The 142,048-nt window shown below is 42.6% G+C and overlaps 3 protein-coding genes across 6 annotated transcripts; all 3 read left to right on the top strand.

Annotated features, from left to right (window-relative positions):
• Window positions 1-51,544: 51,544 nt before the first annotated feature.
• Window positions 51,545-55,177, top strand: LOC310871132 (interferon-induced protein 44-like; the record flags this gene model as incomplete). The annotated part of the gene is made up of 8 exons (XM_083782621.1): window positions 51,545-51,763; window positions 51,875-52,109; window positions 52,669-52,886; window positions 53,101-53,120; window positions 53,285-53,431; window positions 53,620-53,791; window positions 54,310-54,410; window positions 55,061-55,177. The coding sequence occupies exons 1-8, from the start codon at window positions 51,571-51,573 to the stop codon at window positions 55,175-55,177; spliced, it is 1,203 nt and encodes a 400-aa protein (XP_083638747.1). The 5' UTR covers window positions 51,545-51,570.
• A 16,134-nt stretch (window positions 55,178-71,311) lies between these two features.
• On the top strand, window positions 71,312-77,842 carry abhd8a (abhydrolase domain containing 8a). 2 transcript variants are annotated; one of them, XM_083781699.1, is made up of 5 exons: window positions 71,312-71,412; window positions 72,018-72,895; window positions 73,444-73,614; window positions 74,167-74,383; window positions 75,746-77,842. In XM_083781699.1, exons 2-5 carry the CDS (start codon window positions 72,027-72,029, stop codon window positions 75,956-75,958), a joined length of 1,470 nt encoding a protein of 489 aa, XP_083637825.1. In that variant the 5' UTR covers window positions 71,312-71,412; window positions 72,018-72,026; the 3' UTR covers window positions 75,959-77,842. The 2 variants fall into 2 exon arrangements, with proteins under 2 accessions (XP_083637825.1, XP_083637826.1); XM_083781700.1 differs by having other exon boundaries at window positions 71,353-71,408.
• A 1,346-nt stretch (window positions 77,843-79,188) lies between these two features.
• Window positions 79,189-123,198, top strand: kdm4ab (lysine (K)-specific demethylase 4A-b). 3 transcript variants are annotated; one of them, XR_014570286.1, is made up of 24 exons: window positions 79,189-79,416; window positions 82,825-82,984; window positions 84,109-84,284; window positions 84,467-84,581; window positions 84,770-84,963; window positions 85,157-85,206; window positions 85,297-85,400; window positions 86,511-86,648; window positions 87,334-87,560; window positions 88,472-88,638; window positions 89,644-90,485; window positions 92,922-93,041; window positions 94,262-94,379; window positions 95,228-95,412; window positions 96,987-97,203; window positions 100,237-100,316; window positions 106,697-106,752; window positions 109,856-109,964; window positions 112,404-112,595; window positions 118,066-118,239; window positions 118,905-119,024; window positions 119,972-120,064; window positions 120,555-122,967; window positions 123,018-123,198. XR_014570286.1 is itself a non-coding variant. In XM_083782380.1 (23 exons), exons 2-23 carry the CDS (start codon window positions 82,850-82,852, stop codon window positions 120,690-120,692), a joined length of 3,750 nt encoding a protein of 1,249 aa, XP_083638506.1. In that variant the 5' UTR covers window positions 79,189-79,416; window positions 82,825-82,849; the 3' UTR covers window positions 120,693-123,198. The 3 variants fall into 3 exon arrangements, 2 of the variants coding, with proteins under 2 accessions (XP_083638506.1, XP_083638507.1); XM_083782380.1 differs by having other exon boundaries at window positions 120,555-123,198; XM_083782381.1 differs by lacking the exon at window positions 92,922-93,041 and having other exon boundaries at window positions 120,555-123,198.
• The last annotated feature ends 18,850 nt before the right edge of the window (window positions 123,199-142,048 follow it).

Genomic DNA, 142,048 nt, shown 5'->3' with positions numbered 1-142,048 from the left:
TGAGACACATTCTGAACAGGTGGCCCGATAAAATATCAAATGCCAGCCTGTTGGAGAAAACCAACCAAAACTCCATCAGCCAGGATTTGAAGAAGAGAAAGTGGGGGTGGATTGGACATACCCTCCGAAAACCTACTGACGACATCACTAGGCAAGCACTGGACTGTAACCCACAGGGTAAAAGAAAAGTGGGAAGGCCAAAACGGACCTGGAGAAGATCAGTGGAGAGTGAGGCAAAGACAACCGGACTATGGTGGGCCCAGCTGAAGAAAACTGCTCAAAACAGAGTCCGATGGCGGGGTGTGATTGCGGCCCTATGCTCCACCTAGGAGCCTACAGGAATAAGTCAAGTCACAGAGCACATGTAAAAATACATGTTTTTTTCTTAAGTATCGGACTAAGGAGTTCTCCTTTATTTGTATACAGTGAGATATTTCCATCAGCTTTCCTCTATGTTTTTGAGACCACGGCTCCTGTAGTCAAGCTTGAACAAAGGACGAAGAAAGGCGCAACAGTTTCCCCAGTGCTTCAAAATATCATATGACAAATGAATAATGAATACCGGTAATCTTCACATAACAAGCAGACATCTAAGTCTTTCTGTCTCCTATCTACCCAGGTACCGTTTGTACTCTGCATTATCCATCAGGCCTGGATGTCTGACTAAAACTCACCTCACTGACATCACCGCTGACATGAAGGTGGCCCTCAGCGAGAGATACAAGGTAGTCATTTAATAAATAAATAAATAATGATATGAGAGGAAGAAGAAAAACATGATCTGTCCATATTGCACGTAGCCCTTATTGCACATGGCCCAGTGCACAGTGTGCTAAACTAAGGTCCAGAGACCATGTTCCATATTATCACACAAGTCCACATAGTGTTAATAGACTAGGATGTGTCCAGAGTCTCGGATACGACAGGGATGGTGGATGGGTTGGGGGGAGGAGGGGCTGGCACTGGAGGAGGGAAAGGAGTGGATGAGGAGTTTAGGTAGATGACAGTGGAGGGGAAGAAGCTGTTCCTAAGTCTGCTGGACTTGGAACCAAGGCTCCTAAAACGTCTCCCAGAAGGGAGGAGGGCAAACAGACTGGTTGGGGTGAGAGGGGTCCTTTATGATTTTATGAGCCTTCCTCAGGCACCGACTGTCATAGGTGTCCTTAACCCATTCTGACCTGAGATCAGATTCATACGAGGTTTCCACTGGACACACACTGGTCTGATCAACCCATTCTGACCCGAGATCAGATTCTAAAAATGTCAGTCGTTCTTCGATTTTTCAAAAATAGCAGACCTACAAGCTCGTAGCGCGCCACTCGGTGGCGCGCTATGAGCTTGTAGATCTGCTATTTTTCAATAGCTAAAGCACGACACGATGCCAACACCAAAATGGGTTCAGTTCAGAATGGGTTAATGACAGGGAGAGATGTTCCGGTGATGCGTTGGGCAGTTTTCACCACCCTCTGCAGTGCCTTCCGGTCAGAGGCTGTACAGTTTCCGTACCAGACCGTGGTGCAGTATGTGAGGATGCTCTCGATGGCACAGCGGTAGAAATTCCCCAGGATCTGAGGAGATCTTTCCTCAGTCTCTGGTGACGCTGGAGGGCCTTCATGACCAGACCAGTGACCAGTGGTCACTTAAGGATCCAGGAATCCGACCTCCGCTCCGATGATGTGAATGGGAGCGTGAGTGACAGCCCTAGTCCTCCTGAAGTCCACTATGAGCTCCTTGGTCTTCTTGGTGTTCAACGCCAGGTTGTTGTCGGCACACCACGACGCCAGATGCAGGATCTCCTCCCTGTAGGCCGTCTCATCTCGTCTTATGTTATGATATTGTTGTCGTTTAGTACGGCAGAAACCTTGCATTCATTGGTTGAATTTTAATAAACCAACAGACACACGTCACTTACATGTACCTACTTACACTTTCACTTTCAAAGGTTTAAATAAAGAGATACAAGGTTTCTGCCGACAATAATGCTTTGCTTTCTCCCATTCCTTATCTGTCGTCAGGAGGATGACGAAAATGACAATGAAGATGACGAGAAAAACACCTACAATGACAAGATGGTGGCGACTTTAGATGCCCTGGGTGAGATCGCCTTCAACACAGGGTACTTTTTCACAGCTCTGCTCAGTCATGGTGTGATGGCAAAAACACAAAAGCGTCCTATTACATGTATCTTTCTGTCCAAGAGCAAACATCCAAATGTGTAAACTTTTAATTCAAAAGGAACTAATTACACATGCACATTTATTTTTACGTACGCTGTTACTGTAGCATCCAGGGTTGGACTTTTACAGATCTATAACTTTGCAAGTGTGGACCTGTAATGGTCTATTACTTTGGTTCCATTTGTAGCCTAACTTGCTGTGATTTTACTGGATCAGTCAACTTCATGAATGGATGTCATCATTGTTTTCTTGTGTCTTTGCTGCACCAGTGCTGCCTTCTGTACACTCCTGGAATCCAGCTTTGACAAAATATTGGGCATGACAGAAGAAGTAAGTCGCCCTGCCTTAGTCCCTCTCTGTCGAACTGAAGGGTGTGTGTGTGTGTGTGTGTGTGTGTGTGTGTGTGTGTGTGTGTGTGTGTGTGTGTGTGTGTGTGTGTGTGTGTGTGTGTGTGTGTGTGTGTGTGTGTGTGTGTGTGTGTGTGTGTGTGTGTGTGTGTGTGTGTGTGTGTGTGTGTATTTTAGTTCTGCTCACGTGAGCGTTCACATGTGTTGATGAACAGGTGGCATATGTTTCTTTACACTAGATGGGTTTTGTTGATTTGCATGTCTGATACAGACAATAAGCCTCTTTAACTTACAATCATACTCTCTTAACTTTCTGTAACCCTTCCTCAGATTCAGGATGTCACTGTGCGCAGTGCGGCGTTCAGAGCCATCGACAAGTTCTGCAAAACTCAGCAGCAGTGGACGACCCTGATGGTGCAGAACAAGGATCATGCTGAATTCCTTCAGGGTAATGGCAAATACATCACAGGACGCATTTAGGCCATGGAGACCTGAGGCAGATTCTACAACTGCCTTCTTGAATCACTAGTTCTCAACTCGTTATTTCGTTATTCAAAATTATCTAACGTTTTCAAACACTTTCAAGATTATTCTAAAAATGTTCCATAATAGAAGATGTACAAGCTCGCAGCATGGCACAAAGTGGCGCACTGTGAGCTTGTTTTTGTTTTTGAATAGCCAACCCTAAAATCTAAAATGACACACTGATGTTTTCCTGGTTCTTATGGGTCTAATGAGGGACAGGGATTATTGACACACAGTAGCATAATTAAAACATACTTTCTTTAAATCATAAATCTTTCTGTCTTTCTTTCTTTCTTCCTCCCCCTCCCTCCATCCCCTAGACCTCCCGAGGCTGTGCGACAAGGTTTTTAAATGTTACGTGAAAGCAGTGCGTGAAGACCGCGACATCCAGGTGGTCATGAATGTCCTGGAGTCCATGCACTATGTCCTCAAGACTTACCCGTCGGACGTGCTCAGTAAGGTGCACAGCAAACTAGTGGAGGAGTTCTGCCAGGCCATCGGAGACGTGATGGAGAACAAAGTGAGAGAGGGAACTGTGTGTGTGTGTGTGTGTGTGTGTGTGTGTGTGTGTGTGTGTGTGTGTGTGTGTGTGTGTGTGTGTGTGTGTGTGTGTGTGTGTGTGTGTGTGTGTGTGTGTGTGTGTGTGTGTGTGTGTGTGTGTGTGTGTGTGTGTGTGTGTGTGTGTGTGTGTGTGTGTGTTTGGGGGTGGCTGATTTGATTGAACTGAAGTTTGTACAGTGGCTGCTCCACTGTACTGGTGAAATACTGTATCTCTTTGGCCTTTTTGAGTGCCAAATTTAGCAAAAAAAAAGCTGCAATGCTTCAGTGATTTAAGTGTGTGTGACGGTTGTTCTATAAAAATGAGTAACACTGGCATTCTTTCTCTCTCTCACCCTTTGTGCAGACGGCATGTCAGGCCGGCATGTCAGGATCACCTTCAGGTGATCAGTTTCATAATAAGATGCTGCTGGAATTAGCTGGTGAGAGCATCCCTCTGCTGGCCTCACTCATGCCTACTACAGAGCCTGTCAAAAAACTACTGATCCTCATCCTGCGCAAATATGTGAGTTTGAATCCCAGGATTAACCACATTGACCGCTAGCATTGCTATTTTGAGTAGGGTTGTCCTGATCGGAAATCGGGGCCGATCACATCATTTTCAAATGATCGGAATCGGTTCGGGAGGCAAAAAACATGATATTCTATCCATATCATGATATTAGACTGGAAATTCAACAAAGCATGTAGGATTGAAGTAGTTAAACATGCCTAAAGGCATCCACTAAACACCTCCTCAGGTCCGTGGCACTGTCCTACAACAGTGACCTTTGTGTTCAAGGACAGAGTTGGCTCTCATTTTCCCATTCACTGATCTATATTTAGTTTGTTCTAAGAGTGTGCGCTTTGATTGGAACGCAAGCGACTTCCCCATTATTCACTCCAGTTTGCCGACTCGTCAAATTAGAGTCCCAGAGGACTCGGTAACAATGATACAAACTAAGGGGGTTAAAATAACAACGTTTGCAGTCTGAATGTTTTCCTTTCCTTTCTTTGTAAAAACAAATTAGGTTGTCAAATTCTGAGCATGTCCTCACACTTTTTAGGAGGAGCCATGGTACATCGTGAAGGCCCTTATGAAATCTCCCCGTGGCAAGACTTTGGTGTTCAGCGTGGCCACGGGCAACCCAAAGGATGATGACTTGCTGCAGAAGGTGTGCTAAAGAAAAATTGTTGTCATTGTCGACGTCGTGTGATTTGATTTGATTGCAAGAAACCATCACACTCGGCCCAGACGGTGGCGTAACCGTCTGGGCACCCGACTGGTAATCCAGTCGCAGTGTGCCGGGGGTTCGACTCCCGAGCCCGACACGGCCTTTACTGCATGTCTTCCCCCATCTCTTTCCCGTTTCCTGTCAGCCTACCGTCTGTCCCTTCAAAAAACCAATAAAAAAGGCGTAAGCCGCAAAAAAATATCTTACAAAAAAAAGAAAAAAAAGAAATAAACCATCACACAGTTGAGAGTTAAAAGACATTAGACGATAAAAACACAATGAAGTCAGAGAGTCGGAGACATATTTCCATTGTGGTCCTCACATAAAATGAGAAGATAGGGCGGAAACCTTGTATGTCCAAAATGGTTACTACTAAAAAAAGAAGCTGTTTTGCAAATGTGTAGTTATTTAGTAGTAATTATTTAAAGCTGCTATAAGCAATATGTCAAAAAATGTATTACTTTTTTTCCTTTTTTGTATTCAGACAGCCAGCAATGGGTAGCACGCTCTCAAAACAATTTCGTCTCTGTGATGCATCTAGGGGCCACAATCTGCATTCAAAGATATTCCTAGAAGCTTTGTCATTGGTCGTAATGACTAACCAATCAGGAAGCAGACAGGCAAATGGACCAATGACAAAGCTAGGAAAATCTTTGACTGCAGATTGCGGCGCATAGATTATAGCAGCTTTAATCATTTTCATTAGTTCAATATTTATAAAACCAACAGACATATTTAACCACTTTAATTTTCCCATTCCAAATTCTTCCAAGATAATAGAAATTAATACGTATTTTCTCTACCCTAGCCTACAATTAGTAACCATATGTTTATAACATAATAATTATGTTGACGAGGGTTTTCACTGACTATAGCAACAGTAAACATTGATGGTGTCTACATAGACTGAAATATGTCCCTATCCCTGAGAGTTCTCTGTGTTTTGCTTCCTCTCCCAGGTTGTATCTGCTCTGGTCAACGGCCTGCCCCTCATGAAGGACAAACCAATGGTCTATAGCTGCCTGTACATGCTATTCGTGTCCGGAAACCCTCTTCTCAAAGCTCTGGTAAGAAGGTCCAGTGGGTTCAAACCCTGCCTGGCCATGCTCTATACACACACAGCCCTGCTCTGGTAAGAAGGTCCTGGGTTCGTTCAAACCCTGCCTGGGGGCGTTTCTGTGTGTATGTTCTCCCTGTGTTTGCATGGTTTTCCCTCAATGTACTACTGTTTCCTCCCACACCGAAAGACATGCATGCCTTCCATTAGCCTTAACCACTTCACTGGCGTTGGGAGTTGGCCAGGTGGGTGCTGAACTGTGGCTTATCACTGTAGTTAGGATGGGTCAAAAACAGAGGGACAGATAAAGAACTGTACTTTAACCTGGTACAGTACAGGGTATATGCATACACCTTGCACTGGCTCCATTCATATCTGCTGTTGAAATCACAATGCAGATAAAACAGAAATAGAATCCATCTGTTGAAATAGTACCTATATCCCGAGGAGGACTGGAAGCAAAGCTACTTCAGGGATTCGTATTTGTGTAATGTCTTGATTGTGCTTTTGTTTGTGAATGCGAGTATGAGGCTGATGGTACCTTATGCTTCTTCAGATTTTGAGCCTAATGAAGTCTATCGTGAAGTCTATCGTTGCTGTTTCCAGCGAAGTCCTGCACTCAAAGGAAATCAACGATCAATGGAATCCAGGTGAGAACCACAGGTCACACACCACATTGTTCCACAGACAGCATTTACATGGAAATGGCATAGTTTTGTGCAGGCTATTGTAATATCCGTACACTTGGGTTACAGTGAATGCTGCAGTGTCTGTCTTCTTTGCATTTATTTATTTGTTGCGTCTGTGTCTCACGTTTTCAGAACCTGTTGAGACCATGGAAGCCATCAACAAGCTTCTCAAGATCTTTGCCAAGAACCACAAAGACTTAATTTACGACAATCTTTCTCGAGACGAGATAGTGGTTTTGGACAAATTGGCAAAATAGCCCCAACATACACACAATATATGCCCTTCCGCTCTCGTTCTTGAAGCCAGCCTTAAAGGAATACATTTTTATACTGTGGATGGGGAAAATGGGACAGTAGTCTTACAATGTTTTCCAAATTTTGGCCAAGTTCCTGCAAACTTCAGCACTTAGACTATGCTATTGCCACAAATACTACCGTTATTACTACTACATGAACCGGTTATGTTTTTAGTATTACCATTTGAATTTATTCACATTGTGTGCTGATACTGTTCTTATTTTATCAGGAAAAGTGGTTCAATGTCTGATGTATTGCTTTATTTTTTCTTTCGTCTACATTGTTGACCTAGTTCAATGTTATTGTTATATCCCCTTTTTACCACTGATTTGGAAAAACCTGGCTTTGCTGTTTGAGTGTGAAGTAATGGATCTGTTCTCTTGATAAATGTCTCTTTCTCAAGATATTTCAGTCTTATTTTTACGACCATAAATCTTCTCCTGGAGATCTTTAGTAGAGTGTTTGCTTTGTTTTCTCTCATACCGCGTACTAAGAACTTCTTCATTCAGGTCAAATCTGTAAATGCGCACTCATGTGAAATTGTGAATTCATGTGGCAGACATCCAGCAGTTATGTGTGGGAACTCACTCATTATACAGTATAATATATGGTTGAAGTAAGTGGCCACCATCAGTTATTGTACAAAAAGCAGCTCTTTATTTCCATGTCATATTTTCGTGCCATGTGGAAGTTGCAGACTCACTCAAACTTTACATTATCATGCTTTATAAACACAAGTTTAGTTCAATCACCATGTACCACTCCATCTGTATCGTTTTTGCAAACATGGTTTCTGGTCATTAACATTCTGATATGTATTACCTTAGACAAGCAAAATGTGTTTGCATCAAACCATTCTAGAATAGCCTACCAATGCACCCATCTAACAATACGTTTGTACAAATATTACAATATCTTAAAGGGACACAACTGGGTCAAAGTCAAAACAACAAAACCCTTCCCCACATGAAACAGGGATGTCCAAAACGTAGAACTCTAGTGATGTTCCAGTAGATAGGATTGTAGTTCAGAAATTATTTTGTCAAAGCTATGGCTGGACATTTTAAAGCGCAAATAACATGCATTTTAAAACTGCTTTTAATATTTAATAATCATATAGTCTATGTCCCTCAAAGTTATTTCTAATGGTTTGAGCCTCAATCACCACTCTGACATAACCAGGCCTTGTCATTTCTTTCTGGACTTTGAAAGCAGTTTTAGCTGCAGTACCACAATGTCCTGAGGTGGTGGGGGTGCTGATATGCAGATTATATAATATTTGAGTCATTATAATACTGATGCTAGATAAAACCAGGCTTGTTTCCATTCCATGCCAGCTTGGAAAATCAACAATGGCGGACATTGTAAACAAAGTGGAAATGCAAATTTGGAACTGAAGACTGAAGAAGAGGAGGAATTATACAAAGTGGGGTGACATTCATGACATCACGATGAGGCCAAAATCAGTCGAGCTGTTCCTGAGAGCAATTTCCATTAAAACACCCATATGACATGAAGGCCTGATTGTTCAAAATTGTTTATTTGTGGGGATAGAAAACACATGGGAGCCCCAAAAACACAAAAGAAATTGAAAAAGTTGAATTTTATGTTATAGGTCCTTTAACTATTTGATAATGTACTGTAATCTATAGGGATGATTGCCCACCTTTCCTGAAAGTTCCATGGCATTCCATGCAGCCGTTTCCCCATAAGATTGCTTACAAACTAGATAAAAACCCTCCCCTCAGGGTGATAGTACTCCAATGACTCATTACACGGCAATTACGAGCATGAGCTATCAGGCTTAGTGTTCCAGTAGTGGAACTGAGTGAGAGACCCATCACAATTACATAGACACCGTAGGCATGCTTATTACTCCTGAAACACCCACCCAATGCAATTTGGCATAATTATTTGCCATTAATCACATTACATTTCCAATTTGACATTTTTACAACCCTGAAGCAATAGAAGAAAAAAGTCCTTCTGCACACCTACAGTAGACACACTGGACAGGTGCGTCGGATAACTGAACTGGAGAAGTAGAGACAAAAGGATCCCGCACACTGTCTTCACTTACAGAATTAGATTTATTTGAACAACATTTTGGTCGTTCATTCAGACCTTCATCAGGCAACAACCCTGAAGCAAAACATTATGTCCAACAGGATGTGGATCAAGCTCATTTATTGACACTGATATAGTAAAACACTACTGTTTATTCATGATATAGTTGACCTGGGGATATATACTGTAAGTTTTAGGCAGAGTATTAACGTGAAATCAGCTGGTTGACAGGCGTGGCCGGTAGCATTGCTTCCAGCATTGGCACATAGTTACAGAGAGCTACATCAGCCTGAGAATAGGTCACAGAGGTCATTGGCCGTGGCAGACCGGAGAGACGGGAAGATCTGATACTAAACCAGCATTGGGAGGAGCTGTAAAGCACCTTTTCTACCCATGATCGCTATCTGTCAAATTGCTGTGGGGGAATCGGTACCATTTACATGCAGTCGGATAAATGTCTGATTTATCAGGGAACAGGTAGACCAACTTAAATACTGGATACCTTTCAGTTTACCTTTATTATCTTCCCCCCTCATGATTTTCTACTGGATCCAATGAATACTACCATGGCTTCTATACTCAGCCAATGTGTCCCAGACTGCCAACAAACACATCTGAAGTTCTGAACATTATTATTCAAGTGCTACAGTCACATACTGCATGACACCCTGACATCTCAACGGGATTTCATAGGTTCAGTCAGACAACTCAAGGAGGATGTAATATATATTTATTGAATATAAGATAATCAATGCAATATATTTATTATGGTTTGGCGATGTATTGGATCTGCTTTTTAGGTACTCAGGTCAAGCGCATCAGTCCCAACCATAGGGACTCTGAATCCCCCGTACCTAAAACAGTAGATCCAAAACGACAGGTGGTAGCTGGGGTGGAGGTGGGAGCGCACTTGTATACAGCAGCACGAGTATACAGTATAGCAGCAGCAGCAGCAGAATTGAGCGCAGGTTGTATGACAGCAGCACGCTGATACAACAGCAGTGTAAGCAAGCAAGAAGGCAGAGGAATGCAAACCTCTGGTTCAAGTAGCCGGTATGAGATGGGGTGAGTGTGTGATTGGCTGAGTGAATCATGTGGATGAGAGCGTGATGCTGCAGTGGCCCAATTAACAGCCGGCGCGCTGACTGAGGTTCCCTGACTGAACTTGCTCTGCGCATGTCTACGACAGGCGCAAATGCTCATATGTTTCACATTTATCAGGCAACTGCCAGTTATTTAAAAACGAGACCTTGGTGGATTCCCTCCCTCTTTCTCTCTCTCTCTCTCTCTCTCTCTCTCTCTCTCTCTGTGTGTGTGTGTGTGTGTGTGTGTGTGTGTGTGTGTGTGTGTGTGTGTGTGTGTTCTACCTTCTGCTCCGCAGAATGCATCAGCTGATCACCACCATCTGGTCAGCAGAAGTCATCCCGCAAGATTGGAAGGATGCCAACATCATAACGATCTATAAGCGAAAAGGTGACAAAGCAGACTGCGGCAATAGCAGAGGCATCTCCCTCCTATCCGCGGCTGGGAAGGTGCTAGCACGGATAATGCTACACCGTTTAGCAACTCATGTAACTGAGAACATCCTGCCCGAATCCCAGTGCGGCTTTAGACGAGACCGTAGTACGGCGTACATGATATTTGTTGCCAGACAGGTGCAGGAGAAGAGCAGAGAACACTGCAAATACCTGTACCTGGCTTTCATAGATCTGTCCAAGGCCTTCGACACCGTCAATCGGGACCTACTGTGGGAAATACTGGGGAAGTTAGGTGTACCAGCAAAGTTCTGCAACCTCCTGCGGCAGCTACATAATGGTATGAAGGCATGTGTGAGCAACGGTGGCCAACAATCCCCATTTTTCAGTGTGGATGTGGGGGTCAAGCAAGGGTGTGTCCTAGCCCCAACCATATTTAATGTATTCATCTCCACTGTCACCCTCCTGTCCCATAAACACCTGGACCCCACGGATGGGATACACATACAATACAGGCTGGATGGTAACCTTTTTAACATCCGTCGCCTCCAAGCCACTACCAAAGTCACCACCCAGCACATCTTGGAGCTACAGTACGCCGATGACTGTGCTCTACTTGCTCACACACCAGAATCCCTTCAGCGTGCACTAAATGTGGTCGCCTCCATATACAGTGCCATTGGTCTCCAGATAAACATAAAAAAAACACAAATACTCGTGCAGCATTTCACCCCCCAGCCAAACACGCCTATCTTCACCCTCGACGGGCACTCATTAGCCATCGTCCCTCACTTCACCTACCTCGGTAGCACTCTGTCACCATCCTGCACCATAGAGGACGACGTCCAGGCACGCATCAGCCTGGCCTCTACTGCCTTTGGTAGGCTAAGGTCCAGGGTTTTCCAGAACAGGAACCTCACCATCTCCACTAAAGCAGCTGTGTACAAGGCAGTCTGCCTCTCCACACTGCTCTACAGCGGCACATGTCTGTCTAGAGGCTTTCCATATATTCTGCCTCCAAAGGATCCTGGGTCTGACCTGGGCCGACAGGGTGCCATACACGGAAATATATGACCGGACCAACACACCCAGCATTACATCACTCCTTGGCCAAAAACACCTCAGATGGGTCGGGCATGTGATCCGTATGCCAGCCCATCGCCTACCCCGACAGATCCTGTATGGCCAGCTTCAAGCCGGTCAAAGGGCTGCCGGAGGTCCAAAAAAGAGGTACAAGGACCACATCAAAACCCTCCTGAAGAAGTGTGACATCAGACCACCAGTGCTGGAGTCCTTGGCTGTTGATCGCCACACCTGGAGCTCTACCTGCCACCAGGGAATCGCTCACCTTCAGGAGAAGTTCACAGAGAGGAGAGCACAGCGGCGCGCACAGCGTGCTAGGGGTCCACCGACCACCGCTGCTGCCTTCCCCTGCCCCTCCTGTGACAAAATATGCGGATCACGCATTGGTCTGAGCAGCCACCAGGCTATGCACAGACGACAGACACAACAATAATCATCCCATGAACTTTATTTGGAGCAACGTCATCATCGACATCGATGGACTGCCATAAGCAATCAGTGTGAGACATTTAAGACATTTAAGGACAAACAATCTCAGGTTCAAAATGTGTGATAAAAAATAAAGCACTGCAGGTTGAGTACTCTGTAGAGCCTCAGTCACTTTAACATATACCTCCCCCCACCACTCTTCCCCTCACTGTTTGTTTTTTCCCAGTTCACCTCATTTTATGATGATTTCCTGGTTGTTGTTATATATAAGTGTTATATTTGTACGTCTCTAAATGTTCTGATTAATTGAAAACGGTGGACCCTATTGTAAACAAGTGTAATTAATGCTTTATGGTGTCATCCACAGTTAAAAGTTTTTGTATTGAGTTGTGCTTGAAATGTACTGTAATTCTGCAAACTGTTAATAATTACTTCAATCAATCAATGAAAACCTATAGTAATGTCCAGGACCCTTCACTAACCTGGGTCTATTGCGGTGGTGTAACTAACGAGCCAGCAATGGGCCCCTGTGCACCAGTGGGCATACTGTACCCTATTTGCGATTTATCTTTTATCGTGTAACTGACACATGAATAAATGTGATTAATTGGCTTTGCAAATGAGTATTTTCATGTAACACTAAATGGTTACATCTGACAGGTGTGACGGCCCCCTGGGCCTTTATTCTACTATGTGGAGTTCTGTGTGTATGTGTGGCTGTGCCTTTAACCATTCCATTGCAGTGTTGGAGGGCGGAGCCAGAGATGATTAGTGGAAGAGGAGACACCTGGCCAGTGTCCTCCCCAAACACTATTTAAGACACCTGCTCTCACAACACTACAGCTCTGCTCAGATCTGCTTGTCTCCACAGGCTGCAGGGGCGGCCATAGGAGAGTTCTCTTGTTCATTTATTTGTTTTGGTCCTAGACCTTGGGCAGCATGTTTCCCTGCCGGTATGTTTTGGAAACTTTGTTTATTCAATTCTTTAACTTTACTATTTACTAACTTTACTATTTACTATTAAGTATGCAATAAAATACTTATTTTTGAATTGTCCTCCGGTGTGGTTTCCCCCTTTCTTCGTTATGGCCCCAGAGCCAGCCATAACACGGGGGCTCGGTCAAAGCAAACGGTTGTGGTAAACTACAAGGCTTTGTAGTTTAGTTGCGTATGTGTTAAGACAAGCAACAGTAGTTTCAGGTTCCCACCTTCCATCAGTGGCAGCAGTGGGGTGGAGCCTTGTGAGTTGGGGAACCAGCGGAGGGGTTTTTGGCTACTCAGGTCTCGGGAATGAAGAACGTAAGTATACCTTTCTGTTTACAAGTCACTTTTTGTTGGGCCGACTCTGACAGGCAAAGCGCATTTCCCCTTTGGGACTTGTGAGCATTTATATAGTACACGTAGTGTGGGGAGAAAGGGTTGGAGCTATACGCTCGGGAGCACTTCTTTGGCCTTGGGGCGGTGGCCAGCTTGCTGGAGACTTTTCCCTCGCCAACGTTTCACGTGCATAATTACCTGTCCCAACTATCCCCTGAAGACTAGGGTTGAGATTTAGAGAAGTTTTGGCTAGGCAGTTAGAGGGGAGGCTCAACTTAAGTTGGCTTGTTTGGGGCATTTATTTAATTAAATGCGCTTCGTTCTGTTGTTTCTGTTGGCTTTGAGTTGTTTGTTTTGTTTGGTTTCGTTTTGCGATGGAGGTGCCTGAGTTTGTTGCTGATCCATCAGAGGAGGGCTTGGAATCCTTTAACAAGGACCAATTATTGTCAATTGCAGAGCATTACGGCATTGACATTCCGGACAAAAGGGCGGGGAAAGACAAGGTCAAGGTCATGATAAAGGAGATGCTGTATGAGCAGCACGTTTTGAGCCCGCAGCAGTCTGCGTTTGAGGAGGAGGATGTAGCCTTAGTCTCACTGCCCGCGGGGGCCACTGGGCTAACCTTCGAACAGCAGAAGGAGTTGTTAACCTTACAGTTAACCTTGCAGTTACAACTGAAGGAAAGGGATTTGGCTATGGAAAGGTTAAAGCATGAAGCGGAGATGAAAAGGTTGGATATTGAGGGCGCAAGGCTCAAGTTGGTGGGAAATGGTAAGGTGAGTGAGGTACAGAGAGGCGAGTCAGGTGGTGACAATGGCAACATTTTGAACAGTTTACGGTTGGTACCCAAGTTCAATGAGAAAGAGGTGGAAGTGTTCTTCACTCTGTTCGAGCGGGTGGCAGACGCTCGGTGCTGGGATGATTCGGACCGGACGGTCCTGTTACAGTGCGTGCTCACTGGACGTGCTCAGGAGGCATTCGCCTCACTGTCTACACGAGACAGCAGCAGGTATGCAGTGGTCAAAGCAGCAGTGCTGCGTACGTACGAACTAGTTCCCGAGGCATATAGACAGCGGTTTCGGAGTTGGCAGAGAGGCAATAATAAGTCCTACCTTGAGTTTGCCCGTGACCTGTCAACACACTTCGAACGCTGGTGTGTGGCTTCAGGGGTGGAAGACTACGATGACCTGGCTGCTCTTATTGTGCTGGAGCAGTTTAAGAACTCAGTCCCCGAAGCGGTGGCCATGTACGTCATTGAACAGAAAGCAAAGACTGCAGCTGAGGCGGCAGCACTCGCCGATGATTTCTCATTGACACACAAAGGGCGGGGGGACAACCGCGGTTATGGTGGGTGGTCTGGTGGCGGCAGAGAAGCTGGCCAAATTGTTGGGGGAAAATACTTTCCTCCCAAATCCAGTGGAAATGTGAACTCACAGAATAGTGGACCGGCTGGTATAGTGACTCCGAGAGTGCTTGCCACTTCTGCCACCTTCCAGGGCACTGGAAACGTGAGTGTCCGGCGCTTAAGGGACGTAACAAGAATGGTGGGTTTAAGGGGAAACCTGCGGCATTTGCTGCGTCGTTGCCTGGTACCGCGGTGATGTGAAACGAATAATTACTGAGGTACCTGTGTTGTCAAAACCTGACGAGGCTTTCTTGCCTTTCTTTTTTTTTTTTAAGATATTTTTTTGCGGCTTACGCCTTTTATTGATTTTTGAAGGGACAGACAGTAGGCTGACAGGAAACGGGAGAGAGATGGGGGGAAGACATGCAGTAAAGGCCGTGTCGGGTCCGGGAGTCGAACCCGCGGCACACTGCGACTGGATTACCAGTCCGGTGCCCAGACCGTTACGCTACGGCCTGGGCCTTTCTTGCCTTTCTTGTCTAAAGGCCATGTCTCCATACTTGGGGGTAAAGAGAGGGTGCCAGTTACTCTTGCGTGACACGGGCGCGTTTGATTCCTTCATTTTGTCGTCTGCTCTTCCTTTTTCTGAAGAGACTCATACTGGGTCATTTCTACCTGTGTTGGGTATGGGAATGGCTGTGTTCCATGTCCCTGTGCACAAACTGTTGTTCCACTCAGCGTTGTTTGATGGTGAAGTGCGCATGGGCGTACGACCGGCGCTTCCAGTTGACGGGGTGACTGTAATTCTGGGCAATGGTGTAGCGGGAGAACGGGTGTGGGCGGATCAGGGGGTTCAGCCTGCCAGTCCAGTTCTGGTCCCGGTGCCATTGATTACCCAAGGCCCCGATGAAAATGAGACTGTTTTACCAGACGTTTTTCATGCATGCGCTGTGACGCGTGCCATGAAAAAAACAAGTGACCAGAACGAGGCTCGGGGGGAAATTGATTCACAAAGTGATATTGTGGGTGGGTTGATGTTGTCCTTATAGCCAATACTCCAATTGCTATTCCACGTGCTGAATTGGTGAGTGAGCAAACAACCGATCCCTCTTTGAAGGATTTATTCCAAGTGGTGTGCCCGAAGAGTGATTTGGAAAATCTTGCGCACGGGTACTTCATTGAGAATGGTGTGCTATTGCGCAAATGGGTGCCGCATGGCGAGGCGTTCATTGGAGACCCTATTTATCAAATTGTGATTCCCTCCAAGTTCCGTGATTTGGTTTTGCGTGTTGCTCATGATGAGTCGGGACACATGGGTGTGCGCAAAACATACGATCGTGTTTTGAGGCATTTCTTCTGGCCTCGGGTTAAAAAGAGCGTTGCTGGCTACATTAAAACGTGTCATACGTGCCAGTTAACGGGAAAGCCAAATCAGTCCATTAAAGTGGCGCCTCTGTATCCTATTCCAGCTGTGGCTCAGCCGTTTGAGCATTTGATTGTGGACTGCGTAGGTCCTCTGCCTTGCGCGAAATCTGGTGCGAAGTATTTATTTACTGTTGTGTGCCAGAGCACCAGATATCCTGCCGCATATCCATTGCGCACGATTACAGCTAAATCAATTGTGCGTGCTCTTACGCAGTTCATGTCTATTTTTGGCATTCCGCGCACGGTCCAAAGTGACAGGGGTTCGAACCTGACATCTCATTTGTTTGCCCAGGTATTAAAGCAGTTGCATATCAAACACAATAAGGCGTCAGCATACCATGCGCAAAGCCAAGGCGCACTGGAACGGTTCCATCAAACGTTAAAGTCGCTGATGCGCGCATACTGTGTTGAGATGGGTGAAGACTGGGAGGAGGGTTTACCATGGTTACTGTTGGCTGCGAGAGCAACCTGGTGACACAGGAGAGTTTGGGTTTTAGTCCAAATGAACTTGTGTTCGGCCATACTGTGAGAGGTCCGCTGGCTATTTTACAGGATGACTGGAAAGAAGTGGACCCGCCGACGAATCTAATTGATTATGTAAATGGCTTTAAGCACAGACTGTACTCTGCTACGGAATTGGCAAAAGAGAAATTGGCCTCGGCGCAAACTAAAATGAAGCGTTTGTATGACCGTAGAGCGGAGAAGCGTGTTTTTTCTCCAGGGGATCAAGTGTTGGCTTTATTGCCTATTGTGGGCTCGCCGTTTCAGGCAAAATTCATGGGCCCATATACTGTCGTGAAACAGCTGTCAGATCAAAATTATCTCATTGCCACGCCGGGCCGTCGAAAGCACAATCAATTGTGCCATGTCAATCTTTTGAAACCGTGGGGTCGATTTAGGACTTCTATTTTACTTACTTCTATATTACTAATCTAATTACAGTATTATGATCTGGGGGCGTGTAGTATGTCATATTGCAATTTTGGGCATGTTAAGAAGCGCTTTTGACACCCCGCGGAGTGCGCAAAACGGCCTTGAATTAGTCATGGGTGTGTTTAAGGCGTGTTTGAGACGTACCCAATCAACATGTCCGTACTATTCTCTTTACCAGTCAGCTGATGTCACATACGGAATGCGCACTTTGGGGATCGTGGTATGACATTTCTTCAGGCTGGCACCATAGAAGACATGACATGCCCTTGTCACATTTGGGTTAATTATTCCTATTGCACTGCATGCTGTCACCTTTATGCCTCAAAAGAACAGACCCATCTTTCAGATCGGAATGGAATTGCGAGTAGATAGCAGCATATTGGCAAATTGGCAATTCATTAATTAATTCGATAACGATAGAACCATGTACCATACAGCGAATGAAAGCAAGATTCCTAAGGAATATGGAGATTTTTACATTTAATAAAACGGTTGAGAAATGAGAGAACCATGAGTGTTTATAGGCTAATATCAACGTTTTTTTATGAAAGACCAAACAGGCTGTGAACTTTAAGAGCTCAATCACCATCCCGACACGGAAGAAATATAGCCTAGTGCATGCATGTATATGCACTGTTGCACTTGCACACAGTAGCCTACACACGCTCTTTATTTGTTTCTATTGAAAAACACCAGTAAAATAATGTTTATTATATTTTATTTCATTCAAGTCACGACGAAGGAATGAGTTGAATGCGTGCTGCGTATGCTGTGGCCCCGATGGTATGGTCTTCGCTGAGTTCGCTCGTAGCATTTTATTGAAGAAGACTTGAATCGGGTGTGATACAGCATATGAAAGCACATTTCCCACGGATTATGGAGATGTTTTTATTTATTTTTAAGGTTGAGAAATGAAAGAATTATGGCCGTTTCTAATCTCAACATTTTTTTTAAAAAGACGCAAAACTGCCATGTCTCATAGAAACAAGTATAAATAGGTCTATAAAAATAAGCGCATATAACAGGGGTCTGTAACCTATTTTAAATGAAGTGCCATGTTTTTATTTTCTAAATAGTGAGTCTGCCATATCCAGATTAATTTGAATGACACCACATTAAAATAAAAAAACATATTTTGATTGTCCACAAATATAAAGTTCTTCCTTCTTTTTAAATATGTTCTTGCACATTGTTATAATGATCATTATATATCCCCCTGCAGTCAGAGTTCATAGTTTTAATGAATGAATGTGATGCATTGTGAGCTGGTATAGATCTGCTATTTTCAAAAGTAATCTTTTTATTTAATCTTTGGATTAGCTGTCCTTAGTTGGGCAAATGCATTCATCTGGGGATCATTGACATCGGAATGTGCTGTGTGAGGATCACTGGTTTAAACAACATTAGGAGAAAAGCCCAAATAACCACTTTAGAAACAAGAAAAACAACTACACAGAAAGCAACTTTACAGAAAAATAAGCCGCTTATAATAAACAGACATGGCAACACTCTACCAGCTTCCCAGAGCCGCTCAAGTGTCAAATCAAACAGTGCTTTTTGCGTTTATGAGGTGGTCAGACCCACGTCTAATCGTTATGCGCTGAGTGTCTTTAGGTCAAGGGGCTTAATAGCAAATTGCGCAAAGCGAAAATAATTAACATATGGACACTCCCACAATGCTAAAATATTCAGGACCGCGGTAAGCCATAATGTGTGTGCGTTCAACACGGGTCAGTGCGTTCAACACGGGCCGATATGCCTTTCATAATACGAATGTGCGCAGAGCGAGGCCAATTTATGTATTTCCATTGGTAAAACGCACCTTCAAAATCTACCCACGTATCTGGCCCGCGCGCCACAGGCGCTGAGCGCAGCGTTGAGTTGCACTCGTCCTGGGTGTGTTGGTAACACGCACGGGGTGAAGGCAACATCGGAGAATAATGCAAAATACATTTGGTCTCCTATTCGTCAGCAGGCATTTGAAAATGCAAAACAAATCCTGTATGATGCTCCTGTCCTCGCTGCTCCACACATGACAAGGCCTTTTAAACTGCAGGTTGATGCCAGCCATGTGGGGGCAGGTGGAGTTTTGCTGCAGGAGGATGAATTGGGCATTGACAAACCTGTGTGTTTTTTTTCAAAGAAATTTAACAGGTATCAGCTAAACTACTCAGTGATCGAGAAGGAGGCTTTGGCTCTCATATGGTCTTTGCAGCACTTTGAGGTGTATGTGGGTTCTGGACCTGTGGTGGTGTACACAGACCACAATCCTTTAACATTTTTACATTCTCTCCACAGTCCAAACCAGAGGCTCATTAGATGGTCCTTGTTTCTTCAGTCATATACGTTGGACATCCGCCATATTAAAGGAAAAGAAAATGTGGTGGCGGATGCCTTATCTAGGGCCCCGTGCAATTAATCCTGTTCATGATCTGTTTTGCATTATGTCCTAACCTTTTTTCTTAAAAGCTCCAAGGTACCAGTTGCTGAGAGAGGGTGTGGCCTAGGCATGAGGCAGATGTGAACTGGGGGGTTGTTCTCAGTAGGGTTCTTATTACTTGATTACATTTAAAGTATTTACACTTTTTCTAATTGTTTATTAATATTACGTATTTTGGGCCAGGGTTCCCTTTGGGACCCTGTTTTCGAGGGGGGGGATGTGACGGCCCCCTGGGCCTTTATTCTACTATGTGGAGTTCTGTGTGTATGTGTGGCTGTGCCTTTAACCATTCCATTGCAGTGTTGGAGGGCGGAGCCAGAGATGATTAGTGGAAGAGGAGACACCTGGCCAGTGTCCTCCCCAAACACTATTTAAGACACCTGCTCTCACAACACTACAGCTCTGCTCAGATCTGCTTGTCTCCACAGGCTGCAGGGGCGGCCATAGGAGAGTTCTCTTGTTCATTTATTTGTTTTGGTCCTAGACCTTGGGCAGCATGTTTCCCTGCCGGTATGTTTTGGAAACTTTGTTTATTCAATTCTTTAACTTTACTTGTAAGTGTCGGGGACACTTGCTGTTTTTAACTTCAATTATGTTTTGTTGAAGTTGATTTGTTTATTTACATTGCGTTGGGATATATTTATTTTGACACTTCTTGTACGTTTGGTTTACCTTTTATTTTGAAGTGCCCTGTTACCGCACCGGCACGCACCTAAAACCGCTCGCTTCACGCACCGCTCATTCATTCACACAGTCAGACAGTGACAGGAGAGAAAGAGACTACGGCGTGTGCGTATACGTAGCACTAGCAACACTACGGTATGTTTGTTTGGAAACGCTTCTCACACTTTAATGCGGTAAATGTTGAACCTAGACATTTGTACCTTCAGTAGACTGAGCAGTTTGTACTTTCCACAGTGCCCGCCTGCCGTACTAAGTGTTGACATACAATGATGGGTGACGGTGTATGAAGGTTCCAGGTGGCGTTCAAACAGCTTGTTAGCCCCTCGATAGCCGGAGCAAGGTATAGGATTGTTTGTTTTGGGTTTTCATTTATTTTTTACGTTGGGCTTTATTGGTTTTGTTTGGGTCTATGATGTTTTGTTTTGGTTCACTTTGCTTTATTCCTGTCTGGGTCTCTATGTTGATGCCTGTTACTACGGATTGAATCACTGAATTATAACTGACTATAAAGTATTTTATTGTTGGATTGTACTAACGTGATTATGCAAATGCACTGCTTTTATTGTTGAATGAAAACTATGAAATGTTAAAGTATTTATTCTCTATTTTTCCAGTTTTCACGGTGTAAAATCCAGACTTCTAAAGGAAATAAAAACACCCGTTGAGACCAATCCTCTTCCATTCTTTCATATCGAGGGCAGCTACAGTGAAAACTTGACCTGAAGTGACTCAACGTCGACACCTTCATCTCAACTACAGCCACCCTGTGCTTCAAGTCACCGGCCCATTTCACAAGTTTGTCACATACACAATCACACTACATATTAAGAGGTACCTTTGACCTACACGTATCACTGCTGGACTGAAAGCTCTAAAAGGGACAAAGAAAATTTAAAAAGTTATAAAAACAAGAAAAAACAACAAAAAAAAGATGGGAAAACTAAATGTGTTTCTAAGGTAATGAGTTAAAGGTTCTTCTATACTGGTCCCAAGGTATTTAATCTCAAACTGAGAATCACTGCGTGCATCAATTAAATATTAAAGGGGACATTTTGCATTGTGCTGAAATTGTTTGATATCACTCTTTTTGGGGTTCAAAGTTTATGTTTACAGAGTTTCCTCATGACATGGTTTATGGTGCATATACTCTGAATGTCAATACCCTCTGAAGTGTCAAGTGATCAAACTTAATCCATAAAATGTCAACCTCTGAGACTGCTAACATGCAGCAGCCTATGAATCCAGAAATGCCAACAGGTGACACACCGGACGTTAATGAACCTGGAGAGGAAAGTGCACCACTGGCAAAATCAAGCACTCGACAAAAGACATTTACAGAAAAGGGTCAAATAATGCATGATGAAAATATAAGGAGACACGAACAGGCATTTACCAAAGCATATAAAACCTGGGCGCAATCTGCCAAAAACATTCGAACAGAGTTGAAAACATTCTGTTCAGGGGAGGATCTCTGGGATATAAAAAAGACTATTCAAACCCAACACACTGCAATTTATGAATGCTACAAATCAATTCAACGCAACGGCACCCCCACTCCTGATATTGTGACGAAAATGGACGTCTGCGGTACTATTACCTCAGACATATCTGAAATTGCTGAGAAATATTTACAAACTATTGATCAACCCTTCAACGAACCGGTCGCAAAATTCAGAGTCAGGATGACCTTGAATAAAGAGGACCATGGCTCAATTTTTGGAGACACTAACACAGAAACTGTTGTCTCTGGCGCATCAGACAAAAACCGTGTGCAGTCCCGTGGAACCGATCCCTTACACCCTCCCAAGACCCCTTCCATATTAAACAGCGACAACTCGAAATCCATCTCCAGCCATCAGTCCAACACTTCATCCAAAAGAGCGGATGCAGAAGCGGATCTCGCCGCCACACAGGAAGCGGCCATGGCATTACAGGAGATCCAAGAGGCAGAGATAAAACTACAGCAACTTAAAGCGCAAAAAGACATCAGAATGGCAGCAGCACGGGTTCGAGTTTACCAACATTTCGAAGGTGCTTCCGATCACGGCAACAACCCACCCTCTGCTCCTACTAACACCACATTACGTCCTCACCCTAATTCAAACCCAAAGCCAACAATATCCCAAACGCCCATTAATACAGCAGTCACTTTAGATACAAACAGTTTCACGCAATCACTCCTGAGCTCACTAAGCATAAATCGTCTCCCCACTCCAGAGCCAACAACATTTTCCGGTGAGCCATTACAGTTTGTGGACTGGAGAATGGCCTTTATGGCATTAATAGATCGAAAGCCAATACCCGCTAGCGAGAAAATGTTTTATCTAAAACACTATTTAGCCGGGGAAGCCCTCAGGGCTGTGGAAGGCTTCTTTTATAGAAATTCGGAGGATGCGTACCAGGGAGCCTGGAGGGTTTTACAAGAAAGATACGGAAACTCGTTCATTTTGCAAAAGGCCTTCCGTGACAAATTAATGCAGTGGCCCAACATTGATTCGAAGGATCCTTTTGCCCTCAGAGACTTTTCAGACTTTTTGCAAAGTTGTGTCGAAGCAATGCCACACATTAAAGGCCTATCTATCCTAAATGACTGTGAGGAGAACCATAGAATACTCCACAAACTACCAGAGTGGATCGTGCGTGGGTGGAGCAGGGTAGTGGCGAAGGAACTGGACAACTCTGGGGATTACCCAAACTTCCCATGCTTTGCAAAATACATACAGACAGAAGCCAACATAGTTTGCAACCCTATTGCCTCTCCTTTTCTACTACACCACAGGTCTACAGACGATAAAACATCAAGAACAGCCAGGACATTCCACACCAGTAATCAGAACAATGACTCCAAACCTTCATTCACCTGCCCCATCTGCACCCAGAAAGCACACGGTATCGCTACCTGCCCCATATTCGCAAATAAACCGATCGAAGACAAGAAGGCGTATATATTTGAAAATCATCTCTGCTTCGGGTGCCTAAGGACAGGACACGCTAGTAAACAATGCCAGAGGAGACATACCTGTAGAGTATGTAACCGACAACATCCTACCTGCCTGCATGTCAACCGAGAGAATAGACAGAGAGAAACATCAAATGAGTCCACTTCCTCAGATGACAATACAGATCAGGAAATTCATACTGCCATGGTGCACACAATATTCCAACGAGCTTCTGCCACCCCCAGCATTGTACCTGCCTTCCTTTCCTCTTCAGAAGAACCCCAGAGAGGACGCATCTCAGAGCTGAAAGAGGAGGTGAAGGATGTGAAGACCTCTCTCTCCAAGGCCCATGCCGAGAATAAGAAGATACAAAAGAAACTCGCTGACCTTGACCGAGAGAAGATCAACCAGGAGATCGACCTGACGTTCAAGCTGAACACCCTCCAGCAGCGTCTGGAACAGGAGGCGGCAGAACAACGGGCCACCAAAGTCAAGTTAGCCGATAAGCAGATGCATCAGTCCATTGTGGAAGCGGAGGTGGAGCGCAGCCTTCAGGAGGAGCACAACTCCAAGCTACAGGTGAAAAGCGATCTGTTGCAGCTACAGAAAGACCACACCACGCTGAACGGTGACTACAAGCAGTCCCGGAAAGAGCTGGATAAGCTAAAGGTAAACAAGTTCATGCTCTCTGAGGAAGTGACGAACCTGAACTTACTGCTGGAGCAGGAGATTCAGAGGCGAAGTCTAAGTCAGAACGACCTGAAGACGCAGATTCAGGAGGTGTCAGTTCTGCGTTCTTCTGAGAAACAACTGAAAGAAACACTGGACCACCTGCTGGACATGACGCAGACCCTGGAGAAACAGAACCAGGATCTACACAGTGAGAGACTGGAGGCCAAGGGCGCCGCCCCAGATGCGGTAGAAGTTTTCAAGGGAGACCCATGTGGAGATCCTGGATCTAAAAAACCCACTCAAAGCAAAATATTTCCCCTAAACCTTCTATCATCTAAAGGCAAATTAAAGAATTTATCCTGCGAAACCTCATGGACCTTGTGAAACTATTGAATCATGTTATGTTGAAAGCAGTGATTTCCCCTAACTAGGTAACATGATTGGGGGGAGTGTAAGTGTCGGGGACACTTGCTGTTTTTAACTTCAATTATGTTTTGTTGAAGTTGATTTGTTTATTTACATTGCGTTGGGATATATTTATTTTGACACTTCTTGTACGTTTGGTTTACCTTTTATTTTGAAGTGCCCTGTTACCGCACCGGCACGCACCTAAAACCGCTCGCTTCACGCACCGCTCATTCATTCACACAGTCAGACAGTGACAGGAGAGAAAGAGACTACGGCGTGTGCGTATACGTAGCACTAGCAACACTACGGTATGTTTGTTTGGAAACGCTTCTCACACTTTAATGCGGTAAATGTTGAACCTAGACATTTGTACCTTCAGTAGACTGAGCAGTTTGTACTTTCCACAGTGCCCGCCTGCCGTACTAAGTGTTGACATACAATGATGGGTGACGGTGTATGAAGGTTCCAGGTGGCGTTCAAACAGCTTGTTAGCCCCTCGATAGCCGGAGCAAGGTATAGGATTGTTTGTTTTGGGTTTTCATTTATTTTTTACGTTGGGCTTTATTGGTTTTGTTTGGGTCTATGATGTTTTGTTTTGGTTCACTTTGCTTTATTCCTGTCTGGGTCTCTATGTTGATGCCTGTTACTACGGATTGAATCACTGAATTATAACTGACTATAAAGTATTTTATTGTTGGATTGTACTAACGTGATTATGCAAATGCACTGCTTTTATTGTTGAATGAAAACTATGAAATGTTAAAGTATTTATTCTCTATTTTTCCAGTTTTCACGGTGTAAAATCCAGACTTCTAAAGGAAATAAAAACACCCGTTGAGACCAATCCTCTTCCATTCTTTCATATCGAGGGCAGCTACATTACTATTTACTAACTTTACTATTTACTATTAAGTATGCAATAAAATACTTATTTTTGAATTGTCCTCCGGTGTGGTTTCCCCCTTTCTTCGTTATGGCCCCAGAGCCAGCCATAACACAGGTCACATGCACAGCTGCATGCATACGCCTGGGTGACAGCAGACTGCTGGGCGAGTGCTGGTGCTTTGGCATGGGGGGTCAGATCAACATATGGAATGAATTCTGTACTGGCCATATACAGTATGGAGCGTGTTTTGAGTACAGGGTTTTTAAAAATGCTTAAGTATTTAAAAATACATTAATTTTTCATATCACTCATTTTGAACATGAGATTGTTTGTCTTTAAATGTCTTGATGCATTTACTACACAGGACCTTACTGAACAAGTGGAAACTAGAGGGCTTATTCAGGTTATCCTTTTAGCATTATTTTGAATAAATCTGTTCCATTGTGATTTTTTTTGTCAATCTGTAAAATTATTCAATCAATCAAAAAAAGTCACACTAGGCCCCACAACAGGGGCTGCAATTGATTGGAGCAACGGTGTTCTAAAGGTTGGATCATGAGTTCTAGCACTGTTCTAAGACAATGGTAGCTGTCTCATCAGCTACTCATCTGACTTAATCAACAGGCACTCATGTGACATGTGAATTCCTCTGATAACTGAGTTGTACAGTATGTGTGTATGCCTATTATATAATGTATTGCAATATGAAAATGATGCCACTAATACTACTGGTCTGTTATGTTACTACTGAAACACCTCAGCCACAGGCTAAGCGGTCTCCTACTCTGTGTTGCCTTTACGTCTGTCTTAACATGGTAGTTTGCAGGTTTCACTTTGGTTCCTGCAGCATCATTACTCTGGCCTCCAAGTTGGAGAATGACCTCTGCCCTCACCAGTGTTGTTTTTGGCAGCACATTTTGATTTTAGTTTTAGTCATAGTGTCTTGAATAGTTTTAATTTAGTTTTTGTCACATTTTAGTCACCTGGAATGTTTTAGTGTTAGTCTAGTTTTAGTCGACTAAATATCATAAGATTTTCTCGACTAAATCTACAGTTGATTTAGTCGAACAAAATGTATTTATGGCGGGCCTTGATGCCGTCGTAATGGCTGTTTTTTTCACTTGCTGAAAATAGCCGATTTACAAGCCGATTTACAAGCCGATTTTCAGCATGCAACTAATTGTAAAATGACTTATACTGGATCTCTTGTCCACTAGAGTCCCTAACATTTTAGTTTAGTGTTTATTTGTTGACGAAATTGTCAGTATATTTAGTCTTAGTTTTAGTCACCATAGTTTTCATTTAGTTTCCATTTAGTTTTCGTCAGTGGAAAAACGTAGTCGACGAACATTTTTCGTCTTAGTTTTAGTCGACGAAAACAATCAATACTGGGGGAATGACCTCTGACCTCACTCTGAATGGATTATGACAGCTCCGTTCCGCTGCACTCAAAAATGCTTTACATACAAATACAAATTAAAACAGGGTAATAACAGAGGTAATGGGTTTAAATCTGGTCCGTAGTAAAAGTAAGACAATTAATTAAAATTGAAAATGATTAGTAGTAATAGTAGTTGTTGTTTACAACTACTTGTTTACTTTACACTACTGTCTATTTATGGCTTCTTCAGTGATAGATATTTTATAAACGAACTAATGTTAACCCAATGCCACAAGAGGGCAGCATTGTTTCTTTTTCTCCTCATTCCTTGGTGGTGATCTGTGAATTCTTAGAAACCAATATCAAATATGACATGTACAGTAGGCTACACCATTTTAGAGAATCCACGTTAAGTACATTTTGTATAGCACATTTCATACCAGGAAACAAAACTAAATCTGCTTTACATTAAATACAAAGACTTCCACAAACATAGAATAGATGTTCTATGTTGGTACCCTGCCTGATTCATTGATTGATTCATTGATTGATTCATTGAAATTCCTATTCAGTTTGTAGAGTGGGTACAGTATGGTCAATACAAAAACTGTTACGAGGATAAACCAGAAAAAGCACTAAGACTTTTACATCAGGGTCCTCCATTTTCAATTCATCAGAACATTTAAAGACATACAAGTTATATACCAGTAAGACGCCCTGAGGCGTGCATGCATCACACACACACACTGCTGTGTGTGTGTGTGTGTGTGTGTGTGTGTAATCAAACTTGCATGTGTGCCCGTGCAACATGTGAGTGAGCGAGAGAGAGACAGACATAATACTAAAAGAGGGTGTGTGTGTGTGTGTGTGTGTGTGTCCATGTGTTAGTTACTTAGTTAAGATGTTTTTTCTGTCATTGATAAGAATAAGAACTATCTTCAGTATCTTGACAGAGAAAACCACCTAACTCCACTTGAGCTGAATTCGGGTAAATTGGTGATAATATAATGACACATGTAAGTATCTGATAAATATACAAAGTCACAATACCAACTTTGATGAGGCAGTATTGCTTTGTTTCAAAAATATATGGTTTTCTTCAATTTCTGAAAAGTTTAAAATTAGTTTTTCCATTTCCTGAAAAATGAAGATTTTGGAGTTAAGAGGTTTCCTCCCGACAACAGATAACATAAATAAATACTGAAACCAGATATAATCATTAAGAAAGGTTTATGCATGTACTATGTCAACTTCATTTCCATTTTACAGCCATTCAGCCATTCAAATAATTTGGGGACCCCCCAAAATAATTTGGCGACACCCCCAGAGGGGTCGCGACCCACGGGTTGAGAACCCCTGCTCTACAGTATAGATGAACACATTTTAAGACCACATCATGTTCAGGTCAATGTTTTCACATTAGGACACAGGTTAGAAATATAGGCTCAGTTTAAGGTCTGGGCTCATCAAAAGGATCGTATGAACATGAGTATATATGACTTTATTTAAGAGTAAAGAAGCTGCCTTGTTGTGAATAAAGCGAGATTTCCAATGACCCATAAACAGATTAGCATAATTGGGAGCAAATGCAGATCCCATAGCAGTACCCTGGGTTTGTATAAAGAACTTATTATCAAACATAAAGTAATTAGATTTCAAAACAAAGTTTGCTAAATTAAACAGTCAGAAGAAATGTCTTCTCATGTACCTAAAAGATAAGACATTGCCGCCAGGCCGTCATCATGGGGCATATTCGTATATAGGCTTTCAACATCGAGAGTTACTAGGTAGGCCCCATGTGGGATAGTTATGTCTAATGATTTAATTACATCTCTGGTGTCCGCTACATATGAAGGCAGTGCTTTGACAGTGTCTTTGATGAAGAAATCAATGAATTGGCTTAATGGCTCTGATACTGAATTATTCCCTGAGACGATGGGTCTACCTGGCGGGTTTGTCAAACCTTTATGAATTTTGGGTAATAGATAAAACACAGGCGTAACTGGAAAATTAACCTTGAGAAACTCATATTGGTTTTGTGTTATAGGCTACTATTCTCCCGGAGGGCAGTATCCAGAATCTCATCCCTGTCATTCATCAGTTGTTCGATAGGGTTTTGGGGGAGCCGTTTATAAAAAGATGTGTTATGGGTAACAACAATGCCCTTATCAGCAGACTTAATAATAATTTAATTTGATCATTTTTATTAAGTTCTTCTAGAGCTTTACGCTCCAATGCTGTGATATTTTGGCATTTAGTTACTTTATCTGATGAAGTGACAAGTGTCTTGATAGGTCCTATCCTGCTCAACCAATTTACTAAAGGTAACCAAAGTCGGATTCAAAGTGCTGGCAGGACAAAATGTAGATGCTTTCTTAAATGTATTCACAGGATTCAGGTACAGTTTGGTCAACATTTCTGAAGTGATTTCTCAGGTGCAAAAGTCTGAAAAACTTGTAGCAGTCCACCTTTAGCTTAAATGCATTAACCTTATTCGTAGGTACAAAAGAAAGTCCTTTACTTAAGGCTGTTAGCTGAGCAGGGGAGAGTATACAGTCAGATATATTTATTACCGTCTGTCTCTGGCTCTGACTGCGGGTGACCACGGTGTGTGGAGTGGCGTTTCTTTTTTAGTATTAACTTAACATATATAGTATCTTCATAAGTTTTAACACGGACCTCAAATAAGTAAGTAAGTAAGTCTGAGAGTGTAACACATGTAACCAAATTGACCCTTACAGGTCCAACACTGGTTATCGAAGCGTGTACACATGCATGCACGCACGTGTAACCAAATGGATCCTTACAGATCCAACACAGTTTTTTGTTAATCATCGAATGAAATGTGGGAGGTCGGCAAGAGAAAGTTTAAAAAATCAAAGCAAAGGTAATTCGAAATGTTATTTTAGGTGCTTTTGTGTTTCTCTTCTTTAAATATTACTTTACTGTTGAAATGTAAAATTTACATTTCAATGAAAGGACCTGTAAAGGACAACACAAAAACTAAGTCACTGGTGTCGTACTTCTGGTTTACCGGAACGGGGTTCAACTCCCTGCAGTGCCCTGCTCAATGTGTTTACATGGTTCATTGTTCCATGGTCTCAGAGGTCATTGAGCGGCACGCTATAGTGCGTGATTCTTCATCATTGTTGAGGATTAAAAAAAAGGTGAAAATCAAGGAAAAGCGAAGGGCTATAGTCCATGGTGTCGGACTGCATACTGGTCAAGGTCATTTATACTGGTCAAGGTCATTTATACTGGTGAAGGTCATTTATACTGGTGAAGGTCATTTATACTTGTCAAGGTCATTAGTCCATGGTCTCGGAGGGCATACAATAGCATGTCGTTTTTTACGATTTCGGAGGATTTGAAAAAAAAGGTGAAAATCGCGGAAAAGAGAAAGGCTATAGTCCATGGTTACGGACCGCATACTGGTCAAGGTCATTTATACTGGTCAAGGTCATTTATACTTGTCAAGGTCATTTATACTGGTCAAGGTCATTTACTAATCTTATGAAGGTCATTTATACTGCTCAAGGTCATTGATTGATTGATTTATGTATTAACAGTTTGTCGAATTACAGTACATTTCAAGCACAAGCTCAATACTAAAAAGTTCCAGCATGTGTCTCCACAGTAAGCTGAATAATAAAAAGTGTGAATGGAGTTTCTAGGTGAAAGTAATTTTTGACGTGCCAATGTCTGCCATTGAGCCCCATTGTAAATTTGAAAGCACTATATTTCTAAAACTATGACATCGTTTTTTTAATTTTTTAATTTTTTTTATCCTGGTTTTTTTTCATCATTTTTGAGGATTTGAAAGAAATGAAAAAACGATGGGCCCATCGTTTTTTGAATTTTTGAAAAAAAGAAATATCCTCGTTTTTCATCATTTTTGATCATGGGCTATAGCCCATATCGTAAGGCATACTATAGAACGCCGTTTTTCATCATTTTTGAGGATTTGAAAAAAATGAAAAAATGAAAAAAACGATGGGTTATAGCCCACTTTTTTTTAATTTTTGATTTTTTTTTTTATCCTCGTTTTTCATCATTTTGGACCATGGGCTATAGCCCATATCGTACGGCATACTATAGCACGCCGTTTTTCATCATTTTTGAGGATTTGAAAAAAACGATGGGTTATAGCCCATCGTTTATTGAATTTTTGAAAAAAATAAATATTCTCGTTTTTCATCATTTTTGACCATGGGCTATAGCCCATATCGTATGGCATACTATATCACGCCATTTTTCATCATTTTTGAGGATTTGAAAAAAAATGAAAAAATGAAAAAAACGATGGGTTATAGCCCATCGTTTTTGAATTTTTGAAAAAAAACAAAATCCTCGTTTTTCATCATTTTGGACCATATCGTACGGCATACTATAGCACGCCGTTTTTCATCATTTTTGCCATTGAGCCCCATTGTAAATTTGAAAGCACTATATTTCTAAAACTATGAAACATTTCAAAGATTCCCTTTCAGGCAAACATGTCCACCGTAAGATGAACCTAAGTAGGCTAGAATGGGGTTGCTAGGTGTAAGTATGTAGGACTAGTAGCATGCCAAAGTTTGTGCTATTGCCATAGAGAATGCATTGGGGTGTTGCGGAGGATGAGAGGAATGCCTCTCATCCTCCGCAACACCCATTCTCATACACCGCTATACTTTTAAGTATGTTGCGGTAGAGAGAACGTCTGCTTCGGTAATGATAATTTAATAATACTATAGCACGCCGTTTTTCATCATTTTTGAGGATTTGAAAAAAATGAAAAAATGAAAAAAATGATGGGTTATAGCCCATCGTTTTTGAATTTTTGAAAAAAATCTATCCTCGTTTTTCATCATTTTGGACCATGGGCTATAGCCCATATCGTACGGCATACTATAGCACGCAGTTTTTCATCATTTTTGAGGATTTGAAAAAAATGAAAAAAACGATGGGTTATAGCCCATCGTTTTTGAATTTTTGAATTTGTTTTATTCTCGTTTTTCATCATTTTGGACCATGGGCTATAGCCCATATCGTACGGCATACTATAGCACGCCGTTTTTCATCATTTTTGAGGATTTGAAAAAAATGAAAAAAAACAATGGGTTATAGCCCATCGTTTTTTGAATTTTTGAAAGAAAGAAATATAGCCCATATCGTACGGCAGGGGTCTGCAACCTTTTTGAAACAAAGTGCCATGTTTTTAGTTTCTGGATAGTCAGTGTGTCACTTTAATGACACCACACCACAATTCCAACATGTTTTGATTGTCCACGAATATAACCTTTTCCCTTGTTAAATATTCTTTCACATTGTTATAATGATCATTAGACTCTTAGCATAGGCCTCCGATCTCCCTCCCCCAGTCAGAGTTCAGAGTTTTAATGAATGTAGAATGATGTGCAGGATGTAATTTACATACAAATATGAGTGAATTCATTTATTTGACTACATTTCTTTTATTGTTTATTTACCGGTAATTGTTAATTTTAATGTATTCCAGTGTGCCAGTGATCACCCTCCTTTGTGCCAAGGTTGGCACCAGTGCCAAAGGTTGCCTACCCCTGTCGTACGGCATACTATAGAACGCCGTTTTTCATCATTTTTGAGGATTTGAAAAAAATGAAAAAAACGATGGGTTATAGCCCATCGTTTTTAGAATTTTTGAAAAAAAGAAATATCCTCATTTTTCATCATTTTTGACTATAGCCCATATCGTAGCCCATATCGTACGGCATACTATAGAATGCCGTTTTTCATCATTTTTGAGGATTTGAAAAAAATGAAAAAATGAAAAAAACGATGGGTTATAGCCCATCGTTTTTTGAATTTTTGAAAAAACATTATCCTCGTTTTTCATAATTTTGGACCATATCGTACGGCATACTATAGCACGCCGTTTTTCATCATTTTTGCCATTGAGCCCCATTGTAAATTTGAAAGCAATATATTTCTAAAACTATGAAACATTTCAAAGATTCCTTTTCAGGCAAACATGTCCACCGTAAGATGAACCTAAGTAGGCTAGAATGGGGTTGCTAGGTGTAAGTATGTAGGACTAGTAGCATGCCAAAGTTTGTGCTATTGCCATAGAGAATGCATTGGGGTGTTGCGGAGGATGAGAGGAATGCCTCTCATCCTCCGCAACACCCATTCTCATACACCGCTATACTTTTAAGTATGTTGCGGTAGAGAGAACGTCTGTTTGGGTAATGATTATTTAATAATACTATAGCACGCCGTTTTTCATCATTTTTGAGGATTTGAAAAAAATGAAAAAATGAAAAAAACAATGGGTTAGGCCTATAGCCCATCGTTTTTGAATTTCTGGGGTTTTTTTATCCTCGATTTTCATCATTTTGGACCATGGGCTATAGCACATATCGTACGGCATACTATAGCACGCCGTTTTTCATCATTTTTGAGGATTTTAAAAAAATGAAAAAAACGATGGGTTATAGCCCATCGTTTTTTGAATTTTTGAAAAAAAAAATATCCTCGTTTTTCATCATTTTGGACCATATCGTACGGCATACTGCCGTTTTTCATCATTTTTGCCATTGAGCCCCATTGTAAATTTGAAAGCACTATATTTCTAAAACTACTGTATGAAACATTTCAAAGATTCCTTTTCAGGCAAACATGTCCACCGTAAGATGAACCTAAGTAGGCTAGAATGGGGTTGCTAGGTGTAAGTATGTAGGACTAGTAGCATGCCAAAGTTTGTGCTATTGCCATAGAGAATGTATTGGGGTGTTGCGGAGGATGAGAGGAATGCCTTTATGCCTCTCATCCTCCGCAACACCCATTCTCATACACCGCTATACTTTTAAGTATGTTGCGGTAGAGATAACGTCTGTTTCGGTAATGATAATTTAATAATACTATAGCACGCCGTTTTTCATAATTTTTGAGGATTTGATTATTATTATTATTTTTTTTTTTAAACGATGGGTTATAGCCCATCGTTTTTGAAATTTTGCAAAAAGAAAAAAAAATCTCGTTTTTCATCATTTTTGACCATGGGCCCATATCGTACGGCATACTATAGAACGCCGTTTTTCATCATTTTTGAGGATTTGAAAAAAATGAAAAAAACGATGGGTTATAGCCCATCGTTTTTTGAATTTTTGAATTTGTTTTTTATCCTCGTTTTTCATCATTTTGTATGTAGGACTAGTAGCATTCCAAAGTTTGTGCTATTGCCATAGAGAATGCATTGGGCGTTTAAGTTAAATAACTCAGAAACTATAAAACATTTCAAAGTAAAAAGTTCCAGCATGTGTCTCCACAGTAAGCTGAATAATAAAAAGTTTGAATGGAGTTTCTAGGTGAAAGTAATTTTTGACGTGCCAATGTCTGCCATTGAGCCCCATTGTAAATTTGAAAGCACTATATTTCTAAAACTATGAAACATTTCAAAGATCCATTTTCAGGCAAACATGTCCACCGTAAGATGAACCTAAGTAGACTAGAATGGGGTTGGTAGGTTTAAGTATGTAGGACTAGTAGTATGCCAAAGTTTGTGCTATTGCCATAGAGAATGCATTGGGCGTTTAAGTTAAATAACTCAGATACTATGAAACATTTCAAAGTAAAAAAGTTCCAGCATGTGTCTCCACAGTAAGCTGAATAATAAAAAGTGTGAATGGAGTTTCTAGGTGAAAGTGATTTTTGACGTGCCAATGTCTGCCGTTGAGCCCCATTGTAAATTTGAAAGCACTATATTTCTAAAACTATGAAACATTTAAGATATTCCTTTTCAGGCAAACATGTCCACCGTAAGATGAACCTAGGTAGGCTAGAATGGGGTTGCTAGGTGTAAGTATGTAGGACTAGTATGGTAATTCTCACGAAACCAATGAAATACCATGTTTCTCATCCTCCGCAACACCCATTCTCATACACCGCTATACTTTTAAGTATGTTGCGGTAGAGAGAACGTCTGTTTCGGTAATGATAATTTAATAATGTCAGACTATATTTTTAAATAAATCATGTTTATATTTAAATCAACTATTAATTTAAATATTATTCATTAACTAGATATTTTCTTTATTTCCTGTTTCATAAAAATAAAGCTTTAGAGCAAAGACTAGGCTGTCAAATTTCAGAGAGAAATCTGCTAACGCTTTCTATGAAGCCCATGCCTGTAATACATTATAAAACTATAATGCACTATAATCTATTTATAATATGGCATAATTGTATGACATGTCAAGTAACATTATACAGTACTTCATGGTTGGACACTCACTGAATTCTTTTTTATCCTCGTTTTTCATCATTTTGGACCATGGGCTATAGCCCATACCGTAAAGCATACTATAGCACGCCGTTTTTCATCATTTTTGAGGATTTGAAAAAAATGAAAAAATGAAATAAATGATGGGTTATAGCCCATCATTTTTTAAATTAAAAATAATAAATAATAATCCTCGTTTTTCATCATTTTGGACCATGGGCTATAGCCCATACCGTAAGGCATACTATAGCACGCCGTTTTTCATCATTTTTGAGGATTTGAAAAAAATGAAAAAATGAAATAAATGATGGGTTATAGCCCATCATTTTTTAAATTAAAAATAATAAATAATAATCCTCGTTTTTCATCATTTTGGACCATGGGCTATAGCCCATATCGTACGGCATACTATAGCACGCCGTTTTTCATCATTTTTGAGGATTTGAAAAAAATGAAAAAATGAAATAAATGATGGGTTATAGCCCATCATTTTTTAAATTAAAAATAATAAATAATAATCCTCGTTTTTCATCATTTTGGACCATGGGCTATAGCCCATACCGTAAGGCATACTATAGCACGCCGTTTTTCATCATTTTTGAGGATTTTAAAAAAATGAAAAAATGAAATAAATGATGGGTTATAGCCCATCATTTTTTAAATTAAAAATAATAAATAATAATCCTCGTTTTTCATCATTTTGGACCATGGGCTATAGCCCATATCGTACGGCATACTATAGCACGCCGTTTTTCATCATTTTTGAGGATTTGAAAAAAATGAAAAAATGAAAAAAATGATGGGTTATAGCCCATCATTTTTTAAATTAAAAATAATAAATAATAATCCTCGTTTTTCATCATTTTGGACCATGGGCTATAGCCCATATCGTACGGCATACTATAGCACGCCGTTTTTCATCATTTTTGAGGATTTGAAAAAAAATAAAAAATTTAAAAAACGATGGGTTATAGCCCATCGTTTTTTGAATTTTTGAAAAAGAAATATCCTCGTTTTTCATCATTTTGGACCATGGGCTATAGCCCATATCGTACGGCACGCCGTTTTTCATCATTTTTGAGGATTTGAAAAAAATGAAAAAATCGATGGGTTATAGCCCATCGTTTTTTGAATTTTTTATTATTTTTTTTTATCCTCCTTTTTCATCATTTTGGACCATGGGCTATAGCCCATATCGTACGTCATACTATAGAACGCAGTTTTTCAAAAATTTTGAGGATTTGAAAAAAATGAAAAAATGAAAAAAACGATGGGTTATAGCCCATCGTTTTTTGAATTTTTGATAAAACAAATTATCCTCGTTTTTCATCATTTTGGACCATGGGCTATAGCCCATATCGTACGGCATACTATAGCACGCAGTTTTTCATCATTTTTGAGGATTAGAAACAAATGAAAAAAAACGATGGGTTATAGCCCATAGTTTTTTTAATTAAAAAAAAAAGAATTCTCCTCGTTTTTCATCATTTTGGACCATGGTCTATAGCCCATATCGTATGGCATACTATAGCACGCCGTTTTTCATCATTTTTGAGGATTTGGAAAAAATGAAAAAAACGATGGGTTATAGCCCATCGTTTTTTTTATTTTGAATTTTTATCCTCGTTTTTCATCATTTTGGACCATGGGCTATAGCCCATATCGTACGGCATACTATAGAACGCAGTTTTTCATCATTTTTGAGGATTTGAAATAAATTCAAAAATGAAAAAAACGATGGGTTATAGCACATCGTTTTTTTAATTTTTGAATTTCTTTTTTAATCCTCGTTTTTTATCATTTTTGACCATGGGCTATAGCCCATATCGTACGGCATACTATAGCACGCTGTTTTTCATCATTTTTGAGGATTTAAAAAAAAAAAAAAAAAAAAAAAACGATGGGTTATAGCCCATCGTTTAAAAATATTTAAAAAAAATCCTCGTTTTTCATCATTTTGGACCATGGGCTATAGCCCATATCGTATGGCATACTATAGCACGCCGTTTTTCATCATTTTTGAGGATTTGAAAAAAATAAAAAAAATAAAAAAACGATGGGTTATAGCCCATCGTTTTTTGATTTTTGAATTTTTATCCTCGTTTTTCATAATTTTTGACCATGGGCTATAGCCCATATCGTATGGCATACTATAGCACGCCATTTTTCTTTTTCGGATCTGAAAAAAAAAAATATATATATATTAAAAAACGTTAAGCCCATCGTTTTTTGAAGAAAAAAAAATATATATCCTCGTTTTTCATCATTTTGGACCATGGGCTATATCCAGAGGCGCGCCGCGCACATTTAGCTCCCGTTTATCCAGCAAGCGAAGACACGTCAAAGCGACGAGAGGCCGTCACAGAGCATCAATACCCTCGTCAGGCGAGAGAGCTGCAGCTGTTAACCCATTCTGACCTGAGAATACAAGCTCGTAGCGCGCCACTCAGTGGCGCACTATGATGAGCTTGTAGATCTGCTATTTTTCAATAGCTAAAGCATAACATAATGCTAACACCAGATGGGGTTCCCGCCCAAAATGGGTTAACCCATTTAGACCCGAGGTCGATTCTAGAAAATTTCTTCAAAATCACGACAGTTTTCTGGAAATCCCTTATGTTTCTGTGTCAGTGGTGCTCAAACTATTTCATGTCAAGGAACCCTAAAGGTTTGGCGTCCGACCCCCATCTGAAAATATTGTTGTTCCAGGGACCGCCCCACAAAAGCAAAGATTTGAGTTAAAAATGTTCGCTCTGAAAGGATATATATTATTGCAAATTTGTGTCACATTTTCCCGATTTTTAAAAAATAGCAGACCTACAAGCTCGTAGCGCGGCTCCGAGTGTCGCGCTACGAGCTTGTAGATCTGCTATTTTAAAATAGCTAAAGCATAATGCGATTAATTTAGATTAATTAACTACAGAAAATTTAATCGCGATTAACTACAGATAAATTAATCGCACCTTTTTTTTCACCGCGGAACGTTTCTCACTGGGCGCTTTTCTATAGTACTGAAAACTGGAAATAATAAAAAGTCACCCCATTTTGTGTTGCCTAGAACTGGAGGTCTGACAAAAAACAGTAACAATATGAAGTAAGTACAGCTTTGTGATGTCACTGAGATGTACTTGTTACTGTTACTAATTTTTTTTCAGACCTCCAGTTCTAGGCAACACAGAATGGGGTGACTTTTTATTATTATTTCCACAACAGGTATATTAATGACAGTAAAATGTTGAAAATGAGTGGTATCCTGTAGTCACTATTCATTGATTCACTGGGATACCAAAAAACATTTAAAAAAAAGGTTTCCCGCTGTTCTCGGGTTGAATATTGATATGCGATTAAAATGCGATTAATCTAGATTAATTCATCGCAAAGCCTCTGATTAATTAGATTAATTTTTTTAATCGAGTCCCGCAAATCAAGCTTATTTTGATCAAAAAACGCAGCCTGGAAGAAGAATCCGATATATTATGATTGTAAAATCTCTGTTCCCATAGACAGCATAAGCCAGCTGACTTTTCCATTACATCCTTTTCCCCCGTTGTTTTTCCATCGCACACTGGAGTGTTACGAGCGTGTGCAGAACAGAGTTGTGAACCGTAATAAAATATATATCAGAAAGACGTCTCAGCGACGAAGACCCAAGTAGGTAAAGGCGTCAAAAGACGGTCTTGGTGGCAAATGAGTTCAATACAAACCACTCACATACCATTCTCAGAGATAGCTTATTTTAATTTGATTATTTGGAAAACCATTAAAACCACATGGTTACAGCATTTGAAACCACATGGCTGCAGCATTTGGGGAGGATTGCAAAAGTCTTCACAGTCCTTGCGAAGATTGTTCGCAAAATGGGCAACGTTAGGCAGGCGCGGCAACGGTTTGTTGTGTGTGATGTCACATCAAAGGTCTCCATATATAATGTGCTGCAGGACGAATTCATTGCAGAGGCCGATACAGAGAGTGACAAAGAGAAAGAGAGTTGACAACTTGACACAGAGAGAACAGCAAGAGAGACAGAGAGAGATATGATTTTCTGGACGGTGACCAAGAAAGCGGGATCAGGCCATTATGCTGCGGTGACAGTCGGACACAAGGTGTACTCCTTTGTAGACCATGGTCAGATGACAGTCCATGTCTTCAACACAGTGTCATTATGCTGGAAGAAGTTACCTCCAGTGAATCCTGGAAGAGGAGACGGTCACCTTGAGGTTCCATCTGGGGTCTACGGCCACACAGCTGTGCTGATGGAAGATACAGTCTATATCTGGGGAGGCGCCGTGGGAAAGTACTGCAATGTGCTTTATGCATTTGATGTGGATGCCCACAGATGGTTCAAGCCTGCGGTTTCTGGAGCTGTTCCAGAGGCGAGGTTCTACCACTCAGCCTGTGTGTTGGGGGAGGTCATGTTTATCTATGGAGGACACACCAAGGAAACTGGAGACCCTACTAATGACATGTACAAGTTGGACACCAGCACGATGGTCTGGGCTTCAATTAACACCAGAGGAGCTGCTTCAACAGGTCACTCTGCCAACATCATTGGGACAAAGATGTTTGTATTCGGGGGCCATAATCGGCCATTCATGTCCGAAAAGAACATGAATTTCAACAAGCTAAGAGTGTTTGACACAGAGACCGACCTCTGGCTGAGCACACCTTCTGCACAGCTTCTTCCAGAAGGACGCGTTGATCATTCAGCCTTTACCTACAATGGAGAGCTGTACATATTTGGTGGCGAAAACCAGAATCAGACCTTCAATAATCTATGGAAATTCAACGCAGAGACCTTCTCCTGGAAGAAGGTTGAGCCCAAAGGGAAAGGCCCAGGTCCAGATTTCGTACAGGTTGGTATGTGCTGTTGCATGGTGGGAGATCGTATCATCCTCTTTGGAGGTTACTCCAAACTTGGAGATCCCAAACCCATGTTCATCTTAGACTTGAGTCCTACTCTTAAGACGTTATGCAAGCTAGCGGTTATTCAGTACGATCTGGAGCAGTCCGAACTCCCACACAACATCAGGTGGGAACTGCATGTTAGCCGTCCATAGCCACAATACTAGATGGAGCGAGAACAACGATCTGGTACCACCCACTGATTCTCCTTCTACAGCACTGACGTCCAAGTCTTCTTTCCTCAAATCACTGGCGTCCTTTATAACAGGCCACCTTTCAGCAGGCCCGAGGCAGAGGAAACGATCACTCCTCCCTTAGTCAGGTGACTAGAGTCTCTATAACCGCCTTCTTTCCCCCCCCCCAACCGTTGTTGGAATGTGATGATTGGCTGAAGTATGACGATGTTGTCATCATCGCACTTCATCATGATGAAAGGCACCGCTCACTTCACACAAGTGTGATTTTGTTGATCGCTGCAGCCGCTCTTATGTCGTTTTTCTTTTTTCTTCCTATGCCCATCATTGTGTGTTTGTTTGAACCACGGAATGTGATGATTTGATTGGCCGAGCGGAATGTGATGATTTGATTGGCTGAGCATGGAATGTGATGATTTGATTGGCTGAGCACGGAATGTGATGATGTATGATGATAGGAGCGCCCCTCACTTCACATTTTTGAGAGGTGGTAGCCCCTCCTATATTCAGCTATAGTGGAGAGTTTTGTCCTAACACAAACATTAAATGCCATTGACAATGAATGGGGAATTGACGTCATATGCACTACGCAAAAAGCATGGAATATGGATGTGTATATTACAGGAAACTCCTGTTAAACTTTCCAACAAACTCCGGTAAACTCCCGAATTGTAACATCACACCTGTATATTATCGTATATATTAACTGTATATGCCCGCTAAGCTTGAGGTTTACGGGCAAAATACAGTGCCCATATAAAGAGGAGGCTCTTTTCATGCAGCGATGTAGACGAGCAAATCGTCTACATCCAAATCTCGTCCTACACAAAGTGTATAGGACGAGATTCCCATTGACAATGAATGGAGAGTTTACGTGTTACGTCATGATGATGTAACGATGATACGCACGGTCCATCTATGGACACGGCTTGAGATGTGATGTATGATGATAAGAGTGCCCCTCACTTCACGCAAGTGTGATTTTTTTTAAATGACGCCATGCTTATGAATTGAATACCCAGGACCTGAATGGAAACAAGTGTGCAAGGTCTTTTTTTTCTTTTTACCAAAGTGTTTGACCTTAGGCTACATTTTACATTTCTGCCAATAAAGTATTCAATCAATCAATCAATCAATCAATCAATCAATCAATCAATCAATCAATCAATCAATCAATCAATCAATCAATCAATCAGGGGTGCAGATAACACCATATTATCTCTATGGAGACCTAACAGGGGTACAGATAACACCATATTATCTCGATGGAGACCTACCAGGGGTACAGATAACACCATATTATCTCTATGGAGACCTACCAGGGGTACAGATAACACCATATTATCTCTATAGAGACCTACCAGGGGTACAGATAACACCATATTATCTCTATAGAGACCTACCAGGGGTACAGATAACACCATATTATCTCTATAGAGACCTACCAGGGGTACAGATAACACCATATTATCCCTATAGAGACCTACCAGGGGTACAGATAACACCATATTATCTCTATAGAGACCTACCAGGGGTACAGATAACACCATATTATCTCTATAGAGACCTACCAGGGGTACAGATAACACCATATTATCCCTATAGAGACCTACCAGGGGTACAGATAACACCATATTATCTCTATAGAGACCTACCAGGGGTACAGATAACACCATATTATCTCTATAGAGACCTACCAGGGGTACAGATAACACCATATTATCTCTATAGAGACCTACCAGGGGTACAGATAACACCATATTATCTCTATAGAGACCTACCAGGGGTACAGATAACACCATATTATCTCTATAGAGACCTACCAGGGGTACAGATAACACCATATTATCTCTATAGAGACCTACCAGGGGTACAGATAACACCATATTATCCCTATAGAGACCTACCAGGGGTACAGATAACACCATATTATCCCTATAGAGCAGGGTTCCCCAATTAATTTTCCTCAAGGGCCATATTTTGACTAGCGTACCAGGCTGGGGGCCGAGTCTGCATGCGCGAAGTCGAGGTCTTGCCCTGAAAATTCATTTTCAGGGCAAGACCCCATTTGAAAAGGATGCCCAGTTTGACATGCATAGGCTACTGACCCCCATTTAATGCCATTTATATCTGGGACCCATAAAAAAAAAAAAAAAAAAAAAAAAACTTTTTTTTTTTTTTTGGAAAATTCTTTCATGGGCCACAAGGGGGCGCTCTGTGGGCCGCAAATGGCCCGCGGGCCGCCTATTGGGGAACCCTGCTATAGAGACCTACCATGGGTACAGATAACACCATATTATCCCTATAGAGACCTACCAGGGGTACAGATAACACCATATTATCTCTATAGAGACCTACCATGGGTACAGATAACACCATATTATCCCTATAGAGACCTACCAGGGGTACAGATAACACCATATTATCTCTATAGAGACCTACCAGGGGTACAGATAACACCATATTATCCCTATAGAGACCTACCAGGGGTACAGATAACACCATATTATCTCTATAGAGACCTACCATGGGTACAGATAACACCATATTATCTCTATAGAGACCTACCAGGGGTACAGATAACACCATATTATCCCTATAGAGACCTACCAGGGGTACAGATAACACCATATTATCTCTATAGAGACCTACCAGGGGTACAGATAACACCATATTATCCCTATAGAGACCTACCAGGGGTACAGATAACACCATATTATCTCTATAGAGACCTACCAGGGGTACAGATAACACTATATTATCTCTATGGAGACCTACCAGGGGTACAGATAACACCATATTATCCCTATAGAGACCTACCAGGGGTACAGATAACACCATATTATCCCTATAGAGACCTACCATGGGTACAGATAACACCATATTATCCCTATAGAGACCTACCAGGGGTACAGATAACACCATATTATCCCTATAGAGACCTACCATGGGTACAGATAACACCATATTATCCCTATAGAGACCTACCAGGGGTACAGATAACACCATATTATCCCTATAGAGACCTACCAGGGGTACAGATAACACCATATTATCCCTATAGAGACCTACCATGGGTACAGATAACACCATATTATCCCTATAGAGACCTACCAGGGGTACAGATAACACCATATTATCCCTATAGAGACTTACCAGGGGTACAGATAACACCATATTATCTCTATAGAGACCTACCAGGGGTACAGATAACACCATATTATCCCTATAGAGACCTACCAGGGGTACAGATAACACCATATTATCCCTATAGAGACCTACCAGGGGTACAGATAACACCATATTATCCCTATAGAGACCTACCATGGGTACAGATAACACCATATTATCCCTATAGAGACCTACCAGGGGTACAGATAACACCATATTATCCCTATAGAGACCTACCATGGGTACAGATAACACCATATTATCCCTATAGAGACCTACCAGGGGTACAGATAACACCATATTATCTCTATGGAGACCTACCATGGGTACAGATAACACCATATTATCTCTATAGAGACTTACCAGGGGTACAGATAACACCATATTATCTCTATAGAGACCTACCAGGGGTACAGATAACACCATATTATCTCTATAGAGACCTACCAGGGGTACAGATAACACCATATTATCTCTATAGAGACCTACCAGGGGTACAGATAACACCATATTATCCCTATAGAGACCTACCAGGGGTACAGATAACACCATATTATCTCTATAGAGACCTACCAGGGGTACAGATAACACCATATTATCCCTATAGAGACCTACCAGGGGTACAGATAACACCATATTATCCCTATAGAGACCTACCATGGGTACAGATAACACCATATTATCTCTATAGAGACCTACCAGGGGTACAGATAACACCATATTATCCCTATAGAGACCTACCAGGGGTACAGATAACACCATATTATCTCTATGGAGACCTACCATGGGTACAGATAACACCATATTATCTCTATAGAGACCTACCAGGGGTACAGATAACACCATATTATCCCTATAGAGACCTACCAGGGGTACAGATAACACCATATTATCCCTATAGAGACCTACCAGGGGTACAGATAACACCATATTATCCCTATAGAGACCTACCAGGGGTACAGATAACACCATATTATCCCTATAGAGACCTACCAGGGGTACAGATAACACCATATTATCTCTATAGAGACCTACCAGGGGTACAGATAACACCATATTATCCCTATAGAGACCTACCAGGGGTACAGATAACACCATATTATCTCTATAGAGACCTACCAGGGGTACAGATAACACCATATTATCCCTATAGAGACCTACCATGGGTACAGATAACACCATATTATCTCTATAGAGACCTACCAGGGGTACAGATAACACCATATTATCCCTATAGAGACCTACCATGGGTACAGATAACACCATATTATCTCTATAGAGACCTACCAGGGGTACAGATAACACCATATTATCCCTATAGAGACCTACCAGGGGTACAGATAACACCATATTATCTCTATGGAGACCTACCATGGGTACAGATAACACCATATTATCTCTATAGAGACCTACCAGGGGTACAGATAACACCATATTATCCCTATAGAGACCTACCAGGGGTACAGATAACACCATATTATCTCTATGGAGACCTACCATGGGTACAGATAACACCATATTATCTCTATAGAGACCTACCAGGGGTACAGATAACACCATATTATCCCTATAGAGACCTACCAGGGGTACAGATAACACCATATTATCCCTATAGAGACCTACCAGGGGTACAGATAACACCATATTATCCCTATAGAGACCTACCAGGGGTACAGATAACACCATATTATCCCTATAGAGACCTACCAGGGGTACAGATAACACCATATTATCTCTATAGAGACCTACCAGGGGTACAGATAACACCATATTATCCCTATAGAGACCTACCAGGGGTACAGATAACACCATATTATCTCTATGGAGACCTACCATGGGTACAGATAACACCATATTATCTCTATAGAGACCTACCAGGGGTACAGATAACACCATATTATCCCTATAGAGACCTACCAGGGGTACAGATAACACCATATTATCTCTATGGAGACCTACCATGGGTACAGATAACACCATATTATCTCTATAGAGACCTACCAGGGGTACAGATAACACCATATTATCCCTATAGAGACCTACCAGGGGTACAGATAACACCATATTATCCCTATAGAGACCTACCAGGGGTACAGATAACACCATATTATCTCTATAGAGACCTACCAGGGGTACAGATAACACCATATTATCCCTATAGAGACCTACCAGGGGTACAGATAACACCATATTATCTCTATGGAGACCTACCATGGGTACAGATAACACCATATTATCTCTATAGAGACCTACCAGGGGTACAGATAACACCATATTATCCCTATAGAGACCTACCAGGGGTACAGATAACACCATATTATCTCTATGGAGACCTACCAGGGGTACAGATAACACCATATTATCCCTATAGAGACCTACCAGGGGTACAGATAACACCATATTATCCCTATAGAGACCTACCAGGGGTACAGATAACACCATATTATCCCTATAGAGACCTACCAGGGGTACAGATAACACCATATTATCCCTATAGAGACCTACCATGGGTACAGATAACACCATATTATCTCTATAGAGACCTACCATGGGTACAGATAACACCATATTATCCCTATAGAGACCTACCAGGGGTACAGATAACACCATAATATCCCTATAGAGACCTACCATGGGTACAGATAACACCATGCTCTCCACCGGTTGGTTCTTATCAAACAGCTGCAGCTCCTCGATGATGTGCATCTCCTCGTCGATCTCCACCGCCCGGTGCAGCCAGCCGTCATACCAGGCCTTCTTCTAAATGTGTGAAATTGTTTGTAATATTTACCATTTTATTTTGCATTTTCTAACACATCTCTTGCCGTTGTAGATATTGCCCCCCCCCCCCCCCCCATAAATATTATTTATTAATAATAATAAATTATTCATTACCATTCATTTTAACTTTTTTTTAATTAATAAGAACAGCACTATAACATGAAATCATTCGTACAAATGCATGGTAGGGAAATGTTTTCATGCCACATTTACACTTATTAGTCCACAGACCCCCATTTGAAAAGTATGAAAGACCCCCAGTTTGACATGCACCACAGAAAGTATGGACATACGCACAGGTACTCCCAAATGTATAGTGTGGGTAATGTGATTTAATAGATCATATTATTGATGTAGCCTATGTATTTTGAGGAAGGATTGCTTTAATATAGTTATAGTTTAATGGAAAAACAGTACATCATACATCATCATACTATAATTAACTCAATGTCTGAATGAATGTCTGAATGTCACTCCTACTTTTCACACCATATAAATAATACAGTAGGCAAACACATATTGGGTAGCAGGCATGCGCATGCGCGCGCACACAGCGGCTCGGAACTTCGGAAGTAGTGGAAGCCGTGTGCATTAAGCTGTGGAACCTGCCTGATGTATGCGGCGCAAAATTGTATAGGCCACTGTTTGTTGTGTTGCGGCGGTAGTTAGAGGAAGCATGCCAGTGGGGTAACAGCGAGAACGGTGGCCTGTGATGCAGGTGTCGCGGAGGCGGAGGTTGCGCGTTTTAATTCACTAATAAAGTAATTATTAATGTTACATTTTTTAAATGGGCCTACTACTCATGCTTTATCCTCAGGACGGCGCGCCATACAGCGATCCACTGAGTGACATGAACTTGAAATAACTGGGCTGAATGAGAACAGCATGTGATACAGTAGCCTATGTGTCGTGTAGTGTACAATGAATCTAAAATGTACCTTTGCATACTTCATATTTTATAGAAACAATGTAGTCAGATATATTATTCCTAATGTATTACTTCAACAGTGAACAGTGAAAGTTAATTATTCTATTACAATATTTTGGCTTTGAAGAGAAAACACTTTTTATCTCCTCAAGTGGTCCCTGGACCACTAGTTGAAAACCACTGCTCTAGTGAGAACATAGAAATAGAATATGTTTGTACTTTGTAGCTGATGTGGACATGAAACGAAACATGAAATATGACCCCATATATATGCTACATCAACTAAAAACAAAACAATCCTCGTTCCCCATACCTTCTCTTTAAATAGAACATTGTTTCCACCTACTGGATATGTGCAGTTACTGCAGCATGTATCACTCCCAGGCAGAGTTGGACATCATTTCTGTTTTAGTTTAGGCCTACTAAAGACCTGGTGAATACTCATTCATTCCTTTGTCAATGTGAACTTCAAACACTATGTAGGATCTTAATCATGCCTGGTATGATCTGTTGTTCTTGGATCTGGAAACCTTCTCCTTTACAACTTCAGCAATTCTCCAGTGAACCTTTTTTTAACCACCGTAACCTTCACACTTATTTCTGGATCCCTGGATTCTGGATCTGGTTCTATTGTACATCTCTTTAAGGGTGACTCCAAACTGATGAACTACATTCTTACCGTGTCTCTGCGTTCTCTGCATTCTTCCACCAATAAACATGTTGAAAATATGGGGGACCAATATTGAACCAATGGAAAGTAGTAAAACATGCGTTGGGCTTTCATTGACAATACGGTATATAGTCACACCAACTTTGATGAAGCAGTATTGCTTCGTTTTCAAAATTAAGGTTCTTAATTTCCTGAAAAATGTATAATTAACATTTCCTGAAAAATGAACATTTTGGAGTTTCCTCCTGACAGCAGAGATATAGTCCATATAGATGACACCATCAGTGGCTGGTGACATGAAGTCTCAGATGCACGCTGGAGCCACACTGTTCCCATGTTGATCCACATTAGAATTATTTTAGCACCCTAGTTTTTGAGGGGTGACATTCCCACCGACATCTAGCTTTCGTTATTACATCATGTGGAGGCCAAGTCTATGGACTTTTAACATTAAAAGGTTTGAGAAACAAGTTAACTACAGTATAGGGTTGAATAGAATTGACACTGTAACCAATGTGCCGCATGTGGAATGATCAAAATGGTGAATGGGTAAAGAGGTCGTCTGGGAAACCGAAGGTCTCCAGTGCACCCCCTGGATCTGGTCTATGGGCCCAAGTGTCTGTGAGCAATTACTGCTCCCCCACATTCTGTATCATGAAAGATGCCTCCTGCTCCTATACAGTGGTGGAAAATGTACTCACATGTTTTACTAAGTAAAAGTACCAACCAGATTGTATAAATACTCTGTTAAAGTAAGAGTCCAGTCATCAAAATGTACTTGAGTAAAAGTAATTGCATCAAAATATACTTCAAGTACCAAAAGTAAAAAGTACTCTGTGAGGGGGAGGATGACTGATTTAAGCAGTCACACCTGGCCTGAGTCAAACTAGAACTGGACTCAGAGCTGGGTGTGATTGCGCACCTGTTGTACATCATGGACTTGATCAAGGCACAACAGGTTAAATCAGTCACCTCCACAAACACTCGGGAGAGAGCCTCTGTCCGGACAGTAGAGAGCCACCTGCTCTCCTGTGTAAAGTATTATTGTGATTCTTTCAAATTGTTATGCCCTGGCTTAAGAAGAATAAAACAGCCTACTTGAGAACAACTGCCTGTGTCGTGTCCTTCCATGCCCTGGGTTGTGTGACCCACTTGGTCACATTTGGCGCCTGAACAGGGACATGGAGGGACAGCGGCGAACTCCTGGGCCTCTGCGGAGGTGCAGCAGAACACTGCCAAGCGGCATCAATTTCAGGCATATTTATCGACATGCGCCTGCAACAGCGGCAGCAGTTGGACCTATAGCTACCAACCCCAGCACTCCTCGGCAGCAGCGGAAGGCAACAGTGTTGTCCACCTGAGGGTGGGGACTGGGGAAGCAGAGCATCAGCCACCATGGACAACGGCCTGCAGCTGGAGAACTGACCCCGCAGGAGCTGCGGGTCACTTCCTGGCCCTGGGCAAGGAAGCTCTTGGTAGTGACTACACTGTCACATAGGAAGCAAGGACTGTCTAAAGAGGACAAGAAGCGAAGACCGTACGGGCGCTCACATGGTGCTCCATGGAAGGAAAGAAACATGCGCAGTTGCAGACCAAGGAAGCTGAACGCGGAAGTGTTGGCTGCATAAAGCCAATTGCGCATGTTTCTTTCCTTCCATGGAGCACCATGTGAGCAACATGGCGGCGCCCTTACGGTCTTCGCTTCCTGTCCTCTTTATACAGTCCTTGATAGGAAGGAGGAACAAGATCTATGCCTCCAAGATCCACTTCCTGCTGAAAAGGCACCAAACCAACCTGTACCAGAGGTCTTTAAGAGCTGCTTGTCGTCTAGGAAAGGTCACTTACAGTGTGTGTACCTTTGTGTTCTCTCTAGATCTTTTAGACACACGTAGGCCTAGCACACCACAATAGTGAAAATTAAAAAAATAGAGTCAAACATTGTATGATATTATTTTCCTGGACCAATTATTTGATAAATAATTGGTTTAATTTGCAATCATTCAAATATCCTGTATTATTTATTATTCATTCAGAATACGTCTGTATTCATTGAACATTAAACATAAATGGGAGACAGACTTGGGATGCACCTATGATGATGTGGATTGGGAGATAATTTTAGAGAGAGCTCAGAGGGTTCTGGTTTCCACCAAACATAGACAGATGCAATTTAACATTTTTCACAGAACTTATACTTTACTCCGCTCAGGTTACACAAGATTGATAGAAGCATTTCCCCTATGTGCCAAGGTGTAAGATAACAGAAGGCTGCCTATTACATATGTTATGGAACTGCCCACTTTGAATTGATTATTGGAAGTTCATCTTGTCTACGGTCTCTGATATCATAGAGGTTGAAATACCACATGATCCAAGAATTTGGTTACTGGGTGACGTTACATTGATCAACACAAATTTCAACAAAGCATACTTTGTGTTACTCGCCAGTACAGCTGCGAAGAAAATCATTTTGGTTAATTGGAAATCTGAAAAATCACCTTCACAGAGACACTGGCTGAATGAGCTTTCATCATACTGTACCCCTGAAAAGATACTGTACAATGTAAGAAGAAGGCCTGCCACTTTTGAAAAGATATGGGGCAGTTTCTTTGAGGCTCTACCTTCAATATCTCCTCTGGGTTGATTTAGTTTGAGTTTTTATTTATTTATATTATTTTCATGTATTTATCCGAGTTGTTGCTGTCAAGAGGTGTTGTGTACATACAGAATAATGAGAGCTGTGTAGTTTTCCTTTCTGGGGTGGGCGGGGGGGGTTTGTTTTTACTGTTTTTTGTCTTTTCTTTTTTGAGTTTGTCTTGTCTTGTTTAAAAAAAAAAAAAAAAAATCATGATTCTGTAACTCGTTGTTAATATCTGCATTTTCAATAAATAAATCTTTAAAAAAAAAAGAATACGTCTGTATTCCACTCTGAATATTCTGTCTTCAATCCATAGAGATTCTATACGTGTGTGTGTGTGTGTGTGTGTGTGTCCAAAGTGTTCATTTGAGGGGCAGAAGTATCACTTGTGTGGGACAGGGGGCAGTCTAACATGTAAACAACATTAAATAAGAAGGTTGACTTTATAAAAAAAATGATTCTGGAAAGTTATGCAATTAAATCTGGCATGTTTTCCTATATAATGCCTTGTTTGCATATTTAAATGTACAATTTCAGAAAACTGGGGAAGACGTCAAAATTAAAAAAAAATGTCTTCTATGGCTTTGCCTATTCATTTGGTAATCATTGTGGCGAAATCTCCTGGGAACTCCAGGTCATCATAGCCCACATTTGGAGCTCTGGCTCATGGACATCTGACTTATGTTGGTATTTTAACACCTGAATGCAGCCTGACCACTGACTAATGTAAACCAACCAGAATCTCAACTGAGATTACAGGTTCTGTTTCAAGCTCCGCCTATAAAGAGACACCATGGGACTTGCAGTTCAAACCTAGTCACCCTTCACTGCTGAGCCACTATAGACTTCATAGACAGCAGCTATACAGAACAACAACAGGTAAGCCCTCGATGCCCTTTTAGGGTGACCAGAATCAGATCCAAACTGTTCATTTGAGGGACAGACGTAATTGTGTGGGACCGGGGGGACAGGAGGGGCGCTAGCTATTTGAAACTTTTGCTGATATGTTACAAAAACTAAATTGATGTTGTTTTCCAGTGCCAGGGGCAGGGGCACATGGCAGTCAGATTGAATTAGTGTCAGTAAAAACATCTGGATGTTTTAATTGATGGTTTATTTATTTTTATTTTTTACTTTAGAGCTACCTTCAAAATGCCCAGCTAAAAGAGATCTACCCACTAAACAAATTGTTATACCATTGCTGAAAATAGTTTAAAAAAATTACCTTTGGAATAGTGGCGCTGATTTTACATAGCCTATAATAGAATAGTATATAATTTAGTATATAACTTTGTAATGCTACTGAGGTTTGTGTGCAACACTCTTGAAAACAATGACAATCAATCAAGTCAAGTCACCTTAATTCAAGTGGCAGATGCCTTTTTTATATTTAAATTATATTATTTTCATATAGCTCTGGTCCAAAGCCTAATGCACTTTACTGCCGTTGCATTAAGGCTATATGGGACTGTTCTCTCTCCTGCCTCGCATGACACGCAGACCAGCCCCTCCTCTGTAGTGAAAATGTAAAGAATGTTTTACCTACTCACCAATACAAAGACAGTTTGTGCAACACAAATCCCTTTCTCAGCCTTTGTATTGGTGTTGTTCAAAAATAAGTGTTATTTACGTACTGCAATGGCTATCGTTTTGTGTTCAATTAGAGAATCCAGACCTACTGGACCATTCTTCCACCATGAATCCCAGGCTGACCAAGGCCCAGCAGAGTGCGCTGTCCACCCAGCTAGGAAACGTGACCCTGAAGCTCCTCTACCAGGCTTCAGTCCATGGTTACAGTGCAGAAGCGTTCCACCAGAGATGTGACAACCAGGGGCCCACTCTGTCCGTGGGCTACAATGACTCTAGCTTCGTCTTTGGGGGATACACCAGTATATCTTTTAATCAAAGTGGTGCTTGGGGGAACGATGACCAGGCTTTTCTTTTCACCTTTAACAGGGCAAATGTTCTCAAATATCAGGTCACCAATCCCGCTCATGCAGTGTTCATGCACGCCAGCCATGGTCCTTATTTTGGAGACAATTTAGGTTTTTGTGTTAATGGCAAGGCTGTAGTGTACAACAATCCTAGTCAAGATTATTACAATTTCAATGCTGCAGAAATGCATGGCAACGACCTGCAGCTGGTTGAATGTGAAGTTTATAAAATGGGAGGTGATGTTTCAGGAGAAACGAAACTCCTTCAGAAGCCATGGAGAAACATGGACTGGACTCCTGAGTAAGTATGGATCTGGAATCTGGATTAGTTTATTTACAGGTATACCATATACCACACAACACAATACTGAACTATCCGGTGGAAAACTTGAATGCCCAAAAGCGTTACTCTTCTAGAAATGTAAAAACAAATTAAGAAGAAAGACAGGCTTAGGAAGACGGCCGTCATAGTTTTTGAGGAGGTCCTTAACCCGTTTCTACCTGAGGACGATTCTACAAATGTATTCTAAGACAGTTTTCTGAAAAACCTCATGTTTCTATGTCAGTGGTGCTCAAACTATTTCATGTCAAGGACCCCCAGAAATATCTGCATTTGGCCACCGACCCTCATCTAAAATATGTAGTTCCAGGGACCCCCCCCCCCCAGCATCAAAGATTTGAGTTAAAATGAATAGGACATGAATAGTTGTGGTGGTGTGAGTGGGTGCGTGTGTGTGCGAGGGTGTGATAGCCGATCGCTACAAGTTTAACCAGACTTTGTACATACTGTACTACTCATACATTATACTGTATCTGAAACATGCTGAAAAGTTTAATCTGTTGGACTCTGGTATCCACAGGAATAGGGAAAGGCTGCTGGACCAAATGCAGACCTACGAGCCCTGCATCAGTTCTCTGTCAGAGATCAGGGTTCTGCTCATTGGACCAGTGGGAGCAGGGAAGTCCAGCCTTGTCAACTCCATCAAGTCCGTCTTCAAAGGACGTGTCACCAACCAGGCCATGACTGGCAACACTGGCATCAGTCTCACCACCCAGGTGACCCTCTGCCCACTGCTACGTAACTCTGACCCACAACTGTAACAAGTGTGAACTAATGTTCTTGGTTGACAAAGGGGGCACAGATGAATGCCAGGCAATACAACTTAACAGGCATATGAAATGGTAGTCCCACTGGGATTTCCCATCAGTGTGGGGAGGGAGGAAGTTTGTTGATGCAGTCAACGGTGAAGGTCACTGTTTTCCTTTGTGTTTTGTTTCCTTTGGTTCCTCAGTGAATTCCTCTAAATGTCCTGTTTGATATGTTGAGTTCCTTTAGTAGTGAAGTATGTGGACACTGGTTGGTCATCTGCCTGGCAGGATCAATACTCAATTGTGTTTTGCTTTTGAAGCTATGTGCTTTTTGTAACTTGAAAAGTGAAAAACAGCTGATAACTTTGACCATTGTACATCCCACAGTATCGCACCTACCGCGTTCAAGCTGGAAAGGACCCTCTGCCAATCATCGTGTGTGACACCATGGGATTGGAGGAGTCCACGGGGGAGGGGCTTAATGTGGACGACATAAGCAGCATTTTGAGAGGTCACATTAAAGACAGATATCAGGTGAATCTTCTCACACTTCTAACTGAAAACCCCTTTATAGAGTTTTAGTAAAATACTAATTGTGGTTATTGCTTTGTTGAAGAGGATCGTCTTATTTCAATCATCATTGACTTGTGTTGCATTAAATCAACATTATTCAGTCAGTCATGAGTGAAATGAATGTGTTTTGTTTCCCCTACTCTTCACAGTTCAACGCCGCAGTTGCGTTACAACCAGAGGACCCGGACTACAACAAGAGACCAAGTCTTAAGAACAGGATCCACTGCGTGGTCTACGTCATCGACACCAACAAGATCTCCATCATGACCCCCCAGCTGGAGGACAAACTGACCGCCATTCGACACAAGGTCAACCTAGCCGGTCAGTTGGTCAAACGCAGCATCACTGTAAGGCCCACATTATGCAGTGCCGCACGCCCACGAAAATAGCCACCAAAATAAGCTTATTGTGCGTTTCAGCCGCAACACATTGTGAACTTGTAGATCAGCTAGGCACTCCATATGTAGTATAATTCAGGCATATCAATGTCAAGATCTCCCCCAGTGAAGCTTGCTTCCAAAATTAATAGTAATGTTTAACTGTAAGGCGTTGTGGCTCGAAGAAAGTCTCAATGCCACGTGTTGTGTGCTTGTAGATCGGTTATTTTCAGCAAGAAACCAGGCGTAAGTGGTGGAGGGAAGTCAATCAAGTATCAACAGAACAACATTACATCATGTCAATTACATTTTATCACATACTGTTAGCGTAGTGTCATCACATACTAATAGTGGAACATTTAAGTCCTTGGTTTACAAAACAAAAGTATCCCAATTGCACAGCCTGGGATCCTTTATGTTTTACAGCATGTTGAACATGTTTGTTGTGGTGCTGTTCTCCAGGGATCCCTCAGTTGGTCCTGTTGACTAAAGTGGATGAAGCCGATCCCGCTGTGGCAGAGGACCTGACCCATGTTTATAACAGCCCCTACATCAAGACCAAGGTGAGTTCTACCAAAGACAAACGATAGGAAACGCAAGTTACGTATGTAACTATGGTTCTATGAATCCTGGATGACTGCTTAACACTGGATGATATCCGTCTCACGTACGTGCAGGTCGAGTAAATAATAACAACAAAGTCACGAATGTGACATGATGACTGTGGGCGTGGAGCGCAGTAGTCAGCGTACATAAGCCACACCCGTCAAACATAACTTCCCTGCGGAATCTTCTCGCGAGATTCTGAGTGACAGAGAACTCTGGCAGTCATCCAGGATTCATAGAACCATAGTTACATACGTAACTTGCGTTCTATTTCATCCTTACTGACTAACACTGGATGACTAGTACCAACAAAGTCACGAGGAATCCTTACCTTGCCGGGAACGGCTTAAGGGACCCCCAAAACAGCAGTCGCAACTGCGTTAGTTGCGGCTACATTAACCCTATAGAACCGGGCAAAAGTACACGGTGCGGCCCATGTGGCCGCAGCACAAATCTCGCTCAGAGGAACCCCTCGTAGTGCTGCCCAGGAGGTGGAAACACTTCTGGTGGAGTGGCCTCTGACATTGTGAGGCAGTGGCAGGCCTCTTGACCTGTATGCCTCCTCAATCACCATAACAACCCATTTCGAAAGCCTCTGCTTGGACAGGGTCTGTCCCTTCCTGTGCCCGCCATAGCAGACGAACAGGCTATCAGAGCGACGGAACCCAGCAGTCGCCTGAATGTAGTACCTCAAAGCCCTTACTGGGCAGAGCAGCAGTGCTGAGGCAGCATGACCCTGCAGATGTGAGGGGTCATAAGCTGCCAGTCTAATAACCTGGTTGGCGTGGTCTGAAGCCAATCTCTTTGGCAAGAATGAGGGGTTAGGCCAAAGTGCCACCCCTGTGCCGTCTGAGTTTCAGCATATACACGCATCACTCACTGATAAGGCGTGAAGCTCGCTTACACGCTTCGCTGATGCCATTGCCAGAAGGAAGGCCAGCTTGACTGAAGCCCACTTCAGCCCCGATTGCTCTAGGGGCTCGAATGGGTTTAACCGGAGAGCTTCCAGGACCAGAGTTAAGTCCCATGAGGGATGTTTCACAGCCCGCGGGGGGTTCTGCCGCCGGGCTCCCCTCAGAAACCGGGTCACCAGAGTGTGAGACCCGACCGTCCGGTTATCCACCATGCTATGCCTGGCTGAGATTGCAGCCACATATACCTTGAGTGTTGAAGCAGCCAGCTTCTTCTCCAGTAGTGATTGCAAGAAACGCAGTACTATTGGTACAGAGCAGCACTCAGGGACCTCTCGGTTAGCCTTGCACCATTGCGAGAATATTTTCCACCTGTTAGCATAGAGTGCTCTGGTGGAAGGTGCTCTTGCATCCAGAAGAGTCTGGATCACAGCCTGGTCACACTGACTCAGGAGCGGTTCCGGCCCCTCAGGGGCCATACACACAGCTGCAGGCGTTCCGGGCCCGGATGCCAAATGCGGCCGTCCAACTGAGACAGGAGATCCTTCCTGTCGGGGAGGTTCCATGGAGAGCTGCAGCAGAGACTGTGCAGCATTGAGAACCACGTCCTCCCTGGCCATTTCGGGGCAACCAGCAGAAGTCTGTGGTTGCCTTGCCGAAGTCTGTGTAGCGTTAACGCTATCAGTGGGAAAGGTGGGAATGCATAGAGGAGGACATCTGGCCACGGGTGTGCCAGAGCATCCTGTCCTAACGGGCTCGATGTCTCCATCAGGGAGAACCAAAGAGGGCAATGTGTTGTGGACTCCGAGGCAAACAGGTCCACTTCCGCTGTGCCGTATCTGCGCCAGATCTCCTCTACTACCTCTGGGTGGAGTCTCCACTCCCCCGAGGGAGGCTTCTGGCGGGACAGAAAATCTGCCACCACATTCTGTGGCCCTGGCAGAAACATAGCCCTCAGGCTTAAAAAGCGAGGGAAAGCCCACACGAGGAGTTGCCGTGCCACCCGTAGTGATAGGGTCGATCTCGTGCCCCCCTGGCGGTTTATGTGGTAGACAGCTGACTTGTTGTCGGACTGCACGAGCACATGCCTGCCCTTCAGCTGCAGAGCAAAGTGTTGAAGTGCCAGGAATATGGCACGAAGCTCGAGCACATTTATGTGCTGTGTTAACTCTTTTCCCGTCCAGAGCCCCCTCACAGCTCTGTGTTGCCATACAGCACCCCATCCGGTGGACGAGGCATCCGTCACCACCACTTCGCGACGCGAGGGGGTGGAACCGAGGGGGACCCCTCTGGACAGATACGTCCTGTCCCTCCAGGGCTGCAGCGTGAGAAGGCAGCTGCTGGACACCCTGACTCTCCTGGACATGTGGTATTTGGGGTCTAGATGTAGACCATTGACCCAGATCTGGAATGGCCGCAGCCGCAGGAGGCCCAGAGGCACTACTGCTGTCACTGATGTCAGCATCCCTAACAACCTGAGAAACAGGCTGAACCTCAACTTCCTGTTCCTCCGAAAGCGGAGAAGAAGTTGAAAAATGGCTTGAGGAGTGGGAAAAGTCAGCATTCGGCGGGAGTCCAGGACCAAGCCGATAAACACAACTGTCTGGCTGGGAGTGAGACAGCTCTTCTTGTGGTTGACAGTAAGGCCTAGCCGTGTCACATGGCATAAAAGGGCTGCTGTATCTTGCTCCACCTGTTCTCTGGTTGGAGCGCAAATCAGCCAGTCGTCCAAGTACGGTAGGATTTGCATGCCACGGGCCTGCAGCGGGGCCAGTGCTGCCCGCATGCACCTCGTGAATATCCGAGGGGCCAGGGAAATCCCAAACGGGAGCACCCTGAACTGGTAGGCTCTGCCTTCGAATGCAAAGCGCAGATACTGCCTGTGGTGTAGGGCTATAGGGACGTGGAAATATGCGTCCTTTAAGTCGATCGATGTGAACCAGCTGTGCGTTGTGACCGCCTGGAGCACATCCGCTGTCCTCAACATATGGAAGGGTAACACCTTCAGATAGGCGTTGAGCCTGCGCAAGTCCAGTATAGGACGAAAACCTCCATCTTTCTTTGTGACCAAAAAATACATTTAGTAAAACCCACCTTGCTGTGTCTGTAGATCGAGTTCTTCGATGGCATTCTTCTCCAGGAGGGTGGCCACCTCCTGCCTGAGTGCCTGGGATTTTGTGGGATCCTTCATGATGGTCATCTTGATCCCACTGTGAACGGGGGGCCGGCGGCGGAACTGGATGTTGTACCCTTGGGAGAGCGTGGCCACCACCCAAGGGTCTGAAGCGGAGCTTTCCCAGTAGCTGAGATGCTGCTGGGAGAAGCGCCCCACCGCCGGCCTGGGCATTCAGGGCCTACCCCTCTGGCCCCTCTGGTCTCTGGGGGGGCGAAACCCAGACCCCCGAGTCCTCTGAGGTGCCGTGCGAGAAGGACCACGGCGATGTTGGTCGGTCTGTCCGTAGTTCGAGGTCCTTGGGTAGCTGTCCTGCTGCAATGGTGGCCGAGATTGTCTGGTTCCATAACCTGGTGCAGACCGTTGCCTCGTTACCGGGGGAGGCCCCTTGATACTGGCAAACTGCTTCCTTCTGTCGTTAGCCTGGACGCTACGCTCCAAGGCTTGCTGTGCCGCAGCGCCAAACACCTCCCCCGGAATTACAGGGAGTTTACGGAGGACTGTCCGGCATTGCTCAGGTAGTGGGGATTGGGCCAACCACACCTGTCTGCGAGCTACGGTTAATGTTGACAGTAGTCTGCCAAGCTCTGTTGTCATGTACGCCAATGACTCCAGAGAAGCGTCACTCAGGTTCTGGATGGAAGCATCCACACCTGGATTGGCATCCACGCCTGACGAAGCCTCTACACCTGAGGGGGCGTCCGTGCCCGAGGATTGTAGAGAGTGGGACAGAGCCAGCATAATGTGGGACATTGAATTTCCAATGCGGCCTATCCGTGCCGCGATGTTATAGCTCTTGACCAGTAGGTCGTCTGTAGTGCGGCACTGGGGCCTGGGACAGCGGGACACCGGTCGCAGGGCCTCATCAGGTGAACAAACCAGGGAGGCAATTGATGGCTCCACGGATGGCGCTTTATCAAGCCCATACTTTGCGGCGTCATGCATAGAGGCCAAGGCCCTATCATCAGAGACATGGTGGGTCTTGGTGTTGGGGTCTACCCAGCATTTGTGGAGCTCTTTAATGTATCCCTCGGAGAGGGATACATTAAAGAGCAGCATCATGCCTAGTGCAAACACCGGCTTAATTGCTGTGAGTACAAAATGCGTCTTTATCGCAGCCCTTGGAGGACGCAATGCGATGCTCCAACCTTACCTTAAGGTTGCAGGGCTCCCGGCGAAAAGACGGTAGTTTAATTATATGAGTATCTCTCAATAATCAAAGGTATAACCTCAAACCTCAAACCTGCTACGCGCCTGTGAGAAGATCAAAAGGGAAGTTATGTTTGACGGGTGTGGTTTATGTACGCTGACTACTGCGCTCCACGCCCACGGTCATCATGTCACATTCGTGACTTTGTTGTTATTATTTACTCGACCTGCACGTACGTGAGACGGATATCATCCAGTGTTAAGCACTGCCTCTGGCAGTCAGTAAGGATGAAATAGAACCAACACTACCTCACTGAGCTTGAGTGTGTCCCCCCCCCAAAAATAATTTGGGGACCACTGAGCCAAGCTAACGTTCATCTGTTGTGCTGTGTTGCTGCAGTTCCAGGAGGCCAGCCAGCGTATGGGCATTCCTATGTCCTGTGTGGTTCCTGTGCAGAACTACAGCCATCACCTAGAGGTGGACCAGTGCAGTGACATCCTGCTCCTCAGCGCCTTCAACCAGATGATGCGCTTCGCTGATGACTACTTTGAAGAATTCAGCAACAAATCCAAAGATGATTAAAAGAACCCGTTCACAGTCAAAAAGAGTCTGAATACATTTTGAAATATCTATCTAATCTATTATTCATCTAATACGATTATACATTATAGAAATGGATAATGACTGTTAGAACGCAGCTCAAAGGAACTTTCTGCACTAAGCACCAATATTATTTTTTTATTATTATAGTTGATGCAGCAATGGTCACAAATCGTTTGACCTTCAATGCCATGTTTTACAAAGTGAAAAGTTATTTAGACTTTAACCAGCTAGCTCGTATAAATTGCTTTTAGTTGAGATTGTACGTCTCTTTATTTTGTAATGGTCCCTTGGTTTCGATCTTATTCTAATCTGTTTAATCATAATGTTCCTGTTCTTACCAATATAGTGGTTTTGGTACGTTGGTACTATCCCTTGGTATAAGGCACTAGGTTTTGATAATTGGATATTTTATGTTATAATTGCTAGTTCGGTTCAGGTATTCAAGTAAACATATAGAAAATTTGAATCTATATTTAACATGTACATAGTTGTATGTATACCGGTGTGCTTTTTTGGTTTTGATTTAGTTTTTTTTTCTTCACATAAATGTACCAAAGCTTTCTTGGCTACTGTTAAACAGGATATTATTCTTGTTCTGAATGAGAAGTTTGTTCTGCATTGAGAATTAAGAAGCATGTATGAGACAAACCACACAACATTATTCCATGGTTGAGCTGTGTTTGCAACGCCGTCAGAACCTAAATGGAGGGCAGAGGAGATTGCATCGTCAGATCATACCACATCTACATCAAGCAGAAAGGTTTCAACATTTTAAAGGACAGCCCAACCATGGCCTCAATTCAGTGGTCTCCTTCGGGTAAGACACTGTAGTAAGGTAAGCCTATGAAGTTACTCACTTCCACAATAGCATTTTGGTTAGTTTCGTTTTAGGGATTTTAGCTGTTTTTGACAGGGGGCATTTGAGCATGGGGCTAAATATGTATTACCGGTATTATCTTTTTTACAAAATTATATAGCGATTTCTTTTTATTATTTACTATAGTCCTACTACTAGACCCCAAGAAATTACATCTTGCCACAGAAGATCAGAGGATCTATTTTCTGGTTATAAAATGTATTGGTCCAAATCGATACTTATGCCACTGTTATCTTGTATTATCTGTGTTGATTATCCAGTCCATTCACAAAACCATGTGTCGCTGCCATAATGTATTGTAATTTTGCTTATTTATGTTATATAATTTATGTAGCAGGGGGGACTTTTGAGGGAATAATAAAATATACTTAATGACTACTAAACTACGCCACCTTTTTCTAGAGGGAAGGTCCTCTTTAACAATAGAAAGCACAGGTTTGTGTGACCAAGGTTGAACATGGAAATAAGACATATTGGGATTTCAAACAACGGCATTTTATTATTTTTTCGTTTTGTACACAAAGTAGTTATTCTTTTAAAATACTCATATTAAAAGTCAACATCATATAAACAATCCAAGACATACTATACCATATACTTTACTGGCGTACCGGAGGAGGAATAAGGACATTTCTACATACTAATTCACCAGGCAGCCAGTATACTGATACATTAATACTTACTAATTCACCAGGCAGCCAGTATACTGATACATTTATACTTACTAATTCACCAGGCAGCCAGTATGCTGATACATTTATACTTACTAATTCACCAGGCAGCCAGTATACTGATACATTTATACTTACTAATTCACCAGGCAGCCAGTATACTGATACATTTATACTTACTAATTCACCAGGCAGCCAGTATACTGATACATTTATACTTACTAATTCACCAGGCAGCCAATATACTGATACATTTCTACATACTAATTCACCAGGCAGCCAGTATACTGATACATTTATACTTACTAATTCACCAGGCAGCCAGTATACTGATACATTTATACTTACTAATTCACCAGGCAGCCAGTATACTGATACATTTATACTTACTAATTCACCAGGCAGCCAATATACTGATACATTTCTACATACTAATTCACCAGGCAGCCAGTATACTGATACATTTCAACATACTAATTCACCAGGCAGCCAGTATACTGATACATTTCAACATACTAATTCACCAGTAATTCTGATTTACCGGTATGTTGGCATTTTAACACCTGAATGCAGCCTGACCACATTACTGGTCAGTAATGTAAACCAGCTCAGTGGCCTTGTGGTTAGAGTGTCTCCCAGTCCCTGAGACTGCGAGGTCGGGGTTCAATCCCCGACCAGGTCATACCAAAGACAAATGGGACCCAGTGCCTACCTGCTTGACACTCAGCATCAAGGGTTGGATTGGGGGTAAGTCCCTGCGACATACTAGCGTCATGTCCAGGGGGTGTACTTGTACATCAAGCTGCCTCACGCTACAGAAACAGGAGATAGGCTCCTGCCCCTATGGGCCTCATGGCTCGGCAAGGCTACTTAATGTAAACCAACCAGAATCTCAACTGAGAATACAGGTTCTGTTTCAAGCTCCGCCTATAAAGTGCCATGCAGTTCAAACCTAGTCACCCTTCACTGCAGAGCCACTATAGACTTCATAGACAGCAGCTACAGAACAACAAACTGGCCCCTGTAAAATCTGAACCTGTTTCTTTTCCCTTTTTACCTCCCTTATGATGAATTCCTGTTCTGTTCTTTGACTATATAGAAGTGTCTATTTGTACGTCTCTAAATGTTTTGATGAATTGAACAAAGTGAGTGTTCACTTTCTATCCTGACACTAGTAATCATATTGCTATAGACACAGAGTGTTTGTTCAGCTCTTTAATAAACAGAAAATAGCCACATTTTCCAGGTGGGTCACCAATTTATTCCAATCAGAAGAGGCCCTGCCCTATACCCATTTGTCAGCTTGAATTTTTATACTGTAAAACAAGGTTCAAGGTTTCTTTATTTTTGTCTCCCGGGGGAGAAATTTGTCTTGGACCCCAAGGACCCGCCCTGCAGCATACAGATACAAATACAATACAAAATACAAGACAATAAAAGGTACACAGTGACTCGTACAACATTTAAATACCACACACACCATTTACAAAAAGGAGAAGAACATCCTAACCTTCGACCCTACCCTGTCTGCCCTCTGCAAGGACTCTGTTAAGGAGTGTGATTGACAGAGGGACAAAGGAATGCTTGTACCAATTATATTTGCACCCATATACGAGCATTCCTTTGTTCCTCTGTCAAAACATGTATTGTCGTTTTTTTTCCCCCAATCACCATGCCTTGATGAGTTATTCATTTCTGCTGATTGAGTGGAACAGGTATCCGATTCTGAAAATGTTTTCTATAAATACTTTTGATTAGGCTACTATATGGGAGGGAATATCCGCTATTTAACACATTTAACGCAAAAAAACACCCCTTTACGATCTTAATCCAGAGTGATGCTTACAGTAAGCAATGTAAATACAAGGTAATACTGTCAAAAGGCAATAGGCCTACTATATTGTTCAAAAAAAGAAAGGACGTCTATTGAGCCTAAATGTTTTGTTTAATAATTTTGTAAGCCTAGGCATTTTGTAATGCCTAGAGTAGGCATACAGTTTATAACTCCATGATACAGTACCAAGTCAGCCTAATGCACGCTCGCACACACATTCACAGTACACACACACACACACACACACACACACACACACACACACACACACCTGGGTGTCACGTCATCATCATCATGAGACATGAAGACTATTTTGTTTCTTTTCTTATCAAACTTTTACCACCAATCACTGGACGCAGTGGCTTCCTCACACAATACATGTCATTCAGATAGTTTAATTCTGGTTCCTGTAAGCAGCGAGAAGACAATACAGCAGAGAGAAGAAAGTCACAGAAAGGTAATGTAACTAATATACATTTTGTTATGAATCTGCTATAAACACGAGGCCTGCATGGATATTCCATAAAATGCCTAGCAGGCTTAAAACTCGTCCATCTAAAAAGGAATAATTATGGAGGATGAGTGCTAGGGCAGCCTATTGATACATCAGGGCCTAGCTCTGATCCACAGCCCTAATCAGGGCCTATATGTTTTATTTTGAACCATTGATTTAAAATCAAAACGTTGTTTAAGCTAGGTCACCAAAGGGGTGTGTGTGTGTGTGTGTGTGTGCGCGTGTGCGTGTGTGCGTGTGTGTGTGTGTGCATGTGTGTGCGTGTGTGTGTGGACGGACACTTGTTTTACTGTACATCCAAACTTGAATGTATGGCCTTGGGATATAATATTTTCCTGTGTGTGTGGGAGCCCATGTTAACAGACTTGTTATCAGGAATCTGCAATTGGGAGGATTGCAAAAAACGAAATGCTAAAAGGTTGGCTAAATACTGTTCTGTCTCAGCTATTATGGGCAACTGGCAGTCTGTCTATCTGGAGAAGGCGATGTTTAATTTATCCTTTAGTGGCTTCAAAACAATCCGTTTAGTGTCAAGTATGTAGGGCATATGTATGTATACCTGTATGTCATCAATGTGCTATCTTTTGTCCTCTGCGTGTTAAGCATGTGCAGCAGTTGTATCTGGTTTGACCGTATGTGTGTGTGTGTGTGTGTGTGTGTGTGTGTGTGTGTGTGTGTGTGTGTGTGTGTGTGTGTGTGTGTGTGTGTGTGTGTGTGTGTGTGTGTGTGTGTGTGTGTGTGTGTGTGTGTGTGTGTGTGTGCGTGCGTGCGTGCGTGCGTGCGTGCGTGCGTGCGTGCGTGCGTGCGCAGTGTTGGCTCAGCTATACTTGGAAACCGTAGCTTGTAAAGTAGCTCACCATGGCAGTAGCTTGATCAAGCGTATACATTTATGCCCCTGGAGAATGATTGATTGATTGATTGATTGAAGAATGTATTAACATTAATTGGAGAATTACAGTACATTTCAAGGACAACATGATGTATGATGATAAGAGTGTCCCTCACTTCACATGGGTGTGATTTTTCTATTCTGTACATGTTTTCCCTTATTTTCTAACCGTGTAGGCCCTATAGCCTATAATTATTTCCTTTTTTGCATAGAAGTGTAGGCTATATTTGTCTTTAAATGTTCTGATGACTTGAAAATGGAGGACCCTTATGTAAACAAGTCTTAGTGCTTTTCTGGTTTTATCCAGATTTTGTATTGACCGGTACTTATAGCCTATACCCATTCTACAAACTCTTAATACAAATTTCAATGAATTATCCAACGTTACAGCCATGTATTGCTGAACAAAAGTTAAATCTATCCTATGCTGCCTTGTTAAATCTAAGTTTCTAACTCAATACAAAACTGTTAACTGTGGACGACACCATAAAGCATTACACTTGTTTACAATAGGGTCTACCATGTTCAATTCATCATAACATTTACAGTACAAGTACAAATAAACACTTCTATATAGCCAAAAACAGGAAATCATCATAGAGGAGGTTAAAAGAGGAAAAAAACATATACAGTGAGGGGGAAAAGGGGTGGGTATGGGGGATTCAGATTTTACGGGGGCCAGTTTCATTGCAGCCGTCCGTAGGTGCGCTTTGAGAGTGGATTTGCATGTCTTAATGACTGTTGGTAGGGCATTCCACATTTTAGTAGCATAGGAGCTAATTTAATTTAGTCCCTTGTTTGTGCCAAATCTGGGTTGCATATGCGGTTTGTTGAACTCCCTCTGGTGTTGTGGGTGTGCCCAGGGTGAGGTGGGTGAGGCCAAGCATGCCAGCAGAAATATGCCTCTCTCAACTGAGTTTTATTTTAAAAAATTAACAAAAAAAAGAGGATATATAACAAAAAGACTGGTCTCTTGTATAGTGATAGCTACTACACCTATACATATTAACTAAACTGTTATGACATTTGATCATCAAACATAACACATCTGAAAAACTTTAACTTGACTGTAAAAAAACAATGACTGGTCTCTTGTATTATGTATATATATATATATATATATATATATATATATATATATATATATATATATATATATATATATACACTGGAAAGCCACACAGATGCAGCACTGACTGGGACACCAGTGTTATATATATATATATATATATATATATATATATATTTTGCATTTCGTGTGTGTCGAAAATGATCCAGAATGCTGCAGCATGCCTGGTCTGTCTTCAACCAGCAAATAAATGTAAAATGTTAATGTTAATGTCTATAATATTCAAAGGGGCTTTTCTCAGCGTTGGGTATATTTTGGTACAACCAGTTTAAAATTGTCACATCATCTCCTTCAAAATACATCATATCAAAGCTTACATTCTGTACTTAAATAATCTGTAAAAAAAACAAACAAGCACTCTATTGTCTCCTGGTTGATGCAGTGCCAGTGGCAGATCCCCCCATACCTTCAAGGCCTGATGAGAAATTAAATGTCTGTGAAAAGCTGATTTGAAAGAGTTTCCTCATGAGTGTGAAATGGCTTGTCCCCACAATAACAATACACAATAACAATGTTTCAGGTTGAATATCTGATTTGAAGTAAAGCAAGGTCATCTCTGCACACTGTAGGCTATTCAATTCTCTCTCATGCTTGACTCAACAACACTTCACCCATGAAAGGTCACCATCCGGTTCTGATTTGATATTATGAGACAATGACTCAAACCGTTACTTATCATACTACAATAGTTTCTTAGGTTTGTTTTTTTCAGGTGGTCCCTGGCCAAAAGATCATTTATAATTATAACTAGAAAAAGTGCCCTTCTGGGCACAGGTCTCCACCAGGATTTCTTCCTCAGCCTAGTGGGAATATGCGTGCACAGTTCGGACGCTGCGTTGAGGAGTTGTGACGATTTGTACAAAGCGGGCTACTCCTGAAAACTGTAGGAGCCAATCGTGGCCAATCAGGATGGAATATGAGAAATCAAACAAACCTGTCTTGATCACATGACTATGGAGATCATGTGTACCGATTTGCGTGAAATTTGGATAAAATCTGAAGGCCTGGGGCCACTTGGAACCCCCTCAACAACCACTGGTTGATAGCAGATCTATGAGATCTATGAGCATCAACATATTGTATTTGAAATTATTTTGAATGTGGCACAGTGGTAAAGTGTCTACCCACCACCAAGGAGATTGTGCGGTCGAAGTGTGTTAATATTGACGTCAATGGCCCAACATACTAACACTATATTGCCCGCATGTAATGCTGTGAATATACAACATAATGCAATTTAATGTTGGGTAGGTTGACACTTAACCTGAACCAAAGGTTGTAGTGAGAATCACTGCTCCTCCGAGTGTGGATCAGCCAGGACTAGTGGACAGTGCACTTCTCTGGACGCATGAGGCACAAGCAGCAGCATTCTGGTAAAGAGTAGCCCATTTAGTGGGAAGAAACACAGTGTGTGTGTGTGTGTGTGTGTGTGTGTGTGTGTGTGTGTGTGTGTGTGTGTGTGTGTGTGTGTGCGTGTGCGTGCGTGCGTGTGTGTGTGTGTTATGTTGTGCATAATAGAAGACAGACATACACTTTCACATGTATGGTCTGTACTGTAGCCTATCCATGCAGAGAGCTCTTTACAATTATTTCTAACATTACAAATAACACGTCGTTATTGTAGTTAAATAAACACAGGGGTCCATTTATTTGGTTAGGCTATATTGTTTTTAGCTGTCTCACATGTGAATCCTGCCTTCACACACACACACACACACACACACACACACACACACACACACACACACACTCATTAAGGACTCTCCCACGTAATTTTCCAGGCAGGCTCTTTTTACTTTTTAGCCAAAACAATTGCATTAAGAGAGTGAGAGAGAGAGAGAGAGAGAGAGAGAGAGAGGGGGGGGGGGGGGGGGACAGACAGACAGACAGAGGAGAGGAGAGAGAGAGATCTCTCTCCTCTGTCTGTCTGTCCCCGACCCCCCCCCCCCCCCCCCTCTCTCTCTCTCTCTCTCTCTCAGAGAGAGAGAGAGAGAGAGAGAGAGAGAGATACACGTACTGTTCATCTCTCAGCCTTAGCAACAGGGATACAAGACTCTCCCATTGGCCTCTGCTTCTCCTTGATTCGTCGTCTATTGGCCATCTTCACTGCCACTCAGAAGGGGAGGCTGAAGACAGGACAACACTGTGGGGATGCAGATAACAAGGGCAAAAGGGTTGGGGAGAATCTTGCTCTGATGCGCAATAATGTCAGTGAATGCAGATGGAGAGGAATCATGTTTGTTTAGCCAGTGGAATGATTATATTTAAATGCAAGTAGTGCAGAGTTTTAATATCAATTCAAGGCCTTGCTGAGTCGCTTCACGTTTTGTTTTAATCTAATGATGCTAATTTATATAGCCAGTAATTACCACCCTATCTAGCGTGATACGCAGCCTACACTGTTGCAGCAAATGCAACATTTTTCTCAATGCAGTTTCAACCTCAACGGCCCTTGACTGTGGAATATTTGATGCACATCTCTAGTCGCCCATAAACGACAACAACCTTGCAGGTAATTAAGGATTCAATTCGCTGTCATTTTGTTGTGTATGAGCTTGTGTTCTATCGTGATCTAGCCTGCATCACCACAGGTAAACAACAAGATCATGCATGATTAGTTTTTTCCTTCAGAATGAATATCAAATGATTAGGCTACAATGTAATTTGAAATGTCACTTAATGCATCGACCTTGTTCTTGCAGTCCAATTGGTACCTTTATTATACCTTAATTTCTTGCAAAATGGTAGGTAACCTGTTTATCTTGAATTCTTAATTCATTCATTCATTGTTTAATCTTTATGCAATTGGAATCCTAGGGACTATGATAAACTAGCTATCTATTATATCTGTCATAAACAGTGACGTAGGCTTCCCCAAATGATGTTTTAGCAGGGACAGTGCCACCATCACCTGCTAAACATTATCTGCAAAATATGAATGGAATAATCGTCTGCAATGTATAAAGTAGGCCTATATTTTGCAGCACAGTTATTGCATGGGCAGATCAGCTTTTAAAATGTGTAATCTGCATTTGCCACAATGCTGTGTAGCAAAAACAGTGTATAGGCCTTGTAGAGCAGCAGCACACTGTGTACCTAATGTGGGCTATAGGAGTCCAGCTTATCAACCTAATTCTGCATTGCAGGCCAGAAGATAATATGGTTGAATTACATTAGAACAAATTAACTTTGAGGTGAGGGAATTCTTAGATGGAAGAGAGGTGTTGATTTTGATGAGCAGAACCTGCAGTAATGTTCATGGTCATGTGGTGTATAGCTGCGTAGCTATAGGTCAGAATCAACCAAACCTTGAAGCTAAGGATGGACTGGCTTGACATGTTGACACATCCTGTGTCACATCCTTGACACATCCTCACTACTGTAGTGTAGGCACCTTATTATGGAAAATGCTGTGAAGTTAAACACGCTAATAGTGTCAAAATACGACTACAAGAACAGACATTAGATACAATAGATAGATTAACAGATTGGCATTTCAATTCCATAACACTCCTAGTAGTCCAGTAATAATGTCATTTGACCTCCAATCTAATTGCAAAAAAACAAACAAAAACTCAGCTGGTTTTGCATCTTCAATATATCCTGAATAACAGAAAAGAAGTTGCCTGGAATGGTCTGGGGGGAAAGTGTTGAAAATGGCCTGTACAGTTTGGGCAAGTTGCTATGGCCAAATTTAGCCCACTGAGTATTTGTGCAAAAAGAATGCTTGGAATGGATTCAGCATCATGAAAAACCCCTAGTTTGACATGTCACATGCTACTTAAAGCAGTGGTTAAGGACATTTAGAAAACATTGCCTTATAATAGGATGCCAATGGTGGCCATACTGTACAGGCCATTTTCAACACTTTCCCCTCAGACAATTCCAGGCAACTTTCTTTCTGTTACTCAGGATATATTGAAGTTGCAAAATTAACTGAGTTTGTTTTTTTTGCAATTAGATTGAGGTTGATCCTGTAGTATTGTAGTATATCATCATAAGAGCGTGATTGTATGCTTTCATGCTGAATGTGTTGTAGACCAGTGGTTCCCAAAGTGGGGTCAGGGGACCCCCAGGGGTCCTTGTGGGAGTTCCAGAGGGTCCCCAGCTAAATGATAGTTTGGAAACAAATGGACCCTTAAGAGTCTGTAATCAGAGAGTGTACAAATGGAACCAAATGGACATGTTAAACATTGATTTTACAAGATAAATCGGGGTCTCAGAGATAGAAATGCCATTAAATGGGGGTCCGTAGACTAATGCATGTCAAACTGGAGGTCCTTGAAATTAAACGGGTTGAGAATCACTGCTAGAGCCGTCAACATCTTCTCGCATGGGGGTCCCTGACATTATTTTATTTTATACACTTTTCAAATAGGGGTCTGCGGGCTAATTAGTGTCAATTTAGGGGTCCTTGACATGAAAAAGTTTGGGAACTGGCATGACATGCTTCTGGTTTTCTCTCCATGTTGATTACAACTTGAAACAGGATAGTGATGATGCAGATGCAATGACCTTATTGATGGGTTGTGTCAATAGAAAGACTACTTCCCTGCACTCTGAGCCCCCCACCACACGTGCAAACGGTACTTTTTGGCCAGAAAGGGATTTTATTTCACCGGAGAAAAATATTCTCTATGAGGCAGTTCTCTGGGCAATATCGGTAGAGGGCGCAGCGGAGTAACTAAAAGTATTTTTTTCCCGGTGGAAACAAAATCCCTTTTTATCCAAAAAGTACTGTTTATACGTGTGGACGAGTGCGTCCACTAAGGAAAGTAGTCTTTCTACTGACACAACCCATCTTGGTATTGGTGAGTAGGTCAAACGTTTGTGAGATTTCCACAAAAGAGGAGAGGCTGGTCTGATTTCGATTTGAGATTTAAAACTGATAGTCCCATAGCCTTACTGCAGGGCAGAATCGAAGCAGTAGAAGGCTATGGACCAGAGCTAGGGGTTTTCATGATTCTGAACCCATTCCAAGCATTAGTTTTGCACAAAAACACTCCTTGGGCTAAAACGACCATAGCTGTGTGCTGAGGTCAGCACATTTGGACTGGAATAGATTCATAATCATGAAAACCCCCTAGTTTGACCCCTAGTTTGGCCATAGACCCCCTAGTTTGGCCATAGCCACTTGCCCAAATGTGCCTAAATGTGCTGACTTCATCACATTTTCACATTTTGCCTTATAATGGTTGTTGATGTACCCCAACTAGGGTGGTTGAATAGAAACCAATGTGGGATATGTTATTAGACACCTTTACAAACACATTGGTGAAGAAATGTCTTGGTAAGAAATGTATTCCCAGATTTGACATTTATTCTGATAATATTCCCTGACTACATCTCTCGATCTGTATAACAATATCGTTCACTGAATTTGACTGTGCATCTCTCCTTCTGCATCTCATTTGTCATTTCCCTTAACAAACCTTTAACAATTTGCCTGGGGAGCATTTATCCTGGGTGGATATTGTAATTAACAACCCGAACGAAACCGTTAGAGATCACTAGCAGGATGCAGTGAGGTATTAACAATTTTTCTTCTTCCACTTATTTTCTTTGGATTAGGGATACATTTGGGGGTTAAAGGAGGATATGATTTGGGAGGAGGGGATCACTGAAAGCTTCCAGTGAGACCAAAACATCAAATCTTTCATATATTTGTATTTACGTACATATTCTAGGTATTAGCTATTAGGTACTGTGCGGTATATTGGTGTGTGGTGTTATAGCATCTGTCTTCTATACTGAAGTTTGTCTATTTTGCAAAAAAACAAGTTATGCCTCCAAATGTAGGTGTGACACTTCCTGTTCTGTTTCTCTGTGATAATCAGTGTATAGAGAGATATATGAAACTATTTGCCCAAGTGCCAAACCCTGCCTGAGCCATGACTGGACACAAATTCAGTAACAGTAACAGTAGTCTTCACGGAGCTTTGTAAAACGATATATTGCTACTTTACGCTTTACAGTGTAATGTTGTGTATATACAGTATACAGCATACTGGAATGAACCATGGCATGTGTCACGGTGACTGAGTCTATTTATACACAAAGAAACTAGCCATGCTGGAAAGAGATGTCTATTTATAGATTGTATCAGTAATGAGAATAGACTCAGACGGTCGGACGCCAATGAAAGGTTATTGTGTTATTGTTGTCTACTCTATGGGTTGACTTTGGATATCTGAATGCTTTAAGGTGAGTTACACTGTGAGTGAAAGGAGATGACTCTGTTGTTTGACATGGAGTAGGAATGGGTCTATCTTTGTTAAAGATGGAGTGCCGTGGTTTTTGTACCTCTTTCTGTTTTGTATGCGTTTATGGAGTTAACATTACTCTAATAGACCCCCAGGTGTTTTGTATGTGTCTATGGAGTTAACATTACTCTAATAGACCGGTAATATTGAAATATGTCTTCTCTGTGGAAAAAGGACCAAACGAAATGCACTACTCTAGTGACATCATAACCCTAAGCCCTCCACCATTATCATACAACACAGCTGTGCTGGGGGCGAGGCTTAAGTTTCAGGTGGCTGGTGATGCGGTGAAAACCAGGTATACTTAATGAACTGGTGGGTAGTACTGTAACCACATAAAAACATAATTTTATCACTTTCTGTATACACTGTACAGAAAAGTCTGCCTCCTAGTATAATCATAGTACCTGATGATCATGTTTTAGGGCGGGGGGTGGGGATGAGAATACCGTTTGGTGATGATGACAAGACATGTCTGTGTTTCTGTATCCTTGCAGTTTGCATTTGCAGATTTCCCTCATTGCCTGTGCCTCTTTCTTTGTCATTGCAGGTGAGCACCATGCTGACCAGCATCGCTGAGGGTATCCTGTGCTGCTTAACCGGGAAGGCCGCCAGCCTGGTCTTGCCCCTGGACTCCTCTGAACCCTCCGATGGCTTCGAGTTCGTCGAAGTCAAGCCCGGGCGAGTCCTGCGCGTGCGTCACATCATCCCAGAGCGTCCGCCCGTAGTGACGGAAGACCCAGTGTCGGGGAAGGAGATCGGCGACGACGGCCGCCCCGAGGATTCCAACGACGGCGACGACAAGCGCACCGGCGGCGGCGGACGCAGCAGCAGCGTGCACTGCAAGAGGAAGATCACCGTCTACCGCAACGGCCAGCTGGTGATCGACAACCTGGGCGACGTGCTGCACGCCGAGATCCTGCAGGGCCAGGACGGAGACCTGGAGCCCTGCAGCACCGTGGAGGTGGAGCTGGCCGACTACCGGGAGCTGGCGTCGTCTCCGGACGTCCCTAAGCCCGCACCGCTTCCCGCCGTTCCTCCTCCGCCCTCCTCCTCCGGCGGCGGCGGCGGGGGGGAGCAGAAGCCGCCCGCGCCCGCGCCGCCCCCCCGCCGCCGCCGCCGCAAGCCGAAGCGCACCGTGCTCATCGACTCCACGCGGGAGATCACCAGCTGCAAGGGCACGCACTCGGACGTGGCGCTGTTCTTCGTGCACGGGGTGGGCGGCTCCCTGGACATCTGGGGCAGCCAGCTGGACTTCTTCTCCCGCCTGGGCTACGAGGTCATCGCGCCGGACCTGGCGGGACATGGCGCCAGCACCGGGCCGCAGATCGCCGCGGCGTACACATTCTACGCGCTGGCGGAGGACCTGCGCGCCATCTTCACCAGATATGCGCGCAAGCGCAACATCCTCATCGGTCACTCGTACGGGTGAGTCTTTGTGTAGTCTCTAGCAATCTCTTGCAATTGATTTATCACTGTTGCAAAGTGAAGCATTTCTGTGCTAGTTCACTATAATCGGTCAATAATGGCTCATGATAGATTTGCTCCCAAAACCTTAAAAACACAATAACATTTAATTTAATTGGGATTCTTCCTATCCCGAATGTCAACACATTCTGGGCGGGAACCCCTTTTGGTGTTTTAAGCATTGTGTTATACTTTAGCTATTGAAAAATAGCAGACCTAGTGCCGCGCTACGAGCTTGTAGGTCTGCTATTTTTGTATGGCACAAGTCTTTTAATATATTCTTTCAGAGCCGACGTTTTTAACTCAAATCTTTGCTTCGGGGGGGGGGGGGGTCACTGGAACAACATATTTTCAGATGGGGGGTCAGCGGCCAAATACAGAAAAATCTGGGGGTCCTTGACATGGAAAAGGTTGAGCACCACTGACAACGAAACTGTTAGGATTTTAGAAGGCATTTGTAGAATCTACAGGTCTGTTGCAACCATTCCCATCCTATGTCTCCCGTGCAGTGTGTCATTCTGCACCTTCCTGGCCCATGAGTATCCTGAGCTGGTCCACAAGGTGGTGATGATCAATGGAGGCGGTCCCACAGCCCTGGAGCCCAGTCTCTGCTCTATCTTCCAGCTACCTTCGTGTGTTCTTCACTGTCTGTCCCCCTGTCTGGCCTGGAGCTTCCTGAAGTAAGACCTGAGGACTGGACTGTTATTAAAAACATTAAGATATCTAGAAACGGAAACAAAGTAACTTCCCTCGACACACATAAGCCTAACAAAACGACATTGTTTAGTTAGAGGTGCAGAATACACTTCATATTGGCATTACCTAAGTGTTTAACTCATTTTGGGGCGGGGACCCCTTTTTGGTGTTTTAAAGCATTATGTTATACTTTAGCTATTGAAAAATAGCAGATCTACAAGCTCGTCGCACGGCACTCTGCTATTTTGGAAAAATCGTGAAAATGTAGCGCACATTTCGAATATATAGTCTTTCAGAGCGAACATTTTTATCTCGAGTCTTTGCTTCTGGGGGTCCCTGGAACAACATATTATTTTGAAATGGGGGTCGGTGGCCAATGACATATAATGTTTGGGGGTCCTTGAACATGAACATGTGTTTTTCAGAAAACTGTCAGGATTTAGAAGACATTTTGTAGAATCGTCCTCATGGTCTAAATGGGTTAATTTGACATCTAAAATGCATACAAACCCTCTCTCTCTCTACAATGTCTACAGAGCTGGTTTTGCCCGTCAAGGTGCCAAAGAGAAGCAGCTGCTAAAGCAGGGCAACGCCTTCAACGTGTCGCCGTTTGTGTTACGCGCCATGATGAGCGGGCAGTACTGGCCCGAGGGGGACGAGGTGTACCACGCTGAGCTCACCGCGCCCATCCTGCTGGTGCACGGCATGTGCGACAAGTTTGTTCCCATGGACGAGGACCAGCGCATGGCTGAGGTATACCACACGTTTTCCCCAAACAGACACATTTGTATGGGTCCCTTTTATTTTATTGTTTCCTACATTTCGTTCTTTAAAAAAAACAAAAAAAAAACAGAATAAAACAGAAGAGGTCATGGGAAGTACAGCAACAAGCAACAACGATACATATTACAGAATTTTGGAATCCTTACATTCATTGACAACTGGAAAGACACAGCCAATATTCACTCCATATCCGCCCCCCCCAGCTAAATACTCTATCCATTTCTCCCATCTTCTGTCACCCAGCACCTTTTGCAGTCTTAAAGAATAGGTCATCTGTTCTAGGAGATGCAGTTGTTTCACAATGTTGATAAATAGGTCAGCAGTAGGACAATTATTTTGTAACCAGTTTCTTGTAATAGCTTTTTTGCTTGCTACAAGTAAAATCTTAAGTAAGTAGGAGTCATCCTGATTTGGCCTACATTTCGTTTTTAATAAATATTATTTCAAAACGTTTTCAAAACAACATTCATTAATTGAAAACAAAATGCAATAATGTTTTTCAGCAAGTTCAGGAAGAAATAAAGGAAAAATCTAAGAATTTCCATGAATTAGAAAACAAAGAAGTAGTGAAAATAGCCGATCAACAAGCTCATAACATGGCGCGAAACGACGCGTTGTGGGCTTGTAGATTGGCTAGCTTGGGTCCCGGGTAACCACCTAATTTCTCGTTTGGGTCACGTACGGTCTAACAAAGTTTGTGAACCACTGACACGATGGATCCAGAACAGATCCAAAACTTATCAAATGCAATATTGATACAAAATCTACTTTTATTTAACTTTTAAAGACTTTTATTTTATCCATGTAATATATATTTATTGAATATAAAATTAGCAATATATTTATTATGGTTTAGCGATGAATTGGATCTGCTTTTTAGGCACTGAGATCAAGCGCATCAGTCCCAATCATATAGGGACTCTGAATCCCCCATACCTAAACGGCAAAATCGAGGAGGGTGAGCAGCAAAAGTTAAAGCAGACAGCAGCGCAGCAGTATCAGTGTGCAGCAGCAAGCAAGCAGATTGAGCAGTGCAAAGTGCAAACTTCCAGTTTAAATTGCCGGTATGGAAATGGAATGAGTGTGTTGGATTGGATGAAGTGAATCATGTGAATGAGAACGTGATCCTGAGGCGTCCCAATTAACGGCCGGCAGCGACTGCACTGAGTCTCCTGACTGAACTTGCTCTGCGCATGTCTGTGACAGGCGCGATGCTCATGTCTGCGAACATGTTCAGTTTAAGATTGCATGTCACATAAACATAATGTAATTTTGATCCTAAGGATTGTGTTATCATGCAAACATTACTTTTGTTTATTTTGTTTTTTGTAGATTCTCCTGTTTGCCTTCCTGAAAGTGATCGAGGAGGGAAGCCACATGGTCATGATGGAGTGCCCGGACATGGTCAATACCCTGCTGCATGAATTCTTCTTATGGGAGCCTGACATGTCCAAAAAGGACAGTGCCAAGATAGACACGGAGAAGAACCCTAATCTCAATGGCACTAACCAGACGCTGAGAGTACACAAGTCCTTGGACAAATAACCTGTAAGGAGTTACTTGCTTCATGCTTGGGGTCAATTAGAGGGCCTGCCTTTTAGCACGTCAGTTCTTAAGGCTTGTTTCCGGGCTGAGGGCTATAGATGAGGCCACATCTCCAGGATGTGTGCAGCTGCTGGTGTTTCGAGATTAAGAGGGGACTATAATAAAGAAGCAGGGAGAAACTTACCAGAAAAAATGTGAAGAGGAGGGGACCAGTTACAAAAACGGAGACTGCTTGTTTCTGCTTCTCTTTTTGACATGGTATCTGTGCTCCATTGTGTGGTGTTTGTAAACTCACAAAGTAATGGGAGGTCCACAGGACAATGACCATTTGTCATTATTGTATGAACAAACCAAAGTGCAAAAGGCATAACGTACATAAAATAGTGTTAGTTTCCTTGTTTTCATCCGATAATACCTTCTGTAAAGTGCTACAGATCTTATAGCCCTTGTGAAATAAGCACTAACCTACCATCTTACATGTTCTCAATGAAAAGGCACAGGGATACTGACTGTATGTACTACAGTATGTAGTCAACAACAGACAGAGGAATCGTATAATGAGATTTTGCACGTGTTGATGGGGAAGATCAGAGTATGAATAGTAGTTACACAAGTTGGTGATGATATTGTACAGCCAAATACTGACTGGATGGTAGTGTGGAATTGGAAATTGTTTAATATGCAGTATATTGGCTAATAGTGGCTACAGAGAGGAGTTAAATAATATGCCTAAATGTATAACATCCTCACCACAGTGCACCAACATGTCTTTGTTGCTATGCCAAAGCAGAGGTGATTATAAAATATCAACTGTTCAACCATAATCCATTCACTTCATCATTTGTGCCCATACACTGTGTTCCTCATCAAACTCGGTCATAGAGTAACAATGGATCATCTATGCACAAGTACTAGAAGATGGCCATTTAAAAATTCTAAATCCTATAATACTAACTGTGTCTACTCTATGCAGTATGATAGTATTAACACTAATATAATATAATAATATATAATACTGAAAATATAAAATATCCTACTGAAAAACCTAAAGCATTTTACTATTTTATTTATATATATACTGTGTATATGTATGTGTGTGTGTGTGTGTGTGTGTGTGTGTGTGTGCGCGCGTGTGTGTGTGTCATGTGTGATTGTGTGTAACAGCAACTGCCATAGCAGATAAAACCATATGTTGTTTTATTAACAGTTGATGTTAGAACTTGAGGTGATAAATGTATATGAAGAGCATACCCCCTACTACCCTCCAGTCAACTATATATCTCTAACAGTGTTACAAGAGAAAGCTCAACCTGGTATCTAAGAAAAAGACATTCATTCATGAATGTTGTTTTGTCAGTGTCTCATAGTGAGACAATGAGATAAGAGAGATTTTAAGTATCAAGCACAGTCTTTGATCTCTGTTGATAGCATGGCTTGTACTGTTTGTTTTTGTTTTCCTGGTGCAGCAAATTATAAGCAAATGGGTGGAGGATTTAAAACGGTATTTCTAAAGCAGGAGCTCAAATATGAGTCTGTCAAAGGAGAACGTCTCCATCCGAAGGAAGCTCACCATTTATGCTATATAATATTGCCAGAAGATGCAAAATGACTGGACTTATGCAACGTGAACAAAAATAGACATGAGTTCGAATGTTGAGCAATGAAAACTGAGGCTATTAAAAACTAACAAAATCAAGAGGAGCTGGCTTGTCTATGATGTCTCGGAAAAGGAGACGTCAATCATATGACTTTTACAAAATACCAATAAATGCTGCTGATGCAATATGTCTCATTTTGGTGTAAATGCTCCATAAATGTAAAAGACTGCAGGGTGCACATACAGTATACATCGTCCTCTGCTAAAACTGTGCGTATAGAAACTTTCAGTGCTCCAATGTGCTATATCATTTGTGGATGATAATGTGTTAATGTTATTGTTGCAGTTATGGAAATCCTAACATATTATGCACTGCCCGAATGTAGATGCATAAGACAAATTATATAGCCTAAAACTGTTTCATTGAACTGTCAAATGAATGTGCCTTTCCTGGCATGAAATAAAACCAATGTTTGCAGTTCATGTGTGTTAGTCTTTGTTTATGGTATGGACCGGTATATGTGTTGATGTATTTATGGTTGCTTTTTAACAAAGATAGATAGACATACTATACAGTAGCCTATTATACAAGCTCTCTCTATTAGGCCTATATTTTGACCCAAGTGTGTGTGTGTGTATGTGTATGTATATATATTTGCATCTTTGAATTATTGTGACTGTTGTCAAATAAAGTTATGGAAAATACATGTGATATTCTTAAAATTATACGACAAAGATCACAATAATTCAAAGCTAGTGAGGTGTGCTTTTGCCTCTCAGTCATAGACTCTCGATCAGTGCAGAGAAATAAGGCTTGGCTTGTGTTATGTGCATCTGCATCAAACCTCACACAGTTGTTACTTTGGTAAGGTTTTACTTGTTTTCAAGTGATTCGCCCATACAAGATGGGTGCCCTTCTTCCCCTGTCATCCTAGGAGAAGCGTCACTCTTGCATCCTAGGGGGGGCAAGGCAACAGAACAGCAACTCGCAGACTGGTCGAGAAGCCCCTGACTGGCACTGACTGCAGCTGGACTGGTCCGGGCATGTCATATCTGGCTTTTTGCCATAGATAGAAGAACAACCGCCTGGGACCGAGGCTAGTGGAGGGGAAAATCCTAAGCCTCTGATTGGCGGGGCTGTCCATGGTGTTGGTCTTCTAAGGAGGTCCGTGGTTGGTTAATTCACATGCCTGTCAAGCATTTTTATTTTTATTTATTTATTTTGTAGGAGGCGGTCCTTCAACTACTTTTCACTAGTTAGTAGTTATGCTGCCGGAAACGGCAAAAGAACAGGACACAAAAGTGTGGTAATAAAATGTAATGGAGGACACAGACAGACAGTAGTCACTGGTAGTACCACAGCGCCAGAATAATCAACATGATCCTGATGATGAATGAATGAATAGTTTATTCAGAGGGAGACATTACACAAAAACAGTTTACTTTTTCTTTTTAGGTGATCGAAAAGGCATAGGCAGAAGCTTAAAGCTTATTAGTGCCTAGTGCCATTAAAGTAATGCAGCCATGTACAACAGCGGTACACAAGAACCTGATAAGAACAACATACGCCCATCTTCATGGTTCCGTGTCCCATCCCCATGTGTGTGTGTTGGTTGTAAACAACACTGGGGAGGATGTGCGTGCCGCGTGCGCATGTGTACAACAAGAAGTAATGGAGGACAGGGAGCTCGCGTTGGTTCACCACTGGCGGCGGACTGAGTGAATTGGTCCAGCCAACGTTTAATAATCGTCACGTCAGTTGGATCATATTTTATCCACGTTGTCTTCGATCATCGATGAACCACCGTCCGTGAGTGAGTGCTGATCACACCGTAGCCTGAACCCAGTTGGCACAGAGTTGGTAAGGATGTTCGCACTTGTTTTGGGCCGTTGGTTGGGGCTGCCTTGGCTACATAAATACACCACCGTCCATCATCAGCAGAACGTTAGCCCCTAAGCCCAGCTAACTGAGCTTCTGCTAAGGTGCAAGAGTATAGTTGCCGTTAGCTAAACGAGGATGCGGGACGAATCTATTTACCGCGGGACTGCATGTCTACAACAATTCACTTACCGTATTTTAAAATGACAACATATAGCCATCACGGTGCAGTGTGCGTATTTATAACTACAATGTATTTTGCCACTCATTTAATTAGCGTATTAGGGACATTTGCGAAAGTTTCACCCATGTTGACATTTTAACCAAGCGGTCGGTGTTCATGTGTTAATATTTGATATGGGGCTGTAGATTAGATACTGTACGTTTTCAGGTAATAGTCGGTGTCCATCGTGCACCCCCCGGCCATTCATTTGCTAGCTAACGTGAGCTCGTTTCGCGGACGTTTCATGCGAAATAAACCGAGCTGACAGCCTCATTCTTATAATGGCATACTGTATGATGGCCGTACACTTCATATTGCACGACTGAGAGAGTGGGACACATAATAGGCAAGCAAAGCAAGCTAGACGTGAGTTAACGTTAGCATGGTAGCCAAGTATTTGATGCTAGCTGACTACTCGGGCCGAGTTAAAGAGACGCTGCGCCTGGCCAATCAGAGAAGGCGTACGTATGTAGAGGAGGGGACAATCCTAGGTAGTTAGGTACATTGTTTTATTTTATATGCGTAATTTTTGAGTATTTAGCCAAAAATGGTAGACCATGTTTTACTATGGAATGGCCTTAATACACATGGGGCGCCATGTGTGTGTTAAGGCCATTCCATAGTAATGCAACTCTTGCAACTAACTTGAGCATAATGTTTGCAAGTAGTTGCATGTTGCAAGGAGTTGCATTGGTGTGGGCTGGCCTTTTTAGATGTAATGGGAAAAGTGCTTCCACTTTTACGTGCAGTCTGTCTAAAGGCAGCAACAATTTACAATTTAGGCATTTAGCAGACGCTCTTAATCCAGAGCGACTTACATTTAAGCAAGAACAAAAAGCATGGGAATACATCACATAAAAGCATTTATCATGAAACATGCGTAAGCTAAGAAGGTAACAGTGGAATATCTATATGATGAAACTATACATACACTATACATAATAAACTATACATATTCACTACTATGCTATACATATGTACTATGGCGTGCTATGACTATATACAATACAATTATAGTGCTGTCTACATAACATGCTATAAGTCTGTGTCAAATGCTATCTAAGCCAACAGAAATGCTATCTAAGGGGTTAGGGTAAGTGCTATGGGCCATGATGGAGTCTGAAAAGGTGGGTTTTCAGGCTACGGCGGAAGATTGGGAGTGATGCTGCAGTTCTGACTGCAATGGGAAGTGCATTCCACAGTTTTGGAGCCAGAAGGGAGAAGAGTTTGGGACGTGTGGAGCGTTGTCCCGGCGTATGAGCAATGCATGAATCACTTTATTGCAATGTATTGTTGCTCATCTCAAAACTGTGACTGGCCATACTTATTTGAGTATTAATTAATAATTAATAGAAAACTAGAGCGGTGCCCGTTGGAGCCTCTACAGCGGTGGAAATGAATGCCCCACCCAGATATGTCTGTGTCCCTTTCTTCTTTGTCAGGCATGCCCAAATATGGAGTCTAGACTATGCAGAGTTCTGTGTCAGACATGCCCAAATATACCTTTATTCCTATATATATCAGGGCTACTCAACTTAGGATGTCTCAGGGGCCACTCAGCGAAATACCAAAAGTCCAAGGGCCGCAAGCCCAAATAATGTTGGTCCTATATTGGATTTATTTTGTCCGTGATTTTCTAACACACTATGACTCATGTCATGAGTAGTCTAAATATTGAGGAAACGCACAGAAAACAGACTACATTTCCATCTAGGAAAGGCCAAACCTCATTGAACAAAATTATTGTCATAATAATGAAATTAAGTTACAAAATGAGGCTTTTATTCACAAACTGTGATGAGAACATGAACCAAGAGGTATGAGATAACCAAGAGGCCAATACTACTGAAATGAATGAGCCATACATATCACAGTCTCCTGGATTGGTACAAATGATAACATACAGTACCTATAAATTACAATTTTGGAAACAAACATATATGTTTCCTACTTAATGGGTTCAGGCTCTTTGGATATAATAAGGCTCTCTGGACAAGTGGACATACTTGATTCCAAATCAAGAATCAGGCTTCATTCACCAAATGTGAATAGTAACAGTGCAACAATGTAATAAGTGCAATAAGTCAGGAAAAAAGGCAAAATACTCAAATTAACTATAGGCCTATACTTAAACATCTGCCTACAGCTGGCTTCAGTCAGTGGCTGACAAACACAACAGAGAATCATGAATATCTTCCAGTGACATTCAGTCACACTTTACTTTACTAATTACTGCCTACAAATTAAAACTAATAGTTTATAAATCAGCTAAATCAGGTTTGATTTGGGCGACATCTGTTAAAGAGGAGGCAGGAGAGAGACGACATACATCGGGGACGGTAAACAGTAAACGCCACAACTACGTGGCGAGAGAGAGACGGCGGGGAGAGAGAGGCGGTGGGGAGGGAAAGAGCGAGGGAAGAGGGAGAGATATGAAGAGAGAGAGAGAGGGAGGTAGAGACTCAGAGAGAGTGATTTCTTAATGTGACACTTTAGTCTGCATTTTCGCCACTCCTCTGATTGTCGCGCATGCATTGTGCTTGTCAATGAAAGCGTTGCGCTGTTTTGACTTAATTCACATTGTTAAGGCACTTTCACATACGTTGATCCTTTCCGAAACAAGCCAGGAGGATCTTCTTTGCACAAGCACAAAACATGCTGTTTTCTGTCCGCGCCCGTAACTTGTTTGCGGTGCACTTCCTCCTCATGAGGTTGTTGTTTACCGAACGATTGTTGTTTGCCGATATACAACTGCTCAACACGTCATGGATGCATGCTGCAGCTAGCTTGTGGACTTGTAAATTGACAACAACACACCCACCTTTTGTCAGCAGGAAGAACAAACGGCTCAGTAGCGCATGATTGCATCATGTGGTTAGAAGAAACGCTAGAAATGACTTTTCCTCACTGAAAGCAGAACAAAAATATTTTTTCCGAGTTACGTGGATTACAACAGTACACACAAAGACAGACAGAGACTTGGTCCATTTATAGTAAATATCACAAAATATATGACTGGCATCATCATCGTGACAAGTGGTTGTTGCCCTTGAGAGTTGGGAGAGGTTAGCTGGGTCTGTAATAATAAATTGTTGAACTATACATATCACATAAGAAATAACATCGATTTTTGCGGGGCTGCTGGGCTTCTTTTGTTGATCTTTTAGGGGTTGCCACTGGCTGGGATTTGCAATGGCTTCGGATTCAGTCTCCCTGAACCCCAAGGCCATCATGACATTTCGTCCCACTGTTGAGGAGTTCCAGGACTTCAGTCGATACATCGCCTACATGGAGTCGCAGGGAGCGCACAAAGCAGGCCTGGCCAAAGTGAGCATGGAGTCAACATGGTGTATCTACCTGCTTCAGCTTTGAGTAATTCTTTGAAATATTGCCACATGCCTCCCCCTGGCCAGCCGGGGCGCCTGATGGAGGGGAAAGGAACTGGTTGGAATAACGTGTTCCTTCCACGCGCTACGTCCAACCAGGGAAACTCCCCCCTGTCAGGTGTAAAGGAGCAACTTGGACACTCGAGCATGAAGGAAGCATGAGTTAAGTCCGTTGCTCTCCCCAGGTTGGCGGAGGGTGTGTAGAGCCCAGGATCACATGATTAGATGATTGACACAGGCGTGAAAAATGGGTTACAAAATCGTGGGATAAAAAAAATATATATTAAAAAAAAGATATATATATATATATATTGCAACATTATGTCTACAATAACTGTTGGAATTACTGGAGTATGGCGGTTTGTAACAGACTTCAATTGTTTATTTTACAGTGTAGTTTTTGACTTATTTCTAATCACTATTGGGCCAGCTGGCATGTCACTGACATGACTGTCACTAATAATCGCATGAAAAAGGCAGTCCACGTACTGTTTAGCAGCTCCCAGAGGTAGTTTCGACCACAAACGGGACCCGTTTGGGGTCGAAAATGTTGTCATCCTAGTCCTACTCCCTTAACCCATTTAGTCCTGACATCGAAATTAAAAAAAAAATCTTCTAAATCCTGACAGTTTCCTGAAAAACCACATTTTCATGTCAAGGACCCCCAAAAATATATTGAATTGGCCGCCGACCCCCATCTGAAAATATGTTGTTCCAGGGACTCCTCGGAAGCAAAGATTTGAGTTAAAAATGTTCGCTCTGAAAGAATATATCTTCAAAGATTTGCACCACATTTTTGCGATAAAAAAAATAATAGCAGACCTACAAGCTCGCAGCGCGGCACTGGCACTCAGTGCCGTGTATGAGCTTGTAGATCTGCTATTTTTCAATAGCTAAAGTATAACAAAATGCTTAAAACACCACCCAGAATGGGTTAAATAAAACTACCTAAACTAACTGCTGAACAGCGTGCAGACCTCCTTCCTTTTTCCTGTACGTATCTTTTTGTTACCATTACCAATAATATTCACATGCCCATCACTGTGCAATTCTGTATTCCAAAAGATTGTCCCACCAAAGGAATGGAAGCCCAGGCACAACTATAATGACATAGATGACCTGGTAATCCCAGCACCCATTCAGCAGGTGGTGACTGGCCAGTCTGGTCTGTTCACGCAGTATAACATCCAGAAGAAACCCATGGCTGTCAGTGAGTTCCGCAAGATGGCCAACAGTGACAAGTGAGCAGTACCAGATATCGTAGAACTGTATATAGCATTGCATTTGTTGTTGATTCATCAGGGTTGTATCCTGCTGGAGGTTGATAGTAGCATTATTATAATATTGTTATTGTAATAATGGGTACGGGTGAGCTTTATTCATCAATAGTTATTCACTAAAGTTGGTTTTATTGTTTTTGAAGATTTTGCAGCCCACGTTGTGCTAACTTTGAGGAACTGGAAAGGAAGTATTGGAAGAATGTGACCTTTAACCCTCCCATCTATGGCGCTGATGTCAATGGAAGCCTCTACGGCGCTGTAAGTTGTTTCATTGTTGTGGAAACTGTACATGGCAGTCAGTATTTGTTTGGGTTTTGAGTTCATAACCCTCATTTTAATTTTGCCTTCACATATGAGCCAACAATAGCCATGATTATATCCATGGTGATTTGGTATCATCGTTCTCGTTTTATTTATGTATAATTGGTCCTACAAATCTCCTGCAGGATGTGAAAGAGTGGAACATTTCTCGCCTGAACACCATCCTGGACACTGTGGAACACGACAGTGGCATCACCATCGAGGGAGTGAACACACCCTACTTGTACTTTGGCATGTGGAAGACCACCTTTGCCTGGCACACTGAAGACATGGACCTGTACAGCATCAACTACTTGCACTTTGGGGAACCCAAGTCCTGGTAAATACTCCTCTCTCTCCGCATTAGGTCTCCCATATAACAAAGATATCAATCCACTGTAGACTGAAAGCATTTGTAGCAATGCTAATGGAAATCAAAGGGCGTGTCTACTTGGGTAATTTCAGATAAAAAGGTAACTATATGCCTATTACGCTACGAGTGACTGAGCAATGTTGTTGGGGATTCTCTGCAGGTACTGTGTTCCTCCAGAGCATGGGAAGAGAATGGAGCGTCTGGCACAGGGTATGATTTAAAACCATAAATAAAAATATCTTTTTTTTTTGTATGTACTTTTGAGAACTCAACAGGGATACCCTCTCTCAATGCTTCTAGGGTTCTTTCCTGGCAGTGCCCAAAACTGTGAAGCATTTCTCAGACACAAGATGACCCTCATCTCGCCCTCTATACTGAAGAAATATGGCATTCCCTTTGAGAAGGTACGTCGATTTATTAGCTCTTAATATTTGCACTTGATTGACTGTTAACTGTTGCATATACTGTATGCATGCAAGAAAGAAAATCACACCCTTGTGAAGTGAGTGGTGCTCTCATCATCGTACATCTCATTCTGGCCAATCACAATTTGCTTCCTCCCTTTTTCTGTCCTCACTTTTCGGTCTTCACGTTTTATTCACAATACGTGCTTTGCTCAGCCAATCAAATCGTCGCTATGGGGTGATCAGCCAATCAAATCATCGCTATGATTCACACAAAGACACAAGCTGGGCATAGGAGGAAAAAAAAATCAGATTCACTATGGTGTTGCTGGGATAGCTCATTTATTGAACATGTCATGTGCAGTCTTTGTTGGTGTGACTGATCAGCGACGGACATGATTCAAGTTGTTTTTGTGGATTCTGGTGAACATTGCCAAGGCAAACTTGAGGGAAAACAAACACCTGTGGTCTGCGAACCATTGAACAGTATAATGACAAGACACTTGGCAGCCTGCAGCTGTCGTACATCTTGAAATGTGTGCTTCTCTGTGTCATGGTGGCGCTACGGTATAACTGTGCCATTAAAAACAAAACCAAAAACATTGGGGGGAGATTCTTTGACCTACTGGCGTGTGTAAACCGTGCAGGCAAAGCTTTCTGCCGATCAGTCCAGCGGTGCTTATTGCATGTGGTGAAAAACATCTTTGATCACATGACTACAGAGATGTGTACCAATTTGAGTGAGGTTTGGACAAAAACAGTTTTCTGTGTCGGTGGTGCTCAACCTTTTTCACGTCAAAAGGACCCCCAGAATTTTCTGTATTTGGCCGCAGACCCCCCCATCTGAAAATATGTAGTTCCAGCCAGGCACCCCCCAGAAACAAAGATTTGAGTTAAAAAAAACGTTTGCCGTGAAAGAATATATTTTCAAAGATTTGCGCCACATTTTCATGATGTTAAAAAAAAGAGCTTTGTATTTGCCAATTTTCAATAGCTAAAGTATAAGATAATGCTTAAAACACCAAAAGGGGTTCCTGTCCAGAATGGTTTAAAGATGATCTTCATACATTGTAGACACAAATCATTATTCTTGTTAATGTTTTATTCCAGATCACTCAGGAGACCGGTGAGTTCATGGTGACCTTCCCCTACGCCTATCATGCTGGCTTTAACCATGGCTTCAACTGTGCAGAGTCAACCAACTTCGCCACCCAGAGATGGATCGATTACGGCAAGCAAGCCATACTGGTGAGAGAACTACTATTTAGCAAATATTTTGCCCTTAAATTACCCCATGACCAGAGCACAAGGTTTTCATCGCATTGGAATTCACAGTTTTTTTTTAATTATAATGACAATAAACTAAACTAGAATATCGTTCTTTTGTAACTGCATACTATATGTCAAAGTAAGAGAACATAATACAGGGTTCCCACAACGGACATGAAATTCCTGGAAAAGTTTTGAAATTAGAAATGACTTTTTCCAGTACTGGAAAAAATATTTGACTATGCATTTTTTTTGGTAATTATTTTGTAAATAAAAAACATTTCCAATAAACTTTTACACGAAATATGTAACAACTTTTGTTGCATATGCTGCATGATTTCAGCATAGGTGTAACAAAAAGAACAGATCTACAAGCTCACAGTTCGCTTCAGCGTGATGCATAGTTGGCTTGTAGATCTGTTCCTTGCAGCTGCAGCGCATGAGCGGAACGTCATAGTCCTGGAAATTGGGTTAAATATTCCGGAAAAGTTTTTAAATGTAATTGGAAAACATGTGTGGGAACCCTGATGATAATAAGAGCTCAACCGAGTTTGTTTTCTGGTGGATCAGATGCAGACAAATATCTATTGCCAAAAATCTTCCCTATCACTCAGCGCTTGGGTAATTACTTTGTGTCTCCACTCTGTCACACTCTTGCCTTCAGTGCTCATGTCGCAAAGACATGGTGAAGATTTCCATGGACGTGTTTGTAAAGAAGTATCAGCCGGAGCGATACGCACAGTGGATGGAGGGCCGAGAAACGGCAGCCATTGACCACTCGCGGCCCACCCCGGAGGCCAAGGAGTTCCTGGTGGAGGGCTTCAATGACATCACAAGCCACAGTGACAGCAGCTCCCAGGAAAGCTCTGTGGAGGAGGGAGAAAGGAAGAGGTAAAAATGTTCTTGCATGATTCTTGTGTGTTTAGATCAGTGGTTTTCAACCCGTTTCATTTCAGGGCCCACAATTTATTCAGCTTTTGAGCCACGGACCACCATTTGATGACATTTAGCCTGAAAAACGAACGAATGAATATTTTGTTATCGTTGGATAAGATTTTGTCTACAATTCCATGCTTTTGGCAAACGTTTATCAAAATAACAATTCTTCTACATTCTCTAGTTGTGTAGACTTCTTGAAAGATGAAGTAATGCAGATGTTTAAAGGAGAATTCCATACTAAAAGGCTTTCTTACCTTTCTTTGTAGTTGTTACGTCCCCACCAAAGAGGTCCAGGTGTTATTTTGTGCAAAAGCTTTTTATTGGCTATTTCCCCTACCATAAGCTCTACATGAATTGCATTGAATTGAATGGGAATTGAATGGGGCTATGGGGTGTTGTGCTAATTCACTTATTTCCATCGCTCATCGATTTGGTTACCAACCCTCCTCCATCTGTCAGCCTGGGACCACTTGGAACCCCCTCAACAACCACTGGTTGATAGCAGATCTACAAGCTCATAGCGCGCCACCGAGTGGCGCGCTACGAGCTTGTAGGTCTGCTATTTCAGAAAACTGTCAGGATGTAGAAGACATTTTTAGAATCTGATCTCGGGTCAAAAATGGGTTAACACGATAAACAAACGTATGAAACCTTCCCTGCTTGTATAGACAAATCCACAGAGGGTTTCCTGGGTGCGGCCATTACTGAAGTGTACCATTAAGCACAGCAGCACTGATTAGCCACACCTGGCCTACGGAGCACCTGCTCCATGGATTACACCTCAGTAATGGCCGCGCCCAGGGCACCCCTCTGTGAATCGGTCTATAGCTAATGCACTACTCTCTGCTTGGGTGAACCCACAGCCACACACAGAGGATTGAAACCAAGAGACACAGGGTCTGTCTGGAGGTGCCTGAGGAGGTGGTTCCTAAGGACGAAGACGATGATAAGGAGAAGCAGTACGGGAAGAGGCCCAGACTCAGCCTGATGCCTCCGCGCACCGCGTCGCCAGACTGCAGGAGGACTAAAGGTATCATGTGTGACCAGTTTCTAAATTATTACTACGTCTGGAAGGGCTTTGGGCTAATGTTAACTTTTATATTTCTGATGATTTAGGACAAAAAACTAAATGTGATGAAACATAACTTAACCCATTTAGACCGGAGCTTGATTCGACAAATGTCTTCTAAATCCTGACGGTTTTCTGAAAAACTCATGTTTCTATGTCAGTCGTTTTCATGTCGAAGACCCCCAAAAATATATGTAATTGGCCGCCGACCCCCATCTGATAATATGTTGTTCCAGGGACCTCCCCAGAAGCAAAGATTTGAGTTAAAAATGTTCGCTCTGAAATAATCTATATTCTAAATTTGCGCCACACGATAAAAAAAAAGCAGACCTACGGGTTAGGGTGTACATCTTGTTGTAGCTATTTTTCAACAGCCAAAGTACAACATAATGCTTAAAACACCAAAAGGGGTTCCGGCCCCCCAGAATGGGTTTAAACTTAAAATATAGAAATGTTGTCCTGCATCCTTCCTCTACTTTGCTGCTAGGGCTCCACTGCTGTGGAACCAACTACCTCTGGAACTAAGACGGACCACTTCAGTGTCCACTTTTTTTTTTTTTTTTTTTTAAGATATTTTTTTGCGGCTTACGCCTTTTTATTGATTTTCGAAGGGACAGACAGTAGGCTGACAGGAAACGGGAGAGAGATGGGGGGATGACATGCAGTAAAGGCCGTGTCGGGTCCGGGAGTCGAACCCGCGGCACACTGCGACTGGATTACCAGTCCGGTGCCCAGACCGTTACGCTACGGCCTGGGCCCAGTGTACACTTTTAAAAAACTCTTAAAAACCCACTATTATATAAAGGCTTTTAATGAGTTTGAATGATTATTTTTGTATTTTGTATTTTATTCATTTCCATTGTTGATTTGAATTGCCTGTTTGTGTATTGTATGTGAAGCACTTTGTAAACTTGTTTTTAAAAAGTTAAAAAGTTATTATTATTAACACCAAAATGGTCCTTCCAGGCCCACCAAAGTTGGTCGTCACGCCGACCAAGCTGACCCTAATGGACCCGTTCCGCCGGTGTCTGAGCGGCGGCGGCGGCGGCGGTAGCGAGGCGACTCGTCCCCCTCACTACACCAAGACCCGTGCACCGGCCATCTCCTCTCCGTCCTGGCACCGGAACGGCCACCACCTCGCCGTGGCCGTGGCCGCGGCGCCGCCGGCCTGGAGCCCAGACGACGACACAGCGGCGACACAGCCCGCCCCTCGCAAGATGGGCGTCGCCAGTCTGCTCTTTCACAAGACTCTGAGCCCCAAAGAGGCGCTCCACGTGCACACGTACGCCATGCAGGACAGCGCTAGCCACCGTCAGAGCAACAAGCCTCACACGACGCTGCAGCTGCAGGTGCACAGCTACGCCCGAGAGCACCAGCCTCGCCACCTCCTCCAGCACAAGGCTCACACGCAGGTGTCCCACCATGCACTAACGACGACGCTGCCGCCGCCTCACGCCCAAAGTCCAAACCTCGAGGAGACCAAAGCAGAGCCGGAGGATGAGGATGAGGAGGAGGAGGAGGAGGAGGAAGCGGTGTCGGTGGCACCCTCGCAGACGCAGCATCCGGCAGCAGAGCAGGCTGTGGCGCAGGCGCGTCCCGCAGAGGAGGAGGGGGAGCAGACGCATACGTCCAAAGAGCCAATGGAGGCGCAGACTTATTCAGACGAGGATAAGGATGTTGATGTTGTTGATGATGATGCTGAGCTCCCCAGCCTGTCTGCTCCCCCCGCCCACACACCACCACAACAAACGCAAGTGAAGAAGGTGAAGAAGGTGGAGTTGGACACCTCCAAGAAGAATACGCGAAAGGTTGGTTTTCTTGTGTGTGTGTATGTGTTCTGTTTTTAGAATGTGTCGTTTCCTCCACCCTCTCTACATAGAAAATGCATGAGCTTCACAACATTTGTCAGTGTCGCATGCGCTCTGTGTGTTAGCCAGATATTACATCCCTCTTCCCTTTTATTTGGACAATTATAGTCTCGAGATGGAAAGTTTGAAATTCTTACACCTCACATTTACAGGCTCTGTAGAATTCGAAGATTGTGAAAGAGTGATCTGGCTTCAGAGACTATTTGGAGAATCATGTAGAGCGGATAGGGTGCACAGACTGATAATGAAATATAATGAGCCAATAACTTTGTAATGGATTGTCCCTTTTTCATTAGGTCCACCTTTTTTAGTCGGTTAATTTCAGCTCTGATTCCACCTGACTACAGCATTTGTCAAACTTGCAAAACCTATCAGTTACAATGTTCTGCTGCCCTCTTGTGGCTTCAGTGTACAAAAGAAGAACACAACTATGATCAATTGGCAGCAAAACAGACATTTAGATTTAGTTAATCTCCTTTTTCTAACACATGTTACACCATAGAGCGTTGCACTAGTCTCACCCCCGTCGACAGGCCCGGAAGAGAATTCCCCATTTAATTTTTAAAAGTATTGATTTAAAGACCTTTTTAAGCCTCGGACAAAGCCAACTCTTGTGACAAATCATGACGTTTTGGGACGATCAAATAATTAGAAAGAAGACAAAAAGTGCAAGGTACTTTTTTTTCTCTGATTTCTGATTATTTGATCGGCCCAAAACATTGTTTTATTGTCATGATGTGTAACACGAGTTTGCTTGGTTTGAAACGTAGAGGGGGGGAAATGAATGGGGAATTCTCGTCGTCGTAATGAAAGGGGGCGGGACTGCGACGCTCTATGGCATGTACCAATGACGCACAAACTAAAGCCAGGAGTTTTATGGGATGCATTTTTTGATTTGATATATCATGATACAATTCATAAAAGCAGTACAGAATGATCAGGATTTCACAAAAAGTCAGAGGACTTAATTCCATTGTGATCCAAATAAATAAATAGTTACAGCATTATGGTAAGAAGAACATGTGTGTACTAAAATCACAATAATAATGACATTTACAACAGGCCATCATAGATAAGTAAACGAAAGACAATAAATAGATATAAATAGATAAATACAACACTATACTAACTTGCCCATCAGCCACCTTTTCAACATATTTAAAGAGCTTCTACCTACCTTATGTTTTAGGTTTGGTGGTTTGGTGGTTTAAGTCAATGAGAGTCGGTTGGCACAGTCAAAATGTATGAACAAAAAATATGTTTAATGATCGCTACCATTGTCCGATAAATATAATACCGGTAAGACATATGTCCACTATTTAGTATTACATTTTATTGAGTATGTTTCTGACTGGGCAGTATGGGCCGTCACAAAATTAATTGGCTGACAGACTGCCTAAAATTAAATGTGTAGCTATTGAGACGGAGCCTCGCTGGCAAGAGGAATAATTAACTGTTGCGATAACGGCTCATATTGACAGAAACATACTCTCATACGCTTCTCTAGAGATTAAAATGGGGTGCATTTTGCATCCCAAAACAGTTTATAGTTAAGGGACGCAATAAAACAACGACCCCTGCATCCACGGGATGTACTGTTTTATTCTAGTTTATTTTTGCTAGCTTCAGTTATAATGTAGTTATATTCATGTAGAAAACAGAAGCAGAAATTGTTATTATAACCATATGAAATGGGAGTTAAATGCTGCAATTTGTAAAAATGGCCAAAAAAATATGACTCCTAACGTCGTTGAAGTGGGACTCATAAAATGTCCCTGGGACTCATTACATTGGAAACCTGTTTACATCACTGTCTACCAGGCACTTACTTGCATTCCATCAAACCTTCAGCTCCAGTTTACCTTCCACTGTGTCAGTCTGAGTCTGAGACAGCTGAAATTTGCCACGCTAAGAAAGTGACGTGGTGTCATTTCTTTCTTTATGGCCTTGCATAGAGCCAAGAAGTATTGTACGACGTCATGCCACCTGTTACCTCAGACCTCGGACAATTCATTTGAAATATTGCTGCTATCCTGTGACATCGTTTGAGTCTGTACAGTTGAGAATCTTTAAAATACATGCTAAAGAGGGAGATAAGCCACTATTCCAAAGTATTGGTATTTGCCAGTGACTGTACTGTTGCATTCTTCAGCACAATGTTGGTATTCTAATCTCTGAGAGCGCTACTTGTAACTAACGGCTGCGGCGCTAACGCAACGCTTCTTGGTCATCCTGGTGGTGGTCCTCTCACTTTGCTGGTGCTGGAGAACGAACGCTGTCTTTTTGGGTCTTTGATGCCACGCCAAAGTCTTATTTCTATTAGTTTGACTAGTGCTTTTTGTGGATAACATGGCTATCATGCTGTTCAAACCACAGACCAACCACTCGTGCCTTCGGGATGGTGACACTATTATCCTTCAGGACATCACCACTTCCACCGGAAAAACAAAGCAAAGCGACACCAAAGCGATCACTACTCCCAGTCCCAAGCGTCACGTAAGTAGTGCTCGCCAGTGACCACAAGTGATGCCCGCAAGGGACTAAAACGGACCTAAATCCTTTACCAGAGAAGGGATCTGCAGCAGCAAGCACAGTGCTCCCAGCATGCCTCGCTAGTGTGCAGATAGAGACCTCCATAGATATAAATAGAATTTAGATGGCTCATTGGCCTTTGCCTTGCAGTTCATTGCAGCGACCGTGTGTCGTCGCGAGGGCTGGGAAGCACGCTACGCCAATGCTGCCACTCGAGTGACAATCGCAGCGCGTCTTTTTCCGTACGCGGAAGCTTCTGTGAAGCACTAATAGTCTCACGTGGCCAGACTGTGGCCTCTTCTAGTTGTCTGGCTACGCGATACTACTGATACATACATACATACAACAACAACGCCCCAGAGCCGAAGGAAGCGTCTAGCTTTTTATAAGCCAAATTCCAATACCCCTAAAATCTCGTGCTGCTCACTCACTCACACTCGGTAACTCCAGCATGGTGGTGTTACGGTGAAATTGGTGACCTGCTGAAGTATGTAACAATCGTGTAGACATGATAGATGGATACCTTATTATCCCACAAGGGGGAAAAGTCGCCCAGAGGCGGCACAGCAGTTAAGGTTACAACATACTAAGTAAGGATAAGACAGATTAAAAAGAAAAGTACTGTAGTATGCAAAAGAAACGAGGCAGAAGGAAAAGCAAGGTGCATAAAGAAACAATAATGATAATAAATGTATTAAACAGGGCAAACGAGGATAAACAAAAACATATATACATATATAAATATATACAGTCGATCATTGTGTAACAATAAAGTGTATTACGTCTCATAAGAAATCAAAGACAAAAAAATTCAACTGTGCAAGGCCAAACCAAAAAAGTGTCCATTGGTCAGTGCAAGTCGTTGAAGTTTGTTTATTAGAGTTTGTTTATCAGAGTTCAACCTGGTGGTATTTATTTATTTGCTCTCTTTGCTTATACCTCTCTCTGTCAGATTAAATGACATTCGCGAGACATGTCACATAGAGGATCTTTTACTTCCATTTCCAGTCAAAGAGTTAACAACAGTTGACACCCTAAAAAGGACGGAGATTATTGATATCAAAACGAGTGAACGAGATTTGGGGTCATTGGAATTTGGCCCATTATGTCTATGTTTTGCAAACAAGCACTCTGCTGACAACTTTGATCTTTCCTCTTTGCTTATACCTGTCTCTGTCCACCAGGGGTCAGGGGAGCAGTCGTACTGCAAGTCACTGGCAGTGAATAAGCAACAGAAGGCGGCTCAGCTCTGCAAACTGTCTCGCAACCACCCGCTGCTCCGAGAGGTCACCAGTGACGAGGGTATGACCAGACAAAACGTTTATTATATTCATTCATTCATAAATTAATCCCTGGTTTACTGACATGCACTGTACATGTTGACTGTAATCTAACCCCCCCCCCCCCCCCCACCACCACCTTCTATTTTTATCCTATTCAATTTGTTATTGTCTGTATCACCTTACCACTTTTAACCATTATTTTAAGCTTTAGCTGTTGAAAAATAGCAGATATACAAGCTCATGGCGTGTAGATCTGCTATTTTTGAAAGAACGTAAAAGTGTGTGCAAATCTTTGAATGTATATTCTTTCACAGCAAACGTTTTATTTTATTTTTATGTTTCTTTTGTGGCTTTCGCCTTTTTTTTATTTTTTTTTATGGAGGGACAGTAGGCTGACATAAAATTGGGAGAGAGATGGGGGGGGGGGGGTGTGTGTAACATGCAGTAAAGGCCGTCGGGATCGGGGTCGAACGCGCGGGCACACTGCCAGACTGGATTACCAGCCAAGGTGCCTGGAAGTTATACCGGTAGTTATAATATAGTTATGGGGCTCATTCACATGAAAAGGTTTGTGTAGATGTGTGTAGAATGGGGTCCTCTGGTCTTAACCCATTTTGGGGCGGGAACCCCTTTTGGTGTTAGCATTATGTTATGCTTTAGCTGTTGAAAAATAGCAGATCTACAAGCTCATAGCGCGCCACCGAGTGTCGGCGGCGCGCTACGAGCTTGTAGGTCTGCTATTCTTTTTAAATCAAAGAAACGACTGACATAGAAACGTAGCTTTTTCAAAAAACTGTCGAAGACATGTTTTAAGAATCTGATCTCAGGTCAAGAATGGTCTTAACGCTTTCATCTCCATCCTTCCAGACGTGACCGGGCCGGTGCAGACTGGACGCAGGGAGAGGGAGGAGTGGGCCAAGTCCGTGGCTCGGCTGTGGCAGTGTCTGCCCTACGACGACGCTACAGTACAGGCAGAGAAGGAATACAACACCCTCATGGGCCAGCAGGCGCCCTACTGCTCCATATGCCTGCTCTTCCACACCCATCACCAGGTCAGGCCTGTCCCCTTTGTCATCAATTAACATCCTCTTTAACCCATTTTGACCTGAGATCAGATTCTAAAAATGTCTTCTACATCCTGACAGTTTTCTGAAAAAGCTATGTTTCTATGTCAGTGGTTCTTCGATTTTTCAAAAATAGCAGACCTACAAGCTCGTAGCGCGCCACTCGGTGGCGCGCTATGAGCTTGTAGATCTGCTATTTTTCAATAGCTAAAGCATTACATAGCATAACACCAAAAGGGGTTCCCCCCCAAAATGGTTTAATTAATTGGCCATCATGGCCCCATCATCACCGTAGATTTCTAATTGACTAATTCGTCGCCCAAATCGTCTTTTGACGCCTGTATTCCAAAAGCCCTGGGTGCCGAGATCGCCTTTGGATGCCTATTTGAACACAATCGGCGCCGGGATTCCTTCAAAATAGAAGCTTGGGGTGCCCCCCGCCCCCATATTCTAGCTTGCTTACATCACTAAGAATCCGATAATAATCGTTTCCTCACGTTCATATTTTTGAACGAGAGGCAGTTTTTAGAACGCTAATATTTTGGATTCTTCTTTTTTGGGCCAAAACGAGCTCGATTTGCGGCTCATTTCTCTAAATGATATGATACTAGCTTACAAAAAGTATGTTTTGGGGGTGGATTAAATGACATTCGCGAGACATGTCACATAGAGGATTTTTTACTTCCATTTCCAGTCAAAGAGTTAACAACAGTTGACACCCTAAAAAGGACGGAGATTATTGATATCAAAACCGACCCACAGGCTGGGTGCGCGTCTGTTGCGCAACATCCAATGTTATTTTCCGGTGGGACGTCATCGAAAATGTTCCCCACCATTTTTGCCGACGAGACCGAAAATCTTAAAACGTGAATAACTCTTGATCTAAATCACTCCGTCCAATTCTAAGCAAAGATTATGTGTTAGACGGCCCACCGTGGTCCCGTCGCTAGTCGTGTTAGAATTAATCATACTTCCCGTTGTTGTCGATCGCATCGAGAGTGCTTTGGCTGCATTTAGCTGCTACAGCCACATCCGGGACAAGATCTCGGGTCCGTCGGTAAAAGTGCTCCGTGTTTATAAATCGCTGGGCACATTTTATTAACATGAAACGCAAGTTTAAAAATGGACGGATGGTGTTTGGCCGTGAATGGATGTATTATTATTCATTCAAACAAATTCCATGAAGCATGAGTTCAAGTCCGTTGCTCTCCCCTTGTCCCCCATATATGGGGACTAGGTTGGCGGAGGGTGTGTAGAGCCCAGGATCACATTTAGACGATTGACACAGGGGTGAAAAATGGGTTACAAAATCGTGAGATAAAAAATATATTAACCCATTCTGAACGGGAACACATTTTGGTGTTAGCATCATGTTATGCTTTAGCTATTGAAAAATCGAAGAACGATCTGATCTCAGGTCAGAATGGGTTAATCAGACCAGTGTGTCTCCAGTGGAAACCTTGTATGAATCTGATCTCAGGTCAGAATGGGTTAAAAAAACAAATTCCATGTGTGTATCGGTAACCAACCTTTCCCCCGTCTCTCCTTCACTTTAAAAACAGTCCGAGGGGTCCAGTGACGGCTCCTCCAGCGTGACGGTGGTGCGTCGCTCCGGGGGCAGACAGTGGTCCAAGCCGCTCATCCCAGAGATGTGCTTCAACAGCCACAGCGGGAAGGCCACCGAGAGCCAGGAGGGACAGCTCTCCAACCCCCGGCTCACGGACGAGGGCACCAGTCGGCTGGTCAGCTGTTCCCAGTGCTGTGTCCGCGTACACGCCAGTAAGGGAGAAAAAAAAAATCAAGCTCTTTTTCAACCTGGAGACCAGATTCTTAGGTTCTTTTGTCATATGTATAGATACAGCGTATAAATACAATGAATTTCTTTTTTGCTCAGAGCACTCTCAGTCTTATATACACAGGACAAAAACAAACATCTAATAGCGGGGGGGCGGACTTGTAAGAAATCAGCAAGATTTGGCTTTTGGTGACTAGTTTCTGAATTTTGGTGTGGTGTTAGGTATGGGTATAAAGATTTCAAAAAGCTGTGCAAACGCATTGGGAGCGCCCCCTAGTGGAAAGAAAGAACACAAGCACTAAAAGTGCAATACTACTGTCAAATACTACTATCTACAAATGTCTTCTAAATCATGACCGTTTTTCTATGTCGGTGGTTCTCAAAAGTTTTTCCATGTCAAGTTTTTCATGTCGTTAATAATATGTATTTGGCCGCTGACCCCCCCCCCCCCCCCCCCCCCACCCATCTGAAAATATGTTGTTCCAGGGACAAAGATTTGATTTACAAACATTCGCTCTGAATATCAAAAGAATATCAAAGTTTTGTGCCACATTTTCACGATTTATCAAAAATAGCTGCTATTTTTCAATATCTAAAGTATAACATTAATGCTTAAAACACCAAAAGGGGTTCCTGTCCAGAATGGGTTAATGAAGTGAATCACCAAAACAGAACAGTAATCTTAATATTTGTTTCAAAATGACAAATATGTTATATTGCTAATATACTGTACATAGCAACAAGAACCCCCAAAAGGTGTTCCCGTCCAGAAGGGTTAAAACCCATTTAGACCTGGGTTAAAAACATTCACTTTGAAAGAATATATATTCAAAGATTTGCGCCACATTTTTACGATTCTTCAAAAATAGCAGACCTACAAGCTCGTAGCGCGCCACTCGGTGGCGTGCTATGAGCTTGTGGATCTGCTATTTTTCAATAGCTAAAGTATAACATAATGCTTAGTTAAAACGCCAAAAGGGGTTACCGTCCTGAATGATAACCCCATGCAGCTGCATTTGTAGATAAGAGTTTACAGATATGTCTCTTAGTCATGCGTCACCCTGTCATATCCTGTTACCGTAATGGGCTATATGCACACTGAATAAGTCTTCCTACTTCCTTCTCCAGGTGTTACCGATGATACTAATTAACACTTCTATTTGGCGCTGCACTGCGGCGACATGGACATAAGGGCTACGCTTGCATGCAGGCCCTTTGTCTAAGACAAATTTCTTCCTCGGGAGACAAATAATAAAGAAACTTCTGCTTACTGCTTTAAATTAGACCAAATCAAACCACCTAGGCTGCCGGGATCGATCTATTACCTTTGGAGCATAAGCCGGAAGTATTTGCAGCTTTGATTCACGAAAATCTGCGAGAAAATTGTCCCATTGGGTTGTTGTTGAAGAGAAAAACATGCCGCCATTACGATGTGAAACCAAAACAGCCTGTTGTAGTCCAAAACAAACCCATCATTCACTTGCATTGAACTCATTTTCCCAGAAGCCCTAGCAGCCCAGAGCATGGCTTGATTTCCGGTTTGGCCTCATCACCAGGTCCGCGACAAATCCGCTTTCTTTTTAATTATTAAAAAACGAAAACCAAAAACGAAAAGAAAAAAAAACGAACCAAATGGACCCTTAGGAGTCCATTTGGTTCCATTTGTACAGTTAACACACCCGCACGGGGCCATTTGGAACCCACTCAAGGACGCTTTGTGGCAGTGTTTCCAGTGAGCCAATAACGCACACAATAGCACCACCCTGACTCTTGTCTGACCAGAATGGAACAGCTAGAGCCTTCATTAGTATCAGCGGTAACACCTGTGAAGGAAGTAGGGCCCCAAGTTCTTCAGTCTATGTTCAGTCACTATATCTGTTTAGCAGTAGTTACACCACACTGGAAGGTTGCCAACTTTTAACGGTCACAATGTTTTGGAAACATTTCGCCCTACCGCCCCCCCTGAGCTCCGTGTCTGTTTTCAACTCAACTGTAGCTCTCACCATTTCCTGAACCCTTTTTTAATTCTAGTTTAGGTTGGCCTCTATCCAACTCTTATTGTATTTTTCTGTTGTTATGGCTTTAGACACAGTCTTGTTTGTCTGCCATTGGTGAGACGCCTGAGCCTTTAGAAACGCCACATTAGATGTCATTGTTGATTGGTTCGCAAACGTGAACGGCTTCACTAATTGCAGAGTTTTCATCCGTGTTGTCAAAACAAGTAGAGTCCCTGGATTTTTTTAATACATTGTAAACATCATTCATTGTGCTGAATGTCTCTCACGGAAATTGCTCCTTCTGTGAGTGCTATACCTATTGAGAATAGAGTGTCTCCTGTTCTTTCTTTTAATAAAGTTGGAAATTGGCACTTTAACCCATTTAGACCTGAGGACTATTCTACAAATGTCTTCTAAATCCTGACAGTTTTCTGAAAAACCCTATGTTTCTATATCAGTGGTTCTCAAACATTTTCATGTCAAGGACCCCCAAGATTACATGTAATTGGTTGCTGCCCCCCATATGAAAATATGTTGTTTCAGGGACCTCCCCAGAAGCAAAGATTTGAGTTAAAAACGTTTGCTCTGAAAGAATATATATTCAAAGATTTGCACTACATTTAAAAAAAATAGCAGACCTTCAAGCTCGAGCTTCGAGCTTGTAGATCTGCTATTTTTCAATAGCTAAAGTATAACATAATGCTTAAAAACACCAACAGGTGTTCCCGGCCACAAAATGGGTTCAGTCCTACCTGTCTAAAACAATTCATCAGCATTCCCTACAAAAGCAGCTTCAGCTGTGTTTCTAGGGGACTCCTGATGTTTTTTATTCAATAACGTTCCATTCAATCTTAAATTGTGCATCATCCTGTTTTTGCTGCCGTCCAAAAATACTGCAGTGTGACCAGACCAGTGACACACACACGACTATGAAACCCATACCAGGTTGACCTTCTGTAACTGATAAAAAAAGGGAGTCGCGACGGTTGATGTTTATTTTTCCTCCTCCTTCCCCCTCAGGTTGTTATGGCGTGTCTGGTGAGGAGGCGAACTTGGACGACTGGCTGTGTGCACGCTGTGAGGCTAACGCCATTACGAAGGTTAGTTCATATCAGAGCCTTAGATATTCTCCATGTGCAGACGGCGGCCATCTAACCATATAAGTTAATGGCAAAGGTGCTAACAAGGTGCAACTTCCCATTGGCAGCCCATTCATCCAAACGAAAAAGTCCTATCTGATGATTGTATTACACAACGTCAAACTCACCAACCTTGCAGCTGTACGGAAAGCCTTGAATTATTCTTTCTTTTTTTTTTGTCATTGCCGGGGTAGCATCATTCAGTTCTCAGTACAAAATTGTCTCCCCAAGGAGACAGCGGCAACATTGAAAGTAACACATTTGAAAAATAATAATGATCATAAATAATACTAACAATAATAATAAAGTGAAGAAATGTAAACAAACATGAAAGGGAAAATAAAGAAAAGGAAAGAGGGGAAGGGGGGGGGTGTCCATCAATCAAAGAGTACAATGAATAGTATATGCGAGTTACAGAACGTACCATACATATTTTTATAAATACTGTCACAATCTACCCACATATTGTACAATCATATCACATTAAACATTCATGATCTCTTTGTAGAAATACATCTTTGTAATGTTAAATCTCGATGTGTGCGAAGGGCGTCCATTTCTTAATAAATTGCTCATTTTGTAGCCTCACCAAATAAGTAATTTTTTCCATGTCTCTAATTTATTTTACTTTATTCAGCCATTGTTCGTGGGTTGGAGGGTGTTTTCCTAGCCAATTTATTGTGATAGTCTTTTTGGCCGCTGTTAATAATATCTGGAGGAGGTACACCTTTTTCCTACCTTCAAACCCAGTCGGCACCACTCCTAGAATAGCTGTCTTGAAATCTTGTGGTATCCGAGTGTCAAACACTCTGTTAATGTCATTAAGTTTGATATAAGATAGAAATTACTTTGGTGAATGAACCATGCTTTTGTATGTCCATAAAAGAGATTCCAAACTCGAAGGGGTTCGAATTTTGTCCCAGTCATCATGTCTTTGTAAATAGTGTGTTAGTTGGAGGTATCTATAAAAATCAGTTCTGGGCAGATTAAACTCGTTTCTGAAGTTGTTCAAATGACTTTAACTGATTGGAGGAAAAGAACTGGTGGACAAACCTCAGTCGCAGCAAACTCCACCCCTGGAACCCAGCATCTAGTCTTGAAGGCACAAAACCTCCCATGCACCCAATTGAAGACAGGCCTGATGATAGTTGAGGCAGTTTAAATTCTTTCTGGACTTCCTTCCATATTTTTTGAATTATTCTCTTTCTATCCTCAAAGTGTTTGTTTCATAAAAATCCACTGTAGACATGTTATGAGCTACTTTGTGTCCTTGCAGGTGATTCTTGAGTGCTGGAGTTTGGAAGTGCTCGTCAGATATCACTCAACTGCCCTGCGTACCACCTGTTTTGAATTTGCACATAATGCAGGAGGCAGCAGGACATTGCTTTACTGAAAACGAGTGCTTCCAAACTCTGATGGCAACATGGCCGCCGCGGTCTGCAAAAGGTCAATAGACAGAGTTACGCAAACTGCGTTCACTTTATGGGGCTTCAGTCCAATGGCGGCTCTCCTACATAGACTTCTATTGAGAATGGGGACAACCAACTGGGACAAGTCCTGGACAAGTAGGCAGAAATGCATTGGACCCGGGCAACAGCCCAGCTTTAATGATCTTAAATCCCTTTTATTTTAGGTTGTTTTGTAGTAATAGTACAACATAAACATTAAAGAGACTTTAGTTGTTACTGTACAATACTTTAAAACAGTTGTCATGTTGTACACATGCTTAAAATGGCTCTTGTTTGCGCCGCCCTCGTTGATCTTGTCTCAGTTCAGGCTGCATGAACAGCGCTCGGTTTCCGCCCCCTCAATGTCGTAACTCTTCTATTAGATGGCCCTGGTTCATATGACAGATCCTTGCTCTTCTGAAAGAAACACTGGTCTTGGTCACCTCTGTACCGTGAATGCCATTATCATGAGACATTTGACATGATTGCAGTATATTTGGTAACAAACAAACAATCCTATAAAACGGGGTTGGATTGCAGAATGCTACTTACTGACCTTGGAACATTACTGTGTGGGCGTTTATAAAACGTCACTCTTAACCCATTTAGACCTGATTCTACAAATGCCTTCTAAATCCTGACAGTTTTCTGAAAAACCCTGTGTTTCTATGTCAGTGGTTCTCAAACATTTTCATGTCAAGGCCCCCCAGAATTATATGTAATTGGCCGCCGAAAATATGTTGTTCCAGGGACCTTCCAGAAGCAAAGATTTGAGTTAAAAATGTTCGCTCTGAAAGAATATATATTCAAAGGTTTGCGCCACATTTTCACGATTTCTTAAAAAAAAAATAACAGATCTACAAGCTCGTAGCACGGCACCGAGTGCCGTGCTACGAGCTTGTAGATCTGTTATTTTTCAATAGCTAAACTATAACATAATGCTGTAAAACACCAAAAGGGGTTCCTGCCCGCCCTGAATGGGTTAACGTTCTCAGCCTTGCTAGTATCGACCAGGGGGGCAGTCAGCCAGATATTTCGTGAAGCCTCATTTGAAATCGGTAGTTCATATAATGGCCTGTTGTGGCGCTGGACTGGACCCAAAAAGCCCCATAGCTCCATAGAGGCCCATGTATTTTGGCCCAACTTCACCTAGACTGTATTACCTTAATAAACATGGTCATGAATACTTTCTGCTTCCAGTCACTAGTTTAAAGTCTAATTTCTAATGTCATAATATTCTTTTTGAAAATTATGGTCCCATTTATTTAAAAGAATTACCATAAAGTAGCGCATGTTCTGAGGGGCGTGGCTACCGTTACAGTCTATGATCGGGATTCCCCACCCACTCGAGTCAAAATAAAAACCAACGGAGAAGAAGGGGGGAAGTCCCGCCTCGTTGTCTGGGCCAGCCAATGACCAGCTGGTCCAAAAGGGAGCCAGCCAATGGCCAGCTGGTCCAAAACGGATCTAGAAAGATGGCGACTTACAGTGCATTAGAATGCAAGGGATTTCAGGCTTCATTTTACGTTCATGTTAGACCCAGGGAACGCTTTGTCCATATTTTTTACAGTCTATGGTATCGACGCACACGTTACACAAGGTACACAAATCCTGCCACACTACTGCAGTGTTGGAATAGAAAGGCTCTTAATTGATTCTGCAGAAGGACTTTTGCAATTACGAATGTTGACTTGACTAGGAAGATAAAATTTAATTGAATTTTGTTGTTAGCCAAAGTGGATAATCTTTTTTCCATTTTTTATTTTCTCGAAGATCTGACCGCACTGTCGATGCATGGCGGCCGCTCCATCCATGGCAAACAAAATGTGCTTTATCTCAGGTGTCGGTAACTAAACTGTGGGACATGCAAGCCAATACATCTGCAACAGAAACCACAGCACTTCTCACATGCTAAATCCAAGCATGTTAGATTTATAGTTATTCTGGAATATGTTCTGAGAGGGCGGTGTTTAATTTCATGGGCGGGAACCCCTTTTTGGTGTTTTAAGCATTATGTTCTTTAGCTGTTGAAAAATAGCAGATCTACAAGCTCATGGCGCAGCACCAAGTGCCGTGCTATGAGCTTGTAGATCTGCCATTTAAAAAAAATAGTGAAAATGTGGCGCAAATCTTTGAATATATATATATATATTCTTTCAGAACGAACGTTTTTGAACTCAAATATTTGCTTCTAAGGAGGTCCCTGGAACAACATATTTTCAGATGGGTGTCTGCGGGCCAAATACAGATAATTCTGGGGGTCCATGAAAAAGGTTGAGCAACAATATAGGTTAACATAGGTTTAAATATAGGTTAACATAGGTTTTTCAGAAAACCAAAACGGGTTGGATTGAAATCTCATTTGGCACCAACACTTCCTCCCTCCTCCACCAGAGGGCAGTGCTGCCCTGAGCAATGAAGCATACCGTTGAGTGTGTTATTTCTGTCAGGCAATAGGCATATCATGTTCTCTGTTTTTAGGGTTTAGGGCCTGATTTAGACTTGCTTGCTGATCTTACAAGCTCACTCCTCTTGCTGCTGCAACACTTTGTGAGTCTGTAGATCGGCTAGCCTACATTAAGGTACGCGAACAAACACCCACGTGCAACTGAGTATGACTCGGGCTTTTGATATGCATTCTCTTCCCATTTTGATGAGTCACAAAATGGTTTTACCCAGTTTGAGGCTTGTTAAAGTGCTCCCCGCAGAGAATGTGCCGAGACGGTCTCTAAGGCAGTGAGTGGTTCCCAAAGTGGTCCTTCCAGCGGTCCTTGAGGGAGTTCCAGGGGGTCCCCAGCTAAATGATAGTTTGGAACCAAATGTGCCCTTATGGGCCTGTAACTCTGAGAGTGTTGTACACTCTCAGAGTTAAATTAACATTGATTTTACAATATAAATTGGGGGTCCCAGAGATGGAAAGGCCATTATAAATGTGGGACCCTATGGCTATACAAGTGTCCATTTGGGGGTCCTTGACATGAAAAGGTTTTGGGTACCACTGGCAACAGAGCGTGCCGTGGACGGCCTCTAAAGGATTGCCCGGAACAATTTGTCATTGAGAACACTTTTCTGGGGCGCTCGATCATTAATGGGAGGATAATGTCCACCAGGCTATCATCCAAGAACATTCAAGTGTTATCTTATGTACACACTGGTGGTGGTGCGTTGCATCAGAGTGAAAGCTATTGGTTAACCTCCTCTTGCTTGACTCGACCGAGCCAAGCCCAAGTTTTATTCAAATGTGTTCTGAATCGAAGAAGATCCATGAAATGGAGCAAGTAAAACGGATGTGGGGTGCAGCAGCGCTACATTCTTGTCAATGACACATTAGCTAGTTGGATTGTGTTGGATTGGTTTGTTACTGTGCCGGGTTATTGTTTGTGTCAAAGATGTATGCCGCATGTCTCTTCAGACATGGCTTAACCCATTTTGACCCGAGTGCTAAGTTAATGTTGTTCCCTGCTTACTACTTCCAGTGAGTGTATGTGTTATGTGATGCACTGTTACTTTAAGGGAAGACCGGTGGATGCAAACCGGAGATGACCGGATGTTGTTATACAGGAGTCAGTTGTTGTGTTGGGTCTGGCGGCGTGCCGACAATAAAGTTGTGTTGCAAAACTACAGTTGTTTTATTCCAGTAACACTGAGGAAGATTCTAGAAACTGTTTTCTGAAAATGTTTCTATATCGGAACCACTAGAGGTTTGTTTTGGCCACCTACCCCGACCCCCCCCCCCCATCTGAAAACATGTTGTTCCGTTCGCTCTGAAAGAATATATATTCAAAGATTTGCGCCACATTGTCACACTTTTTAGAAATTTTCGAAAAGTATAACATACGGTAATGCTTAAAACACCATAAGCGGTTCCCGTCCAGCTGCATTTGCTGAGCCTTATCGGTCATTCAGTTATAAACGACACCCAGCAGGCTACACTTTTTTCCCCCCTCCCCACTATCTAAACAGAGTTTAGCTACCCCAATGAACAAAGTCAGGCAGGGCCCCACATGCATATCGAATGGATTGTCACCGATTTATAAAGTACACTCGTAGACTGGATCGACAAAGGTGGAGGACGGCTGTCTGCCATTAAGCTAAGCTTTAGCGTTCCATAATGATGACAATATTGGCATGTTCAGATTGAAACGATTCTTTACCCAGTGGTGCCCAAAAGGTAGATCACGATCTACCAGCAGATCACAAAGGCTTTGCAGGTAGACCACATGACATGCCCCTAAAAATATATATAATTTTAATATAAAAAACGTTTTTTGCATCTGCCGCTTGAGATGACCTGAGATGACTTGAGGTGACTTGATTGATTGACATAAAAAAGGGCCTGTCAGCTCAAACACACAATGCAATACTTTGTTGCGTACAATCATCAGTAGCATTATAAAGTCAAATACCAAACAAAATTACCCATTTCCATTTTTCCCCCTCTATTTCCCATTCCATGTGCGTTTGTCTTATATGTAGCCTATAAAAGCCCCTTCAAGTACATTGTTTAACACATTCTGACCTGAGATCAGATTCATACGAGGTTTCCGCCCGACACACACTGGTCTGATGAACCCATTCTGACCTGAGATCAGATTCTAAAAAATGTCAGTCGCTCTTCGATTTTTCAAAAATAGCAGACCTAGTGGCGCGATATGAGCTTGTAGATCTGCTATTTTTAAATAGCTAAAGCATAACATGATGCCGACACCAAAATGGGTTCCCGTTCAGAATGGGTTAACTATTTTCAGCAATTGGAAGATTATTTTTTTTGGTGGGTGTATCTTGTTGAGTTGGTCGTTTTGAAAGTACGGTAGCTCTCAAGTCAAAAAAGTGTGGGCACCCCTAAATGTACACAAGTCTTGATGTTGCCGTTTCTTCCCCACTCTCTCTCAGGACTGCTGCCTGTGTTCCCTGAGAGGTGGCGCGCTGCACAGAGCCAACAATGACAAGTAGGTACAGTAGTGCCAGTAGATGGTGCAGTCTCCACCCTTTTTTATATAATAAAATGGAGGCGCTCGGTGGGTGTGGACTGTGGTCTTCATTGCATCGTCTCTTGATCTAATCTTCCTCCTTCTCATTACTGGAGTGCTTCATTGGCACAATTGTGTAAACTTACCAGTGAAGTCCAAGCTAAAGTTGCCAGGAAGACTTTCAGACTATTTCTAAGGTTTGTCTAAAACCCACAAATGGCCCTCCATTGGCCTGTCACAATTATTATTAAATAATTGTTTAAATGGCAATTGGTTGAGATCATCTCAATAAATTTTTTGCTTAATCTTTAAAGGACCACTTTTCAGCAAAACACCACAATTTCTTTCCTACTCAGTCTGTGTCTCATAGGAGGGCTTTGGGCAGTTCGGACACCCGTCCATCAGTGACATCATCATTAGGCAGATTTTCTTTTAAACAAGATTTGTTTCAAAATATATTTAGATTTTTATTATCGTGAGAACGATGGCTTCAACTTTTGCATTGCAACTTTTCAGGAAAAGAAAGCCTGCCGTTTCTATTGGCTTGGATTCACCATCGATGATGTCACTGGTGGACGGGTTTCTGAACTGCCAACATTAGTAGGAAGAGAAGTTGAAAAGTGGTGAAGTGGTCCTTTAACAATGTTGGAAAAACTTTCAAACAACATAGCGGAGATGGCAGGATTGGCTATTTTTATTTTTACAAGAACTCTCTATCACACATTCATATACTTGTTCCAGTGCTACCGTTCACTGTCGGAACAAACCTAAAAGTGTGTTGTTTTTTCTCCTTTTACATGCTTGCTCTTACGTAGATTCACTAAGTACCCACCCACAGGGCAGAGGCCTCACTCTCCTCTTACGTAGATTCACTAAGTACCCACCCACAGGGCAGAGGCCTCACTCTCCTCTTACGTAGATTCACTACGTACCCACCCACAGGGCAGAGGCCTCACTCTCCTCTTACGTAGATTCACTACGTACCCACCCACAGGGCAGAGGCCTCACTCTCCTCTTACGTAGATTCACTACGTACCCACCCACAGGGCAGAGGCCTCACTCTCCTCTTACGTATATTTACTAAGTACCCACCCACAGGGCAGAGGCCTCACTCTCCTCTTACGTAGATTTACTAAGTACCCACCCACAGGGCAGAGGCCTCACTCTCCTCTTACGTAGATTTACTAAGTACCCACCCACAGGGCAGAGGCCTCACTCTCCTCTTACGTAGATTTACTAAGTACCCACCCACAGGGCAGAGGCCTCACTCTCCTCTTACGTAGATTTACTAAGTACCCACCCACAGGGCAGAGGCCTCACTCTCCTCTTACGTAGATTTACTAAGTACCCACCCACAGGGCAGAGGCCTCACTCTCCTCTTACGTAGATTTACTAAGTACCCACCCACAGGGCAGAGGCCTCACTCTCCTCTTACGTAGATTCACTACGTACCCACCCACAGGGCAGAGGCCTCACTCTCCTCTTACGTAGATTCACTACGTACCCACCCACAGGGCAGAGGCCTCACTCTCCTCTTACGTAGATTCACTACGTACCCACCCACAGGGCAGAGGCCTCACTCTCCTCTTACGTAGATTCACTACGTACCCACCCACAGGGCAGAGGCTTCACTCTCCTCTTACGTAGATTCACTACGTACCCACCCACAGGGCAGAGGCTTCACTCTCCTCTTACGTAGATTCACTACGTACCCACCCACAGGGCAGAGGCTTCACTCTCCTCTTACGTAGATTCACTACGTACACACCCACAGGGCAGAGGCCTCACTCTCCTCTTACGTAGATTCACTACGTACCCACCCACAGGGCAGAGGCCTCACTCTCCTCTTACGTAGATTCACTACGTACCCACCCACAGGGCAGAGGCCTCACTCTCCTCTTACGTAGATTTACTAAGTACCCACCCACAGGGCAGAGGCCTCACTCTCCTCTTACGTAGATTTACTAAGTACCCACCCACAGGGCAGAGGCCTCACTCTCCTTTACGTAGATTTACTACGTACCCACCCACAGGGCAGAGGCCTCACTCTCCTCTTACGTAGATTTACTAAGTACCCACCCACAGGGCAGAGGCCTCACTCTCCTCTTACGTAGATTCACTACGTACACACCCACAGGGCAGAGGCCTCACTCTCCTCTTACGTAGATTCACTACGTACCCACCCACAGGGCAGAGGCCTCACTCTCCTCTTACGTAGATTCACTACGTACCCACCCACAGGGCAGAGGCCTCACTCTCCTCTTACGTAGATTCACTACGTACCCACCCACAGGGCAGAGGCCTCACTCTCCTCTTACGTAGATTCACTACGTACCCACCCACAGGGCAGAGGCCTCACTCTCCTCTTACGTAGATTCACTAAGTACCCACCCACAGGGCAGAGGCCTCACTCTCCTCTTACGTAGATTCACTACGTACCCACCCACAGGGCAGAGGCCTCACTCTCCTCTTACGTAGATTCACTACGTACCCACCCACAGGGCAGAGGCTTCACTCTCCTCTTACGTAGATTCACTACGTACCCACCCACAGGGCAGAGGCCTCACTCTCCTCTTACGTAGATTCACTACGTACCCACCCACAGGGCAGAGGCTTCACTCTCCTCGCTGCGTGTGCGGTGAAATACGCTGAAACGAATGTCAGTCCAAAAATGACAGGAAATGCCGCTATAAGTAAGCCACCAGTCTCGAGCTAATGGCGTAGTCATAAACTTTGCAGTGACCCATTGGTCTATCCACGGTCGAGTTTCCCCAAATGCCGTTTGTTTTTTTTGTGTTCTTTTTTAAAAAAAATGCTGTTTGATATCCAGATCATCCTGTGTTCTCCAATGTAAAGGCAGTGAACTATTGACATTTTACAGCATTTGTTCAGGGGCAAAGGTTGAAGGAAAATCAAAGAAGCTTGAGTGAATTCTGAGACATTTCTGTGCCAATAGTTTTGAGGTTGAGGTTTTGATCTTCAAGTTGGATCAGCAATTGTTTTTGCAGACTAAACAACTGAGCCGGTTTTTTAAAAACCTAATGTCCTTGGAACGTTTGTGTTTCCTGTGGTGTGTGTGTAGGTGGGTCCACGTGCTGTGTGCCATCACCATACTGGAGGCTCGCTTCGTCGACATCACCGACCGCACTCCAATCGACCTCAGCGCCATCCCTCTGTCCAGGTTCAGACTGGTAAGATAAGACATCCATCAGGATGTTGTTTTTATGGCATGCAGGTCAGGGAGGTAGGTCAGGCATTTCTTAACCCAATTAGACCCCAGGAAGATTCTACAAATGTCTTATAAATCCTGACCAGTTTTCTGAAAAACCCATCTTTCTATATCGGCGATTCTCAAACTTTTTCATGTCAAGGACCCCCAGAATTATCTGTATTTGGCCGCCGACCACCATATATATATATATATATATATATATATATTCAAAGATTTGCACCACATTTTCACAATTTTTCAAAAATAGCAGACCTACAAGCTCGTAGCACGGCACTCGGACGGGACCGCCTATTGGTGTTGTGCAAGCTGGTGCCGCGCTACGAGCTTGTAAATCTGCTATTTTTTGAAAAGTCGTGAAAATGTGGCACAAATATATATATATATTCTTTCAGAGAGCCTTTCACTGGGGGGTGTTAGTTCAAACGGTAGGAGTAGGACGGAAGGTAGTACTTCCTGCCAGTTGGGGCTCCTCTCTAGCAGATGAGCCACATTTGGTACAGTTGCAACACAGAAATGTGTGGCGAGTATTCATTGGCATAACGGCTAATTTGGGTATCTAAAAAGGTGACTTGGTATCGGATTGTTTTAACACATTTTGTGCCCAAACTCCCAAAGCGTCCACAGGGGTCCTAGGAATTACCGCATGTAGTGCCCAGGACGTCTGTGGACGTCTTGTTTTTTATTTTATTTTTTATTATGTCAAAAAGTGGGTCTAAAAGTGGGCACCCTGGGTCGCCATTTTGAAAGAATGAATGGGCACATAATGTGTTGACATGCGTTCATCATGATGACTTTATTTGTGCCCGACTCTGTAGCCATCTTCTTTCATCAAGCCTTAATTTCACTAGCGATGATGAATCGTGCTTAGTGTGTGTGTGTGTGTGTGTGTGTGTGTGTGGCGCCTGTTAGTAGTTGTCCATGCTGGGTTTTTGCTTCCCATTTCAGCTCACACCACTTCCATTGTAAGTGTTGCATAGCCCCAAAGCACAGGGTAGCACTATAACCGTACACTAACAATTTAGAGTTTCTATTTCTACACGGTTGCAGACACATATATCACCCACACGTCGTCATATGCATGTTCCCTACAAAGGTTTTTACTGTATTCACTAGCACAGCTTATTTTCCCATCTCCTCACATAATGAGTCAGGAGGCTATATTAAGACTTCACAGTCACTCTCCGGTTCGACCTTGTCGCCATTGTTCTAGACGTGGAGCTCTTGATCTCGTGTTTTTCCTGAATGAATCGTTTAAAATGGGATATGATTTAGGAAATTGCGCCACCGTTGAAAGCAACTTGTGTTGCTCAATCACCTTCTCACCTCCTTGGTTCTTAATTCCCATGACATTTTAAAAGTTCCATCTTTGTGTAAGTCCATAAAAATCTAATTTTACTCAACTTCCTTTGAACAAAAACGGGATGACGTGTCGAGTCCTGCATGAATAAAAAAATAATAATCTTGATTTCATTCACCTGGGCTGATTCCCATCGTTGCACGTTCCTCCAACACAGCTGGTTTTGATTACAGATTGATTAACTACTCCGTTTTTAACCCATTCTGACCTGAGATCAGATTCATACGAGGTTTCCGCCGGACAAACACTGGGTCTGATGAACCCATTCTGACCTGAGATCAGATTCTAAAAATGTCAGTTGCTCTTAGATTTTTCAAAAATAGCAGACCTACAAGCTCGTATCGCGCCACTCGGTGGCGCGATATGAGCTTGTAGATCTGCTATTTTTCAATAGCTAAAAGCATAACATGATGCCGACACCAAAATGGGTGCCCGGTCAGAATGGGTTAATCTCATTCATGATGACATCCAGACAGTGTACTGTATGTGTACTCATTTTAAACTTAATCATCACGCTAAAATATGTATTTGGAAAAATAAAGAAAACAAAACGTTAGAAATAAGCCACGAAGCTTTGCTGCCCGTCTCTCTGTGACATGTAAGCAAACAAACAACTGGACGGAATAACGAGCTCCTTCCACGCGCTACGTCCAGCCGGGGAAATTGGCAGAGGAAGTGTAGCGCCCAGGATTACATTAGATAATTGTCACTGGGTGAAAAAAATGGGTTACAAAATCGTGGGGTAAAAATGATAACAGATAAAAAGAAAAACACACATGCATGTAGCGGAGCTACTACGTCCCATACCCTGAAGGGATGCGACGTTCTGATTTGGTTAAAAAAAAAACACACTGCTTTCCGTTTCGGAGTGAAATAAAATGTGCCAAAAAGCCATTGCACCCCGTCTTTAACAACCTGTCGCATTCTGCCATCATTCCTCGCACAACCAACCAACCTCCACGCTTCTTTTTGTTTCCCTTCCCTTGACCCTTTCTCTCCTCTCCTCTCCTCTTTGTTTGTCTTCCTCCTCTCCTCTGGTAGAAGTGTTCGTACTGCAGGAAGCGCATGACGAGAGAGGTGACGGGCTGCTGCGTCCAGTGCTCCCACGGCCGCTGCTCCACGGCCTTCCACCCCACCTGCGCCCAGGCGGCGGGCGTCCTCATGTACCCCGACGACTGGCCCTTCATCGTCTTCATCACCTGCCACAGACACAAAACACAAGCCATACCCGAGGTACTGCTACCAGTGTTGTTTTCGTTGACTAAAACTAAGACGAAAAATGTTCGTCGACTACCTATTTTCACTGACAAAAACAACTGGAAACTAAATGAACTAAAGGGACTAGTGGACGAGAGATCCAGTATAAGTCATTTTACATTTGTTTGCATGCTGAAAATATAGATCGGCTATTTTCAGCAAGTGTAAAAACACTCATTACGACGGCATCAAGACCCGCCAAAATACATTTTAGTCGACTAAATCAACTGTAGATTTAGTCGACTAAAATCTTATGACATTTAGTCGACTAAAACTAGACTAACACTAAGTTTCAGTCCAAAGACTATGACTAAACTAAAATAGAAATTTGCTGCCAAAAACTGCTACTCACTATTTCTCTTTTCAAAAACCTGGTATACCATCTGCAATTATATTATGCCAGACGGTTCTCAACCTTTTTCAGGCCGGGACCTCCCCAAAAAATAATCACGGCGTTGTGTGAGCTTGTAGATCGGCTATTTTCACTTTTTGTTGACAATTTGACCAATATTCACCATTTATTATAGTATAGTTTGTTTATTACTTTTGATGCAGTTAGGTTTTTATTCTATCCTTTTTTTGGGGGGATTTATTAAAAAGGTCTTAACTCTATCTCTACCGCTAGCTGTTAAAATCCCAGCTCCACGGGCCAGCACACACGCTCGCTTTAAGAAGACGGTGTTTGCCCCCCCCCCCCACACACACACTGTCGTTACACACACACACACACACCACCGCAGCATTGGAACACGCACACACTCCTTGACCTCTCGTTAGAAGCGTTTACATGGCACCAGCGTCGCGGTACAAATGCACAAATGAAATCCGAAATGAAAATCCACCAAGGACAGCGATCTCGGAATCTGAGTTATGACTGTTTGAAAATCCTCTCTTCCACTGCTGTGCACTGTGAATATATTTGCACAATCCCATAGTTGGAACGGTGGGGTGTTGCTATGGGACCAATGTTAAAGGCTTCCGTAGGCATCAACCAATATATTGACGTACGTATATTTACGTACCTGGGGAAAAATAGAGTTAAAAGTCCTTAGACCCCCCTGAAAGAATTGAAATGGAAACCAATGATGAAGAATATTGAAGTTGGTCTAATCTTGAGTGTTTGAGTCCCAAAGACACTTCCTCAAATGTCAAACGGAGTTGACTGTTTTAGGTTACTGTTCCCCAGGCCCAGAATACTACTGGAAATGCCATTACTAATATAACCCATACCTGTGTTCACTTCATATTATTTCCCATCGTAACTCGAAGCCAATTATGTGTAACACGTAAGTTGTAAAGTGTATTATTATACCACCAAGGTGTAAATATTTTTTTAGTGTCATTTGAATTTCCAACCTTTATTTATGCTCAAAAGACACTGAGGCTACCCTCATGTACAGTGATAGTGTGATACAGTGATGTTCAGTGAACAATGTTAAATGGAAGCAGAATTATGTTATATAATTAATGTTATATTATATAACAACTCTGGACATGTTTCAGAATGACTACCCCCCCTCCCACTTTCTGCCATTCTGACATACATTTGCCATAAAATGGATAGCTGTTGGGTAAGAGCAAATTCTAACCGTAGTTAGTAATACAGGCATAAGCAAATGATAATTGCCATTTTTGGAATTTAATAGATTTAAGGATTTCCTAAATCAAAGGTGTAGTGAAATGAAAAATACGTTTTCACACTTTTAGAGCATATCCATCATTGGATGCAAAGAAAAAGGGGAAAATTCACATTTTTTATATATTTTTTTATATCGAAAGTCCATAAAATAAAAATGTAATTTCTTCCTTAAAAGGAAAACGTGCTGCGTGATGACGTGTAGAGATACACATCAATTTGCTGTTCCATGATAGCAAAATAGGGTTTTTCCTAGCTCTGCCATTTAGGATAAGATCGAACGTATACACTTTTTAGACCCCTGGGTCTCTTATTTCCAAGGTAATCCTCTAATCCTTTTTGCAAGATGATGGACAACGATGATCTTTTCTGCCACAGTGGTCTTAAGCAAGCAAGTGCTGGGTCCAATTAGCCATGCAGAGATCCCATGTCTACTCCGTTGCCTATCTTGGACCCTGGCCATTGATTTAGTCAGTATACCAGACAAGAACGGTAAAGGCTGCAAAGCTATTTAGCTCCAATGCGCTGCAGGGGTTCTCTTGATTTTTGTGCATGTTCGTGCTGCTTTAATTCACTAATTGGCGGAGACGGAAAACAGTTTGTTGGCATTGGGAGACACGCAAAAGACAACTGATGTACTTCTGTAAATGTCAGTGAATGTTCCCTTTTGCACTGAGATTGCTTGTAATGCTGCAGCTGTGATGTTTACTTTCATGTTTTGTTTTCATTGCTAGAGAAATTGCTGCACGGTCTTTGTAGAGTTGATACTATAAATTGCTGAAGAATTAAAAAACAAGTACAGTTAACGACCCATTTTGACCGGAGGATGATTCAATAAAAAAGGCTTCTAAATCCTGTCAGTTTTCTGAAAAATGTTTCTAGGTCGGTGGTTCACAACCCTTCCATGTCAAAGACCGGCAGAATTATCTGTATTTGGCCGTTGACCCCCATCTGAAAATATGTTGTTTCAGGGACCCCAGAAGCAAAGATTTGAGCTAAAAAGGTTAGCTCTGAAAGAATATATATTCAAAGATTTGCGCCACATTTTCACGCTTTTTCGCCACGCTACGAGCTTGTAGATCTGCTATTTTTCAATAGCTAAAGCATAACACAATGCTTGAAACACCAAGAGGGGTTCCCGTCCTGAATAGGTTAAGTTGCCTTCCTCTGGGTCAATCAGTCAATCTGACCAAATACAATATTATTTATCTTTTAATGATTCTCGGTGATATAACAACATATTTTCAGATGGTTGGTCGGAGGCCAATTTTCATATATTGTTGGGGGTCCTTGATGTGAAATAGTTTGACTGACACAGAAACATGGGTTTTTCAGAAAACATTTGTAGAATCGTTCCCAGGTCAAAATGGGATAACAGAAATAGAAGTAGAGATAGATTCAGGCATTGTAGACGTACTCCTAGGCAGGCAAAGCACTAGCTGATTTATTTTTATTTTTAGCAGAAATACCTGCAATGATTTCTTGGCCAGCAATGGGTTTAAAGTTATTCCTTGGGTGTATGTTGGGACTTGTCTGAGTCTGCGCAAAAATAATGCCCACTGGAATGATTTCAACACACATTTCTTGTTCATAACCTTAGCTTTAGGTAAGGTTGGCATTCGTCGATGGTACAGTAGGGGTCTAATGATATAGTAACGGCACCGAAAAAGAGATTTTTAACCCATTTAGACCTGAGCTCGATTCCACAACATGTCTAATAAATCATGACAATTTTCTGAAAAATCTATGTTTCTATGTCAGTGGTGCTCAAAATATTTCATGTCAACTCAAGGACCCCAAAAATGTTGTATAATTGGCTGCGGACCCCCCCATCTGAAAATATGATGTTCCAGGGACCCCCTCCAGAAGCAATATGAAAGAATATATATTCAAAGATTTGCACCACATTTTCAAGATTTTTCAAAAATAGCAGACCATACAAGCTGGGAGCGCGGCACTCGGTGCCGCTCTATGAGCTTGTAGATCTGCTATTTTTCAATATTCTTAAAACACCAAAAGGGGTTCCCACCGCCCAAAATGGGTTAATTTCAAGAATCGGAAGTATTAAATGTAAACAGCAACATTGACTTTGTATCGTATCGTTTTGCAAAGCAAATAATCGATTGTATCAATAGCCATTGTTTTTTGCCATTTAGCCATTTTTAGCCAAGAAAACAGAACGGGGGGTTTCATTACTTTTCCTCTCAATATCGCTACACTTAGTTCATCGATAAATGTCCTCTCTCTCTCACTGGTGACCGGTTCAGTGTTATTAACACCTGGGGTTATTTAATCCATTCAATCTTAACACATGATCTTTGCTTAGAATAAGACGTTATGATTTAGAATAGATCAAGAGTTATTAAACAACCACTTTTCAACCTATCTTCATATAATAGGTCCTCACTAATAATCATGATAAAATGGCACGACTTTTTTCTACTCAGTCTGTGTCTCATAGGAGGGCTGTGTGCAGTTTAGAAACCGTCTTCCAATGACATCATTAGGCAGATTTCTTTTTTTTTAAGATGTGTTTTTTTAATATTTATATTTTCATTATCGTGAGAACGATGGCTTCCATTTTCGCATTGCAACTTTTCAGGACTAGAAAGCCTGCAGTTTTTATTAGCTTGTATTCCCCATCGATGATGTCACTGGAAGACGGTTTCTGAACTGCCCACAGCCCTCCTACGAGACACAGACCGAGTAGAAAAAAATTGCGCCATTTTTTTCATGATTATTCGTGAGGATCTATTATATGAAAATAGGTTGAAAAGTGGTGAAGTGGTCCTTTAACGTTTTAAGATTTTCAGTCTTGTCGGCTAAACGGTGGGGGGAACATTTTCGATGACGTCCCACTGTTGCGCGACATCGAGTGGCGCACAACAGGCGCTCCCACAGGGCTGTGGAGCGATGCGGATCGGGTTTTGATATCGATAACCTTTCTTTAATCAATCTTCGTCCTGGGTGTTACTAATTGAATAGCCTGGAACTCACCTATGCTTTTTATGGCATAGGCAGCTCCCGGCAGGATCCGCCGGGAGAAACTATGCGCAGCTGCGCGACATGAGACTAATTACTTAGAGCATGGGTTTTCAACAGGTGGTCCGTGGACCACTGGTGGTCCATGGAGGTATTGCATGTGGTCCCTGACCATGCATTTAGTAATGTAGGATTTGTTAATTTGTTTTAAATGTTCTTTCCACTAGTTGAGAAACCGTGAACTGAATGACCTGGTGACCTATGATGAGTCCATCCATGTAGTCATTTACTGACAAGTTGGAGTTCAAGAAATTCAACAGAAAAAGGGAGTTAGAATCTCAAGAAGGGGGAAGGAAGTGCTTGTCTGGTTGAGTCATTATAATTAGGACATTTTACCAGTAGTAGTCAACGGTTGAGAAACAGTGGGATGTATACACATGGGATGCATAGCAAGTGTTAACTTACAAAAGCACTAATCTTAGCCCATATCCCCACCCAACACAATAGTGGTCCCCAGGTTGATATAAGTCAGGGTGGTGGTCCCTGGTTCACAATCAGTTGAAAATCCCTGACTTAGAGTGACAGAGAGAGAGAGGAGCGTGTGTGTGTACATGTGTGCGTGTGTATGTCAATTTTACAAAGGCGCAGACGATCAGAAATCAGCAGAGAGTGAGCAATGTTTGCGCTACTCTATGCCGAATTGAAGTGGACTCGGACCCAGACTTTTTTTTCCACCCTGGAAATAAAAACGTCTGGGTTTCCGAGGCTACTAATTGAAAGGACGGTGAACTTCGTCCTGATGAGCTTTTTGTTTTGGTTTTACTCCAGCGTGACAGAGCGTCCATGGAGCTGAAGCTGGCCCTGGGCCAAAAGGTGATCTGTAAATACAAGAATGGCCGCTACTACCACAGTGACATCACAGCGCTGACCATGCAGACCTTCTACGAGGTGGGGTTCGACGACGGCTCCTACAGTGACAACCTGCTCCCGGAAGACATTCAGGTGGGCTTTGCCTTGCAAACGCTTCTAAGCAAATCGTTTTCCATCTTATTGCAATGCAGGACAGGAACCCCCTTTTGGTGGTTTTTAAGCATTATGTTCTATTTTCACTTTTTTATTTTTCATTCATGCTTTCTTTAGGAGGCCAAACATGACAAACACTCTTAGGTTTTCCAATTTTGTAAAAATGTGTAGAATAAATATTAAGTTTCAACACATAATTATGTCAACTGAAATTCATAGTCATAGCATGCGACACACTCTGCGTCGTGCCAGCCAGGTGTCTATTATAAACAAACCGGTGGGTGTGTGAGGCTGCTGCCTGCTACGCTACTATTATAATGGGTTCTACACGGAGGAAAAGAAAGATAGCCGACGAAAACAGGAGGATTTAACAGTTCGTGGACTTCAAACTCCACCACTGCTGCTAATTTCATTGCAACCTAGGAGATAATAAAGCTTGGCAAGCTGCATTATAATGTGTAAAAAGAATTGCGGCTCCAGATAGATTTTGAATACATTTTTGGCCGAAAATGGCTCTTTCAACATCTTGGGTTGCCGACCCCTGTTCTATATAGTATTCATCTGTATACTGGCTGTTTTGTTTTTTTTTACCCCTGTTCTATATAGTATTCATCTGTATACTGGCTGGTTGTTTTTCTTTGCAGAATCGCGACTGTGTTCGGCTCGGCCCTCCGGCCGCCGCTGACGTGGTCCAGGTGCGCTGGACGGACGGCCTGATATACGGGGGCAAGTTTGTAGCGGCTCACTCCATTCCAATGTTTCAGGTAATGTGACCTTCCCCTCCACCAACACACCAGGGTTGTTTTCCACCCATTCTGACCTGAGATCAGTTTCTAAAAAAATTCTTCTACATCCTGACAGTTTTCTGAAAAAGCTTATGTTTCTATTGTCGTTCGTTCTTCGATTTTTCTAAAAATAGCAGACCTACAAGCTCGTGAGCTTGTAGATCTGCTATTTTTCAATAGCTAATCAGACCGATTGATTAATCGGTTTATCTTTACTGATAAACAAGCCCAAAGTAACAGCTTGGAACAGATCTACAAGCTCACAATATTAAATATAAAGGTATTAAAGTTAAATGTGACTTGCCTAAGGATGCAGTGCAGACACCCTGTTACATGTATTTTTCAGAATCGACAAAATTATTATAATTTAATACAGAATGAGATCATATCAACATTGGTAATATCGGTTATCGGCCATAACAGCAATTAATTATATCGGATATTGATATCGGCCAAAATGTCTCATCGGCACATCCCTAATAAAAACTAAAATGACTAGGAAGGGACTAGTGGACAAGAGATCCAGTACAAGTCATTTTACACTTCGTTTGCATGCTGAAAATAGCAGATCTGCTAGTGAAAAAAAGCAGTCATTACGACGGCATCAAGGCCCGCCTAAACACATTTTATTTGACTAAATCAACTGTAGATTTAGTCAACTAAAATCTTATGACATTTAGTCGAGTAAAACTAGATGAACACTAAAACATTCCGGGTGACCAAAATGTGACTAAATGAAAACTATTGAATTGTCTAATGACTTAAAAACTAAAATCAATTGCTGCCAAAAACAACACAACACACACACACACACACACACCACACAGACCGAAAGAAAAAGAGGAAACGGAAAGTGCGTAGTCAGAAACATTTCCTCTTTATCTCCTCATCTATGCTAAGGTTTGGTCGTGTACGTTCTTTATCAGGTGGAGTTTGAGGACGGATCAGCAATCTCGGTGAAGAGAGAAGATATCTACACTCTGCAGGAGGACCTGCCCAAACGAGTCAAGTCACGAATGGTAGAGTTCAGAAGCAAACCGCACTCTGATATCATATCAGCATTTTGCAATATGTTAAATTCTCCCATTGCTAAGCCAGAGACTGCCTGGTTAACATTATTTTATCAGTATTGTCTCAAAAGAGATTGGCTGCTATACAAGTCTTATCAGCTGTGTTTTCCAGCATAACTTATAACTAAAAATAAATGCCCCTTTAGAGCCCATTTATACTTCCAGGCTCCAGTTTTCCTCAATTTGAGTGGAATCAACGGAAATGATTTTACTGCATATTCTGGATAATTTTGTTTTAAATTATGACAATATGATCCAAAACATGCAATGACCTTATTGATACCCGGTACTCAATAAAATGTGTTATCGAGTTTCTTCGGGGTAACTTATTTCGAGCTCCAACCCTAGAGAGCATAGGCAAAAATGTATCGAAGCCCAAGCAGTCGGCACACTTAACTCGTGTGTGTGTGTGTGTGTGTGTCTGTGTCTGCTTCCTCAGTCTGTGGCATCGAACATGCGCTTCGAGCTCTTCAGCCAGAAGGACGTGAAGCAGAGCTCGAAGCGGCAACGCGTCATCAACTCCAAATACAGAGAGGACTTCATTGAGCCCATCATCTACAGAACCATCATGGAGTAATGGCTGTTCCTCCCTCCCTCCCTCCCTGGAACCTTCCGGAAACCAAGAGGAACGAAGGCCCTTCCTTCGCCCGGCGGCTTTCATACTAGCCTAGTAGCCAAAAAGTGAACCCCGGACATGTTGAGTACACCAACGTATTTATGTTCTAAAGGTTTAGTATGGGTCCCCAGGCATGTAGAAACTGCCGGATGCTAACTTGCATTATGTTGAGCAATTTTCATAATTGGCATAATATGGGACCATACCATTAACAACCTAATAGAAGGCAAAATATTCATCATGCTTTATCTAGCATGCGATGTGTCAAACTAGGGGGTTTTCATGATGCTAAATCCATTCCAAGCATTAGTTTTGCAAAAAAGAAACACTCATTGGGCTTAAAATGGCCCACTTGCCCAAATGTGCTGACATCATCAATTTGTGATGACGGCATTGGCCGTTTTTAGCCCAATGAGTGTTTTTGTTTTTGCAAAACTAATGCTTGGAATGGATTCGGCCTCATGAAAACCCCCTAGTTTGATGTCACGTGCTAGATAAAGCATGATGACATTTTGAATATTTTGCCTTCTATAGGTTGTTAATGGTATGGTCACATATTATGCCAATTATGAAAATTGCTCAACATAATGCAAGTTAGCATCCGGCAGTTTCTACATGCTGGGGACCCATACTAAACATTTCTAACATATTTCTCCACATGTCCGGGTTCACAATGGGGCTCTATGGGCTGGCTACTAGACTATACCTCCTTGGGCTTTATTATAAAACCACGGCTGGGACTTTGAACTGACTTTAGTCTGCGTTTAATTAATTGCACCAAATGAACCCTTCTCTTTCTCCTATACTGTTATCCTATACCCAACCTCCCCTCCCACTCAGCTGGGACGGAAGAACCCTGCTAGTTGGGGCAAGAGGGTTTAAGTTTAGTTTAGTTGTTTTTTGTTTGTTTGTTGGTTTTTTTTGCCACTTTATTCAATGTCCAGTTGATGTCATGCAGATAATTATGATCCAAACCGCGTTGATTCGTTGGCATACAAACCGTGTTAACCTACCAATACCTTTAGAAAGTGTAGTGTTCAGTAAGCTATCCAATCAGAATCCCATGTTTTTTTTTTCTAGGTATCTGCTCCAATCATCATGAGGCTAGTATGAACGGGTGTATGTATGGGGAAATCCTACTGGTGGTGGGGGAAAAAAACGATATTGCAATATTGGTATCAAAATTGGTCGATTATTAGCCATATATTTCAATATTCAATTAAATCCAACAAGAATCATGAACAGAACACATTAAGATCTTAATCTACGTGAACCCTAGAATCCCTGTTCTGGGGGCAAACAATCTGCAAGCGCTCAGACCGTAAACATTATGAACTTGTAGATCGGCTATTTTCTGCATATGGTGTGGGGGGGGGGAGCCCTGGGAAACCCTGGTCAACTAAGTTTATAGGGTTTAAGAGGCTAATAAAATCATTTTTTGTACGTTTAAACTTGATACTTTGCAGTAATCCCCTCATTGTATTTTCCCCTCGCGTTCTCTTCCCAACATGCAGGATTGTCGATGTGCATCTACTGTGAAGATATGAGTAAAGTAGGACTAGGTTTAGAAGCCACAGCCTTAAAAGGGTCAAGCTTATTTGTTCCGTTTTACTTTTCTCTTAATTTATATCGGCTGTGTTGATTTCTTTTTTTTTTTTTTTAGATCACAGCTATTTATATAATTGCTTCGCTGTGCTTTAACAATCTTCGGAGAAAAAACCCCCCAGATGTATATTTATATTTGTTATATGGATGGGTTTTTCAATGATTGTGTTGGAAGTACAGTAGCAGGTTGGCACTTGGAAGAGGGTAGGTAGTGTGTTCATGTCAAGTGTCTCCGCATAAAGTGCTCTTCCAGTGAGCGTCTCTTAATCATCGTCTTGAATCAAAGCACTCGATGGATTACGACAGATCAGTGACATCACCTGGCAAAGTGGCCCCAACAGCAGATGACCAAGTTTCTCTAGAACTTCGCCAGTAAATATCAGGCTTCACACACACACCTGGTTATTATGGGTTTGGTTAATAGTTTTAAGTCCTATTAAGTACTTTACTGAGCATATGCAAGAAAATATTTTGTTTTGGGGTTTTGTTCGATGATGGCTGACTGACCCTTGAAATAGTTCTACTGAGTTTACAGTTAATTAACTTAATTAAGTAACTTTGGGGGAGGGGTGTTGGAACGGTTTCTCTTCTCACTCTGCGTAGCTCCGTCTGTATTGTGTGTGACTCAAAGGTGACATTTGACATAGCGTGAAACATGTGTCCCAGGATGGTACTACACAGACAGCAGAAACGTCTCTAGCCAACGCTAGTCAAAACGGTTTGGTCTCCATGGCAACTGTTGTGCTTGTCCCAATTAAGTGCTTGGGGTCTGGATGTGTGTTCATATACAGCCTGAGACCAGCATTGTTTCTGTACACTCTTTGTAATAAGAAAGACTGCTATCAACTCCTTAAAGTAAAGATTTGCCACAATAACTACCTGCTTTTTGCTTTTCACTTCTATCAATTCAAGTGTTGCGCCTGTGAGCACAGACCTCTTGCCAGACCTCTTGTTGTGTTTAGGCATGTCAAGAACATGCCAGTATACTCTGTGGTCGTGCAAAGTACCCCGCCATGTAACGCAGTGATTTGGTAATCGGATGAAAGGTTAAGGTAAGTAGCGTTTGGCAGCAAAAGGGGAAATTGTTCTTGCTCAGTGACCATTGACAGATTAGTTTAAACCCCTAAAGGATCAGTGTTGGTGAGATTAAGACTATATTCCATCAATGCCATTCCAGTGTTGCTGGATTATCTGAACTGTGAACCCTTTTCTGCCAACCGATAGATCCTGTTGTTTGCATCTGATGACTTCTCTCTCTCTCCGAGCCTAAGGGCCTGCAGATGTTGCTTATGTTGGGTGAGGTGTGCAGAATAACACCCGTGGAATGTTGTTGGAGAGAGATGGCCTCTGGGCGCTCAAGGTATTGTTATGTACTACTGATTCCTGTTGCATGTGTTTTGAATGTAGGTGTGGTGGTGGTAGATGTTTTGATCAGGTCACTGGGTTTGTTGAAGGGAATTCAGCTGTATCACACGCACGCACGCACTGCTGCAGTTCAGTGCTCAAACTGGCGTAACTTTATGTGAAACATTGTTGAAGCCCTTGCAGTTAAACATCCACTGAAGCCACCAGTAATAATCATTCACAAGCAGTTTGCCGAGGCCTCCAGTAAAGCAAGACCATACAGAACTGCGCTCATACACTGCAGCTGGTAAGGCTGTGTTGTCTTTTAAGATAATGACTACATGATTTATCAACATGGGCCCAGGCAACTGCCTAATGTTCCCACCCTTGTGTATTCACCTTTTTCATGATGGCCCCTAGTGCATTGCGTTTGTGTGTGCATAAGTTCCTCTTTCTCTTGCCAGTTTTGAAAGGGAAACAAGTGGCCAGGTCTATGAAAACGACCACAAATTAAAATAGCTGATCTCTACAAGCTCACAGCAACACATTGTGAGGTTGTACATCTGTTATTTAAAAACACATTGAGAATAAATCGAAATATTTTGAATATCTTTTAAACCTTTTAATAGAAAAGGCAAAGATATCTTCAGATGGATGTCCGTGGATAATTACATATTTAATCTGGGGTTCCTTGATGTGAAGAAATGTGGAAGCAAGCCCAAATAAGCAACTACTGTACACTTTAGAATCAAGCCCAACAAAACCAGCAAATACCAATAATTTATTTGCAAGTGAACTAATCAAAGATTGCTTTTAATAAGCCGACATGGCAACGCAGCCTGAAGGAAGCAAAGCACACACACAAGGAGCCCCAGTACCTTGGCGGGGAAAAACGTGGATGGCGCAGTGGTTCTCAAACCTTTTCATGTCAAGGACCCCTAAATTAATGTGTATCTGAAAACATTTTGTACCAAGGGACCCCATACAAGATTTGTGGTGTTAAAAATGACACAAATATTAAAACATTTTCAAAGAATGTCCAGGTTTTTGAGCGCTAGGCTCTAGCCCATCCTTTATATACAGCTTTTGTCCCCACACGTCTCATATTTGCCATTGACAATGAAAGGAGAAATTGGGTCATATGTCCGTCAAATATGACGAACATATGTTTTTGTTGTGGCAACACAAACATTAAATGCCATTCATTGACAATGAAGGGAAACTTTACGTCATGTCGAGCGAGTCGGCTAACCAATCACATAAATTCAGTTGTTCATGAATAGATGTGCATCTAGACCAGTTCCTTTCCCCTCCATCAGGTGCCCCGGCTGGCCAGGGGGAGGCAGTATAGAGACCAGTTCCTTTCCCCTCCATCAGGCACCCCGGCTGGCCAGGGGGGGGGCAGTATAGAGACCAGTTCCTTTCCCCTCCATCAGGTGCCCCGGCTGGCCAGAGGGAGGCAGTATAGAGAGTTAGAGACCAGTTCCTTTCCCCTCCATCAGGTGCCCCAGCTGGCCAGGGGGAGGCAGTATAGAGACCAGTTCCTGTCCCCTCCATCAGGCGCCCCGGCTGGCCAGGGGGAGGCAGTATAGAGACCAGTTCCTTTCCCCTCCATCAGGCGCCCCGGCTGGCCAGGGGGAGGCAGTATAGAGACCAGGATTCACCTGTTGCTTCTTAATCTATGGTCTTCTATGGTCATTGTTTGCGTGTCATGACGGTTTATTGCCATTGTTTATGTAAACTGTTAAAAGTGTCCTGTAAGTCCCTATGGGCTGGGCTTCTGCGGAAGCATGACACTTAAATAAAGAATCAATCAATCGGGCACGGTGGCACAGTTGGTAGTGCTGTCGCCTCACAGCTAGAAGGTCCTGGGTTCGATTCCCGCTGGGGACGCTGTGGGCACTGGCGGCGTGTTCCCTCCTCAGCGTCATCAGTGCCCATACCCGAGGCGGGGGTTGGCTATAGGGCCTTTCTGTGTGGAGTTTGCATGTTCTCCACGTGTCCCCTAGGGTAGATACCCTCACAAATACATGCCGTAATCCTGGTCTCTAAAACTACCTCCCCCTGGCCAGCCGGGGCGCCTGATGGAGGGGAAAGGAACTGGTCGGAATAATGTGTCCCTTCCACGCGCTACGTCCGGCCAGGGAAATTCCCCTCTGTCAGGTGAAAAGAAGCAGCTTGGACTCCTCATGCATAGGAGGCATGAGGTCAGTCCGCTGCCCCCCCCAGGTTGGCAGAGGAAGTGTAGCGCCCAGGATTACATTAGATAATTGGCACTGGGTGAAAAGAAAACTGGGTTACAAAATCGTGGGATAAAAAAAAAAGAATCAATCAATCAATGTATGGCTTTGGTCCTCGAGTCAAATATAAGCTGATCTTGAGGCAAGAGAGCTTAAGGTGCAGAAAACGTGACCAGATCTTTCCTTTGATCTTTCATGTTTCGTTTTAATATTGTGAAGAATTTACGTCACAGCAAATGTGATTTTAAAGATACAAAAGTCAACTTTGGCTCGAATGGAAGCTTATGAACATGGGACGTTTCTATAAAATGCAATTACTGTAATATTCACCATAAAAAGATAATCTTTGGAGATGATATGCTTAATATTTTAAAATGGCAGCAAGCCTCAGAAACCTTTTAACAGCATCATTTGATATTTGTTATATTTGATGTCTGATGCCTCAGACATTCAGCCAGGCATTAACCCATTTTGGCAGGAACCCGTTTTGGTGTTAGCATTATGTTATGCTTTAGCTATTGAAAAATAGCAGATCTACAATCAATACGAGCTTGTAGGTCTGCTATTTTTTGAAGAATCGTGAAAAGTGACATGAAAGTGTTTGAGAACGACTGACATAGAAAAACTGCTTTTTCAAGAAAACTGTCAGGATTTAGAAGAATGGTTCCCAGGTCAAAATGGGTTAACTTGGTATGAACCCATATTGAATTGTAAAGGAACAGAGGACGTACAGTACTCATTTAAAATGAAGTGGAGGTTTCCAGTTGCAGTAAGTAGCACTCCTGGGTATTGGATCACTGCAGAGGGCATCTGAAAGGGAGGAATGTGTGGACAGAGAGCTATAGACTTCTATACGTGCAGCGTTGCTGTCGGGGAGGAAACCTCATAACTACATTTTTTTTAGGTTTTTGATTTTATTCCATAAATCAGTGGCAGTGCTATGGAACACCCTTTACTGTCTGTGTGTTGTTTTTCGAAAATATTGAACCAATGGAAAGTAGTAAAACAACTCTTTGGAGAAAACCGACTTAACTCCATTGGACCCTCAAAATGTCTGCTAAAGCAACTAACTCCTCCTCCTCTCATGGAAGTAATTGACAATATATAAACTCACAACACCAGCTTTGATAGGGCAGTATTTGCTTTGTTTTGAAAATATATGGTTTTCTCAATTTCCGGAAAAACTTATAATAGTTTTCATTTCCTGAAACATGAACATGTTCGTTACTCCCAGTTTTAGGTGATAATAAAGGTGACCACCGAAAACTATACAACATGACGTCACACTGCGGTGGTAAGCTTAACCCATTCTGACCTGAGATCAGATTCTAAAAATGTCAGTCGTTCTTCGATAGCTAAAGCACAACATGATGCTAACACCAAAATGGGTTCCCGTTCAGAATGGGTTAAGCTAAACAACCCACCTCTCACCCAAACTATACAACATGACGTCACACTGCGGTGGTAAGCTAAACAACCCACCGCTCACCCAAACACATCTCTCTTGTTTTGTACACATCTCTCTTGTTTTGTAAGATAAGAGCGATGCCTGCAGTAAATAGTAGGCTACATATTGTATATGAATGTGGTGGTTGGGAACCAAATGGACCCTTATCTGTCTCTAACTCTGAGGATGTACAAATGGAACCAAATGGACCCTTATGGGTCTCTAACTCTGAGGATGTACAAATGGAACCAAATGGACCCTTATGTGTCTCTAACTCTGATGATGTACAAATGGAACCAAATGGACCCTTATGGGTCTCTAACTCTGATGATGTACAAATGGAACCAAATGGACCCTTATGTGTCTCTAACTCTGAGGATGTACAAATGGAACCAAATGGACCCTTATGTGTCTCTAACTCTGAGGATGTACAAATGGAACCAGATGGACCCTTATGTGTCTCTAACTCTGAGGATGTACAAATGGAACCAAATGGACCCTTATGTGTCTCTAACTCTGATGATGTACAAATGGAACCAAATGGACCCTTATGTGTGTCTAACTCTGATGTACAAATGGAACCAAATGGACCCTTATGTGTCTCTAACTCTGATGATGTACAAATGGAACCAAATGGACCCTTATGTGTCTCTAAGAGAATGTACAAATGGAACCAAATGGACCCTTATGTGTCTCTAACTCTGAGAATGTACAAATGGACCCTTATGTGTCTAACTCAGATAATGTACAAATGGAACCAAATGGACCCTTATGTGTCTCTAACTCTGAGAATGTACAAATGGACCCTTACTGTATGTGTCTCTAACTCTGAGAATGTACAAATGGACCCTTATGTGTCTCTAACTCAGATAATGTACAAATGGAACCAAATGGACCCTTATGTGTCTCTAACTCTGAGAATGTACAAATGGACCCTTATGTGCCTCTAACTCTGAGAATGTACAAATGGACCCTTATGTGCCTCTAACTCTGAGAATGTACAAATGGACCCTTATGTGCCTCTAACTCTGAGAATGTACAAATGGACCCTTATGTGTCTCTAAGAGAATGTACAAATGGAACCAAATGGACCCTTATGTGTCTCTAAGAGAATGTACAAATGGAACCAAATGGACCCTTATGTGTCTCTAAGAGAATGTACAAATGGAACCAAATGGACCCTTTATGTGTCTCTAAGAGAATGTACGAATGGAACCAAATGGACCCTTTATGTGTCTCTAAGAGAATGTACAAATGGAACCAAATGGACCCTTATGTGTCTCTAAGAGAATGTACAAATGGAACCAAATGGACCCTTTATGTGTCTCTAAGAGAATGTACAAATGGAACCAAATGGACCCTAACGGGTCCATTTGGTTCCATTTGTACACTCTCAGAGTTAAATTAACTTTAATTTTTACAGTATACATCGGGGTCCCAGAGATAGAAAATTCAGGTCAAACTGGGGGGCCCCTTGAAATGAAAAAGCTTGAAAATCACCACCCTCATGTTTTCAAATGGGGGTGGTGGTGGTGTGGCGGGCTCTCTTCTGTGTTTTTGTGTCTCTCTCTCTCTCTCTCTCTCTCTTCCATCTCACAGTCCTCCCAGAGGGGGCTGGCATGGGGCAGACTTGACAGCAAGCCACCTGCAGCACACACACGGTGTACGCCTGGCCCCAGTGAGCCTCCTCCTCGCCTCGCTGGCTGGCGCTGCTGCATGGGAGGTGTGTGTGTGTGTGTGTGTGTGTGTGTGTGTGAGCCAGCCAGCCTAGCCTAGCCTAGCCTAGCCTCTCTTCTTCCCTCCCACCCCCCCCCCCCCCCCCCCTCTGTGTCCACAGAGGATCATATCAACATCTGCTGACAGACAGCCGATGATGCCAGGGCCTTGAACTGAGCAGCTTTGTTTGCATTTCCTGCTGTAATGCTGCCAGCTGCAAGGAGGGGGGGGGGCAATGGTGTCATGAACCTGCAAAAAAATACAAGAATAGTCGCTGTTGCACTTCAGAGCTTTCTGAGCTCCTCAACGAGTCCCAAATGTTGTCAAGTTAATACTTAAAAGCTTAAAGCTGAAGCTCTAGTGCGGATTCGGAACTGGTTTGTTTTAGATCTCTGCCTTTTGAAACCAGTGCTGACGCTGATGTACAGCATCATGATTGGAAGTAATCTGCTGCAAATTCCATGCATTCTTTCCTGTTGAATGTTTTTTGGACATTTCCAGCCTGCTGGTGGAACACAGTAAAATCCTCAGCGTTTGCATTTGCCTCTGAGAGTGTATACAAATGGAATCGAATTGGACCTGTAAGGATCCATAACACTCTCACAAAAGGTTACAAGTGGATAAATGAGCACTGAGGATTTCACTGCGTACAGTATGGGCCTACGTAGGTTTATCACAATGCATGGATTCATTAGGCCTGACGTCAAAATTAAAAAAATGTCTTCTAAATTCTGACAGTTTTCTGAAATACCTATGTTTCTGCATCAGTGGTGCTCAATATTTCATGTCAAGATTATACAGTATGTAATTGGCCGCCGACCCCAATCTGAAAATATGTTGTTCCAGGGACCTCCCAGAAGCAAAGATTTGAGTTAAAAACGTTGGCTCTGAAAGAATATACATTCAAAGATTTGCGCCGCATTTTCACGATTTTTCAAAAATAGCAGACCTACAAACTCATAGTGCGGCACCGAGTGCCGCGCTATGAGCTTGTAGATCTATAACATGAACATTTTAATAACATGAACAACACCACAGGGACATTCGTTTTCCATAGAATTCATATAGTTTGCCCGACAGCTGTTAAATTCACCATTCACAATTTCATCACATGATATTCAACACTCATCTCTGCAGGTATACCTTTGGTGACCACATGCTGACAAGTGACGGCACCTTTTGTGTGCCGTGTATAGCTAACCTTGTTTTCTCCTCATGGAAAGCATGTCACAAAAAGCACAATAACGGCCATAAAACATATTGACAACAACATAAAGCAAAGTCAATGAGTCCCATGGTGAATAGTGAGTTGTTTTTTATTGTGGGTCTTGAATGTGCCATTGTTTGTTATCGCCCGAGTCGAGAACATGTGGGCGCTTTCAATGGATCCTCATGTTACATTTGAATAATACAGAGTATGCATCATGCAAAAAAGGCGTTGATGCGTTGAAAGTGGATTATCACCAGGAATAATCTGATATGATGTTGTGGTGGGACAGAAAGGCCAGTGTGTGTGTGTGTGTGTGTGTGTGTGTGTGTGTGTGTGTGTGTGTGTGTATGAATGAGGACATTGGGGTCATGAGGAACCATTTGAGAGTTGTGCCATTTTCGCTAGTAAAGAGTTATTTTAAAGTCCTTTTGAAGTACAGCTTCTAAAAATGTAATCCAGTGTGTTGAAGTGTTATCTCATCAAAATCCTCATGGCAATTACCGGTATATAATGTTTTATTTTTTTAATATAAGCGCTGCAAATTCCTCCTTTTATTGCCCTTTACTTTTCTGCCTTTACTTGCAACTCGATCTCTCATAAATGTTGTCTCTTTCATCTCCTGTTTTCTTTCCCTATACGCCTTGCATATTTGTACCCATCTGATGCCCTTTAATTTGTGCGAATATGTGATTTGCATGGCTGCAGTGTTGTTTTCATCGACTATAACTGACAAATGTTCGTCGACTACCTTTTTTCACTGACGAAAACTAAATGAAACTAAGCTACGATGACTAAAACTAAGACTAAATATACTGACAATTTTGTCAACAAACTAGACTAAAATGTTAGGAAGGGACTAGTGGACAAGAGATCCAGTATAATTATGTTACACTTGGTTGCATGCCATTACGACAGCATCAAGGCCCGACAAAATACATTTCAGTCGACTGAATGAACTGTAGATTTAGTCGACTAAAACCTTATGATATTTAGTCGACTAAAACGAGACTAAACATTAAAACGTTCCAGGTGACTAAAGCAGAATGTGACTAAAACGAAATGAAAGCTATACAGTATTCAAGAGACTATAAGACCAAAACTCAAATCAAAATGTGCCGGCAAAAACGACAACGCATGGCTGAGTTTCTTTGCTCTCTTCTTGTCTCTTCTTTTAACGGGGCACAGGATGCAGACAAACAGGTGGGTACATACTGCTGCACGGTGAGCTTTTACTTCAAAGTATCCTGGACACAGACAGAGACGGGTAAGTAAGCTAAATATCCTTTATTCTGGTCGCCCGCGCCCTCCTCTCTCTCTCTCTCTCTCTCTCTCTCTCTCTCTCTCTCTCTCTCTCTCTCTGTCTGTGTCTCCCACCCTCTCTGCATGCCTTTCGGTTTCACCTCCCACAGCAGCTCAACCTCATGTTACCCTCCTCTCTCTCTCTCTCTCCTTGGCCCTCGCGCATCTGCCACTGGCAGCTGTGCATGGCTGGCTCCCTGGGTTATAGGAAGTATAGGATGCTTCTTAAAACCAGAAGTTCCATTCCAAAATTAGGAAGTTGTGCTTTATTGTTGCACCTTCTTAAATCAAGTTTCATTCCCGCCGTTTATGCTTTTTCTCAGGGGGCACGGTGGTACAGTTGGTAGTGCTGTCGCCTCACAGTTAGAAGGTCCTGGGTTCGATTCCCGCTGTGGGCGTGCTCTCTCCTCCGCGTCATCAGTGCCCATACCCGAAGGCGGGGTTGGCAAAAGGGCCCTTTCTGTGTGGAGTTTGCATGTTCTCCCCGTGTCCCCTAGGGTAGGTACCCTCACAAAAAAAACATGCAGTAATCCTGGTCTGTAAACTGCCTGCCGGGGCCAGCCGAGGCACCTGATGGAGGGGAAAGGAACTGGTTGGAATAACGTGTTCCTTCCATGTGCATATAGAGCCCAGGATCACATTAGATAATTGACACAGGGGTGAAAAATGGGTTACAAAATTGTGGGATAAAAAAATATTAAAATAAAAAATGTAAATCCCTGCAAAGTGCGATTGCAGCACGGCTTTTTGGTCAACAAACTGACCGGAACTTATGTTGAACAATATGTTGTCCAAGCCATGTAGTTGTTTAGAAACTATGTTGGCAATCAAAGGGAGTTTGGATATTGGTAGGATTGTTAAGGAAGCTATTTTCAATGGTGATTACGTTTTAATAATAATATAATAAATTGCATTTTAACACGCTTTTCCAAGTGCTCAAAGCGCCTTACAGTGGTTCATTCATTCATGCGTCCTCACTTCCCACAATCACACACCAATGGTGGAGAGCTCACTCCGACCGACTCATTGGAGGCGATGTAGTCACCTTTTTATCATCCTCTAGCTGGCCATTTAATTGCACAAAATAATTTGATCACTTTGGAAATGTACCATAACATATGTGAGTTTTACACACTACACTGATGAAGACAGCATGTTAGCGTAACGATAATGAAGACATTGATGAATAATTTTCGCCGTGGCGACTTGGTAAACTGGCGAGTTCTCCGGTATTCCAATCCTAGCCCCTTTCACTTCTAGATGAGAGTGATGTTGCATCATGTGGACCAATAACAACCAGACGGAGCATCATGGAAGGTCATTATACGCTGGAGGGATATAGCTCAGCCTGAAGCACCAATTAAAGACCTATTTTATGACCAACAATGGTACTGTATAATGTCCACTCATCGCATACTGTAAAGACGTGAGGTTGAGTTCTACAGAGTGTACACTGTGCACACTCTGTAGAACTTCCCTCTCTGCAGACATGTGGTCTGCGTCACAGGACAATGAATATGAGACGCCACAATGCAATCCTTCATCCCAACCGTTCCACAATTTTAGGGTCTTCGGTTGTCCAATTTTAGCACATGAATATTGTCAAACTGAAGACTGTAAACCTAGGGGCCTGTGGGCCATTTATTGCGGCCTGCGAGAACCATCTGTCCAGCCATATCACCAACCCACCGTCACCAATCCTTTTGAGAGTTAAAGATCTTTAAGGGTCCATTTGGTTACCAACTCTCCATCATTTAGCATGGGGACCACCTGGAACCCCCTCAACGACCACTGGTGGTCCCCGGACCACTGGTTGAGAACCCACTGTTCTACATCTATTCTGAGATTAATTCACGAATAAAAATAAATCACACCCGTGTGAAGTGAGGGGCGCTGCCTCTCCTCTAATCGTCGTACCTCGTCATCAAGAATGGAGGTCCCTTATTGGCCAAGGGTTCCCATCGACATACATATGCCGATTTGCTCAGGCACATATGGCGTAAGTTCTCCGTTCATTGTCAATGGCATTTTTAATGTTTTTCAGACAACACAAAAATTAAAGCTGTATATATAGGAGGGACTAGTCTAGCGCCCCTCAAAAATAAAACCCTGTGCGCGCCCCTGGCCCCCAGCCTGGTACCCTATCGTCAAAATATGGCCCTTGAGGAATTGTTTTTTGGGGGGAACCCTGCCCTAAAGCCTACATTTTAGGTTTAGTCTTTAGTTATCCTTGTTGACTTTAATACACATTCAGCCATCAAGCGTTCCTGCCCTGTGGCTCCTGCTGCTTGCTGGAGACGACAAAGGAAGGATGTTTTTTTTTTTTGTTAAACTAAACGGAAAGATGCCTGGGCATGGCCATGCCAGTCCATGATGGGCAAACACTAAACAAATATTTCCAGACCGTGAGGATTGGATTGGTTGTGGTGAATCAATTACACTCGTCTCTCAAGTTGAAAAATTAGTTTAAAGTAGTGTTTTGGTTTTTTTGGGAGCCTCATAGAACTGCTTGGTTTTCATCACAACATGTAGTCCATGAAGGAAGTGAGTCCAGTCTCCCATGACATCAGAGACACTGGGCTCACTGCTACAATCTAAAATATCTAAAACCACATATTACATACATAAAGACCCCCAGGAAAGAGTTCTAAAGCTTCTAAACGTCATTAACATATCTTTTTTTGCAAAAAGGGTGAAGTGTCCCTTTAAGGTCACTGTCCTCAGAAGCAAAGATTTGAGTTAAAAACGCTCACTCTGAAAGAATACATATTCAAAGATTCGTGCCACATTGTCAGCGGTGCCCTGCTATATGAGCTTGTAGATCTGCTATTTTTCAATAGCTACTAAAGTATAAGATAATGCTTATAAAACACCAAAAGGTGTTGCCGCCCAGAATGGGTTAATGACCTTTGGCCTCCAGTTGACTGATACTTTATGTCTGATGCAACTTCCTCCAGTGTCGGTAGCTGTTTCATCATCTTCCATGTTCTTGTTAACGCTGCCTGTAGTATTTACTGTAGAAATGGACTCGAGTTCACATATTCAAGAAGGGTGGTCGGGCTATTAAAGAAGTCAATGGTGTCATGGTCACATTGACTCCCAAACACACCACCAGCACAACACACACACCACACACTTTCTCCCACACCACACCTTGCAATGTTTTCATGTTGTTTTTCATAATATTTGTCTGTACAGTCAGTATGTCATGTTGTTGTTTTTTTGTCACTTCTCTGTTCCTAGACATTGTTATGTGGGTCCACCCTTTGAAACCGAGATGGTATTTCTCAAGGGGGTTTATCCTAATAATAACCCCTTTATCCTGTATAGTCTTATCGGCAACAATGAACCAGAATTTAGGCAACAACTCTTGATCTACATCTTTCACTTACTTTCTTCACGACTGATTATGTCATTTTGACCGTGACCCTGATTGTGAGGCTGAGATAATCCATCGTGATAGGCATGTTGATCAAAATAAATGTCCCACATTCAGGAATCGGGACTGATGGGAGTATGGACCACAACCTCACATTTACATCTTAACTCTCTAACCACAGTGTGTGCTTCTTGATGATACTTGCCTTGACTTGAGTTATATATCCTCACATATCCCACCTCAGGGCCTTGACAGAGCTGCGTCAAGGCTTGCAGCCCCGCCCCAAACCCAGAGACTACTTCTACTGCAGCTTCTCTACTGCAGCCCCTCAGCTGACATCCTGTCATCGTTACAGTGCATAGCTCTAGCCCTGAAGGAACAAGTTGCACCGCGTACGTAGACGTGGCCATGTGCCAACGTGTCAAGAGACACGAAGTCTATCTTCGTGCTTGTGTGTGTGTGTGTGTGTGTGTGTGTGTGTGTGTGTGTGTGTGTGAGAGAGAGAGAGAGAGACGCGAGCCCGCATATGTGTGCAAGAGACAGAGTCTGCATGTGTGTGTGCGCGCGTGCATGCATGCGCGTGTGTGTGTGTGTGTGACACGAGCCTGCATGCATATGTGAGCAAGAGACAGAGAGTCTGTGTGTGTGTGTGTGTTTGTGTGTGTACGTACAACTCAGAAACACATACAGTGTGTGTGCGTATAGTGTGTGTATGATGTGTGTGTGTCAGTGTCTGTAATGTGTTAAAAATACTACTGCAGTGCAGCTCTTCTGCGTTTTTGTTAGGACGGTCGGTGGCTCAAGTTCAAGTTCATTCAAGTTCTTTATTAGTGTCCCCGGGGGGGGGGCGGCAATTCGGTATACCGCATAAGTATAGACTATAGAGGTTTGAAGCGTGAAACAGTAGGCCTACAAACAACACAACAACAGACATGTGACAACATAGCATAGGACAACACGGCATGGGCAGGCACATCTGTGCAATTGATAGAAATAAAATAAAACATCGCCATGTCCTATTGAACCGGCTCCCCCTCCTCAAGGCTATGGGGCTGCCTCCACATTCTATTTGGGCTATAGACCGGTTCACAGAGGCTTGCCTGGGTGCGGCCATTACTGAGGTGTACCATTAAGCGCAACAGCACTGATTAGGTACACCTGGCCTACGGAGCACCTGCTCCAGGGATTACACCTCAGTAATGGCCGCGCCCAGGGCACCCCTCTGTGAATCGGTCTATAGGCAGCAAGTTCAGTGTGTCAGTCAGACACAGTGGCCACGCAGCACGCTTTTTACTTTAGAGTTTAGACAATGCTCCTCCTCGCGCTTATACATGTTATACTCTCATGCCATTCTGAAGGTTCGATATGCCATTATGTGGTCCTGCTGCCACGGCCCCACGATACACCAAGGGCCATGTGGCCTTTTGGACGCGAGGGTCCACTCCACGTCTTTGAGCCCTAGGGTGGGGAATGACTCAATCGTGAAAGTGTGACCTTTTGAGTCTTAGGGCTCCATTTTCGTCACCGCTAAACCCCTTATCCCTAAACTTCTTTGCCTTTTTTTTTTTTTTACTATTTTGCAAAACATTTTTGAATAGTTCAAATGGCCAGTCTACAAGCTCACAACGTGTCAATATAGATTGGCTAGTTGGACTATTCAAAAATGTTTTGCAAAATAGTAAAAAAGAAAAAAAGGCAAAGACGTTTATAGGGATAAGGGGTTTAGCGGTGACGAAAATGGAGCCCTTTATGTGTACCGAGGGACACCGTTCACACTTTCTTCATGCTGTCCAGTCCAATCTGGTCCTGGCCTGGGGTTGATGTACTGTATGCTATAGGGACCAAGAGAGGATTTAAAGTTGCGGCCATGGTTTTGGTCTGGTCAGTGGTGTTAAATGTATGCCAGCACCCTGGTTTCACTGTGTGTTGGATCAGGGGGGCAGTCAGACAGATATTTCGTGAAGCCACTAAGGAAATCGGGACTTCCTGAAAGTTCATATACAGTAATGGCCTGTTGTGGCGCTGTCATTGGCCCAACTTCACCTAGACTGTATTACCTTAATAAACATGGTCATGAATACTTTCTGCTTCCAGTCACTAGTTTAAAGTCTCATTTCTCATGTCATATTATTCTTTTTGGAAAATTATGGTCCCATTTATTAAAAACATTACCATAAAGTTGTGTATGTTCTGAGGGGCGTGGCTACCGTTACAGTCTATGAACGGGAGCCACCCCCCGTTCAGTCAAAATAAAAACCAACGAAGAGTAAAGGCCTATTCATAGTCTGGATTTTCGGTGATGAGGTGACCACCGCTCCGGTGGTGAGCTGATCACCGGAGCTGAAATAACATTTAGCGGTGGTGAGTAAAAACAGAGAGATGGGCTGGAGCGGTGGCGGTGGTTTGCTCTTCACCGTGGCTCGTGACGTCATGTTGTAGTTCGGTGGTCACCTAACCACCGTAAATCCAGACTATGTATGAGCCTTAAGGGGGGAAGTCCCGCCTCGTCTGGGCCAGCCAATGGCCAGCTGGGCCTAAACGGATCTAGAATGACTAGAAATATGGCGATTTACAGTGCAAGGAATTACAGTCTTCATTTTACGTCCATGTTAGACCCGGGGAACGCTTTGTCCATAATTTTTACAGTCTATGGTTGAGATGCAGTCCTATATATCTCCAGAGACTCATATGGGCTGCGGTCCTGCTCCACTGTATCTGAGACCATGGAGGTCAAGGTCTATAACCGCAACCACCGACGCAACGCATGTCGGAACCAACGAGTGTCGGGACTCTCGGGAGTGGAATGGGTGATTTGCGCATGTCAGACTTTTGGTGTGTCGGAGAAGCGTGCATAACCCCGGGCTCGATCGCCTGAGGACGACCTGAGAGAACGTGTCCCCATATTGACGTGTTGTGACTTTTAGATCATATACTGTAGATCTGCTATTTTCACTACTTCTTCAAAGTTTTTTATGGTTTTATTATTATTTTTTATTCTTGAAAATCTCTTGGAAATAATTAAAAATAATAATAATAATAAAATAATAATAATACAAGCCCAGATTGATTAAATCAATTACCAGCTGCATTATTATTATCTGCGGGGTCCGCTATAACTGCTTCTGTGTCAGTTTCAGCCTAGCCTCGATACCCAGGCTTTCATTTCGTCTGCGCGAAAGATGAAAGCCTGGAAAAATCCGTGGGCTGAACCAGTCTAAAAGTGGGAGTCAACCCTTCCGGGTGGGCGTCGCTCTAAATTATGTGACGTAGCGCTGCACTAGGGGGGAGAGGAGGGGCCGGGGGTGACGGACAGATCGATGAGATCCAATCAGGGTGCGCGCTTTTCTGAGGCGCGACCCTCCCATCTAGGCCAGAAATGTCTCTGCTTAGGTCAGGCTAGTTTCAGCCTGTCTGTTACGCCACTTTTTAGCTGCGCTCCGCTGTTATGCTCAAATTAGTGACCCTAAAGAATTCTGAGGCAACATGGCTGGAGACGAGGCAGCCAATCAGCTCGACTCACTCGAGCATCATTACCTGTCATTACCTTTGTTTTCTTGGCATTGAGCTAATACGCTAATAAGAAATATTAGGAGTTGCAGCTGGTGTGGTTTGGGCCTCAGGATGTTGCACAGGCCTATACAAACAATTCAGCAAAAAACAAGGCACATAAATGAATTCCTACTTGTGTTCAGTTTGTGTATTGTCTTTTATGCTTTGCTGCACAACATGGACATACTACTAAAGATGCAGGAGCAGAAAGTATACTGGCAAAGTGTCAAGCTATAGCCAGATGTATGGAGGATAAAGATGAGTGGAAATACCACTGGAGGGCTGGTCTGAGGACAACACTACTAGTCTGTAAGTGTAATGTAAATGTATAGTTTATTAGTTTACCCTTTGCGTTGCTCTGCTGACTCCTCCACACGTCAATATAAAATCACGGCACAGTTTAATTTTATTATATTCTGTAAAAGGTCAAACACCTCATTTGCTTTGCCATAATGACCTCGAGTTATAGATTTAATTTTGTTTAGTGACTCTAGTCTATATTTTTTGTTGTTGTTGTGGTGGTGCTTCATGCCATGCTCTGTTCTTCTGTTTCATGTTGCTCCCACTTCATTAGGCAGCAGACTGCAGCAGTTTAAGATAAGCCTATAGTGTTCCCCCCAAGGCACCACTTCATCACATGAGGAATACTAGCCCCCTAATCGTCTGACCAATCTGGCTCTGCTGGCATGCAATCTCTCCCGGGTCCCCAGACCCAATCACTGCTGGTGTTCCCGAGGTTTGACACATTATTATGCAGAGACAGATTTCTTCAACAAATCCAATCCAAACTGGTGTGGAAAAAGCCATGTAACAAAGTCACCAAAATGTTTCTGCGTTGGTTTTGGAACTGCACAATCCGTTCCGCTCACATGCAAGTAAAAGGTTGACCTTTGACATGTCACATGTCACGACAAAAATAACCTCAACAAAAGTAGACGGGGAAACATAATATCAGATGCCTTGCTCTTATACTGTTATATACTGAAAGTTTACAATGTGTAAAATACAAGCAACAAGGAAGCATCTAGATTTACAAAAGGGTGTGTATAATTCAATATGCTGAGCTAATAATCGAATATTTTTTACAAACATGTGGATGATCTACATTCTACAGTATGCACAAATATACAATACAAACCTCCTGCTAGAAGCTTGTTGTGCCTGATGTCTTTATGGTGTTATGACTGGTGGAGAGAAAATCTCTCGACTAATTAAGAATCAACTGCAACTGTTAATATATCCATTTATATCTCTTTTACAGTGTAAGCAAATGGACTGTATGGACCGGTGTTATAGCCAGCAAAATGCTGTACCTCCTTGCACATACATGTATATCTTTTATTCCTCCAAATATCTAGTCACCTGGGCGCCCGCTGGCCTAGTGGTCCAGGCGCATACCATATCCACCTTTTTCCCCGCCAAAGTACTGGGGCTCCTTATGTGTGTGCTTTGCGTCCTTCAGGCAGTGTTGCCATGTCTGCTTATTATAAGCAACCTTTGACTTGTTTTTTCTGTAAAGTTCACTTGCAAATAGATTATTGATAGTTGCTGGTCGATGGTTTTGGGGGCTTGATTCTAAAGGGTACAGTAGAGTTGCTTATTTGGGCTTGCTTCCTAATGTTGTTTAAACCATTGGTTTCCACATTTCTTCACGTCAAGGAACCCCAGCTTATTATGTCCACAGACATCCATCTGAAAATATTTTGTGCCTTTTTTATTAAAATGTAAAAAAAAAATATATATATATTCTAAATAACAGATGTACAACCTCACAATGTGTGTGTAGATCAGCTACTTGTTTCTCTCGCAAAACTGGCAACACAGCAAGAGAAAGAGGAACTTATACAGTATATGCACACACAAGTGCAAAGACTTATGGGCTATATGAAAAAGGTGAATAGGCATGTGCCTGGCAGCGTGTCCGCGTCCTGGGTTCGAGTTCCGATCTCGACGGCCTTTGCTGCGCGTCATTCCACAGTCTCTCTCGCCCCGTTTCCTGTCTCTCTCCACTATATCCTGTCAATAAAGTCAGAAAACAAAAAATACAAAAATAAATAAATAAGTCGCCAGAGTATTTGAACATATCCCTTTAATAGCCAAGTGTCACAGTATACGTGACATATACCGGTATTTATATTTTGTGACTCACAAAATATGAACGATGGCTTTATATACAGAAAATGCCAGAGCAGTGCTTTCAACTCTGAAGGATAACATGGACAAATAGATTGTTGTTCCTTTTAGCCAACCTTCCCGTTACTGGTTAACCAATGTGTAGGTCACACTCACAGACAGCCAAAACAGGCCTTTGGAATTGTCTCTCGTTGCCAGTACTGTACTGACTGAGGTTTTGACCTTTTGTTAAGTCATTAACAGAATCCGGTCTGATCCATTTATTCTCTAGACAACGTAACTGAGAGAGAGAGAGAGAGAGAAGGACAACAAAAAGGTATTTTTTATTTACGTTTATATTTCTACGCAATACTGTACAATCCAGACACACACTGACATCTGCCTTGGCTTCAATCCAAGTTTGCTTTGTATGAAACTGAAATAGACTCCGGAAAACAAGCAAAACATATTGGCATGCACAAACTGAGAGTGCATGTTATTTGACAGTATAGCCAACTAACAAATGTTTGACCTTGGTCAAAATGAAAGATCCATCGGCTTTATCCGCAACTGATCAAACCACATGTTCTACACTAATATGTTTATATGGTCTCTTCTTGGTGTACAGTAATTTCCTTCTCATAGTTGATGTGCTTAATGACATTTAAAAGCAGAATTGTGTTAACTCTAATTTTAATCACAAATGATACAATCTTTTTCCTAACTTATGCTCAATCGTCCAACGGCGTTGTGAGCTTATCGGCTACATTGAGTATATTCAGCAAGTGGCTCCTTTTTTTCCTCCTTTAGAAAGGCGAGTCAACATTATATCCTGCACATGTAGCCCACTGTACATTTTACAACGATGTAGGCACTGTTTCCCATATGGTGTGCACTGCAGAGTCAGACAAGGCACACTGTACTGACTCGTGTGCTATGAGACAGATCTGCCTTGATTGTTTTTTTGTTTTTTTTTATATAATGCTATACCCTAATTATACATTAAAGATTCAAGAAGTTGTGTCACTGATTTTTACAGGTACAAGAAGCGAAATGTTGTTGGGACAGTTAGGCAGATTGTACTACTGTATACATACCATAATAATACACATTTTAACCACTTTTAAACTGGCTTGCCTATTTTGGGCATGCCATATAGGCAAACCTTTTCAAATTAAAATGGTATTTCTATAATTCCTCCACACACATACGCCAGAACAGCAGATCAAGCTCTCGCAGTGAGCTGTGGGCTTGAAGATTATAAGGTGTGTTGTGTTGTGACATTTCTATGCCTTGGGCACAAAACATTTGAAAACCACTGGGCTACACTATAGGACTACAGAACATGTGCTGTACTGTATGCGTGTGTACACGTGCAGTGTTTGTCATGTTGGTTTGTGTCAAACAATTGTGGCC

The sequence above is a fragment of the Protomyctophum parallelum genome (genome assembly GCF_964188405.1).
Source record: "Protomyctophum parallelum genome assembly, chromosome: 14".
In the NCBI taxonomy this organism is placed as follows: domain Eukaryota; kingdom Metazoa; phylum Chordata; class Actinopteri; order Myctophiformes; family Myctophidae; genus Protomyctophum; species Protomyctophum parallelum.
This window is presented reverse-complemented; position numbering and strand designations above follow the sequence as displayed.

What these genes read in the sequence shown, in the direction of transcription:
- kdm4ab (XM_083782380.1), top strand. Translation starts at nt 82,850, where the DNA reads ATGGCTTCGGATTCAGTCTCCCTGAACCCCAAGGCCATCATGACATTT. An exon ending in AATGGAGCGTCTGGCACAGG is followed by an intron (nt 85,207 to 85,296) that starts GTATGATTTAAA and finishes CAATGCTTCTAG; the next exon opens with GGTTCTTTCCTGGCAGTGCC. An exon ending in CCAAGAAGAATACGCGAAAG is followed by an intron (nt 90,486 to 92,921) that starts GTTGGTTTTCTT and finishes TTCAAACCACAG; the next exon opens with ACCAACCACTCGTGCCTTCG.
- abhd8a (XM_083781699.1), top strand. Translation starts at nt 72,027, where the DNA reads ATGCTGACCAGCATCGCTGAGGGTATCCTGTGCTGCTTAACCGGGAAG. An exon ending in CTCATCGGTCACTCGTACGG is followed by an intron (nt 72,896 to 73,443) that starts GTGAGTCTTTGT and finishes TCTCCCGTGCAG; the next exon opens with TGTGTCATTCTGCACCTTCC. An exon ending in CTGGCCTGGAGCTTCCTGAA is followed by an intron (nt 73,615 to 74,166) that starts GTAAGACCTGAG and finishes CAATGTCTACAG; the next exon opens with AGCTGGTTTTGCCCGTCAAG.